This window comes from Microcaecilia unicolor, chromosome 11 (assembly GCF_901765095.1).
Source record: "Microcaecilia unicolor chromosome 11, aMicUni1.1, whole genome shotgun sequence".
NCBI lineage: Eukaryota > Metazoa > Chordata > Amphibia > Gymnophiona > Siphonopidae > Microcaecilia > Microcaecilia unicolor.
The window spans coordinates 113,003,383-113,118,565 of record NC_044041.1 but is presented as its reverse complement, the minus strand read 5'-3'; the positions used below and the strand labels follow the sequence as shown (position 1 = coordinate 113,118,565).

The window sequence follows — 115,183 nt, the reverse complement described above, 5'->3', positions numbered from 1 at the left end:
AGATTAGCATATATACCAACTGGGCATTTAAAAGTTTGTCCTTAAATAATACCACATGTTCAGAAATCATAGCAGTTATTCAAAGATTATCACATGCACACACCAGAACAGGCATCCATCACATTGCAAAAGTAAACAACAACTTCTACAGAGTACATCTAAATTTTAATTTTAATTTCCTTATTTCTACCTTCCAAATTTCCAGACAGCAGATGTACAGATCAGCAGAACCCAAAGCACTCCAAAACAAGTAAAGTCAGAAACAACACAGTTTATACCTAATTGTTCAACCACCCTTAGGATTCACTTTTGGGTTTAAAAAGCAAACCATGTGTATGTAAGGTCTGGATAAATAAAACAATCAAAGTTTACAGCAAATGCGTATATGTAATACATGGTAACAATAATGAAACAATGATGGAATATTCACATAGCAGGCAGCTTGAACCAACAGATTTATTTTCCACTGAACTTAATTAACTTTGTATGAACTTAGCGGCTAATAGTGTGCTGAACTGGACAATGTTGGCACATTTAAACTGACTCTGAACGTCTGCATGAAGGTAGCTCTGCCCTCATTATTCAATATCTGTTTTTAAATTAGTAATAAAAATATCAAGTGCATTTTTATAATATACCTCTGCAATCCACAAAACAAAAGGAGCAAGTTCCCACATGCCATCTGAGAGATTTGCAGCCACTGCCTCCACTCCAAACAAATCTCTCTCATGAATGTTCATTGTGTGTATCCTGAAAACCTGACTGACTGGGGCATCCAGGACTAGGTTGGGCAACCTCTTATGTCTGTCATATGCCTTGTGCAGCCTTGTGGCCTATGTGTGACTCCTGATCCTTTTTCCTCAGAGCTGCTGATAACACTTAGCTGTTGTATCGGGTAGGAATAGTGGCCAGGTTGCCATAAGTCCCCAACCTCTCTGGGAGCGGCCAGTTGTTGTAGAATTCAGAAGTTCCAGCTGATTCAGCCCTGGGAAGATCTAACTGCATGTTGGGACCTGTAGTCTACCATTTGCTAGAGGATGCAATGTGGAATTGTGAACTCTCAGTGTGTCCCAAACCTGGTCCTGGAGCCTCCACAGCCACTCATGTGTTCAGGATATGCGCAATAAATACTCATGTGAGAGAATTGCATGCACTGCATCCACTCCATGCAAATCTCTCTCATGAATGTTCATTGTGTATATCCTGAAAAACATACTGGCTGGGGATCCTCTAGGACCAGGTTTGGGAAGCACTGCTAGTCCCTCCATGCAAGCTGTGAGATCCAGGACTGCATCCTCCCTGTTGTGTGATCTGGAAGCCACTTGCCAAGCCTAATCTTGGTATTTTGCAATGGATCCGGTTTTTAGCTTGTTTGCTGGTAGCTCTCACAATCCAGCAGACACAATTGCTGTTTACAGCATGAGGGATAGTGCATGATATAGATTAGATACTGTGAACCCAGTATATGGGCCACAACTAGCTAGTCAGCTGTGTCAGGATATCTCCAGTGATTTTAATGACTCTCCTTATAAAGTAACTACCATAAATAAGTATATATTCTTTATTAGTATAAAAAAATATATTTAGAAAATTTTTTCCACAATATTACAATACAATTCACCAAGTTCTCCTACTTTCCTATCTTACACATCCACAACTCTGACACACCTTCTTTCACAACCTACCACATTCATATAGTCCATCTCGCACAGATTAATTAAAAAGGTAGACATATCCCATACATATAATAATACTTATTATTTTTTCATAACAATGTTGTTTCTTTATTTTATTTTATCCTTGTTATTTTCCACTATATGGCTCCTTCCTGTTGTTATTTATTTGTTGCATTTGTATCCCACATTTTCCCAACTCTTTGCAGGCTCAAAGTGGCTTACAATACATCATGAATAGTGGAGATAGGACAGTTTAGACATTTGGCATTACAGAAGGATTTTGGGTTACATGATAATGATAAAGCATAGTAGCGATAAACAAGATATACATTATAAGACAGTTCTAGGTGCATGTGGGGAATTTCACATGTCTTGATCTTTGTTATATGTCTTGTTGAAGAGATGGGTCTTCAATAGTTTGTGGAAGCTGGCTAGTTCGTAGATCATTTTTAGGTTGCGCGGCAGCGCGTTCCAGAATTGTGTGCTCATATAGGAAAAGGTTGATGTGTGCATTAGTTTGTATTTTAAGCCTTTGCAGTTGGGGAAACATTCTTCAATCTAAAGAGTCTCTTACCATAATGTTAATATGCATGCATCAGCAAGCTACTTGCTGATCATAGAGCCATTTCTTTTTTAGCATCATTGTAATATGAAAATTGTACTTCTCCACTGCACATTACTTTATGATGTGGTTTCCTCCATCCTTTTCAATAGTACTTCAATTATATCTATTCTTTTCTTCATTCAGATCTGTGATTATTTTCTTTCTTTCTCTCCACTGCTTCTGAACAGTTTGTTGTACTCCCGTGATATTACTTTATAAGGAGAGTTATTAAATTGTAGTAACTAGAGTTAAAATTTGGGAATCTCACTGTAGTAGATTCATTGATTTTAATGGAGAGATTCTGGCAACTATGACTGGCTAGGTTTACTGCGAGAAGTGGGTATCCCAACCTCTGATATACAACCATGGCCCTCTTGAGTATGGTAGGACAAGTGCTTTTGATTTCAATCACTATCACATGTTCCACCAAGCTCTCCTACCTTTGGAATGTTACCCTAATAGTTGCCTAGCCCTTACTGTGGACAGGATTATGGCAGTGGAGATGGCAGCTCAGTGCTGGACATCTTCTCATCTTCTCAGCTATTGTGGCAGCACGAATCAGTCATGGGTGAGAAACACCCTCAAGTCCTCTATAGGACTCTAACGATGATGTGCCTTTAGGGTGGTGATGTGGGAAAGCAGTGGATGACACCGTTTACGGTATCTGTTTTCAGCATATAGAGTATTGGCCATAGGTTATCGCTTCATAGCATAACACTTATTCATATGTCTGGCATGTCCCTGCATTTCCAGAAGGGGTTTGCAAAGATACAAATTTGGGTGCAACATGGGTCCTGCCTGTACCTGTTGATACCTAGCTTTTATTGAGTGGTGCAGCTGTTGCTTGCAAGTCAAACATATCACAACTGTCTATGTATATGTTATTTTTTTCACCACTATCACTGGATCAGCTTCCGTCAAATGCCACTGTTGCTAAACTAGATCCTGGACTCAGATCAGCCAGTTTAGGGATCAGGATATCCACAAGAATGAATCACGACAGGAAACTGCAAGCAGTGAAGGTAGCACATGGAAATTGTTCTCATTGAATATGTATTATGGATATCCTTCAAACCTAAGTGCCTGGCTTGCTTCCAGCACCAGTTGTAGACCATTCATGCCTATTTAGTTTGTCAGCTGTTGTTTGTGTCTCCAACACTTCAGGTGGGATACACAGTCAACTGGTGTGGGACACTAGGCATGAGTGTCTGATTGTGTCATAGGTGGGGTGTGTATCCTAACCTCTACATGCAAACAAGATCAGTCTATAGCACCTTGCATTACTATTATGTGATGGTTAATTGAGCATAGGTGTATATTGCTCCAGTGCTCTGTGGAGAGCTATGACCTGCAAAGCTATGTGAAGGGGCATTTTCGAAAGAAACGTCTAAGTCGGAATTTGGACGTTTTACAAAGATGTCCAAATTCCGAGACAGGGAGAAGGTCATTTTCAAAAAAGATGGATGTCCATCTCTTGTGTTTGAAAATACCATGGACGTCCTTGGATCTGGATGTTTTGAGATTTGGACGTCTTTGATTTTCGGCCATTTTTGAAACAAAGACGTCCAATTCTTAAACGTCCAAAGTCAAGTCATTTGGACGTGGGAGGAGCCAACATTTTTAGTAGACTGGTCCCCCTGACATGCCAGGACAGCAATCGGGTACCCTAGGGTACACCCAGGTACACAGCTTCCTTACCTTGTGTGCTGAGCCCCCCAAACCCACTACCCCCAACTGTACACCACTACCATAGCCCTTATGGGTGAAAGGGGCACCTATATGTGGGTAGGTACAGTGGGTTTCTGCTGGGTTTTGGAGGGCTCACAGTTTCCTGCACGTGTAACGGGTAGTGGGGGCATGGGTCTGGGTCCACCTGTCTGAAGTGCACTAAACTACTCCAGGGATCTGCATGCTGCTGTCATGGACCTGAATATGACATCTGAGGCTGGCATAGAGGCTGGCAAGTAATGTTCTTCACCACACATTTTTGGGGTGGGAGGGGGTTAGTGACCACTGGGGAAGTAAGGGGAGGTCATCCCTGATTCCCTCCAGTGGTCATTTGGGGCACCTTTTTGTGCCTTATCCTATATAATAAAAAATACCTCCAACGTTCTGAAGCTGACTCCTTGGCACTAAACCTTGAAGTATTCGTGCTCTCTGAATTGACGTCAGTACTTCCTAGTACGTCACATGCAAAGGCTGACCAACCAGAGGTGGGAGGGAGGGCGCACAGTGGCAAATGGATCGATCGTTCAGCGGACCTGTCCTGCAAGCTGAGCTGTGCACTGCAGCAAAGGTTGGCCGGTTGGCGGAGGGCAAGAGAGTTGGCCGGTATCGTTAGGGGCAGGGGAGAAAGGAGCATCACTGGGTGGCTGGAAGGGGGGGCAGGGGAGAGAGGACAATCGCTGGGTGGCTGGAGTGGGGGCAGGGGAGAGAGGACAATCACTGGGTGGCTGGAGGGGAGCAGGGGAGAGAGTACAATCGCTGGGTGGCTGGAGTGGGGGCAGGGGAGAGAGGACAATCGCTGGGTGGCTGGAGGGGGGCAGGGGAGAGAGGACAATCGCTGGGTGGCTGGAGTGGGGGCAGGGGTGAGAGGAGAATCGCTGGGTGGCTGGAGTGGGGGCAGGGGAGAAAGGAGAATCACTGGGTGGCTGGAGGGGGGACAGGGGAGAGAGAGGAAACACTGGGTGGCTGGAGGAGCAGGGGACAGAGAAGACGGTGGCGGGAGGGGGGGCAGGGGAGAGAAGAGCATCGCTGGGTGGATACGGGGGGGGGGCCAAGGAAAAAGGATAATCGCTGGGTGGCTGGAGGGGGAGCAGGGGAGAGAGGAGAATCACTGGGTGGCAGGAAAGGGGGCAGGGGACAGAGCAGACACGCTCCCACCCAGCAGTCTCACTCTCTCTCTGTCACACACACACACTCGCACATTCACTCTCTGTCTCAAACAGTCACTCTTACACACACTCTCTCAAACATACATACTCCGACAAAAATCTTGCTAGCGCCCGTTTCATTTGTGTCAGAAACGGGTCTGATTTACTAGTTTGCTTTTTAAACCCAAAGGTGAATCCTAAGGGTGGTTGAACAATTAGGTATAAACATAGACAGTTGCATTGGGAATTACAATATAAATTTGTGATGCATTTATATGTCTCACCTTATTGAGCCTATAAGGCAGCATTTGGAGACTCTGCTTCCTGTTGTAAATGTTGGCAACCTACAACAACTCTGTCTTGGCCATATGTTTTGGTCGTGCTGTGGGGGTACACGTTGCCACTCTTTGGAAATCGAGATGGATTCCGAGACCTCAGGCTCTTTTTGCATCCTTTGACATTGTGCATCCCATGCCTAAATGATTGGTAGGCATTGTGAAGCATGCTACCTTATGGGGAAATGTATTCTCCATTGCTGGCTAGATACAGCTCTTTGATGATTGTTCAGGCTGCCATGGAACACAGGGAAGTCACTGATTTGGACTCCATCCCAGGCCAATGTTTTCGCCTGGTTTAGGAACCTTTCTGGACAACTTTAACATGAGACATGAGAAGCAGACTGCTTAAAGCTTAAATGTTTTTCTTGGAAGCTTTGAATCCCCTTTCTGTTTGAGATTGTTGCACACATGTTTCTTTTTTGTTTGTTTGTTTGTTTGTTTTCTTCCGCAGTGCCTAGTTTTGCAACAGAGTGGACACCCCGGAGGGAGTGGAAAACATGAAAAAAGATCTGAAGAAGCTAGAAGAGTGGTCTAACATTTGGCAATTAAAATTCAATGCGAAGAAATGCAAAGTGATGCACTTAGGGAGTAGAAATCCAAGGGAGACGTATGTGTTAGGCGGGGAGAGTCTGATTGGCACGGACGGGGAGAGGGATCTTGGGGTGATAGTATCTGAGGACCTGAAGGCGACGAAACAGTGCGACAAGGCAGTAGCCGTAGCGAGAAGATTGCTAGGCTGTATAGGGAGAGGTGTGACCAGCAGAAGAAAGGAGGTTTTAATGCCCCTGAATAAGACGTTGGTGAGGCCCCACCTGGAGTATTGTGTTCAGTTTTGGAGGCCGTACCTTGCGAAGGATGTAAAAAAAATGGAAGCGGTGCAAAGAAAAGCTACGAGAATGGTATGGGATTTGCGTTCCAAGACGTATGAACAGAGACTTGCTGACCTGAACATGTATACCCTGGAGGAAAGGAGGAACAGGGGTGATATGATACAGACGTTTAAATATTTGAAAGGTATTAATCTGCAAACGAATCTTTTCCGGAGATGGGAAGGTGGTAGAACGAGAGGACATGAAATGAGATTGAAGGGGGGCAGACTCAGGAAAGATGTCAGGAAGTATTTTTTCACGGATAGGGTGGTGGATGCTTGGAATGCCCTCCCGCGGGAGGTGGTGGAGATGAAAACTGTAACGGAATTCAAACATGCGTGGGATATGCATAAAGGAATCCTGTGCAAAAGGAATGGATCCTCAGAAGCTTAGCTAAAATTGGGTGGCGGAGCAGGTGGGGGGAAGAGGGGTTGGTGGTTCGGAGGCGAGAATAGGGGAGGGCAGACTTGTATGGTCTGTGCCAGAGCTGGTGATGGGAGGCAGGACAGGTGGTTGGGAGGCGGGAAAAACTGCTGGGCAGACTTGTACAGTCTGGGCCCTGGGAGAGACAGGTGCAAATCAAGGTAAGGTATACACATGAGTTTGTCTTGGGCAGACTGGATGGACCATGCAGGTCTTTTTCTGCCGTCATCTACTATGTTACTATGTTACTATGGAAGGGATGGGGGGGTTGTTGTTTTGTATCAAAGTTTTATATCACTACCTTTCTAAGAGGGTGCTAAATACCTTGTTTGTTGCATTGTGTTCAGTTTGGTTATAAAATAAAAGATATCTATTAAAAAAAAATGTACTTCATTATAGACAAACAGAGCAAGAAGTCTCTGGTGAGGTCAGAGTTCTATGACCTGTTTGGCATTTGTGAGGACTATTCCTTATATAGCCTCACAACTTGCACAGGGATCACATAAGTGACAGGGAGAATAGCAAGCGGCTATGATAGAGGCAATGGATGGCAGCATTAAGTCTTGTCTACCCACACTAATTCAGTGTGAATAGATACAAGGATGAAATTCCCACACCAGAAGCCACTTGGAATTACTCTCACCTCAGGCCAATAGCCAACCAACTCACACTTTTGGATCTACGATGCTGAGATCCTGCTCTTACTGGGCGGAGACTACTCGGAACTGCTGGATATCCATGAGTTGTGCATGGGCTCATGCGGCATTCCCCATGCACACCTACTTGGCTTGGGTTGGATGATAATAGGTGGTGTCTGCCTCAATCGAACAAGAAGGCCAAGTGTCAACACATTTTCTACAAGCATCTTAGAACGTGGGCGCACCTCCCTGTTCAAACCATGTCCTAACAACCTAACTACCAAGGAGACTCCCAGTTACAAGGATCAGAGCTCCAACCTGACATTCTGCAAAACAGTCTCCTCATCAGATTTAGGAGAACACCTTAGAAGCTCAGTGTTCCAGATTACCAAGGATGAGGACAAACCTGCCTTCTCTATAGAAGATAAAGAGTTTCTGAACATCATGAACAAAAAGTTCTGCAGAGACGAATCAAACAGCTGGGTGGTACCTCTCCCATTCCGTAAGCCCAAGCCTCAACTCCCAAATAATAGAAGTCATGCTCTCTTCTTGCTTGCCTCATTGCACAGAACATTGAAAAGGAAGCCAGAAATGAGACAGCATTTTGTGACCTTCATGCAGGACATGCTCAACAATTGTCATGCGGAACCTGCCCCACCTCTCAGGGAGAATGAAGAGTTCTGGTATCTATCCACCTTTGGGGTATACCACCCACAGAAACCAGGAAAAATCCAAATCATATTTGATTCCAGAGCCCAGTTCCAAGGGACCTTGCTGAATAATGTGCTGCACACCAGGCCCAACCTGACCAACAGTCTACTGGGGATTTTGATCTGATTCAGAGAAGAGCCCATTGCCATAATGGTTGACATTCAGCAAATGTTTTACCGCTTTGTTGTCCAGGAAAACTGCAGGAATTACTTGAGGTTCTTGTGGTTCTGCAATGATAACACCAGTGGAGATGTCACTGAATGCATGATGTGAGTCCATGTCTTTGGAAACAGCCCATCACCTACAGTAACATAGTAGATGACGGCAGAAAAAGACCTGCACGGTCTATCCAGTCTGCCCAACAAGACAACTCATGTGTGCTACTTTTGTGTATACCCTACTTTGATTTGTACCTGTGCTCTTCAGGGCACAGACCGTATAAGTCTGCCCAGCACTATCCCCGCCTCCCACCACCGGCTCTGGCACAGACCGTATAAGTCTGCCCCACACTATCCCCACCTCCCAACCTCCAGCCCCGCCTCCCACTACCGGCTCTGCTATCCAATCTCAGTTAAGCTCCTGAGGATCCTTTCCTTAACCGATGCACTGCACAAGATGGAGAGAAATGCAGTACTGATGTCAAGCATTTTGTGGAAAAAGACTTTTATGTAGATGTTGACTTGAAGTCCCTGCCCACCAAAAAAGAAGCCATTGATCTGCTGAAAAGAACACAGCTGATTGTTGCAGAAGCCAACCTGAGGCTTCACAAGATCACTTCCAGCAGCGCCAAAGTGATGAAGCCACATTCCCCTTAGTAGACCACACTAAAACTTAAAGGTACGTGAGGGGAGGGGATGTGGATGGAGTCAGTTGGGGGTGGGAGGGAAGGAGCTGTAAAAAAGGTGGGTGGAGGGTGGCTGGAAAAAAGAGTGGGGATGGGGACACACATGGGAGGAGGGAGGGAAAAGAGGGAAATACATAGAAGGGGACAGAGAGAAGAGAAGAGGGGGATATGCTGCTCATGGATGGGAGGGAAAAGAAAAGGGGACATGCTCATGAAATGAAAAGATGTACATGACATGCTCATGAAATGCTTAGAAATGTACATTTCATGAGTATGTCATGCACATCTTTTCATTTTGTATTTAGCAGAATACAGACAAAAATGCATTTCTGTTACTTTAACAGTATTTTCACTGCTTATAGAATCTGGCTTTCTTAGGGGAGTCAAAGTGACTGTATGGCGCAGGGGTGTGGTAGTGGCGTGCATGGCGTGGGGTAGGCAGGGGGCAGAGACGCGATGCAAGGTGGGGTTGAATTTTATTTTGTGTTCTCTTTTTTGTCACAGCAAATATGATAACCTTACCTTCATCTCCAGCTACAGCCTTCAGAAATGCAAAGCCTTAGGGCACCAAGCTTCTGAGAATCTACAAACTGTGAGTAAATTAGATATATTTATTCAACAGAGTACATTTTAGAAAAAGAATTGAGACTGCTTGTGTGTGCTGATGTGCAAGGTTATACTGCCTGGATATTAGAGCATGTGTATGTTCTAAGAGGGCCAGGAAGAGAGGCTGCAAAGATACTGTGGAGTGTGGACGCATGTCTGAATGGCCTGACAAAGATGTGAACCCGGATAGGCAGGCGTCCAAGCTAATGAGCAGAAGGTTTACTCCCAAATGGCAGAGAATTGGAAAGGTGGAAAATGTCTGAAGAGAGGATCAAGTTGTGATGCAGTAAAATGGATGTTTAATTTTGGTAATGTAGGTACTAAGTTGCTAAGTTGCAATAATTAAAAATGTAGGAAAAGAAATTTAATTTTTTAACATCCACCAGATATGAAGGACTGTTTTATGAGGGACACCTGAGACCTGAATCCTGCATGTAGTCACACATCATGGTGGAGAAGTTTGCAGGAACGGGAGATTTGTGGGTCTCCTGTTGTGAGGAATCAAATATTACACAGAGTCTCAGTTACTGATGCCAGAGGCTGCAACAAAGTGCAGGGAATCAAAATAGAAGCTCCCTGGTAGCACAATGCCAGAGACTTGGAAAGTGTGATGTTGTGACTGATTTAATGATCGGCTTAGGAGAGCCTTTCTTTGCATCATTAACAAAGAAGAACTTTAGGGTACAAATGAGAGATCAGTGGCCCTGCACCCTGGCCGCCTGGCTTTGTTCAAGAAAGGGAGGGTGGAAAAAAACTGAATTAGTTTTGCAATGCTGACTTTGTGGGGGGGGTGTGGGGTGGGCTCCCGAACATCTAGCAGAGAACAGTGGACTCTTTCTTCTTGCTGTATTTATTCCAGGCCTCTGATGTCAGAATCTGAAACTTGTTGTTATATTTTCCCCAACACCCCCCACCCCGGAAGACCCTGCAACCAATCCTGTTTCATTCCTTTACCCTTCAAGGTTTCTTGAAAGAAAAAAAGAACCTTGTGAGTGAGAGAAGAGCCCCAAAGCTAAGAAAAGATATGCTAATTGCTATAGTTATTAAAGAACTCCTGCTTCAGAATGGTTTGTTATCCATTTAAAAAAACATTCAGTTTTATACTCTATTAGTATTCACTGAGCTGCCTGCTTTCTCCTTGGATGCAGCTGGAAGGGGGCTTAAAACATGGAACCCAGGGGCCTGGATTCTACGCGCTATCCTTTATTTAGGTTCAACTTGACATTTCGTCCTTTACATTGTAAGCTCTTCCGAGCAGGGACTGTCCTTATTCGTTAATTTGTACAGCGCTGCGTAACCCTAGTAGCGCTCTAGAAATGTTAAGTAGTAGTAGTAGTAGAAGAAGGAACTGAACCTGCAGATCCTCAATCTCATGTTGGGGATCTAAGGACCAGCCTGACGTGTTAGTGATTCGTATTTTCTATTTTTCACCACCTTTATAAAGCATCTTCCCAGGTCTGTGATTATTAATACTCTGCTAGTCTCAGCTCTGACTATGTTCCTGTGTTAAAAAACTGTTGGAACATTCCTTTTCTTTATAGAGCAGTTTTGTCTTGGAATATTCTTCTTAAGGTTATTCAAAATAGTGATTCATATCTCTTATTTTGTAGGAATTTTAAGACTTTCTTATTTCAGGAACCTTATGATGAGCAACAATTAGATTAGATTCCTCCTGCATGATGACTCTCTGATGAGAGCGGTGGTAATGAGTAAAGAGTAGCACTGCATGATGGCTCCTAGATGAAAGATGAATGGGAGAAATCAAGGAGAGATATTGCATGATGACACTGATGAGAAGGGATTGGAAAGGAACGGGGAGAGAGATCACGCATGATCAATCCCTGGTGATAGACCAGTGGTAAGGATTGAGGCCATGCATGATAGTTTCTTCATGAGAGCTGGGGAAGAAGCCATAGGTAAAAAGACTGTTAGATGACTTCCTGAGAAGAGATGGGTGAAAAATAAAGGAAAGAGTCCACCTGCAATGGCTTCTTGACAAAAACTGGGAAAGACAAGGCATAAGAGACCCTGGGCAGAGTCTCAGGGAGCCTCCTGCCCCCCAATGCCCCATTAGAGTTTGTGATGTAAGCAGCAGCTTTGCGGGATTAATTGCTAAAACAAAGCTTTTCTCAGTGCAGATCAGCTCTTTGGCAACAAAAGATAAAGGCTGAGTGTGAGCCAGTGTGAGGTGAAAAGCTTCATCTCTCAGCTCACCAAGCACATTAGAGAGGGCAAGGGGAGGTGGAGACATGATTGCAGGAGAGACAACTGCAGTTCTATGTAAGTCACCATGGAGCTCATTTTCAACAGAGGAAAATGTCCAAAAAGTGGCATAAATCTGCATTTGGACATTTTTCTCACAAAAACGTCCAAATTGAGATTTTCAAAACCAATTTTTAGACATTTTCTATGAAGTTTGTCAGAAGTGCGTTCAGATCACAAGGGAGTGTGTCAGGGGCATGTTAAAGGTGGGATCTGGGTGTTCCTAACACGTGGACGTTTTTTAGCCATATAATGGAACAAAACAAAACCATCCAGGACTAAAACTAAGATGTTTTGAACTAGACCTGTTTTTATAACGAATAAGGCACAAAAGGGTGCCCTAAATGACCAGATGACCACTGGAGGGAATCGGGGTGACCCCACAATACCCCCCAGTAGTCACTGACCCCCTACCACCCTCCACAAATGTGAATACAAATATGATTTAGCAACCTCTATGACAGCTTCAGATGTTAGAGCCCTCAAAAACCCACCAGAAACCCACTGTACTAACATATAGGTGCCCCCTTCACTCATAAGGGCTGTTGTGTACAGCTGTGGGCAGTGGGTTTTGGATGGGTTTGGGAGGGCTCAGCAGACAAGATAAGGGAGCAACGGTGAGATGTGTACCTGGTAGCATGTTTTTTAAGTCCACTGCAGTGCCCCTGGGGTGCCCCATTTATCTTCTGGGATGTCTAGGAGACCAGTCTACTAAAAATGCTGGCCCTTCCTACATCCCAATGGCTTGATATTCTACGTTTTTCACTTGGATGTTTTTGTTTTGAAAATGAACCAAAAAACAAAATGTCCAAGCACAAAACCTTGTTAGAAACAGTATTTTCTAAAACAAAAGACAGACATTTTTCTTTTTTGGGAAATGAACTACTTTCTTATTTAGATTTTGGACATTTTTTGTAAAACGTCTAAAGTCAGACTTAGACGTCATATCGAAAATGCCCCTCCACATATCTGTGGGAACAGTGGGAAGGTGGGGAAAGTTAGGAATGTAAAGGATGGCGCAGGGGAGTATGAACCGGACCTTTCATTATGGCAAACTGTTAGAAAGCCCACATTATCCAGGGTGAGGGTAGCATTGCCTTGTGCTGTCTGTTCATAGAAATGTTTTGGAAAGTCATGAGGGATAGGGGCAGTGATGAAGACAATGGACCTGGGCTGACCCTCATCAGCAGCACAGAAACAGCCTGTTTCTCTTTTTTTCTGGGGTAGTAGATGTGGTGTTATCCTCTGGTACCTGGGATTTATGTGGAGGGCAAGGGATGTTCACAGTGCCTGGTTGAGGACATGTAGAATAACTGAAGGGTCTTTCTTCCTAAGGGGATATCAGAGTAAGTTCCAGAAATGGAAGAGGCTCAGAATGCAAGCTGAAGTGGAGACGAGGAATGGGCAGAGATACAGTCTATGGTGGACAATAGTGAATAACGCATAGCCTCCAGGAATAAAAATGTCAATTCCTGAAGAAGCTATCCTATCCTTTGGTCCATGTTATAAGGTAAAAGGGTGTGAGTGTGTATCTATTTGTCTCTTGTATATACATATGTTCTCAGATCATTCTTGTGCATTTTTTCTCTGTCTGTCTCTCATATGCATGTATTGAAGCCTCCCATGTGTTGATGCTCTTGGGTTTAAGGGGGAATTTTGTATAGGTTGCCTAAAGTTGGATACTCAATTCTGTGCACAGAGCCAAGATCCATGTGTAAATTGGCTAAATTGGTGATAACAATCGCTAATTGACATTAACAAGCAATTAATTGGCAGTCATTAGGATTTATACAAGGATCTGCCCCACACTCTATTCTATAACATGAGCACCTACTTTTCATAGCGTGCATCTTCAAAGGGGGTGTGACCATGGCAAGGGAATGGGCAGGTCAGAGGCATTCCCCAAATTTAGGCGTGATGTTATAGAATAGCTGCATTTATGCGCCTAACTGCCATTAGATGGGCGCCAGCATTTACACCAGCTTTCGGCAGGCGTAAATACTCGCACCCAAAGTTAGGCAAGAAATGCACACTAAACTGCATAGAATGGCCTTTATAGTATACTATCTTTGGGTGACATATACAGTGTCTCCAGCAGGGGTGTAGCTACATGGGGCCACGGGGGCCTGGGCCCCTGTAGATTTAGCCCTGGACCCTCCTGCCGACGATCCTCTCAACCCCCCTCCCACCGCCAGCCCGCCGTCGCCTACCTTTGCTGGCAGCGGACCCCAACCCCCACCAGCCGAGGTCTTCTTCTTCCTTCGTTCTGTTTCTGAATCTGACATCCTGCACGTTGTACAACGTGCAGGATGTCAGATTCAGAAACAGAACGAAGGAAGAAGAAGACCATGGCTGGTGGGGGTTGGGGTCCGCTGCCAGCAAAGGTAGGCGATGGCGGGGGAGGGTTGGCGGTGGGAGGGTGGTTGAGAGGGTCGTCAGCAGGGGGGGGGTCAAATTTGTTGTTGGTGGTGGTGGTGGTGGTGGTGGTGGTGGCGGCGGTGGCAGGGGGCGTCAGCAATGCCGGGGGGGGGGGGGTCGGCAATGGCGGAGGGGGTATCGGCGGCAGCGGGGGGGGGACAAAAACATGACCCTCACCTTGGTCTCTGGACCCCCCTCCTGCCGAAGTCTGGCTATGCCCCTGGTCTCCAGATAAATTAATGCTGCTCATATCATGACAGGAATAAACCACACCTATAAGTCTAAGTATGTTTAGTATGAGCTTAGTCTCTCCAATTTACTGATAGTGCTGCTCTTAATACCTGCATTATGCCAGACAGCATGTCCTGGACTTCATAAGGTGTAACATTTACAGACAACTTACCAAGGTGTACTTGGAAATTCTGTTTCACCAGACCAGTAGATCCCATACAGTTGGGATAATTTCTGGATTTCTGCCACATTTTCTTGTTTTCTATGGCCAAGATTTTTGATCCTTGAGAATCTTTGTCTCCATACACTGTACAAAATAGCCACTAACAATGACACTTTTAGTAATAATTTTTATTGTTAGATTCACAGTTTGAGGCCCTCCTGTTTGTGTGCAGTTGTATGTGCAGCCCTAGTACAACAGAGGCACTTCTGCAATGGTATCCCTAGAGCCAGCTTAACCATCAGGCAAGGCTGTAGAAGGATGTCTAAGGGAGTGACAAAAAACACCAGCATTCAAAGCAAAATAATAGATCCCTAAAGGTTTTACAAACTTAAGACCAAATACACAGATACACAAATGCACACACACACACAACATAAAGTTTAATATTTTGAAACATGATGTCTCATTATGAATGAAGTAATTAGGATTTATTTACCGCCTTTTGAAGGAATTCACTCAAAGCAGTATACAGCAAGAATAAGTCAAACATAAGCAATAGATAATTACAGCAGTAAAAATATTCAAATAACAATATATTATGTAGTGTTGGGATAATCAAGATTGTTGAGTTTAAGTATCAAAGTCTTGGTTGGGGAGGGCAGCTAGGTGTCTAAAAGCTATCTGAAGTAGGATGTGAAACTGAAGATTTGCCTAAGGTACCCAATACTCTTGCACTGGTACTAGGTATCCTTTGGAAGGGATTTGCCTTGGTGCACCTGAGAAGCATTTATTTATTTATTTATCAAAGTATTTATACCCCACATTACCCCCACAAACATGCATCGGGCATCCATTAGAGTTAATTGCAGAAAAGAAGAGGGTGATTTTGCAAAGGTGGAAAGAAGAGAAAACGTCAGCCAGCGTGGTTAAAAGGTGAAGTAAAAGAGGCCATTAAAGCCAAAAGATTGTCCTTAAAAGAATAGAAAAAGGACCCAAGCGAAGAAAATAAGAAGCAACATAAGCACTAGCAAGTCAGATGCAAAGCATTAATAAAGAAGGCTAAAAGAGAATATGAAGAGAAACTTGCCACAGAAGCTAAAACTCACAGTAACAACTTTTTCAGGTACATCAGCAGCAGAAAGCCTGCAAGGGAATCCGTGGGACCATTAGATCACGAAGGAACGAAAGGGGCATTCAGGGAGGACAAGGCCATAGCGGAGAAACTGAATGAATTCTTTGCTTCTGTCTTTATGGAAGAAGATGTAAGAGATCTGCATGCACTGGAAACGGTTTTCAAGGGTGATGATGCCAGGAATTGAAAGAAATCTCGGTGAAACTGGAAGATGTACTAAACCAAATTGACATATTATAGAGTAGTAAATCACCTGGACCGGATGGCATACTTCCAAGGGTACTCAAAGAACTCAAGCATGAAATTGCTGATCTGCTGTTAGTAATATATAACCTGTTGTTAAAATCATCCGTAGTACCTGAAGATTGGAGGGTGGCCAATGTGATGCCGATTTTTAAAAACGGTTCTAAGGGTGATCCGAGAAATTATAGACCAGTAAGCCTGACATCGGTGCCTGGCAAAATAGTGGAACTATTATAAAGAATAAAATTATAGAACACTTAGACAAACATGGTTTAATGGTTCAGCCGAGGGAAGTCTTGCCTCACCAATTTGCTTCATTTCTTTGAAGGTGTGAATAAACATGTGGATAAAGGTAAGCCGGTTGATGTAGTGTATCTAGATTTTCAGAAAGCTTTTGATGAACAGTGGAGTACCACAGGGATCTGTACTGGGACTGGTACTATTCAACATATTTATAAATGATATGGAAATTGGAACGATGAGTGAGGTGATTCAATTTGCAGATGATACAAAACTATTCAAGGTTGTTAAAACACGTGCAGACTGTGAAATATTGCAGGAAGACTCTAGGAAATTTGAAGACTGGGCGTCTAAATGGCAGATGAAATTTAATGTGGACAAATGCAAGGTGATGTACATTGGAAAGAAAAATCTGAATCACAGTTACCTGATGCTAGATCTGGGTGTTGTGGTAGATAATACACTGAAATCTTCAGCTCAGTGTGCAGCGGCGGCCAAAAAAACAAACAGGATGCTAAGAATTATTAGGAAAGGGATGGTGAATAAGACCGAAAATACTATAATGCATTTTTTTATCGCTCCATGGTGCGTCCACACCTTGAGTATTGCGTTCAGTTCTGGTTGCTGTATCTCCAAAAAGATACAGCAGAATTAGAAAAGGTTGAAAGAAGAGTGACTAGAATAATAAAGAGGACAGAACTCCTCTCATATGAGGAAAGGCTAAAGAGGTTAGGGCTCTTCAGTTTGGAAAAGAGATGGATGAGGGGAGATATGATTGAGGTCTACAAAATCCTGAGTGGTGTGGAACGAGTAGAAGTAAATCGATATTTTACTCGTTCCAAACGTACAAAGACTAGGGGACACTCGAGGAAGTTACATAGAAATACTTTTAAAACAAATAGGAAGAAATATTTTTTTCACTGAACGTATAGTTAATTTCTGGAACTCTTTGCCAGAGGAGGTGGTACCAGCAGTTAGCGTATCTAGGTTTAAAAAAGGTTTGGACAAATTCCTGGAGGAAAAGTTCATAGTTTGCTATTGAGACAGGCATGGGAAGCAACTGCTTGCCCTGGGATTTGTAGTATGGAGTGTTGCCACGATTTGGGTTTCTGCCAAGTACTTGTGACCTGGCTTGGCCACTATTTGGAAAACAGGATATTGGGCTAGCTGGACCATTGGTCTGACCCAGTATGGCTACTCTTATGTTCTTGTGAAACAGAGTGTGCAAAGCCAAAAAGGAGGAATCTTGCAGGGAAATGGAGTCTCTCAGAACAAACATCATGGAGACGAGAACCAAGCACCTCTGAGGCTCTGGAACAAAACTGCAGCCTGGATCTGGCTTTCCTATGAGTCTCCAAACACGCACTCCCACCTGATGCATTGTACTGGATGCATCAGAAACTACAATTACCATCTTGCACTGGGATGCAAATTTCAAAATTGTCTCACTGTTTGTTTGAATTTTACTCAAATCTTTCTAAGTAGTAACTCAAGTTGAGTTACATTCAAGCTTAGCAGGCATTTCCTTCTCCTTGGAGAGCTTACCTGAAGCAATGGAGGGCTAGATGACTTGTCCACCCATAATCACAGGGAGCAGCAAAGGGATTTGAACTGGGCTTTTCATTGTCAGCCTAAGGAGGTTTGACAGGAGGTGCCAGGAGCCTATCTGGCCCATCATCTGGGCTGAAGCCAGTAGGCGAATCTCACTGCCATATTGGTTTGTCCAAAACAATAGCGAATTTGTGAAGTGTATATTGTTTAGCAGTTTCATTGTTAGGAGAGGATTGGGGAGGGGGGATATAAGGGGAATTGGGGGGTGGACTTGGGGACTTTTCAAAGGGTCTGTGAAGAAAGGGGGTTATATTCAAAATGTTTTTCAAATTGCTCCAGAGCTTGCTTTGTTATTTGCAATGCTGTATTGTGGATTTCAGTGCTGCACTATATGCCTTAAGGTTTGCTTATGATGACAATAAAGCTCTTTATTGTCATCATAAGAAAATGAGCTGCTGCCACCAAGCCAGGCCAAGTTGCAGGGGGATGTGAACACTCAAGGGGACGATGGTAACCGATGAGCTGGACTGGATGTCTGGGCTGCTGCTACTGCAGCCCGGGAGGGGATAAAACACAGGCTATTTTATTGTTTTTATATAGAAAGATTTTTGTTGTCATCATAAGCAAATGAGCTGCTGCCCATGCCGCCACTGTCACCGAGTTGGGTCGGGCTGCAGGGGGATGCGGATGGGCACTTGGAGGGCGGTGATGACTGACCAGCTGGACTGGGCGTCCAAGCTGCTGCTGCAGACCAAGGCTATTGGCAATAACAGCTCAGACACCCAGTCCAGCTCGTCAGTCACCGCTGCCACCTTATGAGTGCCCGCATCCCCCTGCAGCCTGGCCCAGCTCAATGACAGCGACAGCATGGGCAGAGTAGTCCCCAAGTTCTGAAGCTCAAGCGGCTATAATGGAGATAAAAATAACCACAAGGAAAACGTGGATGCAGCACCTGATAGTTTGCTTTGGACAAACCAAGATTGTGGCTGCTGGGGGAACTGGCTTAAGCTTTTTTTATGTCACATCACCTTCTCTCATTAAACCTCCTTGTGGAGTGTAGCCTAGTGATTAATGCAGCAGACCTTTATCCTGGGGAATTGGGGTCTTGCAATCCAGAGATGGCCAGTTCAAATCCCACTGCTGCTCCTTGTGATCTTGGGCAAGTCACTTAACCCTCCATTGCCACAGGTACAAACTTAGATTGCAAGCCCTCCAGGGCCAGGGAAATACCCAGTGTACCTGAATGTAACTCACCTTGAGCTACTACTGAAAAAGGTGGGAGCAAAATCCAAATAAATAAATAAATTCCCACTGCATCTTCTTGTGATTCTGGGCAAGTCACTTAACCCTCCATTGCCCCAGGTACAAATAAAATAAGTACCTGTATGTACTAAGTACATAAGTAATGCCACACTGGGAAAAGACCAATGGTCCATCGAGCCCAGCATCCTGTCCACAACAGCGGCCAATCCAGGCCAAGGGCACCTGCTTTGAATATAGTTGCAAAAACCACAGAAAGGCAGTATATCAAGTCCCATTTCCATTTCCCTTCTGTTAGCCCAGTCCTCTAAAAACATTAGGTTACTCCTCCACTTTGATTGGAGGAACAGTAAGGACTCTCTCCTCCTCCTTCCCTCTCCCTAGGTAAAGTTGCCTTGTTGGCAGGAATACCACCAAATTGGGCAGTTTCCCGCAACCACCCACGGGATATTTGAGATAGCCATGGGTTGCAGGCTTTTGGGCGCTTTTTAGCCCATGGCCGTGGGTTGGGCATTGTTTTTCACTGTCCCCACAGCCACGGGTTAAGATCACGCCGCTAGTCTGTGCAGTGGTGCTGCTCGTCCCCTCGCTCCTATTGGTCCTAAGTGTTATATTCTTGCAGAGATTTTTTTCTTCTGTAAAAGGCCACTAAAACAGACATCATCCTATATAATAATTCTCACCTGGAACATTCTGAAGCTCACTCTGTGGGAGGGAAACACTGAAGGCTAGGCTGTCAGCAACACTCATTCTCACTCATGCACCACTCACTCTCACTCATAGACCCGCCCTCAGCCACGCCCCTTCCGGACATAATTCGCAACCCCAACGTTCTAAATGAAGCCTCAACCAGACGTGTGAGGCGCCCGAGATATCCGTTTTGGCCCATTACTGTGTGCCCCGCCCTCGTGTCACAACGTCATGATGAACGAGGGCGGAGATCTCCCCGAGGTGCGTCAAATGCGGCCACACCACACCAACGAGGCGGACATCAAGGTGGAGCTAAGCGGTGAGGCCGGGGAACACGGCTCCGATATCTTTCAACGCACAAAAATGCCCAATGACTCGCTGCGAGTGGCCATCAAGGTGGAGCTAGGCGCTGGGGCCGGCCAACACGGCTCCAATACCGTCGAATGCGCGAAAATCGCTCTGACTCCCCATCAAGGTGCAGGTAGGCGCTGGGGGCGGGGACCAGGCCTCCTATACCGGCGAACGCGCAAAAATGGCCAAGGACTCGCTGCGAGTGCCCATCAACGTGCAGGTAGGCACTGGTCCCGGAAAATGGCCGAAGACTCGCTGCGAGTGCCCGTCAACATGCACATAGGCGCTGGGGCCAGAAAATGGCCAACGACTCGCTGCAAGTGCCCATCAAGGTGCAGGTAGGCGCTGGGGGTGGGGACCAGGCCTTCCTTACCAGCGAACGACACTTCAAACAAACACTACAGGAAACCTTTGCTAGCGCCCGTTTCATTGCTTTCTGAAACGGGCCTTTTTTACTAGTGTTATGAGAATCAGGTGCTCAACATTCAGAGTTTAAATCTATTTATTTACAACATTTATATACCACATTAAACATGATTTAGGTGGAAACCTGGGAGAAGTAAAATCTTTTTTTTTTTCATGTGCCTAGATCAAAAGAGATAGATGGTTTGTGATGGGAACTTGCTTCTTTTGTTTTGTGGGTGGATGGATGGATTATGAATTTGTGCTAATTATAATTATGATGATGCTGCAGATTATGGTGCTGATTGTGCTAATTATGCTGATTATTATTCTGATGATTGATTATGCTGCTGCTGGGTCTGTTTATGATGATTATGGTTACCTTATTAATATTCATCTTGACCTTATTAATATTTATATTAATATTGTGCTATATTTGGGCTGCTTTTGGGCTGGGAAATTTTTCGCCATCTGGCAACACCCGGGTTTCTAATAAGATCTGCATGTGTCATTTTCATCCAGTCCTTGATTTACACAACTGCATGTAGGAACTTGAAGTCCTGTTTTTCGTAGGGAATGAATGCACTATAACAATACGAAATACAAATCTGTACAGAAGTGACGTCAGGATTGAATTAGTATGTTGGGCAAATCTGGAGCCTATTTGCCAACACTCCCCAACCTCCCAAAACAAAAAATGCAGCAACAGAACACCGAGTCTCATTTCACCTGCCACTGACTGAGAAAAAGGATCCCTGCAGGGAGGGCAGGTCTACCCATTATATTGTGACATCAGCAGGTCAGAGGTGAAGTCCCAGCCAATTGCAGACTCGCGGACTTCCGGTTTTGCCTCGCCTGCTGCTACTGTGTGACTGGTGGTGGTGCAGCTTGTGGACTGGTAAGAATGGTAGGGCAGGGAAGTGTGTGTCTGTTGCAGGCAGCCAGGGGAAGAGATGCGGGGAGGGGGGAAGTGCAAGACGCAAGAAAGAACCAAGCTCAGATTGAATCCCCTGTTCTCTATCTCTAATATCAGATTCTGTGTTCTTGGGGGTGAGTCATGTCATTTGATCTTCTCCCTGTGCGCCTCAGTTAACCCCATGGAAAGCAGGAGCGATTCCAGAGGATGGGGGAGCTTGGACAATTAACAGAGCAACTAGCTGAGAGAGGGTCTGGCGACTGGCAAGGGCAAAAAAAAAAAAAAACAACCAAACAAACAACGTACAAATGTTAAATGAGAAGATAGGAGACTACTATACTAGATTTCAAAAACAGAGGTAGCTCTCCCTTTCTCTTTTTTCATTGCAGGGCAACGGTGGGGTTTAGATAGAGCAGTATTAATAGACTGACAACCTTGGACTGGGATTGTATTACTGGTAAGGGTAATTTTTTGCACATACAAAAAGCTCTACCTCTTCCCTAAAGTCCGCAGAAAAGTAGGGAAGTAGTTAAAGGCAGAGGGACCTCGGATGAGGAGAGGGCATGACTTTATTCCTTTTAATGAGTGGGACAGAGGTTTAAGTTGGACTTATATGGGCCAGAAAGATTCTGGAAAAGGCCAAGGGGACTAAAAAAAGAGTGCAGCCTTCACCTTCACCCAGTACATGTACTCATAATGGGGGGAGGGGGGTTGACTGGCTCTCCTTTCACCCACCAGCATGTCTGAAAAACCCACCTGAAGGTTCTGTACCTTGTGAAGGTAAACCTTTGGCTGTCTGGAGTAATAGCTCAGGGCTGGATGCAGTATTCACTATGCTGTGGTTTTGCCTGCATGTTAGTCTTTTTTTTTTTCCTTTTTTTTTTTTTATACCTGTCTCCCCAGCGTCCTATCCTAGCACAAAATAAAAGGACTTCACTCTCTTATTACCAGGAGGGTACGCAAAGCTGCAGTTCCTGTCCCCAGATTCTATCCTTGAAATCAGCTGTGCAGATCCCATAGTGCATCTGATTATTTCAGAAGCATTTCAATTCTTAAAAAACAATTACATAAGGAGCCTAGCTAACTGATGTAAGGTATCATTTTTAATAGTTATTGTTCTGTAAACCATTCAGAGCTACTGACCGATGTGGTATGCAAAAAATTTTGTTATGTAAGGAATTTAGGAGTGACCCAAATCACCCGCCTGGATTGTGGTTAAGTGGCAGGTCTGACTACAAGTTTAAATTCTTTTGCAAATGTCTATCACACTGTTTGTTATACATTCAAAACTTTGTTTACATGGGTGTGGACCCCCACCTAAAACATTTCTGGGGTGGTAAATAAGGATTTGGGAATCTGTGTTGTAGGAATAAACCAGACCTGGCTGAAATGTATGTATTGGGCTACTCCTAGTCTTCTTACTCATATACAAGAGCTAGTCATTGGTTTCTCCTGTCCTTCTTATACATTTGGCATTTATATAGTGGCCTAAGTTAAATTCAGGTTCTGCAAGTTCCTTCCTTAAAGAGCTTATAATCTAAGTAAGCATATGAGATGACTCACCCAAGTTCATAAAGGGAAATATGTACTCTGTTGTTTCCTCATAGACACAAAATAAAGTCCATTGGTCTAACCACTTGGCTATCCCCTCCTCCCCCCAGCTACCAATGAGGTAGTCTGAGAGAGAGAATCCAGTTCTGTTTGCCTGTAGAAATCCACATCCTGAGCCATCCCGGAGCTAAAGTTTTACTAACTGGTTTCTCAGCCTTGGGGCTGGAAGGTTTTACAGTGGCGTGGCCAGGGAAGGAGCTCTCTAACCCCCGGATTCTATATATGGTGACAAAAGTTGCGCATACAAATCAGTGCACATAGCTGAATTGCGCGTGCCACTGAATTAACCAGTCAGCATCAATAGTTGGCTGCTAACAGCCAATTATTGGCATTAATTGCCTTAATTTGGAGTTATGTGCACTTTGTTTTCTACATGTTTGGGGGGCCATTTTATGGGTGTTCCTGTGAGTTTTGCATGTTTTTATAGATTACGCCTGATCCACTCCTAATTTAGGTGCCATGTAAAAGATTTCTGCAGGCATAAATACAGACAGATTTGGCGCAGTTTGGCTACCCTTTATAGAATACTACTCGTTGCATAATTTTTTTTCAATCGTTGCGATTTACTGAATCTAGCCCTAAGGGCACTAAAGCTATTGAGTCACTGATGGGATCTTCTCTGTTGCACCCTTCTTGTCACATTCTTTCTGTGCTCCAAAGACTGCCCTCCCACCTCAGTGCAGGTGTTGAGCTGCTTTTGCTTCCTTCCTCTCTATCCAGTACGTTCAGTTGCCACTAGTGAGTGGCTCAGAGCTGCGGGGAATTCCATGACCAGCCAGAGAAGAGGATTCCCCTCATCCTACCACGCTAAGGGAACATTGGGTATGATCACATAGATTTGGGACTTGGAATGCTTGTTGCTGTCTGTGATCAGCGGGTCAGCTCTTTTCTTTCATGTTTTTGCTTTTTTTTTTTTAATTGGAGTGTAGTGAAGAAATTTTGGATTATTTTTCAGCTGTAGCTTACGGTGAGTTATTTTCAGGTATAGTAGGTATTTTTCCAGTCCCCAAAGGGCTTACAGTCTAAGTTTGTACCTGAAGCAATGGAGGATTAAGTGACTCACCCAAAATTATAAGGAGCTTCAGTGGGATTTGAACCAGTCTTCCCTGGTTCTCAGTCCGCTACTCTATTAGGCTACTCCTCCATCGTCTCTGTGTGCAACAGTAGCTGACTTATCTAGCCTTTGCCATCTTGCCTCTAAAACCATATGGTTCTCACTTTTCTGGACCAGCCCAGACCCAGTGTTTTTCCTCTTTTTTCATCAAGGTTTTTTAATCCTACTGTTTGTAGAAGAACTAGTACTGTAACACCCAGCTTGCAATGGTATTAAAACCAGGTTTTACTCAGCCTAGCCCAGATGCAAAGCAGAGATTTATTCACTTTCATCAAAATGGAATATTCACTCCAGCAATAGCCACTGATCTGGGCTGAGGTTGCTTGGACTAGCAGGCATTTGGATTGGCTTAGTGGAACTCACTGTCTCTTTGTGGTTTGCTTTCAGATGGGTTTGTGACTACAGGGCCTGAGGGTGCAGCCTGATTAAGTGTCCTTCATTTCAGGCGCTGCGATGGACCCTGAGATCTCCATCATGTTCCAGTGCCCATTCCAGGCGGGATTTACAGAGGACATGGTGCGAGTGGAAATCTCCCCTCGCTATAACCGCTGCATCCTGCCGGAATATGAGCCCCAGATCGCAGCTATCTGGGAGAATTGCTGCCGCAACAAACCCTGGCTTTTTAATGGCTCTAAATTTCGAGTGCACTCTGTGGCAATGGAGAGGGGTGTGCTGATCTTCCGCTTTGGGCTGACCTGCTACCGGGATTTCATCGGCACCAACTGGTCCAGTCAGGCAGCCTACTTGCAGCAGCAAGGGCAGGCGGACTTTGAAGACAGCCAAGCCTACCTGGCTGAGCCCTTAGGCGTGGGAGCCATGCTTCACACTGCTGACGATTACTTTGTATTTCTGCGTCGAAGTTTGCATGTTGGGGAGGCCCCAGGTCTCATCGACATTCCAGGTGGACACCCTGAGCCCAAGGTTAGTAGCAGGGCTGTGGAGTTGGTACACCAAACCTTCGACTCCAGCTCCTACTGATATTAGGCTTTAAATTTTTTGGATGTAAAGTACTGGTAAGTATAACTTATATTTACCAGTACTTTAGATCCCAGGCAAAAATATATAGGTATAAAATGATGCATTTACCGTATATTGTAATGTAAGGTTTTTTGGGGTTTTTTTTTAAGCCGGAGTCGGTATATTTCTACCAAGTTGGCTCTACCCAAAATTGCTTCCGACTCTGACTCCAGTAGTCTGGTGTTAGTGCCATATTCCTAGATGAGGGAGAGATCCAGTACTTCTCCCCCCAAGGCACACGTGACGATATCAGTATCGCTTTTAAACCGATCAGCCTCTGAAAGTAAAACAACCAAACAACCAATCAAAAAAAACAAAAAAAAGACTCCACATGGCCAGACTTGGAAACATATAAGTATCTTATAAGAGCAATTCCTGTGTGTTCTTCAGCCTGGCCAGATGAGCAACATTGTTGGTTTGTGTTTGGATGCATGCATTGTTGGATTTACTCCACGGTACAGAGTCATATGAATTTCAGTTACATATGCAGCAACTTCCGGTATAGGGTAGAGAGGGAATTGGAAATTCCAGCCCCTGTTTTTTTTTTTTTTACAGGTAATTTATTGAAAATATGTTTGAGCAGATAAAAGCATGTAAAGTACAAAGCGAGTCTGGTACATATTTTGAGAAAATTAACCCCCAACTTCCCTCCTCCTTCCCCCCCAAAGTTCATAACAGACAATAGTAACAAGGCAACATCTTGACGAATCCACCAGTCCTGTTCTTATAGCTCTCCACCAGATAACTACAACATGGCAGGAAAAAATGAAAACAGTCTGAACAAAGGCCTCCCAGCATCTCCCCCCCCCCTCCCAGATCCCTCCCCCCTGCTGCAATATTGTAAAGGCAGCATCAGTGTGGTAGTATGGTGTCACCAGTTACAAATCCAGCTCATTAAGTATTAAGCTATGTGCTCAAGAAGATATAGATTGTATATAAACTCCCCAAATTGCCCAAAATCGTTTCTTACACTTAATAGGCAAGCATCCTGAGATTCCATCACCCCAGCCCCTGGTTTGACACATATGCCTGACAGAGAGGACATATAAAACAGACCTTTATGGCTTGTGTGTTTCAGGCAGTGGCTAGAGGTGTCCCGGAAGAATTGATCAACCTTGATGACCTCCCAGAGGATCTGGTGGTTAAGGAGCTTTTCTCCTCTATTCTGGTGGAGATCCGAGATGAGGTGAGGTGGGAGGGGGGACAGCACATGGCACATATGCTGGTGGGGTGATGGATTATGTCAATACTGTGCATGTTGCTTGGTAAATAGTTAAGAATTCTTTATGTCTGCTGATGGTTGTATCGTATCACTATCTCATTCCAAGGGGTGTAACCTCCTCCCTCTCTCCTCCTTGTGGTCAGAGGGACACCCATCTTGTGATTTGTCGGTGCCATGCTGAGGATGACATTGCAGGGAGGCTCCTGCATTGAAAGCTCTGAAAAATTAAGGGGCTGTTATGGAGAGTCAGAACTTAAGAGTGTATTTCCTCTGGTCCTGATGGTGATACAAGTCATCCTAACCTACCTCTCTCCACTCCCCACTTCAGGTGAATCTTCCTCTCTCAACTTTGAGTCAGCCAGTGCTCCTTGGTCTTGCTCGCAACACCACCAGTGCTGGCAGAGCTAGTGCAGAGTTTTATGTTAGGTAAGGCTGTTTTCCTTTTTCGGGGGAGGCAGTATTATCTATTGGTTTGCTGTTCTCTCTGGATGGGATATTTAATTTGTCTGACCCTGGGTGAGCTCACAGAGGTGGGTCTCTGACCCTTTCCATCACCTCCAGTCTGCTGTTGTACTCTTCTGATTCCAGTCTTAGCTAACCTATGACAGCTGTTTGATGCTGGGGTAATATCCTTTGTTTGTTTTTTTTTGTTGTTTTTTTTTCCCCTACCAGATGCAGTCTTATTGCGGAGCAGGTGAAACAGTTCTACCTCACTGGGGGCCCTGAGGCTGAAGAATCTACGAGCATAGTCTTCATGAAACGACAGGTGAAGTATAGCTAGGTCTCATTCCTGGGTAGCCTCTCACCCCTCTAGCTCTCTATGTGCAGCATCACCATAGCTACTAATTGACTGGTCTTCTTCTCTGTCTCTCTGTCCCGTCTTCTTCTCTTCCAATGGATTCTATTCATAGGAGCTCCTGAAACTGGAAGAGAACAGGGACGTCTGGAAGGAGCTCTGTCCTTCGGCAAAAGGCGGCGTCAAGCTCTTCCTTTTGGTGTGTGAAGGTTGCAGCTGATGAGTTTTTCCCTACCTGAGGTGCTACTGTGGATTGGAAGTGGGGGTGGCTTACAGAGACTATGAAGATAGATTTTTTTTTTTCACTGGTTCAAAGGACCAATGGATGAAAAGATGCCTACCACTTTCCAGACTTGACTCGGGGTGGGAAGTAATTCTGGAACAGGGGAAAAGGGGTTTCTTTTGCTAAGGCAATGGGGTGCCCTGCAGGTTGGGAAGGAGTAATGGCAACACAAACGGAGGTGAAATCAGCAAATAAGTGGTGAATGCTGGCCTTTGGTGTTTCTGCAGTAGACGTGTACCTATGCACAGGCAATATGGCTCTGAGTACACATAGATGAGGCTTTTAAATAGAGCTGGTTCTCTGAATAGATTGCTGTTTTTTTACTTCTCTCTGACCTTATTTGTAATCGATTCCATACCTTTTGTAAATATTTCTAATAAACTCCTGTATATTTTTTAATGCTTTGAAAACTGGAGTTGTCTGCTCTTTGGGCCTCTCACTGTTTCTAGTTGCTGTTCACAGAATTAAGGTCCCTCAACAGTCAGATCAGTCCTGAAATGCTTCCTAGCAACTCTGGTTTCCAAAGTATTCACAATGAATATGCATGTGATAGATTTGTATGCACTGCTTTCATTGCACACAGCTCTAACATGCATATTCATTGAGAAACCAAACTGCTAGGGGATACTTCAGGTCCAGCTTGAGACAGAAAGTAAGTTAGAATCCTCTTTAGCCTCTGTCATTGCTTGCTGACAATGAGTGGAGATGCCCGTGAGTAGGTGGAGTTAGTTGATAGGATGCCTTGAGCTAGGAGACCCCAGCCTCTTAGGCCATTGTTGCAGAACTGTTAATGGAGAAGCTGAGCAATGAAGGATAGATGCAGAGAGCTCAGCCTGCCCCATGGTCACACTGGGATACTGTGAAGGAGCAGAGAGCACCTGAAAAGTTAATGTACAGAGTGAGGCAAAAAAAAAAAAAAGTAACCCTCTAGAGGTTTTTTTTTTGTTGCTGTTTTCTTAGCAGCCGCTTGGAATTTCAACGTGAAATTTTTCAGCTCTATTTGTTGTTAACTATATACGTTTGCTGTATTTAAAGATAATCTCATTCCATTTGGCACATAAAGTTACAGACTTCTTAGTGTGATCACCCAGCGATTTCCACACATTCAAAAATGTTTGCAATGTAAAACTGCCATTATTAAAAAAAATAATGGGGGGGGGGGGGGGTACCGGCTTACTGCTAGTGCGGTCAGTGACGTACACTTTTGTAAACAATAATTTGAATAATTTATATTTGATAATATGATTATTTAGAAACATTTTGGATTGGAATAACAGTCATGGGCAAGGTGCAGACAGAGGATCTGGGACAGCCACCGCAGGGTCCAATGGACAAGGCTGCTAAGAATTTCTCAAAGCGACTGAAGGCCTGTGTTTAAAGCTGGGGATGGACGCTTTGAGCATTCCACAGAGACTGCAAAATTCTGATATGTTATTAATTGTATCGTTTGAATGACATGTTACTATGTTTTAGCTCAAACATTTTTAATACACAAAAATCGCTAGGTAGTAATGCTAAAAATGTCAGTAACATCAACATAACTTAAGATAATTAAATGTTGTCTAATAGTAATATGTAAGTACTAGCCGTTAAGCCCGTTAAAACGGGCGCGTATTGGAATGTTTTTTTTCCCAAGGCCCCCCTCCCGTTGCAGCTGCAAGGCCCCCTGCCATCCTCCTTCCCTGCCAGCTCCAAGGCCCCCTCTGTCCCTCCCTCCCAGCTCCAAGGCTCCAGTCCTCCCTCCCTCCCTCCCAGTTCCAAGGCCCCCTGCTCTCCCTCACAACTGTAAGGGGCCCCATTCCCTAACAACTGTAAGGGCCCCCCTGCCCTCCCAGCTCCAAGGCTCCAGTCCCCCCTTCCCAGCTGCAAGGCCCCCCGCCCTCCCAGTTCCAAGGCCCCAGGCCCTCCCCCCCCAGCTCCCAAGGCCCCCTTCCCTCCCTCCCTCCCAGTTCCAAGGCCCCAGGCCCTCCCCCCAGCTCCCAAGGCCCCCTTCCCTCCCTCCCTCCCAAGGCCCCAGGCCCTCCCCCCCCAGCTCCCAAGGCCCCCTTCCTTCCCTCCCTCCCTCCCAGTTCCAAGGCCCCCTGCTCTCCCTCACAACTGTAAGGGCCCCCCTGCCCTCCCAGCTCCAAGGCTCCAGTCCTCCCCCCTTCCCAGCTGCAAGGCCCCCCGCCCTCCCTCCCAGTTCCAAGGCCCCAGGCCCTCCCCAGCTCCCAAGGCCCCCTTCCCTCCCTCCCTCCCAGTTCCAAGGCCCCCTGCTCTCCCTCACAACTGTAAGGGCCCCCCTGCCCTCCCTCCCAGCTCCAAGGCTCCAGTCCTCCCCCCTTCCCAGCTGCAAGGCCCCCTGCCCGCCCTCCCTCCCTCCCAGTTCCAAGGCCCCAGGCCCTCCCCCCAGCTCCCAAGGCCCCCTTCCCTCCCTCCCTCCCTCCCAGTTCCAAGGCCCCAGGCCCTCCCCCCCAGCTCCCAAGGCCCCTGGCCCTCCCTCCCTCCCAGTTCCAAGGCCCCCTGCTCTCCCTCACAACTGTAAGGGCCCCCCTGCCCTCCCTCCCAGCTCCAAGGCTCCAGTCCTCCCCCCTTCCCAGCTGCAAGGCCCCCCACCCTCCCTCCCAGTTCCAAGGCCCCAGGCCCCCCCAGCTCCCAAGGCCCCCTTCCCTCCCTCCCAGTTCCAAGGCCCCCCCTGTGCCTTCTTCCCAGCCAGCTGGAAGGCCCCCTTCAGTCCAGCCCTCCCAGCTCCAAGGCCCCCCCTCCTTCTGAGCCCTCCCATGTCCCCCCCCCCCCCCCAAGGTAGCCGCTACCGCCCCCCCCACCCCGGAGTCGCCACCACGCCCCCCTTCACCTGGCCCGGGCCCTCTCTTCATTATTCAACTCACAGCAGCGCCAAAACAGCAGCAAACAGCAGCTCCCGTTGGCCTTCCTTCACTGCCTATGCCTCGCCCTCGTGTGACATCACGTCGGCGAGGGCGGGGCACAGGCAGGGAAGGAAGGCCGACGGGAGCTGAAGCTGAGCTGCTTGCTGCTGTTTCGGCGCTGCTGTAAGTTGAATAACGAAGAGAGGGCCCGGGCCGGGTGAAGGGGGGGGGGGTGGTGGCGACTCCGGGAGGGGGGGGGGCGGTAGCGGCTACCTTGGGGGGGGAGCGGTAGCGACGTCAGCGGTTCCCTCCCTCCCCTTCCGCGCAGTTTCCCTCTCTGTCCCGCCCCCCTCCCCCCGTCATCACGTCTTGACGCGGGGGCGGGACAAAGAGGGAAGTCTCTACTGCGCATTTGCTGGTGAGTCGGTCACTTGCCATTTATAGGTTTGATGATGACTAAATAAGTATATAAAAATTCTCATTGAAATTCAAAGCTATTGCTGACAAAATGGCAAAACAAAAAAACTGTACGAGGGTTACTTTTTTTTTTTTTTTGCCCCACCCTGTACGGTGGCAGTAGCTGACTGATCAGCTCAGCCTGATGACCTGGCCTGTGAACAGCTAAGATATAACCATAACCTTGATTTGGAAGAAACCTACTGCCTGATGGTGGGATAAAGCTGATTGCAGTAATTGGATACCAGCAGGGTAAAGATAGTGCTTCACAACTTTCCCAAAGGCACACCTAGCAACTCAGGTTTTCAGGATTGCCGCAATGAGATCTGTGTGCAGGTTTATCTCATGCATATTCAATGTGGCAGTCCTGAAAACCCAGTTGGCTAGGTGTGCCTCCAGGAGCAAGTTGAGAAGTGCTGTTAGAATGTTAGGCAGCAGCCTACCTATATTCCCATGTCCACTAAGCTCTATAGGCCAAACACCCTCACACATGCTTCATAGTTCTACAGCCACAAAAATCTTAAATTCAGTTTTAATCTAGATGCTCCTGACTTGGGGCAAGTCACTTCACCCTCCATTGGCTCAGGTACAGCATTTGAGTTAGATTTACTAGTGTATTAGTGCATGTCATTGCAATTCAATAAGCATTAATTCAATTTAATATTTGTTTAATGCAAGCTCTTATTTTCAACAGGGCCTATGTACTACTAACTCATGTTAGTACACATTAATAAATCTAGCCCTTATACTGTAAGCCCTCTGGGGCATGACAATACCTCCAGTACAGTGTAACTTGCCTTGAACATGAGTTTGGAAAGATATGTAGCTAAATCCAAAGTTCATGTCCAAACCTTCAGCGTTCAAAAGGGTTTGGGGAAGACAGGAATTACCTGACTGTTCAACTAATCCAGAAGGACTCCTTGGACAGTTGAGTTGATAACTCATTATTGTGCTGGGCCTTCTCCTGCACAGGAGCCCAGATACTCCTGTAATTTAGTCAGGCGTGTCTGATCTTCCTATACTCATCCCACACTCAGAGGCCAACACAGTCAGATTGTGTTAGAGCCGTGTGCAGACATAAACCCTCGGTCACCCAAATTTTGGCATGTATCCAATATCTGCGCACAAACCAATTACTTAACGAGCAGTTAATTATTGATGTTAATTGGCACTAATTTGGACTTGCATGCAGATCTACCTACACTTCTGTAACACTGTGTGCCCAAACCTGATGTCATGGTTGTGACCGTGTCCTTATGTTTAGACCTACTGTTTCTCTGTGACCTCTCCAGTCTGCCTTTTTTTTCCTATTGTTGTTCTTCCTGTAAGCCAAGCCTCACTTTGGTCTCCCTGCTTCTGCTTCATTTCCTGTTGTTGTTCTTCCTGTTGGCCAAGCCTCGCTTTGGTCTCCCTTCTGCTTCATTTCCTACTTGTGACATCATCAGCCTACTCCTTTATAAGGACCTAGGGAGCTTTCCTACATGGCCTTTGCAAGAGGTCTCTTAATCTTGTTACCTGTTTAGAGCATTTCCCTGCTAGGCTTGGTTCCTGAGAGGCTTGCTGTTAAAGGTCTGTTCCGGGATCCTCTGAGTCTTGTGTTTCAATGCTTTGCTTTGTTTCTGTGTGTTTGCTTTTGTACCTTGATCCTGAAAGCCTGGCTCTAGAGCCACACCCTGCCCTTGGTGTCTGTATCTGTTTAACTCTACCCTTGGCTCCTGCTTTTAGCCTAGTCCTGCTTTTGACTGTTGCTATAGTTAAGCTCTGTGTTTAGCCAAGCTCTGTTCCTGTTTCCTTCCTGTGTGTGTAGTTCTTGTCTGTTAATTCTGAGAGTCTGTAGAAGCTAGCATTGTCCCTAATTATCTCACTGCTGTGCAGCTGGGTCTGCTGCCTCTGTCTGCTTGGCCTCTCCTAGCTGTGGATGCTGGTAAGCACATTGCTTCTTTGTTTGTTTGTCTTCACTTAGTCTGCTTAATCCTTTGCCTGCTTTGTTTGCATCCTGGCTCTTGAGCTCTGTTTCTGCTAAGTTCTGTTCCTTTTGTGTGTTTGAGCCAGGTTCAGCCCCTGCTATGTGTTTTAGCTAGTTTCTGTCCCTGCTCTCTGTCAAGCCATATCCTGTTCCCTTCCAAGCCTGTTTGAGAAGCCTGTTCCTGCCAAGCCTGTTTGAGAAGCCTGAATCCTGCTCCAGCCAAGCCTGCTTGAGAATCCTGAATCCTGTCCCTGCCTTGTTTGTCTTGCTTCTGTTATTCTTGTTTCCTAGCTCCTACCCTGTCTAGTTGTGCTTTGTCTTGTCTCTTTCAGTCAAATCCTGTCCGGATCCAGTCCTTGCCTTGTCCTTGTCGTGCCCTTTTCTGGATCCAGTTTTAATCTACTTCTGTGTTTTGCATTTCTGGGTCCCAGTCCCAGTTTTAATCCAGTAGTCTTGCCTTGTCCTGCCTGGGTTCCAGTTCTGGCCCTTTGCCTTCTTTTTCTTGCCTCATCTGGATCCAGTTCTTGTGTTGTCCATTGTGCTTAGTTACCTCTGTCCTGCCTTTTTGAGTCGTTAGTTTATCCTAGTCCAGTCTGTCCTGATTCCTGCCTATGCCAGCCCCAGTTATTTGTCTGCTAAAGCTCCGGCTTTGGTCCAAGGGTTCACCATTCCTGACAGTTGTGACACCTGAGGATTCTATATATGGCAATTTGAGTTGCACACGCAAATTTGGACACGTGTGCACAAGTTAATTGAATAACGAGCTAATCAGCGCCAATAATTGGGCAATAAGCACTTATTGGCAATAATTAGAATTTACATGCGCATATTTTTAGGTGTATTCTATAAAGAGGCACATGTATAAAGAGGCACACGTAAATTCTAAGATTTGAAAAGAGGGCATGGCCATATGAGGAACATGGGCAGGTCAAGGGCATTCCTATAGATTATGCGCATTATAGAATTAGGGGGATCTGTGCCTAATTTACGTGCAGGGATTTACACCAGGTTTTCATTGGTATAAATGGTCACGCCTAAGTGTAGTTGTGGTTCCTGGCGTTAAGTGCTATTCTATGAACCGCATCTAACTTTATGTGCAGTTTATAGTGTTACATTTTTAGGTGCTATTCATAGAATCGAGTCCAAAGTGTCTCGTGTGCAACCCAAAAGGGGGTGTGGTCATGGGAGGAACATAGGTGGGTCAGGAGTGTTCCAAAACTTTCAGTGCAGCACTATAGAATATGGGGATTACTTACGTGCCATGACTTACACCAGGTTTCAGCAGGCATGTGTTATTTTTTTTTATTTTGCAAAACTTTCTATACCGCTCTTGCTGACAGGCAGAACAGAGTGGTGTACAGGCTAACATAGAAAACTGGAAAGGAACTCCATCAATGTAAAGAAATGCAAGGTAGTTAAGTTTAAAGATAGGTAAAGCTAAACGAAAGCAAAATGAACACACATATCCCCCCAAAAAAACAGGGTTAAGGGGATAACACTGGTTAGACGCATGAATCTTTAAGTACTACTTTCTAAAAGGTGCTCAGCCTGGACTATCCTTTATCGATTTTTCCTGGCATCTAACCAGTGGTGTGCTGGAAAATTTTTAACAGGCTTTCTCTCTGGACGTAACCAGCCGTACAATATTTTTTTTTTTTTTTTGGGGGGGGGAACACATTCCTTACCCTCCCCTCCCCCCCCCCTCAATGCGGGCATGCTAGGCATACCTTTGCTGACAGGGATGCCGACTATATTTCTCTTTTGATCTAGTCACAGGAAAAAAAAAAGATTTTAAATGCTCTCAAGTTTCAACCTAATTCATGTTTAATGTGGGATAATATAAATGTCATAAATAACTTAAAATAAATAAATAAATAGAAACTCTGGATGTTAAGCACCTGATTCTCATAACATGATACCCGTTTTAGTGGCCCTTTTCCAGGAGAAAAAGATCTCTGCATGAATACAGCATGTGCTAGAGTGTCCCTATAACCAGCCCATCTGCCAAATAACACTAATTACGATTTATAACAAATTACTACTCTACCTATGAAAAGTTATTCCACATTATACTTCCTCTCTGTACATCTATATGCTGCACAAGCTGGCATGTTTGAACATATAAGTGAGATTAAATAAAAATGCTACCAACATTAAAGAATGACAACGTGAATGCAGCCGCTCAAAGGACAGTTGCCTTTGTTTGGAATGTACAGGGATGACGGCTGTGCGGGGAAAGGGAACTTGACAAACCTCTGTGGAATGAACTTGACTTCATGCGCCTCCTGTTTTCAGTCTAACCTTGAGCTGCAGTCTTGCACCCACTACTGCCGGCTTCCTTTCTCCTCACAGGCCAGTACTGCGGTGGCCTGAACAGAAGCACAAGCTGCGATCCTCACGCTGGCGGCAGGCAAAACAAAAAACAGCATGAAACTGTGCACAACGCCATAGCCCTGCATGGACCGCTGCCAGCTTCCTTCCTCCTCCCACCTCCCCTCAGGATGTAACTTCCTGTTTTGGAGAGGGAGGAGGAAGGGAGCTGGCAGGGGCACATGCAGGGCTACAGCCCCACACGTGGTTTTTATCAGCTGTTTTTTGTTTTGCCGCTGCGGAGAGGAGGCGAACATCTAAGTGAAACGTCCAAGCCACAGGCAGCTGGAGCTGACACTGCCAGGAAGGGACCCGAGCCACCCCAGCCCAAAGTTTGGGAGCTGGTTGTTAAAGTTTAACAAACGGCTCTGGCGAACCGGAGTAAGTTGACTCCAGCACACCACTGCATCTAACTTTGAGCAAGCCAGGGAAAGACCAACTCTGCCACGGGGAAAAGATCCAAAGAGGCCAACAGCGTTTAAAGGTTTATTCTCCAATGTTAAAAACAGGATTCTAACTTTGAGCACCATTTACAGAGTCTGGTCCTTAGTGCATGGTTTCCTAACACAAGCCTAATGCAAAATTTTATTTCCCCAATGCAATAAGCAAATAGCATGCAAATTACTACTGCATTAAATGCACCATCAGAAAAAAAAAAAACAGCACATAGTGCTGGAATAATTTGTATCTGTTAGTTGCATTGAAAAGTAAAATGTCTCTCTTCCTTACCTTTCTATTCCCAACACCCAAGTGGTATCACTTGCCTCCATCCCAGATCCTGACTTCCCACAAATGATCCTGGTGATTTACTGAGCCTTCCTCCAAGATATCCTGGATTCTCGCCCCTCTCCCCACATTCATTTAAGATGGAAGGTAGAAGATATCCCACAAACTCCTGCCTCTGTGACACCTTGAAAAATGGCAGCGTCTGTTCCCACTTGGTGTTTCCACGGATACATCCTGCAGGGCCTTATTTGGCAACCTCTGCTGAATAAAGCAATAATTCCCTTATTTGGCAGACTAATCCCCCCTCCCCTACTGTGTGTCTCAGGATTCACCATGTGGGGTCAGGTGCCACCGTTTTTCAAGAGTATCACTCCTGCTTCCTATCTACCATATGTGGGGAGATGAGTGGGGGGTCCGGGAGAGAAGTCTACTATCTCATCAGTCTTTTGTGGGGATTGAGGTGTGGGTCAAGTAGTGCCACCCCATTTGTGTTGTACTTAATCGTAGATCACTCATTTCTGCAGAAGAATTTATTTATTATGACATTTCTACCCTGCATTTTCTCAAGAAAGCTCAGGTTCATTGCGGCTTACATAAATTAAGAAGAAGCATTACAAGACAATATCAATACAAGAATACAACTATTAGAAATATTCTTTTCATATTAGCTGAACACAGATCTAAAGAAGTGGGCTTTAAGTAAACTTCTCAACGACATATAATTGACTGAGTGTATACTTGGGTAATGAGTTCCAGAGTTTGGTACTTTGGTAGAAAAAATTAGCATTATGGATAGTTTTGTAGGTTAAGTTTTTACAACTTGGGAAATGTAATGAGATATTCTCTAGATGATGAGGTGGCATTTTGTGGTGATAACTTAATAAGATCCAGTGGTGTTCCTAGGGTGGCTGACACCCGGGGCGGATCGCCGATGAGCCCCCCCCCCCAGTGAAAGGACACCTCCCCCCCCCCCCGGGTGCATTTTTACCTGCTGGGGGGGGGGGGGTGCTGCGCGCCTGTCGGCTTCGCTCGTTCCATGCTCCCTCTGCCCCGGAACAGGAAGTAACCTGTTCCGGAGCAGAGGGAGCACGGAATGAGCAGAGCCGATAGGCGCGCAGCACCCCCCTCAGCAGCGTACACCCGGGGCGGACCGCCCCAACCCCCTTGGTACGCCACTGATAAGATCTATCATATAAGATGGTAAGATACCTTAAAGAATCTGATGAACAAGAACACAGAGCTTAAATGAAATTCTTTCATTGACAGATAACCCTTTAAGAAGAGGAGATGCTTTAACGCAATGCAGCATCTATATATAAGGCGGGCAGCTGTGTTTTGTACAGTTTGTAGTTTTCTTAGGAGACTCCATTTAATACCGGCATGAATTGAATTGCAGTAGTCAAATTTGGTTAAGACTACTGAACTGAAGTGCTAAAGACTGATCTTGAAAAGAATGGATACCCTCTACACATCCTCAGACTTGGTATGAGAGCCCCAGTGTTGTGCACAGAAGACTGAAAAGTTGAACACTTCTATGCATCTGTACTGAATAGCTTAATTAGCCTCATTACATTGGTTTTAAAATATGTTGTGCACAGGATTAGCTTGTGTACAAAATCCTTTTATGCATCAGTGTGCCCACAAAATTGTGCCCAAAAGTTTCATTAACCCTGTGCAAAGCCTGAGTGCACTTTATTGCATCAGCCCCCTCGGTCTCTTACTTCAAATTTATCTGCCTTCCTTCCTTTCTCCTAGAACTAAGACCATATAATTAGAATATTTAAAGCAGGCTTTGACAAATTTTCATTAAATCTAGGGGCCAGCTCAAAAACTTAGGAGCCAGCATCTGAGACCTTTCTCGCTTCTCCTTCCCCACCCTTCCAACATTGTCTCCAGTGAAGCTGAGCGGAGGTTTGGAATCCCCTCCCAGATTAGCAGTAGCTCTTTTAGAAATTGACTTACTAAACTTTTTGTCCTATTTTGTGCCGGTGGACAAAGAAAATGTAATAAATTAGTTCCCTAAGATGTCTCTGCTAATCAGTTGCAGAAGTCAATAACCTTCCCAAAGCATGCTGTCAGTTGTGTGACAGCAACCTCAACACAGGTGAAGCAAAGAAGCAATTGCTTCTTTGTTTCACCTATCATCATAGCCTATCAGTTTCTCTCTTATAACCCCCATTCTCCAGCCTTCACCCAGTCTGTCTCTTCTCATAACCCCCCCATCCCCTAGCATCTCTCCTCATAACCCCCAGCCTTCACCCAGTCTGTCTCGTGCCCCTCTCCAGTCTTTACTCGTTAAACTGCTGCCTGAAACTGCTTCTCTCTGCCCTGCATGACAATTGGGGTCTACATATACTTGAGCCACATGGTACAGAAAACTGGGGAAATCTTCCAGAACCCCCTGCAACTGCATGGCTCTTGTACATGCACAGCCTGATCACTATAAAGGGTGGAGAAAAGCTGTTAGAGGCAGCACCGCGTTAGGAAAAGAAATATCGGGAGTATGAAATCCTGAGTGCAAGGATGAAATTTCTAGATGCCATGGAGGTGTATTTTCAAAGCACTTGGACTTACAGTTATATAATAACCTATGGAACTTTGTAAGTCTAAGTACTTTGAAAATGAGCCCCCATGGTGACCTGGCACCTTGGATTTGTGGAGCCCTAGGGAAAGAAATATCAGGAGTATGAAATCCTGGGCGCAAGGGATTTGCTGAGCCCAGATTTAAAGAAAATTTAAAACAGTTCAAGAATGTGAGAATTTGGAAATGAAAACAATCAGATACTTTGGAACTGAGAAAAGGGACTGAATAAAGATTTGGGATTTTTAAATGTCATAAAATTACTGGCAATCGGTTGGCCCGCTGGATGACCGGGGTGTAAAAGGGGCGATCAGGGAAGACAAAGAAATAGCAGAAAAATTAAATGAGTTCTTTGCTTCGGTCTTCACCAAGGAAGATTTGGGTGGGATACTGGTGCCGGACAAGGTATTTGAGGCTGACGAGTCGGAGAAACTTAATGAAATATCTGTAAACCTGGAAGACATAGTGGAGCAGTTCAGCAAACTGAAGAGTAGCAAATCTCCTGGACCAGAAGGTATTCATCCAAGGGTACTGATAGAACTAAAAAATGAGCTGGCGGAGCTACTGTTAGAGATATGTAATTTATCTTTAAAATCAATCGTGGTACCGGAAGATTGCAGGGTGGCCAATGTAATGCCGATATTTAAAAAAGGTTCCAGAGGAGATCCGGGAAATTATAGACTGGTGAGTCTGATGTTGGTGTCAGGCAAAATGGTAGAGACTATTATAAAGAACAAAATTACAGAGCACATTCTCCACTGTTTAGGTGCCAAGACATTTACCCCCGGCTTCTAGGTTGCCCCAAGTTGGATGCTGGAATTTGCACATAATGTAGTTGATTAATGGGCAATAACAAGCACCAGTTTGGTACTTAACTGGAATTGCACGTGGATCTTTTTTCTGTGCTAGTCTATAATATGGTGGCTAACTTTTTCTCTACATAACCCAGAGGGGGAGCATGGCCATGGGAGGGGCCTGGGTGTTCCCATAAGTTAGGTGTCATGTTATAGATAGTTTGGGTGCCGGATTAATGCTCGATAGTCTGGTGTCCAACATTACATTACATTACATGAGACCTGCGTGCTATGCTAGTATTCTAAAGGTTGGCTGCCCTTTACGGAATATGGACTTTGCGTGGATCTTCCTGGCACCATATATAGGCCCGATTCTCTTACTCTTCCTAGTGTGAGTTTCCTTCTCTCCAGCAACCCGGCTGCAATCCCTCCCTGTTTCTCACCAACAGTGCTATTGCCTCTCTTAGGAGCTTGCAGGACTGTTTTCTATCTACACTTCTTCCCTTGGTTCATTAATCTCATCCCATGGCTTTTCCTACCATCTCTATGCTGATGACTCCCAAATCTACCTTTCTACCCCTGATATCTCACCTTGCATCCAAACCAAAGTTTCAGCGTGCTTGTCTGACATTGCTATCTGGATGTCTCAACGCCACCTGAAATTAAACATGACCAAAACTGAACTTCTCATTTTCACCCCCAAACCCACCTCCCACTCCCCCCGTTTTCTATTTCTGTTGATGGCTCTCTCATTCTCCCTGTCTCCTCGGCTCGAAACCTTGGGGTCATCTTTGACTCTTCTCTCTCCTTCTCTGCTCACATCCAGCAGACCGCCAAGACCTGTCGTTTCTTTCTTTACAACATCCGTAAAATCCGCCCCTTTCTTTCTGAGCACTCTACCAAAACCCTCATCCACACCCTTGTCACCTCTCGTTTATACTGCAATCTGCTTTTTGCTGGCCTCCCACTTAGTCACCTCTCCCCTCTCCAGTCGGTTCAAAACTCTGCTGCCCGTCTCATCTTCTGCCAGGGTCGCTTTACTCATACTACCCCTCTCCTCAAGACCCTTCACTGGCTCCCTATCCGTTTTCGCATCCTGTTCAAACTTCTTCTACTAACCTATAAATGTACTCACTCTGCTGCTCCCCAGTATCTCTCCACACTCGTCCTTCCCTACACCCCTTCCCGTGCACTCCGCTCCATGGATAAATCCTTCTTATCTGTTCCCTTCTCCACTACTGCCAACTCCAGACTTCGCGCCTTCTGTCTCGCTGCACCCTACGCCTGGAATAAACTTCCTGAGCCCCTACGTCTTGCCCCTTCCTTGGCCACCTTTAAATCTAGACTGAAAGCCCACCTCTTCAACATTGCTTTTGACTCGTAACCACTTGTAACCACCTGCCTCCACCTACCCTCCTCCTTCCTGTACACAATAATTGATTTGATTTGCTTACTTTATTTTTTGTCTATTAGATTGTAAGCTCTTTGAGCAGGGACTATCTTTCTTCTATGTTTGTGCAGCGCTGCGTATGCCTTGTAGCGCTATAGAAATGCTAAATAGTAGTAGTAGTAGTAGTCAGGGTGTAGCATGGATTCTTCTTGACAGGTCCTTCAGCATCCATTAAACTGTACAGCACTTGCTGCATCAGGGGCCAAAGGTGGTTGACATTGAGGTGTGGTAGTCCTTTTGTATTAAGAAGAGCCCAATAGGTGAATTATACACTTCCATAGTAAGGGCTTGTCTTGATAATAACAGCCTACAGCCAGTTGGAAGGGCAGCTTTATAGGATTGTATTTTTACTTAGGCACTAATTGTACTATATGCTAAGCTTTAGGGCCAGGGCATAAATCCAGTCAGAAACTGAGAAAAAAACACCCTCAGCTTTGATTTTTGTCTCTCTCTCTCTAGAGAGAGAGAGGCAAAGATATATACTATATCTGTGTGGGTAATTCTCGACATAACATGGGTAATGGATAGTTGGCAGATGTCAGGGCATTGAAGGATGCCCTTCCATGAATGTTAGATGACACGATCAGTTTTGATTTGGCAGATATATCTAACAAAGCTGACTAGTGTTACACTTGAAGTCTTGTTGCTAGGGTGTTGAAACTCTAGCTGGACCAGAGATATCCTAGCCCAGAATTTCCCAAACTGTGATTTGGGACCCCCAAATGGAGTCATGACCCAGGTGGGTTGTCCATGGGTATATCATTATTATACATCAAGGGGGTCACACAATGTTTTTTTTTCCTGGCTGCAATCGTGGGTCACAGCTGCAAAAGGATTAGGAAGCATTGTCCTAACCTGCATAGGGAAGTATTTTGCCATAATTTCCTGAATGTTCCTGGCTTGTGTGATCACACAAAGCCTAATGTGGCTTTTATGATAGGACTACGCACCAGGTGGTACAGGAGTCTGGGAGTGGAGGCTCAGGGCAGAGGTGACAACCTCTTAAGGAGACTCTTTGACTTAGGCTGTTAACAGAACCTGGGACCTGAGCTCCCAAGTTCATAGTGGGTGAAGCACAGCCTCAGTATTGAAAAGAAAGGTACCTTAGCTTTGTATCCATCAAGAATGCAGGAGTCTGGTTAGGTGAAGTTGCTCATCTATGGTGGTGTGGAGTGTAGCTCTATGAGTGATGCACACCCCCAGTGTTGTGAGTGTCTTCATTGTGTTCAGGTTGCCATAGAGGCAGCGGCACTGTTGGGGAGAAGTGAGAAGGAAGTACAGCTAAGGTGCTGGACAGAAAAGAACTCATGCTAGGAGTAAAAGTGGGAGAATTGGGCCTAAAAGGCAGCACCTAAATATCCTGCTCCCGCTCCAGAAAGCTATTTAAGAAATGTATTTAGTCCAATAAAAAACAGCACCTTAGAGGGTTTGGGGGTTGGGATATTTTTTGGTAATTTTATTTTTGTACCTTCAAGACTAGCAACCACTGCTTTCATTGTAGAAAAAAAAAGTCAGATATCAACACAACATTGCTTGAACTGGAAAATAAAGGAAAGGTACTTAAGGTGAGTGTCAACAGATTGTTAATCTTTCAATGAGGAAATCTGTACATTTATATTGTATGAGACACTGGTCCTGGTCCGAACGTCAGACTCAGTCAGTGTTGTTTTCCATAAGGATTTAGGAATCAGCATTGCAAGAATTGTTTCGCTTTATTATTATTATTATGAAATTCACGTACCACAACCTTAAATAAAATATAAATATTCTCTATCACAATTCAAGATGGCAGCTATGACCCTCAAATAGAACCACATTTCTGCAACCCACCCAAACTCTGTCCCCCCGGCCCCCACTTCTCCTGCTGCCTTCTTTTACCTTAAGTAAACCCGAGGGTCGGTCAGCTGACGTCTAGACAGGATGTTTCCATTAGGCCACAGGGGGAGAACCAGCACACCGCCTTTGTGCTCACTAAGCGAAAGGTACATAAACTCACTTCGGCTGAAATCGTCACGGAAACTGAAGGAATATTTGCAGGCACTGGTCGGCTGGAGTCGATTTTTACAGTATGGCATCACCGAGATAATTTCTTCTAGCCTATTCCCCCACCCTTGAAAATGTTTGGTATGGACCAAGGAGACCAACCAAACACTGGGGGACGGACTAATGGTGAGGGACGGCGCCACATGACGAGTGAATTCGGTTTGAAGTCCTATCAGAGCTCGTTATGGGCGTGGGGGCAGGCTGGAGAAGTGTCTGGGTAGGTGGAGTCTTACAATGCGCAGGCGCGGAAGGCTGCGGAAGCGGAAGTTTGTCGAGAGGGAGGAGGAGGCGGCAGCAGCGGTGGTGCAGACTGTGTATTTGCGCGGGGGGCGCCGGGGCGCAGTGTGCTGAGAGGTGAGCGGCGCCGGCTCCGGGGCGGGGGATGCCGGACCCGCGGGGGCCCGAGGGAGAGGCGAGGAGGGAGCGTGAGCCGGGGTCCAGAGGTGAAGGGGGTCCGGAGCCGGGAGAGGTAGAAGGGGGAGGATTGGAGTGGAGGGCCCCCCGGGGACAGAAGAGAGAGGCATCAAAAGGAGTGGAGACAGAAGGGCTTGGGGGTGAGGAGGACGAGAAGAGCCCGGTGCCAGGGGGTCCCTGGAGAGAGGTGGGGTCAGAGGAACGCAAGGGTGAAGGGAGCTTGGAGTCGAGGACCTCCGAAGGGGAGAGAGGACTCTTCAAAAGAAGCACGGGAGGAGTAGAGCACAGAAAGCTCGTGGGCATGGGATGCATAGTGTCTGGAATGAATAAGGGCTTTGGGGTGGAGAGTGTGGAGAGCATCGAAATGCTTGGAACTGGAGGTTCATGGGGCGTAGGAAAAGGAGGCATGGCATGCTTGCTCCCCGATTGTACAGGATCCACAGAAATGGACTGTAGGAACCCTAAGGACCTGGTGCCGATTGGCACAGAGGGCTCGAAAGCCATAGAGATAGAGGGCTATGAAGGTTTAAGAAGTAGAGGAACAGTGTGTCTATCCCCCAGAAAAGAAATTATAGAGCGCTCTGCTGTTGTAGATACTGGGGAGAAAGGAAATGGAAATATAAGTAGTACAATGGCAGGTACTAAAGATGTAAAAGCTTTTGTAGGGGCACCGATTGAAAGGACTTATAAGGTCTTGAAAGAAGCTAAGAGTGAATCTTTAGAATCAGTGAAGATTTCAGGGAATTGCCCTAATAAGACAGAGTATTGTAAGTATGGGGAAGAGCGCCTAGAGTTAGTGGAGACCGAGAATACGGGGAGCCCTGAGGGAAGAAAGAGGGGTTTTATGCAAAGTGGAGACTCTGAGAATGCAGGGGCAGATGATATAGGAAGCAAACATCTTAAGAGTTTTCCTTTGGAAAACACAGGTTATGTGCACCATGTTAGTGTAGTAATGGAAGGAACAAGGTGTTTTGTCCCTAACGATGTTGGAGAGGCTGTGAATGAGATCTTAGAAGAGGTTAATGGTGGAAGCATTGGACATGCTGGCAATTTAGAGCCCAGAGATGTTGAGTGCAGGGATTTGCAGAATGTAAGGCGTGGAGAGGCAGTAAGTAGTAATTTTGAGTCTTCAATAAAGGAAGCTGTAGGGATAAGAGAAGGGGAATTTAGGGACCATAAGAATATGAAAGTAGGCACAATTAAAGGCATGGGATGTACATTTCCTTGGAAGGAGATTTGTGATGATATGGGGTGTAGAAGCCCTGAGACAAGATCATATAAAGATTTTGAGCACAGGAATACAAAGAATTTGAAGAACAGTGAGTTTCCGTATATGGATTGCAAAACTCCAGAGAGAGGTGTCTGTATGACCCTTGAGGTGAGAGTCTGTGGAGACTTGGTGTATATGAGCCCAGAAGGGACTATGTATTATACCAATTCAAGGAACATGGTCTCAAGGAGTGGTGTGCATTATGGAGACATGGGATGTGTGAGCCTCGATAGGGATTTGAACAGAAATGGGGGGTGCTCGACCCTCAATGGGGATGTGAGCAGAAATGGGGGCTTGACCCTCAGTGGGGATATGAGCAGACATGGGGGGTGCTCGACCCTCAGTGGGGATGTGAGCAGATGTGGGGGGAGCTCGACCCTCAGTGGGGATGTGAGCAGACGTGGGGGGAGCTCGACCCTCAGTGGAGATGTGAGCAGACGTGGGGGGAGCTCGACCCTCAGTGGGGATGTGAGCAGACGGGGGTGCCCAACTCTCAGTGGGGATGTGAGCAGACATGGGGGGTGCCCGACTCTCAGTGGAGATGTGAGCAGACATGGGGGGTGCCCGACCTTCAGTGGAGATGTGAGCAGACATGGCGGGTGCCCGACCTTCAGTGGGGATGTGAGCAGACATGGGGGGTACTCAACCCTCAATGGGGATGTGAGCAGAAATGGGGGGTGCTTGACTCTCAGTGGGGTGTGTTGTGAAGACCTGGGGTGTATGCTACCTAAGAATAGCGTATGTTTTGGTGAGGTAGGATGTGTCAGGCCTGAGGGTGATGCATATGATGATTTGGGATGCATGAACCTAGAGAGTATAGTTTGTTGTGGAAATTTGGAATGTACAGTCTCTGACAGTATTGAGTGTTGTAGTGTTTTGGAGTGCATAATGACTGAGAGTGTTGCGTACTGCGGAGATTCAGGGTACATGAATCCCAACACAGATATGTGTGGAGATTTGAGATGCAAGGTTTTGGATGGGGGGGCATTAGATCCAGTGTACAAGGATATTGTATACACAGAGAAGACTGAAGCTGGAGATAAGAGGAAGGAGGTCCTAGGATTGATGGATGCGAGTGATTCTAAGGAGGAGATAGACATTAAGATACTGGGGAACAGAGTAACTGTGAAAGCTTTGGATTTAGAAAGGAAACCAGAGGTGAAACCTAAATGTGTTATGAATACAAGTGACTTGGAAATCTCAGAGAAGAAAGGATCTGATGTGGGTGGCATGGATTTAGGAAGGTCTGAGAAGAATGATTGTGTGAGAAGAGCGGGTAGGAATATTGCAGATTCAGAAAGAAGTGGGTCTACAGGTAGTTTAGTGGCCATCAACCCACTAAAACAAAGGAAGGGTGGTGTGCAGAGATCTAGGAGCAAATGGAGCTGGGATGAAATTCACATGGGACCAATGAGGAGTTTGTCAATTGAAAGTGAAAAGAGGGACCTTGATGGAAAGGGAACACAGGATTTGGGGGTCCATGGGACTTGCAAAGAGGAGAGTCAGGAACCACTGATGGCAGAAGTGGTATGGGTGCAAAGAGAAAGGGACCATAGAGCTAGGAAGCTCAAGGAAGAGGTAAAAGACCCTTTGGAATCTGGTGAAATTTGGGTGCACAGGAAATGGGCAAAACGGTTACAGGGGACTGTTGACCCCAGGGTTCATAGGATGGGAGATCAGGGAGTCAGTGATACAGAAGAGATATGGGTCTGCAGGAAGAAGGACCCTAGTAGGACAGGGCATGGATGGTCCCAGAGACAGTGGGAGGAAGTTTACCAAGGTTCCCGGGAGGTTTGGGTTCGCAGGGAGAAAGATCCTCGGAGAGCTAGAGAGTTCTATGTACACAAGGAGAAGGGCCATGGTGGTTTGGGAAGTGGATGGATCTATCATGAAAGGGGCTTCCTGGACAAAGATGGGACAATAAGGTTTGAAAGAAAGGATGCCAAGGGAACTGTTAAAGGACGAGCCCTTAGGAAGACAGGGCGTGGATTTCAAGAAGGTGGGTTAGGTGAGCTTCCTTGTGGAGGAGGGGGACGGGAGAGAGGAGAGATTGGAGAGCTATGAAGAGGACAGTGGCCTGCAGGGAGAAGGTTAGGTGGTGGTACAGTCCTGCAAACAATGAGTGGCAGGGATTTCCAGAGACTGTTAAGATATGTACCCCTGCAGGAGAGGATGTTGTTGAGGATAGATTGGGTACAGGAGAACAATTTTTGTTTGTGGATATTATGTCGTGTGTCTGTATAAGAAGAGAACTCAGCTTCTGCATAATATTGAAGCCATCACCTAATTTGACCCTGTTATGTTAGATTTGTCCATCTTTGCTCTGGAAAGGGCCAGAGATTTTGCAGGGCTGAGCCAAGATGCTTGTGTGTGGATGAAAGCTTGCCTTGCACCTGCCCACACTGTCTCTGACCAGAGCCATCAGTCTTTCACTTTCATTGGTGCTAAAATCCTCCCGTGTCATCTAGTCTTGGGGAAGAGAGATTGGTTTGGGAAGGGGGGGTCAATACAAGTAGGGTGTTGTACCACTTAGGTAACATTGGGGGTTTGAAGACCCATAGGTAAGGAGCTTTGGAAGAAGAGGAATACCAGGCCAGAGAGGAAGGGAGCAGTTCAGATGTGAAGGGGTCAATATACCAAGATTTCCACAGGAAAGAGGGGACATGGCAGTATCTGCTTATAACCTGGTACCCAAAACCCTATGGAAAAGGGAAGCATCCTGTGTTTGCACACAGCTAGTGATCTTTCTTTCCAGTCTTCTGCTGGAGAGCATAATTCCTTGAGACTGGGACCACTGACTCTGTAGTGGGTGGTTCCTGGTTGGCCTCTGTCTGTCCGGGCTGTCGGTATGGTGCAGTGGGATTGGAGCAGCAGCTGCTAGGGAAGGGATGGAGGAGCTGGTACTTCGGAGTGATAGGTAAGTGGAAATTCCTCCCCAGCTGTATGAGGGGCACAAGGATGGTTGTTTACCAGTGCATGCTCATCAAGGTGAAATAATTTAAATTTAGGCATGATATCTTCAAGGAATGGTGCAAGAGTTTTCTGCCAGAATTCTACCTGCTCACTTAGTCACAATCTATCTGTCTCTCTGTCAAAACTTTTGTTATTTTTTGGAAAATTTTGGCTTAATGTTGATAAGCATATAAAGAGCTATGTTTCTGGTTTTGAAAAAGAGGACATAACAGAATTTTTGTATCTTTGTGCCTTCCTGACAACACACCATGAACTTATTTGAAATAATCATTGAGAGAGGCGACCAGAGTAAGTGGAGCCACAAAAATTGTTGTCTCATACTAACACTGAAGCTTTATTGCTGAAACAAGTTTTAACTCTGGGTTGGAAACATTGGAGCCCGTTCTGGGGCCTGATGCTGGATAGATGTGGAGAAGGAGGGAGAAGTTATTGTATAAGCTGCAGTTGGTGAGAACTGGGGCGAGGGAATCGAAGTGGCAGGTGTCATTGTTAGTGGGATCCTGGGTGAGGGAATTGCATTAACAGTGGCCACTTTTGGTGGCCTGGGGAGAGGGAATCAAGGTGGCAGTTGCCATGATAGGGTTGTGGTTGTCATTGGCAGAACCTAGAGAGAGGGAGTCAGTGAGAAGAAGCCAGGAGAGGAGGAGAGAGATGATGTAAAGGGGATTGGTTTGCACAGAGAGATGGGCTTGTGGCCGATTGTGACTTTGGATCACCATTCTTTTTTTCAGGAAAAGCTGGAGGTATGGCTTATTGGGTTTTGAAGCTGATTGTGTGAGTGAGGTTTAATTTTAATTGATATGATTTTGTACTGTTTTATTTTTTATTTTGAATTTGTTTTTTTTATTGCATGTAATGTAATGCAATCTTAAATGAAGCAAATGAGTTGAAAGGAAAGGGAGAGTACTGCAAAGTAAATACAAGAGAAACAAACAAAAAATAGCCAAAAGAAAACATAATCAAAACACATATATTTTTCATTGTTTCTAAAAGCTTTAGCAGGTGTTTAAGTACTCTAATATTCTCCACAGACAAGCAGGTGAGATGCAGGCACACTAGTTGGTGATGACATCGTCAGAGCTGATGTGCCAGAACTCCCCCCCCCCCCCCCCCCCCCCCACTGGAGACAAGGTTGAGAACATCCTGGTCATGTGCAGGGTTTCCCACATTAGAGGAATCATGAGATTAGTTTACCTCATCTGCTCACTAAGACAGCCACGGCTATCCCCTCTCCTGTCAATGGGATCACACACCGAAGCACAAATGAATTAATAACAAACACAAAAACTCCAAACCCACCCAAGGTAAACTCTTGTGTTATTGGGTAGCACTGTCGGATGGTTCCAGTACTCACTCTCATACAGACCATGGAGTCCTCGGGCCTTGAGCACCATCTTTGTCACCCTCCCTGGGGCCCAATACTACCTCCGGGGAGAGAGACACAGCTACCAGCATCTCTCGGTCAGCCCGATCTTCCATGGCCTTGATTTATCAAGCCATTTGAATGCCTTGCCTCTACGAGCACAGGTCTGACCAACACTCCGCTCCACCCATGCCTGTGCTGGTGAGGCCTCCTGCACATGCCAGAGAGGTGCAGTCCCAACTTGACAATGATGTCCTCTGACTGAAAGCTGACAAAAATAAATCCAGCAAACTTTTTCCTCCACCCATAAGGCTGCCCAGTCTGCGGCAACCCGCAGGCCCTCAAAGTTGGGTGGTAAAAGAGACAGTGTAAGTAAAGGCTCTAAATTAAGTATTGGTCACAAAATACATAGCCACAGAGAAGATACTGCTGTTCCCCTCTGACCTCCGAGGCTGTAAAATGGGGGCATCCCCCCCCCCCCTCACCAATAGCTCTCATCACCAAACACAGTAGAGTGGCAGGTATGCCCCACCTCACCCATCCCACTTTCCTAGCATCTGATATCTTCTAACAACAGTGCAGTGTTCTTAGTTACTTCCAAAATTTGCAACTGATATTCCTAGCTTCCTTCAGCAGTCAGCAGCCACTCAGCCAGCACCACAACCACTGGCCGCCACAACAGTCTCCCTGTGTTTTCAGAGTCATTTTCTACTGTTTGGGAAGCACTTTGGTCCCCAGCATCCACACATTATTAGGAGGGAGACACCCACGAATAACAGGATATTGTGCACTGGGCTCCTGAGGAGGATTCCACCTTGCCACCCTCAGGAGAGGCACCACTGCAGGGACAACCCAAGGATTATTCCTAGTTGCATTTTTTTCCAAATACTTTCTAAGGCACTACAGTTTTCCCCCACTCAAACACTTAGGCACGACTTAGTCTGTCCTTTAAATTGTGCAGTGCCTTGAAGGAGTATCATAGCACTACCTGTCTACCAGCTCCTGCAAGATCTGCAGCTATCCATATGGCAATTGCCTCTTATAGCTACAACCATGTGATGACTAGAACTCAAATAAGGTACACAGTGCACCTGGTCGCACCCAAGCACAGTTTACCACACCAGTCCATGGTTACCAAGGCAGTCTAAGAAATCCAAGTCATCCAGACCTCAGATGAACTACCATCAGGATGGACTTGACTCGGTGGTCCGGAGAGGCTACCAAGGCAGCACGCTGACACTCAAAATCCATGTATATCAACTGCAGATTCTCTGTTACTAGCACTTGATCCTCCAGCAGCTTGATGAAGCTTCATCAGCAATAGAGCATAGCATGCAGGAACCCTTCTTTGCCCTATTATTAGCACTTCAGGAGACCACCTACCAAACCTATGCTGTACTTAGCAATGCCTACAATGCTGCATTCAGAACAGCAGCTGTGGCTAGCAGTGCTTGCCACATGGCCTGGTTGGGCATCTGGACTCTGAAACTATGTACTTGATCATCTAGCAGATTCTCCTTGTCTGGGTAATAGCCTTTTTGGAGACGAAGATGCAGTATCACAAATCAAGGAGAACTGTTTCATGCTCCGCGAACTGTCCTCTCAGCCAGATGATCAATCCTCACAGTATAGAAAAACTACACAAAACCCCTACAGAAGTGAATTATTCCAGCAGTTCTACCCTCATAGATATTTCCAGCCATACTGCAGATCACTCTCTCAATGTTGGAGCCAGCAACCCTATATTTCCATATCATCATGCTGATCAATCCATAGACTGGTGGGTTGTGTCCATCTACCAGCAGGTGGAGATAGAGAGCAATCCTTTTGCCTCCCTATATGTGGTCATGTGCTGCCGGAAACTCCTCAGTATGTTCTCTATCTCAGCAGGTGGTGGTCACACACAGCAGCAGCTCTGGCTAGGTCTCCAAGCCTAATTTTTAGGTTTTGTTGAGTACCTGGGGTTGAGGGCTCTTCTTGAGCAAGTGCAAACCTGGTGGTGCCAGGTCCCTCCTTTTCTCCCCCCTCCCGCTGGCTCCGTTTAAAAAAAAAAAAATTGGGACGTCCTTAAGGGCGTTTATTTCAACGTTTATTTCAATGTTTATTGCAGCTGCTCACTGGGACACCAGTTCGTTACAGCTCGGAGCGAGAAGCAGGTAATTTTACCTTTTTATAGCGGGCAGGGGGTTCCCCGTTCGGTCTCCACGTGGCTTATGGCGTCGGAGGGCGAGGGCGTGGTGGCTGATGACAGACAGACAACTTGTCCGCAGGGATGCCTCTTTTGACCCCGGAGTGGGTTGTCGTCACGACGGACGCCTCTTTGACGGGCTGGGGAGCCCATTGCTTGGGAAGGACAGCGCAGGGGCTCTGGTCTCCTGCAGAGGCAAAGTGGTCTATCAACCTCCTGGAACTCAGAGCCATTCGGTTGGCGCTTTTCGAGTTTCTCCCGGTACTGGCGTTGAAGCCAGTACGGGTCCTGTCGGACAATGCCACGGCTGTGGCCTATGTCAATCGCCAGGGAGGTACCAAGAGCGCCCCTCTAGCCAAGGAGGCCATGAATCTATGCCAGTGGGCGGAAGCGAACCTGGAACAGCTGTCGGCGGCCCACATTGCTGGAGTCATGAATGTCCAGGCGGACTTTCTCAATCGCCATACCTTGGATCCCGGAGAGTGGCAGCTATCGGCTCAGGCGTTCTTGGACATCACGAAGCGCTGGGGCCAGCCGAGCCTAGATCTGATGGCGTCATCGGCCAATTGCCAAGTGCCGCGCTTTTTCAGCAGAGGACGGGACCCTCGATCTTTGGGAGTAGATGCTCTTCTCCAACAGTGGCCGACACAGGAGCTTCTATATGTGTTCCCGCTCTGGCCCATGTTGGGCAGGGTGCTAGACCGGGTGGCAAAGCATCCGGGCCGGGTAATCCTGGTGGGTCCGGACTGGCCCAGACGTCCCTGGTATGCGGACTTGATCAGGCTCTCAGTGGACGGACCTCTGCGACTGCCAGCGGAGCAGGGCCTGTTGCATCAGGGTCCCGTGGTGATGGAGGATCCCTCCCACTTTGGTCTTACGGCCTGGCTATTGAGCGGCAGTGTCTGAGGAAGAAAGGCTTCTCAGACAAGGTCATCGCCACTATGCTGAGAGCGAGGAAGCGCTCTACTTCTACTGCTTACACCAGGGTTTGGTGTACCTTTGCATCGTGGTGTGAGGCAGGCTCACTTTCTCCTTTCACTGCTCCAATTTCTTCAGTGTTGGCGTTCCTGCAAGAAGGTCTGGAGAAAGGCCTGTCGCTCAGTTCCCTTAAAGTCCAGGTAGCGGCTCTGGCTTGCTTCAGGGGCCGCCTGAAGGGTGCTTCCCTGGCTTCGCAGCCAGATGTGGTGCGCTTTCTCAAGGGAGTTAATCACCTGCGCCCTCCTCTGCACTCAGTGGTACCTGCGTGGAATCTCAATCTGGTGCTAAGAGCCTTGCAGAAGCCGCCTTTTGAACCCTTGTCGAGGGCATCTCTGAAAGTCCTGACGTTGAAAGCAGCCTTTTTGGTGGCTATCACTTCAGCCAGAAGAGTTTCCGAGCTCCAGGCGCTATCATGTCGAGAGCCCTTTCTGCAGTTCACTGAGGCAGGAGTGTCTATTCGCACAGTGCCTTCCTTCCTGCCCAAAATTGTTTCTCGCTTCCATGTGAATCAGCAGCTCTGTCTCCCATCCTTTCGTAGGGAGGACTACCCAGAGGAGTACTCTGCTCTCAAATATCTAGATGTGAGACGAGTCATCATCAGATAACTTGGAAGTGACCAATGATTTCTGGAAGTCGGATCATCTGTTTGTCCTGTTTGCAGGTCCTCGTAAGGGTCTGCAGGCTGCTAAGCCAACAGTGGCAAGATGGGTCAAGGAAGCCATTGCAGCGGCTTATGTGGCCGCGGGGAAGGTGCCGCCTATCCGGCTGAAGGCTCACTCCACTAGAGCTCAGGCGGCCTCGATGGCGGAGGCCAGGTCCGTCTCCTTGGAAGAGATTTTCAAGGCGGCAACTTGGGCATCGGCTCATACCTTCTCCAGGCATTACCGCTTGACTGTGGCTGCTCGGGCGGAGGCCCGGTTTGGAGCTTCAGTGTTGCGGTCAGGGATTTCTATGTCCCGCCCTGGGTGAGTACTGCTTCGGTACATCCCACCAGTCTATGGATTGATCAGCATGATGATATGGAAGGTAAAATTATGTATCATACCTGATAATTTTCTTTCCATTAATCATAGCTGATCAATCCATAGCCCCGCCCAGATATCTGTACTGTTTTTATTCTGGTTGCATTTCAGGTTTCAAGTTTAGTCTTCAGTTCCTATTCAGGAGGACTTCGTGTTCAAGTTTTTTCAATTGGATTCTTCAGGAGTTGAGACGATTTTGTGTTACAGTGAGCTGCTGCATTCCTCTCCCCTCCGTTTTACGGGGCTGGATTGAGACCTAAATTCTGCCGGCGCTTCCTCCCGCTTCGTGCGGCTGTAGGGCAGCTTTGTACCCCTCCCGCTTTGGCGGTGGTAGGGTCAGTCAGCTCCTCCCGCGGTTGCGGTTGCAGGATAAGCCAGATCCCCCCGCATTGGCGGGTGTGGTGTCCCTCCCCCGTTTCGGCGGTGGTGAGCTGGGCAGAGTGTCCCTTTGTGGGTGTAATTCTCTAAGTGCTGAGTCCTGCGGATGGAGCTTTGATATCGACATACTGAGGAGTTTCCGGCAGCACATGACCACATATAGGGAGGCAAAAGGATTGCTCTCTATCTCCACCTGCTGGTAGATGGACACAACCCACCAGTCTATGGATTGATCAGCTATGATTAATGGAAAGAAAATTATCAGATATGATACATAATTTTACCTTAGAGGCCATGCCCTCATGAACATAGGTAATCCTCGCCCTCCAACACAGCTACCACCAAATCCAACCTTAGCTTTTGACACTACGACTCTGGAAGGGCATCTTCTTCACTTTCAAAGGCCTGACAGGCAATCACCACAGATCAATGGATCCTGACCGGGTACAAACTGAACTGCCAAGGTGTCCGCTACAGACCTCCCATCATCTTTCACATCATCACATAGTGATTTTACAAGCAGAACTAGACCTTTCTGACTAGTATGATGGAAGGGGTCCCAGCACATCAGCAGGGTCAATTTCTACTCACAACTTCTTCCTCATCCCCAAAAGTCAGAAGACCTTCAGCCCATTCTCAACCTGTGCAAACTTAATTGCTTCATCAGAAGAGAAAAGTTAGAATGGAACTCCCTCACCACAATCCTGACTCTCATCATTCAAAATGCCTGGCTGGCCTCCATGGTCCGGAAAGACTTATGCCCACTTACCCATTCATACCCAAAATAGTATCTGTTTTCAAATTCCTTTGTCATCGCTTTCAGTACAAAAGCCTCCCATTCAGCCTGTCATCGGAGTGTGCACCAAGTGTCTAGCTGTGCCTGCAGCACATTTGAAAAAAGTGGACCACTTCTATCTCGACCTCAGTGACCGGCTAATCTCTTCATTGTCCAATGATCAAACTCTATTGACCTTATGTGACATGATCGTCCTCTTGTTGCTGGGATTTCTTGTAAATTATACATAGTCAAATCTCGCCCCAAGTATCGGTTCTACCACTTTTATTTATTTATTTATTTATTTATTTATTGCATTTGTATCCCACATTTTCCCACCTTTTTGCGGGTTCAGTGTGGCTTACAATATGAGTTAAATGTTGGAAATACAATTTGTTACAGATTGGTTATGGATTACATTTTGCAGAATTATGCGAAACAATTGAAGTGTCGTTAAGGAATGTGACACTGGAGCATAAACATTGAAACATTGGAAGGAAACAATGGGAGCTTAGAGGGCGATAAAAAGGCATAAAGACATATGATATATATCTTTCTGTGATTGAAGGTATGAATGATGTGATGTTACAGGAATGAGAGTTCAGAGGTGAATGTGTGATGCATTCGTGAACAGTAGGTGTGGACTTTATGTGTTTTGGTTCTTTCCGTAAATCTTTTCGAAAAGATGGGTCTTCAATGATCTGCGGAAGGAAGCTTGGGAATAAACTGGGATAAACTTCGGGAATAAACTGGGATATCTCGGGTGGTGAAATCTTACAGGATGCTCGGAAAGAATCCATAATAGTGAAAATATAGCACTCTTATTTACCACTTGTTTTTCCCAGCTTTACAAGGCAACTGATCCCTGGATCCTGCTGTCATCCAAGAACATTTAGAATTAGCAGGTCTTCTCCATTTGACTGATGAAGAATTTCACCTGTTAGAGGAACCTCTATCAGCATGGGAGTTGCATGGCGTCATTAAACCTTTGAAATTACAATCTGACCTGGACACTGATGTTTTTTTTGGGAGAGTTTTACAAGCTGTCCCCCCCCCCTGGTTTCTAGCCCCTTTGTTGGATTAATTTCAGGACATTGTAGACAGTGGCTTGTTTCCTTTATATGCTAACTCTGCTTTAATCTTGCTAATTCCCAAGCTGGGACAGCCCACAGACTAGGCGGATTCATATCGTCCCATCTCTCTTATTAAAGTTGATATTAAAATCCTTTTGAAAGTTTTGGCGGACTGTCTGGAGGGGATCCTCCCTCGCTTGATAGGAGCATTTGGGCTTTGTGCATAATCGTCAGTCTGGTCATAATGTCCATCGTTTATTGCTGGCCATCGCTAACTGTCAACACATGCAGACGCCTTCTCTGGTTGTTAGTCTGGACGCCGAGAAGACCTTTGACAATGTAGACTGGACATACTTGTTTCAACTTTTGCGCCATATGAGCTTTGGAGGCTGGCTTTTATCAAGCTCTACAAGCACTTAACGTGACTCCCAGTGCTTCGATCTTAGTTAACGGGGGCGTTCACTTCTCCTTTCTCTATCTCTCGGGGCATGCAACAAGGCTACCCCCTTTCACCCTTGTTTCTGCTTTCTTTGAAGCACTTCTTACACATCCGGAAGACAACTGAGGCACTCCCGGGGTTGCAGCTGTTAGGCCATAATGTTAAAACCCTTGCACTTGCGAATGATTTACTGGTGGTGTTAACTGACCCTCGAGACACTTTGCTTACCCTGCTTCTTTGCTTTGCTAGTTTGGTAACCTTTCAGGCTATACACTCAATCTCCAAATATCCTAGACAATGTCAGTGACCCCGGACACTCAGGCAATATGGGAAGGATGTTTCCCCTTAGCGTGGGTATAGGGCCCCCTCAAATACTTAGACAAGTCTGAGGGAATATATACACCTAACTGTACTCTGTGAACGTTATTCAATTGCTTAAAGAAACTAGCAGCAAATACAGGCGAGGAGTGTGTTCCCCATATCTCTGTTGGGATGCATTTCACTCTATAGCATGTTTATTATTCTTCAATGATTATACGTGTTTCAGATGCTACCATTTGTACCGATGAAAAATGTTTAAACTGATGTTTACCGAGGTTTCTTTGGCAGGGATGGAGGGCGCGCCTTCCAGTGTCCACTTTGCAGATCCCTGTGAAGTATGGGACTTCACACATTGAGTTTACACCAGCTAACAGTAGTGAGTGGCATGAGACATATCAATGACTGGTTTCGATCCACACATGACTTATCTGCCACAGCTCTTGAAACACAATTGATTGCTGCCACTCACTTTACTTGCCTCCTCCATACTGCCAGGTGTACAATTCCTCCAGTCCTGAAAAACTCCTCCATTTTTCCCATTGCAAAGGCGGTCTGGCTTTGGGTTTGTACACATCATAGTTTTTCATCAAAGGTAGCTCCTTTTTTAGCCCTCTGTAAGAATCCGGCCTTTCCACCAGGACAATATTATTCTACTTTTCACAGGTGTAGCAGATTATTGATTTACTTGCTTCTTGTGGTGACGGAAGAGGGACGCATTAAATCCTTTTCTGCCCTCCAACAAGAATTTTCACTGCCAACAACTGACCGCTATCTTCTGTTACACCATTATGTTGCCAGCCTTCCTTGTAAAGATCTTACAGAAGATGTTCAAGAGGAACTCGCTACTGCATACAGCCTGGGGAAACAGCAAAAGGTGCCACTTTCCTTTCACCATTGGCACCTTCGGGATACAATGACAGAACTTAATTACAACCGCTTAGCCACCCTTTGGAACACAGACCTATCCATTTCATTGTCTACGGCATCATTCAAGGCTCACATTTTATTGCTCCGCAGAGTGACCATAAACCTTTCCCATTGGGAATCACAATACAAATTTGCCCTTTGACTTTGTGGCTCCTCGGAGGGCGCTTCATATGGGTCTGCCCACCACTGTCTCCTGTATGAAATGTGGCATGCCCAGAGTAACATTGGGACATATGTTCTGGGCTTACCCCCATCTTGTTATCTTTTGGAGGGTGATCACGTTTCTCAACTCTGGAAAGTGTGCTGGCATTTCGATCCTTTACTCCTCTTTGATTGCCCTCAGTTGAATTCACCAATGCCCTAAGGTATGAAGAGCTTTGTTTCTAGAGCAACAATAGTGGCTAAGAGGGTCATTCTACTGGAGTGGCTTACTCCACATAAACCCTCACTTCAACAGTGGCATGGCCAAATGATGATTTTGCTGCACATGGAGCACTTGGGGGGTTCAAGACATCACCTCTATTAGGGGAACTCAGTTTCAACGGATTTGGTCTCCATTCTGGACCACGTTATCTCCCACAGCATGCAGTCGATTGCTGAATTTGTGTTCTTCCCCTCAACTATATGCGGTACTGGTTATTGGGAGGGTGGGTGGGAGGATGAGAGGGATATGTTGGACTTGTGTACTGATGTTTGGTTAGTTTGTCTTCATGCTAATTACCATAATAAAAATGATTTGAAACATAAAAATTCAGACTGTTCATGTTGACATTAACTGTGTTTTAAGTTGGGTGGCTGTCGGAAGGCCAGCACTGGTGGGGATGGGAATATCTCTTTCAGTAATTCATCCTCCTGGAGTAGAGGCTGCAGATCGCTTATGATTTTTCTTAATTTTTCAAGCTCTGGGTTGTATGTCACTATAAGGGGGATTCTGTCTGTGGCTTTTTTTCCCTTTTGTACTGTAGCAGATTTTCCCTGGGTGTTTTGAGGGAGGAGGCAGTATTCTTGGAGATTATTTTGGGGTTGTAGCCTCTCTGTTCGAAGGATGCAGTCAGGGTTTCAAGGTGTCTGTCTCTGTCCCCTGGGTCAGAGCAGATACGGTGGTATCTTGTGGCTTGGCTGTAAATAATGGATCATTTTGTATGTGAAGGGTGGAAGCTGGAGTTGTGGAGGTAGCTGCATTTGTCTGTGGGTTTCTTGTATATGGATGTTTGTATATAGCCATTGCTGATTGAGACTGTGGTGTCCAAAAAATTGAGTTTTTCTGGGGAGTAGTCAATTTTGAATCTGATTGTAGGATGGTATGTATTGAAGGAATTGTAAAATTGTTTGAGTTTCTTCCCCCTCAGTCCAAATCATAAAAATGTCATCGATGTACCGGTAGCATTTTATGGGTTTTGTCTGGTATGTATTCAGAAATGTCTCTTCCAGCTCAGCCATAAAGAGGTTGGCATATTGGGGTGCTGTCCTGGTGCCCATTGCAGTGCCCATTATTTGTAGATAGATATCATTGTTAAAGCGGAAATAGTTGTGAGTTAAAATAAATTAGATTAGTTTTGTAATGATTTCTGGTGAGTATTGATGGTCCAGTGTGAATGTTTTTAGGAATTTCTCACATGCAGCTTTGCCACCTGCATGGGGAATGTTGCTGTATAGTGATTCTACATCCATCGTGACCAGAAGGGTGCTTGGTGGTAATTGCTTGATATTTTTCAATTTATTCAGAAAGTCTGTGGTGTCTTGTATGAAGCTGTTTGTTTTGTGCATGAGAGGTTTCAGAATTCCCTCTATGAGTCCAGTTATTTCCTCCGTGAGTGTGCCAATACCCGATATGATTTTTCTGCCAGGGTTTCCAGATTGTGGATTTTGGGTAGCATGTAGAATGTGCCCAATTTAAGAAATTTAAGTAATTTTAAGAAATTCTTGATGCCACTTTTGGGTTGCTTTAGAAACATCCAGAAAGATTCTTATTTTGTAATCCATAAAGAGCTGATCTCTATGAAGGAAAAACTGTTTAAGAATCCAGTCTCTATCTGGTTGCAATACAAAAGAAACTGTTAAAGTCATTGGCTCTAAGCCTAAGTATCAAATGGTATTTCAGTCCCCTGATCCTCCGTTTGTTCCTTCTCCTTTTTTTATATGGTAACAGGTAATACATTTTTGATATCGGTGGATATGCCTTCTCTGGTATCTTCAGAACTTCACTCATATATCTTTTAAAAGTTATTAGTGGGGCTATTAAAGCCTGTTTTGGAAAATGTATCAGTCTAAGTGTATTAGACCTCTGAGTATTCTCCAAAATTTCTATTTTGTTCTGGATATAAATTCTCCTTAATTAAATTTGCTTGTACCTGTTGAAAAGTTTGTATATCTTTTGTATTAATCTCCATTGTTTTGTCCATAGCTTGTATTTTTCCCTCTAACGTTGGTATTTTTCTCAGTCTGAGAGTTATAAATTAATGGGGAAAGATTTTGAGAGAATGAAGTTTCCAGGTTCTTTAAATCTTCCCAAATAGCTTCCAAAGTAATTTTATCTGATTTTTTTTCCCCCAAGAAAGACTTACTTGGTAAATCTACGTGCATCAAAGGTTTCTCCAGAAGTCCTGTATCCTTCATCAGATGGTTCCCAGATAGAACACTTCCTTCCCTTGAATCCAGCACTCCTTGTGCGGCTACCATCGTCGGGCTTCCATCCGGGTTGGGTCCCGCGCCGGGAGGCCCCGTCGCTGCTTGGGAACCAGGGGTTTCCTGGCCCCTTCTCAGCGTGTCCGCCGGCATGGGAGGAGCTAACCGTTGTTTGAGGCTTAATGATGTCTCTGTCTCCAGATGGAGGGGCGGCTCATCTCTCCCCGCACTCTCCAGCAACGGAGTCACAGCTCCCGACACCATTCTGGAATTGAGAAATCGATCCAAAGAGCCCACTAACGGCAAAACAGAAGCTGCGGGACCTACTCGCTGTTTGCCCCTCCTCTTAGGCATAGTTAAGAAAATACTGTCTATGAAAAATCTGAGGTAAGTGGGCTAGGAGCGACTTCTCAGCTCTTCCTCCCAGTTGCCATCTTGCCCCTCACCGGATATTTTTAACTATCTGTCTGCCCTTGATGAATCTCACCTGAGGCGCCACTATGATCGTAGGTAGTATCCCAGCCAATTGCTTTGCTAAGATCCCTGCGAGCAATTTGGTAGTGTTATTTTTAAAATTTGACGTCTCAGTAACGTTAAGGTGGATTTCTACAAAACCACACAACATTGTTTGAAATAGTGTCACTTTGTGCACGTAAAATTTTAATCTGGTGTAGGTTTGCTGTGGTTTATTGCAAAATGTTTAGGGGCTCATTTTTTTTCCTGGACACAGTGTATAAATAACTTGTAATTTCTTTAAAATCAAGCAGGGGTCTGTACTGTATTGAACCTTTTTGGGATCTTGCCAGTATTTGTGACCTGGATTGGCTACTGTTGGAAACAGGATGCTGGGCTTGATGGACCTTTGGTCTGTCCCAGTGTGGTAATACTTGTGTACTTATGTACAAGTAACAAAGATTGGAGGATGGCCAATGTAACACCCATTTTTTTTTTTTTTAATTTATGATTTTACAATTTTACATCCATTTCAAAAATGTAATAGATACAGAAAATATATTTTAAACATACTATAACATAGGAAATATAATCATTCTTATATTGACCACAAACTACACCACATTATGAGGCAAGAAACTAGGAATAACAAAATAAAGGAAAAATTAATTGAGTTTAATTTATTCTGCAAGAGGAAGAAAACCCTGACTACTCGCTAGCCGATTTGACAGCATATTTAAAGTGGGGCCTCAGGTCTGATCACCAATCTTACTATGTTCTTTCGAATCTATATATATTTGCATTTTTCTGGGGTCAAGAAACATATAATTAGCACCACCAATGGACACAAAGCATCTACATGGATACTTTAGAACAAATGTTCCAGATAAAGCGAGAACTCTTGGCTTTAACACCAGGAACTCTCGTCTACGCTTTTGTGTCTCTTTGTTAAGATCGGGGAAAATCTGGATCTTAGCTCCAAAAAAAGATGCATTCATATGCCTGAAATACAATTTAAAGATGTTATTTCTATCAAGTTCAAGAGCGAAAGATACCAGGAGAGTTGTGCGTTCAGTAACCATCTCCAGTGAACTCTCAAGGAACTCTGTCAAGTTCAGATCTGGTTGAGATTGAATTCCATATATATAACGAGCCCCGGTGATGGGCGGAAAGCCCTCCACAGGGATTCCTAGGATTTGTCCAAAATATTTTTTTAGCATATCTTTAGCAGGAATTAGAGGAGACTTCGGAAAATTAAGGAATCTTAAGTTATTTCTCCTCCCCTGATTATCTAAGTATTCAATCTTCTTAACTATAGTGTCTCTGTCCTTTACCAAAGTTCCTGTCAGATCCTGTAATTTCTTAAGCTCTCCTCCCAGTGTTTCAGTTTTCTCTTGATTTTCTTGCATTTTCCCACAAAGCTGCTCTTGAGTTTGCTTTAAACTTACAATTTCCTCTTTTATAGAAGTTGTTACCTTGGTAAGGTTGGTGTTCATCCCCTGTATGGCGTCCCACAGCAACTCAAGCGTTATTACAGCTGGTCTTAATCTTTCACTACTATCCACGGAAGATGCCACCAGGACAGGAGTGAGTGCAGGGCTCACTGCACCCAATTCTGTAGCCGCTAACTTCTCTGGGGTCGACGCTTCCACGGGGCCTCCTCCGGTTGCTAGTGCAGGAAACTCTTCGGTTTGCAGTAGCTGCCCATCTGATAGGAAGCGAACACTTCCGGGTCGCGGTGGTGCTGTAGTTGGAGGCGGGCTAAGTGACGCTGCCTCTATGCTGCGGTCCGATAGTCCAGCTACGGACTCCATCGTCGCAGGAGCTGGGGTTTTATTCATCTGAACGCCGTACTTCTCCAACGTTTGTTGCCGGAGCGCCGGGCTTCCAGGGCAGGAGGAGGACTGAATCCCTGTTTTCCCCTTCCTTTTCCCCATGAATTCTCGTGGGGAAAGTGCTGCTCTCTCAGGCAAGTACGTCGGGTTTCGGGAGCTCAGACGCGACTTCCTCTCAGATCGCCATCTTGCCTCCCCCTCGACAAGGAGTTATTATCTGAAGAATTTAAGTGCTACCCAAGGCAATGGAAGGTGAAAAAATCGTAACACCCATTTTTTAAAAAGGATTCCAGACGTGACCCTAGAAATTAGACCCATGAGCCTGATCGTTGGTGCCTGGCAAATGGTAGAGACTATTATAAAGAACAAAATTACTGAGCATGAACATAAGCTTGGATTAACGGTACAATGATAACATGGGTTTGGCTAAGGGAAATCTTGCTTCTTTAGGGCTTTTCAGCTTGGAGAAGAGACGGCTGAGGGGGAGACATGATAGAGGTATATAAAATAATGAGTGGAGTGGAACAGGTGGATGTGAAGTGTCTGTCCACCCTTTCCAAAAATACTAGAACTAGGGGGCATGCAATGAAACTACAGTGTAGTAAATTTAAAACAAATAGGAGAAAATATTTCTTCACCCAACGCATAATTAAACTCTGGAATTCGTTGCCGGAGAACGTAGTGAAGGCAGTTAGCTTGGCAGAGTTTAAAAAAGGGGTTGGACGGTTTCCTAAAGAACAAGTCCATAGACCGCTACTAAATGGACTTGGGAAAAATCCACAATTTTGGGAATAACATGTATAAAATGTTTGTACATTTGGGTACTTTGCCAGGTGCCCTTGACCTGGATTGGCCGCTGTAGGGGACAGGGTGCTGGGCTCGATGGACCTTTGGTCTTTTCCCAGTTTGGCATTACTTATGTAATCTGCTACTCCCCCTTTTTTTTTTTCCAAAGGGGTAAATAAAGGTGATCCAGTTGATATTGTGTGTCTGCATTTTCAAAAGGCATTTGCAAAGTACCTCATGAACAACTTCTAAGGAAATTTAAAAAATCATGGGATAGGAGGCAGTGTCCTATTATGGATTAAGAACTGGTTAAAAGATAGAAAAGAGTGTAGGGATAAATGGTATTCTGAAGGAAGAATGTATGTTACAATCCAATTTATTACTCAGTAACCTTCATGCAATACCATATTGAACTCTTCTTTACCATGTATGTATGCACATGGTATATATATATATATATATATCCACTTATGTAAGCATTTATAGGTGAATAACTCTTCTGGGCAAAGTTACCCAATGAGTAATTCCCAGATTCCGTTTACAGGAGTCTGGCTAAACCAACTTCCTAGCTCTGTCCAGGGGTTATATATTATAAAGGAACCTGGCTGTTCTGGGCCTACACCAGAACTTTCCTTCTGTTAGAGAGAACTGGAATAAAAGTAAAGTCACTGCTGTGAAATATATTAATTTATTATATAGGTAAGAAAATAGAATAATACACCCTACACTACAGCTCAGCTGTACAATTGTAGCTCCCTTATGCTGATAAGCAACTGTAGAATGTATTGTCTAACTAAAACACTGATATCACTGGTTACTAGGTTATTACACAATCCTGATTAGTAATACTGACTAGGTCATGAAGTAATACAGTTAGCAGCACATCTTCCTGATCACAAAGTTCTGACTAACCCGCCTTTGCTGAGGTAAGAACCCACTAGCTAATCCCCGACTATAAGAAATAAATCTCTGCAATCCTCACCGAGCCGACTCTAGGTGGTCTCTCAGATGAAGTGGACACAGGTTTTTCCCTTTAGACTCCAGCTGTTTTCCACAGCGAGTCCCCGTCTCAGGAAACACACAGGTTCTCTGCAGCATGCAGGATTACAGTCTCTCTGGCCGGTAGATCTGAACCAACAGGTACTTTTTTTCAGATGGTCAGTTCACAAGGTTGTGGACCACTTCAGGTCTCACTGGTCTTCTTTTCAGCTACCCTTCTTCCAGTAGAACCAGACAAATTCTCCCTTTCTTCTTTTCTTTCTTCTTCTGTCTGTCCTCCTTGTACTTCTCTTTCTGGTTTTTTCCCTCTCTGGCCCCTGATTCCCAGGTGACCAGACAGCAACCAATCAGGATCTTGTCCAGCTCCTTCCCTGAGCAAGAAAAAAAACCTTTTTTTTCTTCAGTTGGTACATTGGTATGCATGCCTGTCTCTCATCAGACTCGCTGGCACCATCATCTTTATGCTGACGACACCCAGCTTTATCTCTCCACACCAGAAATCACTGCAGAAACCCAGGCCAAGGTATCGGCCTGCTTATCCGATATTGCTGCCTGGATGTCTAACCGCCACCTGAAACTGAACATGGCCAAGACTGAACTTATTGTTTTCCCACCCAAACCCACTTCTCCTCTCCCTTCACTCTCTATCTCAGTTGATAACACCCTCATCGTCACCGTCTCATCTGCCCGTAACCTCGGTGTCATCTTCGACTCCTCCCTCTCCTTCTCTGCGCATATCCAGCAGATAGCCAAGACCTGTCGCTTCTTCCTCTATAACATTAGCAAAATTCGCCCCTTCCTCTCCGAGCACACCACCCGAACTCTCATCCACTCTCTCATTACCTCTCGCCTTGACTACTGCAACCTACTCCTCACCGGCCTCCCACTTAGCCATCTGTCCCCCCTTCAGTCCATTCAGAACTCTGCCGCACGTCTTATCTTCCGCCTTAACCGATATACTCATATCACCCCTCTCCTCAAGTCACTTCACTGGCTTCCGATCAGATACCGAATACAGTTCAAGCTTTTCCTACTCACCTACAAATGCACTCGATCTGCAGCCCCTCCTTACCTCTCTACCCTCATCTCCCCTTACGTCCCTACCCGTAACCTCCGCTCTCAAGACAAATCCCTCCTTTCAGTACCCTTCTCCACCACCGCCAACTCTAGGCTTCGCCCTTTCTGCCTCGCCTCACCCCATGCTTGGAACAAACTCCCTGAGCCCATACGCCGGGCCCCCTCCCTACCCATCTTCAAATCATTGCTCAAAGCCCACCTCTTCAAAGTCGCCTTCGGCACCTAATCACTTCATCTCTTCTCAGGAAATCTCATCTACCCCAACTTGACATTTCGTCTTTTAGATTGTAAGCTCTTCTGAGCAGGGACCGTCCTTATTCGTTAATTTGTACAGCGCTGTGTAACCCTAGTAGCGCTCTAGAAATATTAAGTAGTAGTAGTAATATATATATATATATATATATATATATATATATATATAAAAGGCACCACCAACGTTCTAAATGAAGCCTCCAGCCGGAAGTGTGAAGGGTAGAGATATCCGGTTTCCCCATGAGTGTCTGCCCCGCCCTCGCTCTCTCTGTAACACTAACAGTGAAGGAAAACACAGCACAGCACGAAATCGCGCTCTCTGTAACAGTGAAGGACTCGGAGGAGAGAGGGCAGATGCCCTCACTCTCTCTGTAACACAAACAGCAGGAAACTTAACACTGAAGGACTCAGAGGGGGGAGGGGACAGAGAGCAGAGGGGGACAGACAACACAGGGGAAGGGAGAAAGGGCAGAGGGCAGGGACACACACACTCCCACATGCACACTCTGAAGAAAACCTTGCTAGCCCCCGTTTCATTTGCATCAGAAACGGGGCTTTTTTTTTACTAGTATATATATATATATATATATCATAACCTGTTCCATATATGTTACCATGTATTTATGCACCTGAACGCAATACCATTTGTAATTCTGTTACCCAGAAATGGCAACCGCCATTACGTCAAATGTAAGCCACATTGAGCCTGCAAATTGGTGGGAAAATAAGTACATAAGTACATAAGTACATAAGTAGTGCCATACTGGGAAAGACCAAAGGTCCATCTAGCCCAGCATCCTGTCACCGACAGTGGCCAATCCAGGTCAAGGGCACCTGGCACGCTCCCCAAACGTAAAAACATTCCAGACAAGTTATACCTAAAAATGAGGAATTTTTCCAGTCCATTTAATAGCGGTCTATGGACTTGTCCTTTAGGAATCTATCTAACCCCTTTTTAAACTCCGTCAAGCTAACCGCCCGTACCACGTTCTCCGGCAATGAATTCCAGAGTCTAATTACACGTTGGGTGAAGAAAAATTTTCTCCGATTCGTTTTAAATTTACCACACTGTAGCTTCAACTCATGCCCTCTAGTCCTAGTATTTTTGGATAGCGTGAACAGTCGCTTCACATCCACCCGATCCATTCCACTCATTATTTTATACACTTCTATCATATCTCCCCTCAGCCGTCTCTTCTCCAAGCTGAAAAGCCCTAGCCTTCTCAGCCTCTCTTCATAGGAAAGTCGTCCCATCCCCACTATCATTTTCGTCGCCCTTCGCTGTACCTTTTCCAATTCTACTATATCTTTTTTGAGATACGGAGACCAGTACTGAACACAATACTCCAGGTGCGGTCGCACCATGGAGCGATACAACGGCATTATAACATCCGCACACCTGGACTCCATACCCTTCTTAATAACACCCAACATTCTATTCGCTTTCCTAGCCGCAGCAGCACACTGAGCAGAAGGTTTCAGCGTATCATCGACGACGACACCCAGATCCCTTTCTTGATCCGTAACTCCTAACGCGGAACCTTGCAAGACGTAGCTATAATTCGGGTTCCTCTTACCCACATGCATCACTTTGCACTTGTCAACATTGAACTTCATCTGCCACTTGCACGCCCATTCTCCCAGTCTCGCAAGGTCCTCCTGTAATCGTTCACATTCCTCCTGCGACTTGACCCTGAATAATTTTGTGTCATCGGCGAATTTAATTACCTCACTAGTTATTCCCATCTCTAGGTCATTTATAAATACATTAAAAAGCAACGGACCCAGCACAGACCCCTGCGGGACCCCACTAACTACCCTCCTCCACTGAGAATACTGGCCACGCAATCCTACTCTCTGCTTCCTATCTTTCAACCAGTTCTTAATCCATAATAATACCCTACCTCCGATTCCATGACTCTGCAATTTCTTCAGGAGTCTTTCGTGCGGCACTTTGTCAAACGCCTTCTGAAAATCCAGATATACAATATCAACCGGCTCCCCATTGTCCACATGTTTGCTTACCCCCTCAAAAAAATGCATTAGATTGGTGAGGCAAGACTTCCCTTCACTAAATCCGTGCTGACTTTGTCTCATCAGTCCATGTTTTTGTATATGCTCTGCAATTTTATTCTTAATAATAGCCTCCACCATCTTGCCCGGCACCGACGTCAGACTCACCGGTCTTTAATTTCCCGGATCTCCTCTGGAACCTTTCTTAAAAATCGGAGTAACATTGGCTACCCTCCAGTCTTCCGGTATTACACTCGATTTTAGGGACAGATTGCATATTTCTAACAGTAGCTCCGCAAGTTCATTTTTTAGTTCTATTAATACTCTGGGATGAATACCATCAGGTCCCGGTGATTTGCTACTCTTCAGCTTGCTGAACTGACCCATTACATCCTCCAAGGTTACAGAGAATTTGTTTAGTTTCTCCGACTCCCCCGCTTCAAATATTCTTTCCGGCACCGGTGTCCCCCCCAAATCCTCCTCGGTGAAGACCGAAGCAAAGAATTCATTTAATTTCTCCGCTACGGCTTTGTCCTCCTTGATCGCCCCTTTAACACCATTTTCGTCCAGCGGCCCAACCGACTCTTTGGCCGGTTTCCTGCTTTTAATGTATCTAAAAAAGTTTTTAGTATGTATTTTTGCTTCCAACGCTAATTTCTTCTCAAAGTCCTTTTTTGCCCTCCTTATCTCCGCTTTGCATTTGGCTTGGCATTCCTTATGATCTATCCTGTTACTTTCAGTTGGTTCTCTTCTCCACTTTCTGAAGGATTGTTTTTTGGCTCTAATGATTTCCTTTATCTTACTGTTTAGCCACGCCGGCTGACGTTTAGTCTTTTTTCCCTTTTTTCTAATACGTGGAATATATTTGTCCTGAACCTCCAGGATGGTGTTTTTATGTTTAACAATTTTTATTGATGACCACACCAACAGTACAAAGCCACCGGAACATGTCAATCTCGAAGCATTTGTATATAACTCAGTGGAACATCACTTAAACAATTATCAGTACATACAGCCATCAAATTTTGTCATATAACATTGTCCCTTCCTCCCCCCAACCCCTATTCTGTATTTATTTTAATAATAAAAGAAGCTATTGTATTGATATTACATTCAATTGCAAATATAATCAATAAACAGTTACCTGATACAACTCTTCGTCTGTTTTTTCCGTTTTGTTTCTTATCATAATCTAATCTAGAATGTCATCAAAGGTTTCATTAAATGTTCCTTTCCCCCCCTTCCCCCCCCCACCCCTCCCCCCCTGTACCTATACCATGTAATTCTATATCAACGTTAACCATGTAACATATAGAGCCATTTATCTTCCCCTACCTTCCTCTCCCATGAGTGTGTTCACCAATAAGCTGCGAGCTCTGCTTGATAAAGCCTGTATATATGGTTCCCAGACTTCCCAAAAACGTTGTCTACTTCTAGGACTACAAGTCATAGCGCGTGCTTCCATTCGCACCAAGGTATGAAGCGAGCTCCTCCACTGCCAGTAGGAGGGCCCTATGTCTTGTGTCCAGTGTTGTAATATACATTGTTTCCCAACTATTAGTACCTTATAGATAAATATGTTTTCTTTATGTCGTAGTGTTGACCCTCTTCCTCTTACTCCAAGCACTACAGTTTTAGCCTCTAACCAAAGCTTCTTGTGCAGCACGGCTTCACAGTATTCCAGCACTGGACCCCAGAACTCTTGTATGGCTGAACATCCCCAAAACATATGATACAGTGTTGCTCTCTGAAAATAACATTTACTACAATGTGTTTCTTGCAATCTACCTGCATAATAGGCCTGTATGGGAGACATATATGCCCTCAGAACAATTCTAAATTGTATCTCCCTATATCGGGCACTCACCACTTTATGTACTATCTCCTTTAGAGATTGGACTATATCTCCACTGCTGATCTCTACCTTTAAATCCTCAGACCATCGTCTTGCCACTGCTTCGTAACTACGATGCTTGGCTATCAAATTTAACTGTTTATATAGTAAGGATACCGTGGTCTGTTCTCTTCCCTGTGGTAAAAACAGATTCACCAGCATCTCATATATCCCTCTATCACATTTTTCCCTATGTAGTTTCTCAATATAGCTGTGGATCTGGCAGTAATCATACCATACCACATTCTCTACTCCCACCATGCCCTCTAAGGTTCCTCTTGATATAATCTTTCCCGTGTCCTGCATAACATCGGCCACTAGTACCACTCCCTCCTGTGCCCACTTGGCAAAGTTCGGGCACGTATTCCCTGGTTCGAATGCTCCATTCCCAACCAGTGGGAGGAGATCCGTACATCGTGGGTTTTTATTAAGTCTCCTCAATATGTACTGCCATATACTTCTCATTGGGTGCAATAAAACGTGATGTTTCCATTCCTTTGGTATCTTTGTACTCTCAACATGCATCATATAATAAGGGTGATATGGTCTAAACAGTGCACTCTCAATATTCCATTCCGTATGCTCTTCTGTTTCCATAATCCAATCTGCTAAGTGTCTAGCTAGACAAGCCCAATTATACTGTTTAATGTCAGGCAACCCCAATCCTCCCTCAGATCTTTTCCCATAGAGATATTCCAATTTAACTTTAGCCTTTTTCCCACTCCAACAGAATCTAGTCAACATTCCTCGAATCTTCTTTATATCTTTAGTCTGTATGACTAGTGGCAATTGTCTTAGTACATACAGCCATTTTGGGAAAAGTATCATTGCAAACAAACCCACTCGCCCGCTTAAAGTTAAGGGCAGTCCCTCCCATATTGCTAATCTATGCCGCGTATATTGCAGTAACTGGTCAATATTCTGTCTATATAAGCTACTCATATCACTTGTCAATGTTATGCCTAAGTATTTAAATTCTTTGTTCGCCCATCTCAATGGGAACCTACCCTCCCATTTCTCCTTTACCCGAGTTGTTGTGGGCAATCCCTCTGACTTTTGAAAATTCAATTTAAATCCCGAAAAGGCCCCATATTCTTCAAAAACCTCCATCAATACCGGCAGCGATCTCTCCGGTTTAGCTAGGTGAACCAAAAGGTCATCGGCGAACGCCGATATCTTAAATTCTCTGGTTCCCAGATTTATACCTTCAATCTCAGGGTTACTCATGATGTCTCTAATCAACGGGTCTAGCGTTATAGCAAACAGTAAGGGAGACAGAGGGCATCCCTGTCTGGTACCTCTATTAATTACAAAATTTCGAGAGTACGCTCCGTTAACCAGCACTCTCGCCATAGGATTCTTATATAATATAGATATTGCTTGTGTAAAGTACCCTTCAAATCCGTACGCTCTTAGTGAAGCAAACAAGAACTCCCACTCTACTCGATCAAACGCCTTTTCGGCGTCGAAACTGATCAATAAGGATTCTCCACCCCCTCTGCGCACATTCTCTATTGATGCCAGTATCAGTCTAATATTTTTCCCACTCTGTCTCCCCTGTATAAATCCCACCTGAGGGGTCGCCACTATGCTTGGTAGCACTTTTGCCAATCTTGAGGCCAGAATTTTAGCTAGCAACTTAGCTTCATAACTAATCAGTGAGATTGGTCTATATGAGTCTGGTATGGTCGGATCTCTCTCAGGTTTTGGGAACACCACAATATCCGCTAATCGCAGAGATCGTGGAAGTTCACCTAATTCGACTGATCTATTAAAGAACTTTGTTAACGGGCCTCCTATGTCCTGCATTAGAATTTTATAGAATTCAGCCCTATAGCCATCTGGTCCCGCCGCTTTATGCAAGGCACTGGCTTTAATTTCTTTGAGGACCTCCTCCGTCTCAATCGGTTTATTTAGCTCCCTCTGCTGTTGTTCTGAGATCTTCGTCTTATTAATATTTTCTAAATATATATCAGGGTCTAGATCATCGTCATCATTTTTGGCATATAGCCTGGCGTAATAATCTTTAAATACATCTCTTATCTCTGTGTCATTATGCACTAGGTTCCCCCTCTGTGTCTTGATCCCCAACACTCTCCTCTGCCCCTTCATCTTCCTCACCAGCCCTGCCATGAGTTTCCCGGGTTTATTCCCAAATCTATGCAATTGATATTTATAATATTCAACAGATTTTCTGGCTCGCTGATGTATCAGTTCATTTAAATTTACCTGAGTAGCTAATAGTTGCTCTCGGATATGATTTGCTACCCCTTGTCCGTATGCCCTCCTCAATTGCACCAACTGCTCCCCCAATCTAATGATCTCTCGATCTCTCTGTTTTTTCTTTCTGACACTGTATGCTATGATCTCACCTCTTAACACAGCTTTCCCAGCCTCCCAGAACAATATTGATGTATCCCTATGTGACTCATTATTTAGTTCATATTCTTCCCACTTTCTCCTAATAAATTGCCTAAAATCCTGATCATAATACAGATCTAAGGGGAATATCCATCTGAACTCTCTGCTTTGCGAATTCAGATCTTTAAACTCAATCGATATTGCCGCATGATCCGAAATTATCGTGGGATCTATTGTTGCCTCTAAGATGTCTGCAAAGCTGTCTTCATCTATCAGTATGTAGTCTATTCGCGATTGCGTGTGGTGAGCTCTAGAATAGTGCGTAAAATCTTTAGTAGTAGGGTTAAGAACCCGCCACACATCAACCACTCCCACAGCCCCACATATCAAATTGATACCTTTATCTATCCCTCCCATCACACCTGCTATATGATGTGATTTATCTATGGTGGGATCAGCTACTACATTGAAATCACCCCCAATTATCTTCTTCGACACATTAAATTGCTGTATCTTGCCTATGAGAGAATGGAAGAATTTCTTACTATACACATTAGGGGCATATATGTTGCTAATGAGGTAGGTAGTGTTATTCACCTTGACCTGTGCCAGAATATATCTCCCTTCGGCATCCATACATGTCTGCCCCACCTCGACCTGGAGTGATTTATGAAACAATATCACTACCCCAGCCTTCTTTCCCACCGCTGGGGTCTCCAGTACTGTTCCCACCCACCAGGTTTTAAGCTTAAGGTGCTCCTGAGACGTCAGATGTGTCTCCTGGAGAAGTGCTATATCCGCTCTTTTCTTTTTAAGACTATGTAATATTTTCTTTCTCTTAATGGGAGATGATATACCCCCCACATTCCAAGAGTATATCCTTAATCCCATCAGTCTCCTAAGTCTCGCTTATGCATCCGCCACTGTTCCACATTCACATAAGAGCAGTCGCGGTGTCCCAGCAGCACCACTCCCGCTGTTTGTACAAGCAGCCACTCCTCATTCAACTCACTCATATTTCTCTTCTGACTCCATATGTCTAATTGAGGTTCTGTTAACCTAATTTTATGTATCCCCCTATCTCTCCTCCCCCCCCCTCTCTCCCCCCCCGCCCCTATCCTTCAATGCCTCCCTCCCTCCCTCCTGTTCCTAGAACTAGTCACTTATTAACCCCTACACTCACCCTGCCGTGATTATTAACCCCTCTAACTCTTCCCAGTCTTAACCACCAACTTATTCACAAATTCACTTAACATTTTTCGTATACCAGTCTTTGATCATCTGCTTCCACCACATCCTAGCAATGGTTCAGCACCCTGTGCTGTGATTCAGTTCTGTATATTCTTTCGGTCTCATATTGCGTTCCGCCTCTCCATACACATACGACCCTTGCAATTCCATATTATATTCCACAGTCCATGTCTGATTCCTCTGTTGTATATATATATCAAATCGTCTACAATATCCCATATATTCAAGCATTGATCAGGGCGTAGCTGAATCTCTGTTTCATCCTTCAATGTTCCATCCTAGAGAAATCAAAAAAAAAAGTTTTCCGGGGAGGATTCCCCATAGCAAATTAGTTTCAAGTAAGCCCCCGTCTTGTAGAGCTCCCTCAAATGCTTCTGTAGTTATATCCTTCCCATTAGAGGATCTGTTCTCCACCATGTTGTTGAATGTATGTTTTAGCTGCTTCAACTGTGTCCAAAAATTTTGTAACTCCATTTAGCGTGAGACGCAGCTTAGCCGGATACAAGAGCGCAAATTTTATTTTTTTATTGAAAAGGTCCGTACATAAAGGGGCAAAGGACTTCCTCCTCGCCTGCACCTGCTGAGAATAATCCTGAAAACAAAGGATCTTCTTATCTTGGTAGGTGAGAGTTTTGCCTCCTCTTATCGCTTCCAGAATTTGTTGTTTATGCCGAAAGTTCAGAGCTTTTAGTATGACTACGCGCGGCCTGTTCTCAGGCTGTCTCGGAGGTCCAACTCTATGGGCTCGTTCAATACAAAAACTCTGTAATTTGTCCTCTATATGTAATGATTTCGGCAACCAATCCTCCAAAAAGGTAGGCAAATCTTTATCGATAAGCGATTCTGGCAAGCCAACCAAACGCAGGTTGTTTCGCCTGCTCCTATTTTCCAAGTCATCGATCTTTGTCTCCAGATCCTGTACTTTCCTCTCCAGTTTCTTGTTGATCTCCTTCTGCGCCCCCACCGTCTCCTCCAACTCTGTAATCCGCTGTAATCCTTCATCTAGCTCCATATTTATACTGTCTATACGCTCATGAGCCTCCTCCGCCCTATCGAGCAATTGCTGAAGCTTTTTGTCCAAAGCGGCCTCGACCGCCGCTGTAACCTCGGCCGTGATCTCCGTCAGCCATGCGGAGCCCACCGCTAATTCGCCAGGGTCTCGCTGGTCGGCCATCTTGGTTTCTGGCGGTTTCGATTTGTCTCGCTCTTTTCTCACTGATTTCGCTGCCATTCTCGATTTCTTCACTCAGTCTCTACTCGCCAATCGCTTTCCCACCTTTTAAGTTCAAAATTGTGGCGTTTCGCTCCCTGGGTAAGTCAAATTATCTGATTTCCGGGTGAGTGTGCGCGGAGCTTAGCTTTCCAGCGTCAGCCCCGCACCATGGCGTCACGTGACCTGAGGATGGTGTTTTTAAACAGCATCCACGCCTGATGCAAGTTTTTTACTCTGCGAGCTGCTCCTTTCAGTCTTTTTTTCACCATTTTTCTCATTTTGTCGTAATCACCCTTTCTATAGTTAAACGCTAGCGTACTTGATTTCCTAGTTTCACTTCCTTCAATGCCAATATCAAAACCGATCATATTATGATCACTGTTATCAAGCGGCCCTCGTATCGTTACCCCCTGCACTAGATCATGTGGGATACAAATGCTACAAATAAATAAATAACGAAGGTGAATAGTGGGATTTCCCAGGGATCTGTGCTGGGACTGCTGCTGCATAACATATTTATAAATGACCTGGAAACAGAAATAATGGGTGAGGTGATCAAATTTGCTGACAACAGTTATTCAACGTTGTTGAATCACAAGTGGATTGTGAGAAATTGCAAGAGGACCTTGCAAGATTGAGAGACTGGGCATCCAAATGGCAGATGAAATTTAATGTGAACAGGTGCAAAGTGATGTATCATGTAGCTATAATTCTTTACTCTTCCCTACATTCAAATTTCCACATTAGGAGTCACTGCCCAGAAAAAGGGTCTATGTGTCCTTTCATAGCCTTCTGCTTTACTCTTCCTCTGACTTTCTCTTTGAATTGTAGTTCCTTTCTGCCCTCCTTAATCATTTGTTTTGTAAACCGCTTTGATGGAATTCCCTAAGGCGGTATATCGCTTGAAAACTCTGGTACCTTGAAATTCGCTGTTCAGTGTGCAGTGACAGCTAAGAAAAACAAATAGAATGTTAGGAAAGAAATGGAGAGCAAAACTGAGAATACTATAATACACAATAATTGATGGTAGATGAAGATCCACATGGTCCATCCAGTCTGCCCAACAAGATGGCCAAAGCTGTGCCCACCACTCTCTGCAGGCTCCAGCTACCCCCATGCTTTTAAACACTGGTTGTTGAGTCTCCACCATGCCAACCATATAGGCAGCCAAACACGATGGGGGCCTTGGTTATAGCTATATATCATTCCCAAAAATTGCTGACACATTCAACTTACCAGTCAAAATATCTTTCCCTCCCCCCCCACCCCCTTGAGCTTCACAAGACATGATAATAAACTGTTCTACAATACTGGAGTTGCTGAATCTTCTTCAGTCTTTTGCCATTTACAAGACACAGAGCATAGAAGTCTGTCTGGCTTCAGCTTTAGTTCCCACTACTCTTGCCCAATATAACACTTCAATAGCCATGTTATGTTTGTATCCTTCTTTCTATTTAGGCATCCCCCGTGTCTGTCCCATGCATTTTTTAATTCGCTCACTGGTTTTGACTCTACCACGTCTCCTGGAAGGGCGTTCCAGGTGTCCACTACCCACTCTGTGAAAAAGTATTTCCTGACATTACTACTAAGCCTACCTCCCTGCAAACTCCAGTCATGTCCTTTAGTTCTACCACTCCTACATTTCTGGAAGAGGTTAGATTGTATATTAAATGTCTATATCTTATCACCTGTCTCGCTCCTTTTTTCTAGCCTATACATATTCAGTCTCTTCTCATATGTCTTATGACACAAAGCCTTTATCAGTTTTTGTCACCCTGAACTTCCTCAAGTCATTTTATGTCCTTTGAAGAGATACAGCCTCCAAAACTGGACATAATATTCTAAGTGGAGCCTCAAAAATGACTTATACAAGGTTATGCCTCTCTCTATGCAGACTAGCATTCTTCAGGCAACAGCCACCACCTTGTCCACCACCTTGTCACATTGTTTCGCCGCCTTGAGATCCTCAGATACTATTACCCCAAAGTGTCTCTCCTGATCCCTGCTTGTCAGTCTCACCCCCTAGTGCATACAACTCTTTTGTATTTCTGCACCCCAAGTGCATCACTGTGCACTTCTTCCCATTAAATTTTAACTGCCAAACATTTGACCATTCATATAATTTTTGTAGATATCTTCTCATGTCTACTGTCTCTGGGGAGTCCAATCTTGATGTCATTCGAAAATTAGGCAAACTTTTCCTTCTAACCACTTAACAATGTTGCTCTCAAATATATTGAATAAATCAGCCTCGGTACCGATCCTGAGACACTGTACTACTAACCGTTCTATCCTCTAAGCAAACTCCATTTACCACCATACTACTACCACTTGACATTTCTAAAGCGCTACTAGAGTTACGCAGCGCTGTACAATTTAACATAGAAGGACAGTACCTGCTCAAAGGAGCTTACAATCTAAAGGACAAATGTATCCTCTGCCATCTGTTATTCAACCAGTTCCCAATCCAGTTCACCACTTTGTCATAACTTTAGCCTGCTAAGTTTATTTATGAGCCTCTTATGAGGGACTGCGTCAAAGGCATTACTGAAATCCAAGTAGACTACATCTAGCGCATGTCCACTATCCAGTTCTCTGGTCACCTAGTCAAAGAAATCAATCAAATTCGTTTGGTACTGTTTCGTTGGTCCCAGTTCATACCTATATAACTTAATCCGATCTCTTAATTTTTGCCTACAGAGTGTTTTTTCGGGAAGGTACCTAGCCTTTGCCTGCTGGTCACAGGTTTCAGGAGGTGCATTTCTTTCAGGCTGGAGTCTCAGCTCTGTTACCAGAAAGCATGTTTTCTTCCCTTCCTGTCTGGAGGGTCGTGGCATGGCTTGAAGCGTAGCCTCTGCACTCCTGGGCTGCTGTTCAGCTCCACTCTGTGCTGCTGTTCCTGGTGTGGCTGAGGTGTTTGCATGCCAGCTTCAACTCCACTGTATCTGCTCCATCCACTACTGTTTCGACAGCACCACTCTCTGTATGTTGTGAATGGTCTTGGCCTTGTATCACTTTCAGAGCTATTCCTAGGTGAGGGTACAGCTTGTTTGGTTCCTGCAACCAGCTACAAGTGAGCACAGAGATACAGAGGTTGCTGGGACACTGCCCTCCCCCCTTTGCTGTCAAAAATGTGCCTTGTGGCAAGCAGCTATTTTCTGCTGCACGCTCTGGCTCACTACCACTCTGGTTCGTCATGTACACAGTCATGCCGGCCAGCTATACCAGCCGCTCCTTGCCACTGTCTGCACATATATGTCCCTGACTCAGACATTGGACAATGACGGTGTAGATTTTTTCTTGGAATCTCCATGCAGGCTCCAGCTCAAATTTTACGCTCTTCCAATCACCTTGAACACACGTCTTCTTTTAGGCACTGTGGAGTCGCTCCCCAGTGGCACTTGAGGTTTGACAGTGCATTCATGTCCAATGAAAGGGCTTTTCTGCCTGGGTTTGGACTTCACTGTGGTCCACAGAGGGTTCAAGATTCACCATTTCCCAATGGGAAGGTTGCAGTCTGTAATGGTTTCACTCCAACTGGTACAGTTTCTGCCCTCACTGGAGCACAAGGATGCATGCCATTATTCCCATTTTGTCTTCCCTCAGAAAATGTATGTGAGTTGCCATCCTTGGACACCGTTCACGATTCTTGACCAGATGCTTCAGCCATTCCACGTCACCACGAATGATCTGTTTTCCAGGTCTGCCTAGTAGGGACAGCCCTTCTTCACAAGGATGGATTTCATGTTAATCTATTTCTCGCAATTGTCTGGTTTACGCCTCTTCCTCTCAGGAGAGTCTGCGTTTCTTCCCAGCTAGCTTCTCTTCTTCAGTCCATAAGAGTGGGATTCACCGAGAGTTGGTCGTTTCCAATGCAAATCTTGATGTATCTAGGAGGGATGTTCAGCATAGTCTTATGGATGCCATTTTTCCTGTTACTCATCAGCAGATGATTCTCACCCAGGTCAGGTTTTCCTTTCTCTGCCAGGTGTTGGAATCTGGGTTTATGTTCCAGAGCTGGGCACAAGGGCCTCGATCTTGGGCAGTACTCCGTGGTCCAGATTTCATATCAGGTCACTTCATTGGCCCCTTCTCAGTTGGGGATTTTAGTCTCTTGGCCTCTCCTAGCCACTAGAGGATTCAGCGCACCCTTTTTCTAGCAATTCAGACGTTCTCTCTCTTGCTGCTGTTAGGGATTTCCATCTCTCTTGGACCTTCCCATCCACTGGAGGATTCAACACAACCTTCTTCTGGTGATTCAGAAGTTCTCTCTCTTTCTGCAGGTGGCTGCCTACTGCTTGCATGGCTACAGCAGGCCTTAGCTGGGTGCAACAGCTTTCTAATTCTTCCAAGAGTCAGTCCTCCTCCTGACTGCCCAGATGTGGGATCAGGGTGGCCATGTTTTGCAGATTCCTTGTATGACTGGATTCCGGCATTGTCCAAGCAGATGTCTTTGGTGTGCACAACCCATCATTTCCAGTGGTTGCGCTGCTGGGCAACAGGTGCACCTTCATACAGAGGGAGGGTTCACTCCCTTTTATGGGCAAGCTGTTATTTGGTGTGTTCTTAGTGATGTTGGTTAGGATCTGGGTGACTCAACTCCACAAAATCTTCATGTGGACAAGTTTCTGCGTTTTTCCAGTTGAGTCAGGCTCGTCCTCGTTTTAAGGATGTCAGGTGCTTTCCTCCGGGGCAGCCTAGTTTTGTTCAGCTATGCTGGATTTCGGAGCTCCAGACTCCGCTCTGCGAGCTCCTCCAGATTTTTCCTGGCAGGGTGTGGGGGCGCATCAGCCCATCTTGTCTTCCTCATGTGGTGGCCTCCTGTCATATCCATCCCCCTTGGTTGCTTCTCGCTGACTTGTCATTCACCATGTTCTCTTGCTGTATTTGGAGGTGACCAGCAAGTTCAGTTGGTCATATTTTTTCTCTGGGTTTTGCTCGGAGTGTCAAGGCTTCCAACACTGCTTTGACTCGCTGGGTCAAGGAGACTATTGCGTCCGCATTTTTCTAGCAGTTCCCTTTTCTGGTCAGGTTCTGAGACCCTAAGCTGTTGCACCATTTGTGGTGGATGCTCCTCTATTCTCCCTAGAGGACTTTTTCTTGGGTGCTGACTCCTAAGGTTGACCCTAGCATCAGATAACTATGATAACTTATCTACCCCAACTTGACATTTCGTCCTTTAGATTGTAAGCTCTTCCGAGCAGGGACCGTCCTTAATTGTTAATTTGTACAGCGCTGCATAACCCTAGTAGCGCTCTAGAAATGTTAAGTAGTAGTAGTAGATTTGGATTATTCTTCCCAATATGCATCACTTTGCATTTGTCCACATTAAATTTCATCTGCCATTTGGATGCCCACTCTTCCAATTTCCTAAGGTCTTCCTGCAATTTTTCACAGTCCGTATGTGTTTTAACTACCTTCAATAGATTTCTCATCTGCAAATTTAATCACCTCACTTGTCATTCCAGTTTCCAGATCATTTATAAATATGTTAAATAGCACCGGTTCCAGTACAGATCTCTGCAGCACTCCACTATTCACCCTCCACTGAGAAAAATGGCCATTTAACCCTTTCCTCTGTTTTCTGTCCAATAACCAATCCCTAGTCCACAACGGAACATTGCCTCCTATCCTATGACTAATTTTTTTCAAGAGTCTCTCATGAGGTACTTTATCCAAAGTTGTCTGAAAATCTAGGTACGCTACATCAACTGGCTTACCTTTTATGAATATTCTGACAATAACCTTCAAGTACTGTCCCCCTCCCACCGCCTCCATTCCGCTATGTTGGTCCCAAGCTCTGGAATGATCTACCATTACACATTAGGAATCAACCCTTTCTCTCTGCCTTTAAATGCACTCTCAAGACCCATCTCTTCTCTGTTTCTCTGTCTCCGGTTAGTTTAAAATCTCTATTACTGATTTTTATGTACCTGATTTTATAAACCGCTTAGTTATTTGTTCTCTTATGTGGTTATTGTAAACCACTTAGTTGCCTGTGTTTAGGCCTTTTAGCAGTATATTAAGTGTATGGAAATAAATAAATGTTTATTCACAAATTCAAAGAAATGAAACAAATTGCTGAGGCAAGACTTCCTTTGGCTGAATCCATGCTGACTTTGTCCCAGTAAGCCATGTTTGTCTGTGGTGTGTTCTGTAGTTTTTTGTATAATAGCTTCCACTATTTTGCCCCGCACTGAAGTCATGCTTACCGGTCTATAATTTCACATATTTATTTGTTACATTTGTACCCCACATTTTCCCACCTATTTGCAGGCTCAATGTGGCTTGCATGATACCGGAGAGGTGTTAATAGACTCCGGAGTAAAGCAAATAAAGATAATGGTTAAGTTGGGGTAGGAAGGGTAGGGACCACATGAAGGAACATGTGGTGGGGCTGCATAGAGGATAGTAAGAACAGATGAGATTGTTTTGTGATCAATACGAACTGTGGTGATATAGTGTCACTGATTTCAGGCATTTAAGTTGGGTCGGGGGGGGGGGGGTAAGCCTAAGGAATGTTTTTCAACCCAACCCTCAGGGACTACCTGGCCAGTTGGATCACTCCTGGAACCCCTTTTTTTAAATCGGCGTTACGGAGGGATGAGCTAGGGGACGGTAGGGTCTGCTAATAGCCATGTGTTAATATGTTTAATATGTTACCCGTTGAATGTTGAGGGGGGACTGAGAGGGAGGGGGAATTGTTATTTGGGGGGTTTTCAAGGAAATTTGTCGAAGTTGGAGGGGAATTAATGTGGGGAGGGTTGGAACAAGTTGGGGTGACTGGGGAGAAAATTGTATAATTGTTTTTCTTTAAGATTGGAAGCAGCTGTATGGATATTAAGTATTGCTGTATGTTTGGTCTCACAGAGACCATAAGGTTATTCCTCAATAAAAATGTTGAAACATAAAAATTTGTGTTACATTGGCCACCATCCAGTCTTCAGGTACTGTGGCCAACTTTAATGACAGGTTACAGATCACTAACAGTAGATCAGCAATTTCATGTTTGAGTTCTTTCAGTACCCTAGGGTGCATACCATCCAGTCCAAGTGATTTACTACTGTTTAATTTGTCTGTTTAGCTCAGTATGGCTCCCAGGTTCACTGAGACTTTTCAGTTCCTCTGCATCATCACCCTTGAAAACCGTTTCTGGTAGATCTCTTACATCTTATTTTGTAAAGACCAAATCAAAGAATTCATTCAGTCTCTCTGCTATGTCCTTGTCCTTCCTGATTGCTCCTTTTGCTCCCATGGATTTCTGCTTCCGAGGTACCTGAAAAAGTTTACTGTTTTTGTGTTTGCCTCTGCGGCAAGTTTCTCTTCATTTTCTTTTAACCTTCTTTATCAGTGCTTTGTATCTAATTTGCCAGTGCTTATGTTGCTTCTTATTTTATTTGGGTCCTTTTCCCATTCTTTGAAGGATGTTCTTTTGGCTCTCATAGCCTATTTAATTTCACCTTTTAACCATGCTGCCTATCATTTGCTCTTCTTTCTACCTTTGTAAATAAGTGGATTACACCTGGTCTGGGCTTCCAAGATAGTATTTTTAAACGGTGTCCATGCCTGATTTGACGTCCTAATCTTTGCAGCTGATCCTTTTATCTTCCTTTTAACCATTTTCCTCATTGTATCATAGTCACCCTTTTGAAAATTAAATGCTGCTATAGTAGATTTCCTTTGTGACTTCACGCCAGATATTAGCTCAGATTTGATCGTTATGATCACTGTTTCCCAGTGGACCCAGCACTTTATCTCTTGTACTATGCCTTGCATTCCACTAAGGACTAGATCTAAAATAGTTTAGTTTATTGATATTTGATATACCACCCTAAACATTGTATCAGAGTGGTGTACAATCCAAAGTGTATGAAGTCAAAGAAAGGAACAACTTTCACAGGAAAGGTAAGGAGAAGGAGAGAGACCATCACACGTAGGTAGTCTGCAGCTCAAGGCCTGTGTTCCCAGAGGACTCCACGAAAGGAAAACCTGCTGCAAACAAATGATCCTTCAATAGGGACTTAAAGATCGTTCAGATCATAAGAAAAGGGGAAGGGCATTCCAGAGAGAGGGGACCATGCAGAAGAAGGCAGAATGACAAGTAGACATTAAATGGGAAAGATGGACTGCAGGGGGGTCCACCTCTTGTTGGTTCCTGGACCAGTTGCTCCAAGAAACAGTCATTTATTACATCTAGGAATTTTACCTCCTGAGTGCTCCTTGATGTAACATTTATCCAGTCAATACTGTGGTAATTGAAATTACCCTTTATTATACTTCTGCCAGCTTTCATGATTTCTATATTTTTTTTATCTGTCCTGTCCTGGTGGTAGTACAGTCCTGCCGGTATACTCCTTCCCTTTGCACATGGAATTTCTAGCCATAAGAATTCTACACTGCTATCTGTTTCATGAAGAATGTTTATTTTTGTTTGACTCAATTCCATCTTTAACATATAGTGCATCCCTTCCCTCCACTTTGATCCACTCTATCATTGTGATATCATTTGTACCCTTTTAACACAGTGTCCCATTGCCTTCCACAAGGTCTCTGAGATGCCTGTCATATCTACTTCTTCATTTAGTGCTATATACTGTAACTTTCCCATCTCAGTTTTTAGACTTCTAGCATTTGTATACAGACACTTCAAATTGTGTTTTTTCTCTGCATCTACAAGTTGCTTAGAAGTTGACAGGGATAATTAGCATCATCTACTCTTCTCTGCCCTTAAACACTCCTGGCTTTCTTTCACCTTTGTTAAAACGTCTCTATTGGAATTCCTTAAATGTCCTCTTTCAATAGTTTCCTTCAAGGATACTCCACACCGAACCATGTGCTCATGGGCAACTGTTGCTCCCCCCCCCCCCCTCCCCATTTTAATTTAACAGCTACTATAGCTCCTTTTTTTTCTCCATATATTTTTTTGTTTCCCAACAAAGCCAAGAACAGCAATACGAACAATAAAAAGTATACACAACCATATACAATACAAATAGCCAAATGCTTTAAATACAAACAAAATTGCTCCCACCCTCTATCCCCTCCAGATCCAGCCCCCCAGCAAAAATCATGTACAAGGTCCTCTCAGCTCCCATCTATTATGCATAGAAGCTAGGCCGTTCCATCACGCCCTGTTGTGTGTGCATCCCATATTTGGTGATAGTGCCGTGAGATGAGACAATACACAGCAGTAATCTGCTTTTTTTAAGACACACTCCAATGATGGAGTTACAGTTTGTTTCCAACACTTCACCAATAAAATTTGAGTAGCCGTATAGATACAGGTCAAAGTTGGTGGTGGCCTTTTTTTATTTTTTTTTTTAACTCCCACTGCCCAGTAATTCAACAAGCAACTAAGGTTGTAGGCCAGGAAGAAAACCAGCCACCTTGGTATATAGTGTTGCCCAAAAGGTCTTCACCTTTGGGCAGATCCATCATATATGATAGAAGTTGCCCATTTCCCCATATTGTTGCCAGTACTGGGCCGACCCCGTTTTGTAAATCTACATTAGTTTATGAAGGGTAAAGTACCATTGTTGTCGTTACAATATAGGGATCCTGAGATGTTTCATATTTTCTTTTAATCTCTCTGTGGGGGAGGGGGAGTTTTGATGGCTGGGATTGGAATTTATGGCCTAGAATTCTCCAGTATTTTTCTATCTCCAGCAGATGGTCAGGGCTGGCCTTATACAGGTGCAGCCACAAAAGGCCCTGCACTAAATCAGCTTTGCAACTAGCAGCTGACCAAAAATGAAAGCTTCTTTTTCACTTTCCATCTCCCTCAATATCTTCTCTCTCCTGCCTCCTCCCCCCCCTTGGTAATCATGCTCTTCCCATTGCACCACAGGCCAGCTCTTACAACTCCTCCCTCTCACTCCCCCTTGCCCTTCTGGTTTCATACTTCTCAGTGAGATAGTCCAGGACTTTCTGTCATGTCTGCTGGCCAGGTTCTGCATTATCTGTGGGATCTCGTGGCTGAGCACAGCTGCTGGTTCCCTGTGCCCCACCTATGATGGGTTGTTTCCAGTGCTTGAAATGGCCACACAGGAGGTTGGCCTGGGGGGGTAGGAGAGGGGTTCCAGAGGTAGTTGCTGCCTCCACCAAGGGACCTGTGGTCTCAATGGCTTTGGTGGGAACAAGCAGCCATCTTGCTACTGAGCAACAGTAGCCTCTCTCACTGGTCCAAGGGGCTAGAGAACAATTTCTCCACTGTGTCTTGAGGTCTGAGGCCAGCAAAGATCCCCTAGGGGCCCCAATCAGCTCTCTAGAGAGGCCCTGGGGACATATTGGCTCCAGCAGGGTAGTACAGCTGGTTAAGGATGCTATGGGTCCCCCTTCCTGGCTAGGCAGGGGGAATGGGAGGAATCCTGATGTGGCTCAGGGCTTGGAGGCTCTTTTGGGGCACTGCTGTTTAGGACCAAGCACAGTCCTCGTGGGATCTGAATTCGGTCCACAGTGTGCTGTTAGGTTCACCCTTTGAGCTGTTGAAGGCAGTCTTTCTTTAGGACCTCATGCTGAAGATACAATTAGTCGCTATCATGTTCATGCAAAGGTATCAGAATTGCAGATCTTGGCGTATCTCTCATCAGAAGATTGTCAGTTCAAATAGTTTCCTCCTTCCTGCAGAAGGTTATTTCCCTCCTCCATGTGAATCATGAGGTATCCTTGCCTTCCTTTCTGGAATAGGGGTCAGATGCTCACTCCAAGAGAGTCTTACTCCGTTACTTGCAGGAGTCAAATTCCTTCCATCGCTTACATCTCTGTTTGTTTATTTCAATGGTCCAGGCAAAGGCTTTGCAACCTCAAAAGCTTCCATTGCTTGCTGGATCAAGGCAGCCATTGAGGCTTTCTAATTCAGAATAGGCAAGTTCCAAGAGAATCAGGTGGAGAGACCCAGGCGGCGTGGCCTGGAGATATCTATAGAGTGGCAGCTTAGTTGTTTCATTCCTTTGTAAAACATGGCTTAATGTGCTTGCCAGAGGTCAGTTGGCTTTTTGTACAGCAATGATTCAGGGGGCCTTGTCTTCCTTCTCCCCACCCCCACTGTTGAGAGTCTGCTTGAATATATCCTACTTGTTTGGACTGGTCTGGCGGACGATAAGGAAGGTGAAATTTAGCCATACTTATTAATTTCCTTTTATTGAGTCCTGCCATATCAATCTAGGATTTGTCCTTGAAGACTTTGGTTCTATGGGACTCTGAGTTTTCTGCTCTTCTCTCTCTTGTAGTGTATATAGCCACTATATTGATTATTTTCTATGTTGCAGTGGTCAGATAGGGCTTGGGTGTGATACAGTGGACCTACTTCTGCTTCGGTGGAATATACTGGAGAATTCCAGGAGGCACCAGTCCATATACCGGTGATGTCACTGGAAAAGTTCAGTATCTCTGCTGATGGAAAAGGGACACAGCATGCTTGTTTGGACTGGTATGGAAGGACTCAAGAAAAGTGAAATTTAGTCATACCTATTAATTTTCTTTCAAAAGTTTTCACTTTGAGATTTTCAGGGCTCCATATGTATGATCACTTTTTTTAAAAAGAGGGTTTCTTGCAAGTTTTGGCTGTTTTATATGGCAGTTTTCAGTCTTTCAGAGATATTATGCAAATTTAGACTGTATATATGGTTATTGACTGATGATTTAAATGCATCAACAGTTTGGCCTTGTTAGAAATGTCATTTTTGTACTTGAAAGGAAATTTTGTATTTTTCTGATTTTATTTTTCCTATCTACAGGGGAAGATTTCCACAATGAAGCTGAGGCCAGCACTGGCCACTTTCTCCTTCATCCTCTGGGCTGTCTGCTCTGTTGGCCATGGAAATGAGGGCAAGAAGAAACTGCAGATTGGGGTGAAGAAACGTGTGGATAACTGCCCCATCAAATCCCGAAAAGGAGACATATTGCATATGCACTATACTGTGAGGGACATATCGGTGTTATATTGGTGGAGGGGCTGTGTGAGATGCCTAGTTAGGGTTTTTCTGCTTGGAGAAGATAATTGAGAGGGAATGTGATAGACGCTTATAAAATAATGAGTGGGATAGAACAGGTAAATAGGAAACTGTTAATTATTCTGTCAAATGGTACATGAAGTAGGGGCATTTGATAAAACTGACAGGTAGCAGATTTAAAACAAATTGGAAAAAAATGTGTTTTTTTTAATCAGCTCATAATTTGTGGAATTTTGTTTCTGATGTAATCAAGGCTTCTACGTAGCCAGATTTCAAGGAATTTAGACAAGATCCTGGAGAAAAAAATCCATATATCAATAGCCAGGTAGACTTGGGAGGGAGGAGACTTTGGATTTGGCTCACACCTTGTCAAGTAGTAGCTCAAAATCTAATCTAAACCAGAATTTATATACCGCAGAATCCAGAAGGTCCTAAGCTGTGAGTTACATTCCAGTAAGGTTATCAATAGAAATCAAACAAAATAAAACATGGAAAAGAAAATAAGATACTACCTTTTTTATTGGACATAACTTAATACATTTCTTAATTAGCTTTCGAAGGTTGCCCTTCTTCGTCAGATCGGAAATAAGCAACTGTGCTAGCTGACAGTGTATATAAGTGAAAGCATTCAAGCATTACTATGACAGTCTGACAGGGTGGGAGGATGGGGGTGGGTAGGAGGTAGGCATGGGGACATCAAAGCATATCATTGATATTCTAACAGGATGGGTGTGGATAGGTGAGGGGAGGGTGATCAACAGAGAAATACAGCTTTATGGTTTATAATGGGCTAGGAACCCCAGATCCTTGTTAAGTCCTTTCTGTTGGGTGTTAAAATATTCAATCATTCTGACTACCCACCCCCACCCTGTCAGACTGTCATAGTAATGCTTGAATGTTTTCACTTATATACACTGTCAGCTAGCACATTTGCTTATTTCCGATCTGACGAAGAAGGGCAACCTTCGAAAGCTAATCAAGAAATGTATTAAGTTATGTCCAATAAAAAAGGTGGTATCTTATTTTCTTTTCCATGTTTTATTTTGTTTGATTTCTATTGATAACCTTAAGAGTGGACTAACACGGCTACCACACTCCTCTATTCCAGAAAGGGAAATGGGACTTGATATACCACCTTTCTGTGGTATTTTGCAACTACATTCAAAGCGGTATTACCTGGGGCAATGGAGGGTTAAGTGACTTGCCCACAGTCACAAGGAGCTGCATAGTATGTTTTTCTGTTTTGGAGCATTTACAATCTATTTGGCAGTGGGAGGTTTAGTGACATGCCCAAGAACACAAGGAGCTGCAGTGGAATTTGAACCCTGGCTTCCTTGTGTTCAGCCCACTGTTCTAACCAATAGGTTGCAACTCCTGACACACTTCCCTGGTACCAACCAAAAGTTATATGGCTCAGCCAAGTACTTTTGTAGTGACTCAAATTTAGCCACTGTTGGAAACAGGATGCTGGATTTGATGGACCTTTGGTTTCACCCAGCATGGCATGCCTTTCATTCTTTTATGTTATTTAAAGGAAGGAGCTATATACAGTGAGTGAGATTTTGGTGTTGCAGAGGAGGAGATAGAGCACAGTCACCCCTGGCGGAGTAGTTTTATCATGAGGACTTGTAAATGTTTGAGGGACATTGTACTGTATGCTTGATGTTGCTGTGCTGTCTAAATATTTTCTGACCTAAGTGGAACTCAGTGGTTTCCTCTGTCCCCCATCCTTTCCTTCTCCACTTTCTCATATCTCTCCAAAGGGGAAGCTGGAAGACGGCTCGGAATTTGACAGTAGCATCTCTCGTGACCAGCCATTTACTTTCACCCTGGGAACTGGGCAGGTGATCAAGGGCTGGGACCAAGGTCTCCTGGGGTAATTCATCTCCTGTGTTCTGCATGGGGAGGAATAGCTAGCAGTCATGAGAGCAATGCACTCTACTCCTGAAGTCTCATGTGATTAGCAATGAAATTTTAGTTGGGAATGGTGTGGGGAATTCCTCTGGCAAAGAATTCTCTGCAGGCCTGGGCCTCCCTGATGGGTGCCACAGGACTTGCTGCTTAGATGGAGATGCAGATTCATTACTCTGTGTCCCAGTTGTCGTGGTCCCCTGACGGACCTTCTTAGCGTGTGGCCAGAAGTGTCCATTCAAGCTTTGAAGTGTGCAGTTGAAACCCACAATCATTTCAGAAAAATGCCATGTTTGCATCCACTGGAGAGACTGGTGTAAATATGAGGCAGCTGTTATGCTGACCACCTGATGTGTTGTGCTGTGGACATATTTTCACATGTGCCCATAACTGCAATCCTGGTTCAGATTTGAATGCATCTTATCCAGGGCAAGCAGAGGTATATAAAAACCAAAGCATGTATAGAGTTGGCCATCTCCTTTTATATTTTCCCAGTCTTCAGCAGTCTTGTTTTAGTGGTGCACTGAGCTTGTTTCCCTTCCTTTTCAGAATGTGTGAGGGTGAAAAAAGAAAACTGGTCATCCCAGCGGAACTTGGTAAGTTCACGGACTTAAGTTTGATGTCGGGGAGTGCTGGGGAGACTTTACCTGATGCCCTTCCTCAGGGGAGAGGCAGCTTTTGACAAAACTTGCTTGATAACTTGCCCCCCCCCCCCCTCACCCTGTCTAATGCATAAGATGATAATTGGAAGAGCAGATCAGGAATGGAGGAAGTCCAGGTCCCTATTTGCCCTTCAGAGATTGTAGGACTTTACAATACTAATTGAAACAAGCAAACACACTTATATCTTAACCTGTTTTAGTTGCCACCCGGGGTGGAGCATCCTCCGAGCAAGGGGGTATGCAGAGCAGGCACATAGCTGTGCTGGTCCCCAGCCCTGGAACAGGAAGTTGACATCAAAGGGGGCAGAGGACCAGCAGAGCCGACAACCGCGTTCCTGCTCTGTGCACCCTCTTTATGTCTGCACCTGAGGTGGACCACCCTGCCCTTGGTACGCTAGAGATCTTAATACCGATTTCAACAACAGAGAATTATCCTAAACATCTGCTGTTCTGATTGGTAAACTAACTTTGCTCTAGAAATTACCAGTCTCAACTAGATTTAGTTTTTCAGCTGATGACTTTGCAAAATACCTGATATACAAACTGGTCAGTTTTCAAGATTCCCCCTGCCCTGCAAGTCCTTGGACTTCATTCTCATCTTCTTGTAAAGGCAGTTCATTTTCACCTTTTGCCCCTTTGACTCAAGTAGCTTTCACAAGCTGCTCACTACAGTTTTCACCTCATGATGGTGCACCTGCTTGGCTGTTTAAAGAATGTTCCACTGCTTTTATCACTTAAGGAACTTGTTAATGATAGCGTCACACAAGGAACTGTATTCAGTCATTGGAAGTTGTGACAAAACTGGGTTTTAAGTCTGTGAACTGTATTGATTTATTTATTGAAGTGTATTTCTCTAGTTTGGCCAGCAGGTGGTGTATGTTTATTTAAAGCTGTTAGGAATGACTGCTTTTTTTCTTTAGTCTAACACAGATAGGAAGTAAGATGCAGTATACCGTTGAAAACCTGTTCTGGGCTCTAATTGGCCCAGGAGCTCAATTTGTCTAGGATGTACTGGCTTTTTTCCCCAGTGTTAGCCAGGGAGAAAAGAGAGAAAGATCTCTTTTTTGAGGCCCTGTAAACAATACAATGTGGTGATGTGGTAAGATAAAGTTCATGTGGCACAGCCACATGGGAATCGTACAGCGGTAGAGTTGTGTTAGGTCCATTACGTACTTTGGTTCGTTGTGTTGCTGAGATCAGGCATTTAAGTTGGATCAGTAGGGTATGCCTTTTTAAACAAGTTAGTTTTTAGAGCTTTCAGGATGTTTTCCCCCCGTTTTCTATTTCTGTTGATGGCTCTCTCATTCTCCCTGTCTCCTCAGCTCAAAACCTTGAGGTCATCTTTGACTCTTCTCTCTCCTTCTCTGCTCATATCCAGCAGATCGCCAAGACCTGTTGTTTCTTTCTTTACAACATCCGTAAAATCCGCCCCTTCCATATCATCAAGCTGATCAATCCATAGACTGGTGGGTTGTGTCCATCTACCAGCAGGTGGAGATAGAGAGCAAACTTTTGCCTCCCTATATGTGGTCATGTGCTGCCGGAAACTCCTCAGTATGTTCTCTATCTCAGCAGGTGGTGGTCACACACAGCAGCAGCTCTGGCTAGGCCTCCAAGCCTAATTTTTAGGTTTTGTTGAGTGCCTGGGGTTGAGGGCTCTTTTGAGCAAGTGCAAACCTGGTGGTGCCAGGTCCCTCCTTTTCTCCCCCCTCCTGCTGGCTCCGTAAAAAAAAAAAAATTTTAAACGTCCTTAAAGGCGTTTATTTCGACGTTTATTTAAACGTTCATTGCAGCTACTCACTGGGACACCAGTTCGTTACAGCTCGGAGCGGACAGCAGGTAATTTTTACCTTTTTATAGCGGGCAGGGGGTTCCCCGATTCTTCTCCTCGTGGCATATGGCGTCGGAGGGTGAGGGCGCAAAGGGTCGCTCCCCGGATCGCTTGAGCGCTTCTAGAGGGGATGCGGGGGTCTTACAGCCTGATTCGCCCATGTTGGGTGACAGTTTCGTGACCGATGAATGTCCCGGTCCTTCCTCCGGCGTGGCGGTTTTTCCCGCCATAAACGCCCATCCCCCGCTCCTCGCCTCCGCCATCTTGGCCGGCCACGCGGCTCGGACGGCTTCTTCGTGGGCCACCCTTGAGGTTGGAGACATTAATGCCATGAACGCCCTTAATTTGGGCGACGGCACAAAAGCGGCTAAAGTTAAGCGCCGTTCTTCCCGCGCGGCTCCTTCGCGGAGTGTCGCGCCGGACGCCATTTTGGATGCGCAGCATGTCTCTCCCCCGCTCTTGCGAGCGCCGGTTGAGGGTGCGTCTAGGGCTGTTGCCCAGGCTGCGGAAGTGCACAGTCTGGGGGGTTTCTCCCCCGAGTTTGTTTTGCTGCTGCATCAGGCTTTCCTCATGCAAAACGCTGCCCCTGCTCCCTCGTCTGGTAAAGAGGTTGAGGTTCCCAGAGGTAAACGCCCTCGGGTTGATTCCCAGGCCTTGGAGGACTTTGTCTCCTCCGATGTAGATGAGGGCAGCGTGTCTGAGGTCTCCCAACGGTCCTTTGCGGATTCCTTGGAGGAGACGGATCCCCGCTCGGATGGAGCGGATGACCCCTCTGCAGCGCGGCTTTTTAGCCCAGAGGATTTGCCCAACCTGTTGTTACAGGCCATGGACACTTTGAAGATTTCCTCTCCGGAGGACGTCTCTCCCTCAGCCCCTGTTGGCTCTGCCATTATGCTGGGGACGAAGCGCCCGCCTAGAACCTTCCACGTGCATGATGCCATGCACACCTTAATTTCGGCTCAATGGGATGTCCCGGAAGCGAGCCTTAAAGTGGCTAGGGCTATGTCCCGCCTCTATCCTTTGGCTGTGAGTGAACGTGAGGCCTATCTGTGGCCTACCGTGGATTCTTTAATCACTGCGGTGACTAAGAAAACGGCGTTGCCGGTGGAAGGTGGCACGGCCCTAAAGGACGCCCAAGACAGAAGATTGGAGGCGGCCTTAAGGTCGTCCTTTGAGGCGGCTGCTTTAAGTTTGCAGGCCTCAGTTTGCGGCTCCTATGTGGCCAGGGCATGCCTGACTATGGTGCAGCGGGCTTCCCCCTCGGATCATTCCTTGAGGACTGATTGGCCGGCCCTGGAATCGGGCTTAGCCTATTTGGCAGACTTGCTGTATGATGTCTTGAGGGCCTCAGCTAAAGGCATGGCTCAGACAATCTCTGCGCGGCGGTGGCTTTGGCTGAAACATTGGTCTGCTGACCACGCCTCTAAATCCCGCCTGGCTAGATTGCCTTTTAAAGGCAAGCTGCTCTTTGGGGTCGAGCTGGACAAAATCGTGACCGATCTCGGCACGTCTAAGGGCAAGAAATTACCAGAGGTCAGGGCTCGGGCTAGTACTCGTCCCGGTACCTCCAGAGGACGGTTGCAGGAAGCCCGTCGGTATCGCCCGGGCAGGTCGGGTTCCTCTGCCCCCTCTTCCTTCAAGAGGAATTTCTCCCCCAAGCAGCATTCCTTTCGCAGAGACCGCCGTCCCGGAGGTGCTCACTCCGGTCCTCCCCCAGGGTCTCGTACCCAATGACGGGGCCTTGGTCCACCCCCCAGTGCAGATTGGAGGACGGCTGTCCTCGTTTCTGGGCGAGTGGACCACAATAACTTCAGACGCGTGGGTGCTGGAAGTCATCAGAGACGGCTACAAGCTAGAGTTCTGCCGACCCTTAAAAGACGGGTTTGTACTCTCCCCCTGCAAGTCTCCGGTCAAAGCTGTGGCAGTGCAGCAGACCTTGGACAATCTGATCCGCCTGGGCGCGGTCGTTCCTGTGCCAGAAAGTCAGCTTGGCAAGGGACGTTACTCCATTTACTTTGTGGTACCAAAGAAAGGAGGTTCTGTCCGGCCTATCCTCGACCTCAAAGGGGTCAATCGGGCCTTGAAAGTGCGGCACTTTCGCATGGAGACTCTCCGCTCTGTTATAGCGGCAGTGAAGGCAGGAGAGTTCTTGGCTTCCCTGGACATCAAGGAAGCGTACCTGCATATTCCCATCTGGCCTCCTCATCAACGCTTTCTGCGTTTTGCAGTCCTGGGACGACACTTCCAGTTCAGAGCCCTCCCATTCGGGTTGGCTACTGCTCCGCGGACCTTTTCCAAAGTAATGGTGGTCATCGCGGCCTTCCTACGAAAGGAAGGGGTACAAGTCCATCCTTATCTGGACGACTGGTTGATCCGAGCCCCCTCTTATGCAGAGTGCGGCAAAGCTGTGGACCGGGTAGTTGCTCTTTTGAGCTCCCTGGGATGGATCATCAACTGGGAGAAGAGCCAGCTGCGTCCGACTCAGTCCCTGGAGTACCTGGGAGTTCGATTCGACACCCAAGTGGGCAGAGTGTTCCTGCCAGACAATCGGATTGTCAAACTTCAGGCTCAGGTGGACCAGTTCCTGGTAGCCTCTCCTCTTCGGGCTTGGGACTATGTGCAGCTGTTGGGCTCTATGACGGCCACGATAGAAGTAGTGCCCTGGGCCAGGGCTCATATGAGACCACTTCAACACTCTTTGCTGCAGCGCTGGACTCCGATGTCGGAGGATTATGCTGTGCGACTTCCCTTGGACCCAGCAGTGCGCAAGGCGCTGAGCTGGTGGATGCAGACAGACAAGTTGTCTGCGGGAATGCCTCTGGTGACCCCAGAGTGGATTGTCGTCACGACGGACGCCTCGTTGTCGGGCTGGGGAGCCCACTGCTTGGGAAGGACAGCGCAGGGGCTCTGGTCTCCTGCAGAGGCAAAGTGGTCTATCAACCTCCTGGAACTCAGAGCCATTCGGTTGGCGCTTTTGGAGTTCATCCCGGTACTGGTGTTGAAGCCTGTACGGGTACTGTCGGACAATGCCACGGCTGTGGCCTATGTCAACCGCCAGGGAGGTACCAAGAGCGCCCCTCTAGCCAAGGAGGCTATGAATCTTTGCCAGTGGGCGGAAGCGAACCTGGAGCAGCTTTCAGCGGCCCACATTGCCGGAGTAATGAATGTCAAGGCGGACTTTCTCAGTCGCCATACCTTGGAGCCCGGAGAGTGGCAGCTATCGGCTCAGGCGTTCTTGGACATCACGAAGCGCTGGGGCCAGCCGAGCCTAGATCTGATGGCGTCATCGGCCAATTGCCAAGTGCCGCGCTTCTTCAGCAGAGGACGGGACCCTCGATCCCTGGGAGTAGATGCTCTTCTCCAACAGTGGCCGACACAAGAGCTCCTCTATGTGTTCCCGCCCTGGCCCATGTTGGGCAGGGTGCTAGACCGGGTGGCAAAGCATCCCGGCAGGGTAATCCTGGTGGGTCCGGATTGGCCCAGACGTCCCTGGTATGCGGACTTGATCAGGCTCTCAGTCGACGATCCTCTGCGGCTGCCAGTGGAGCAGGGCCTGTTACATCAGGGTCCTGTGGTGATGGAGGATCCCTCCCCCTTTGGTCTTACGGCCTGGCTATTGAGCGGCAGCGTCTGAGGAAGAAGGGCTTCTCAGACAAGGTCATCGCCACTATGCTGAGAGCGAGGAAGCGCTCTACTTCTACTGCTTACGCCAGGGTTTGGCGTATCTTTGCAGCGTGGTGTGAAGCAGGCTCACTTTCTCCCTTCACTGCTCCAATTGCTTCAGTGTTGGCGTTCCTGCAAGAAGGTCTGGAGAAAGGCCTGTCGCTCAGTTCCCTTAAAGTCCAGGTAGCGGCTCTGGCTTGCTTCAGGGGCCGCCTGAAGGGTGCTTCCCTGGCTTCACAGCCAGATGTGGTGCGCTTTCTCAAGGGAGTTAATCACCTGCGCTCTCCTCTGCACTCAGTGGTGCCTGCGTGGAATCTCAACCTGGTGCTAAGAGCATTGCAGAAGCCGCCTTTTGAACCCTTGTCGAGGGCATCTCTGAAAGACCTGACGTTGAAAGCAGTCTTTTTGGTGGCTATCACTTCAGCCAGAAGAGTTTCCGAGCTCCAGGCGCTCTCATGTCGAGAGCCTTTTCTGCAGTTCACTGAGGCAGGAGTGACTATTCGCACAGTGCCTTCCTTCCTGCCCAAGATTGTTTCTCGCTTCCATGTGAATCAGCAGCTCTGTCTCCCTTCCTTTCGTAGGGAGGACTACCCAGAGGAGTACTCTGCTCTTAAATATCTGGATGTGAGACGAATCATCATCAGATACTTGGAAGTGACCAATGATTTCCGGAAATCGGATCATCTGTTTGTCCTGTTTGCAGGTCCTCGTAAGGGTCTGCAGGCTGCTAAGCCTACAGTGGCAAGATGGGTCAAGGAAGCCATTGCAGCGGCTTATGTGGCCGCGGGGAAGGTGCCGCCTATCCAGCTGAAGGCTCACTCCACGAGAGCTCAGGCGGCCTCGATGGCAGAGGCCGGATCCGTCTCCTTGGAAGAGATATGCAAGGCGGCAACTTGGGCTTCGGCTCATACATTCTCCAAGCATTACCATTTGACTGTGGCTGCACGGGCGGAGGCCCGGTTTGGAGCTTCAGTGTTGAGGTCAGGGATTTCTATGTCCCGCCCTGGGTGAGTACTGCTTCGGTACATCCCACCAGTCTATGGATTGATCAGCTTGATGATATGGAAGGTAAAATTATGTATAATCATACCTGATAATTTTCTTTCCATTAATCATAGCTGATCAATCCATAGCCCCTCCCAGATATCTGTACTGTTTTTATTCTGGTTGCATTTCAGGTTCAAGTTTAGTCTTCAGTTACTTCAGAAAGACTTCGCGTTCAAGTTCTTCCTTCACTTGGATTCTTGAAGAGTTGAGACGAGTTTGTGTTACAGTGAGCTGCTGCATTCCTCTCCCCTCCGTTTTACGGGGCTGGATTGAGATTTAAATTCTGCCAGCACTCCCTCCCGCTTCGTGCGGCTGTAGGGCAGCTTTGTACCCCTCCCGCTTCGGCGGTGTTCGGGTCAGTCAGCTCCTCCCGCGGTTGCAGGATAAGCCAGATCCCCCCGCATCGGCGGGTGTGGTGTCCCTCCCCCGCTCCGCGGGGATGAGCTGGACGGATTCCCCTCCCCCACTTGTGTGGGGATGAGCTGGGTTACTTCCCCTCCCCCGTTTCGGCGGTGGTGAGCTGGGCAGAGTGTCCCTTTGTGGGTGTAATTCTCTAAGTGCTGAGTCCTGCGGATGGAGCTTTGATATCGACATACTGAGGAGTTTCCGGCAGCACATGACCACATATAGGGAGGCAAAAGTTTGCTCTCTATCTCCACCTGCTGGTAGATGGACACAACCCACCAGTCTATGGATTGATCAGCTATGATTAATGGAAAGAAAATTATCAGGTATGATTATACATAATTTTACCTTTCTTTCCGAGTACTCTACCAAAACCCTCATCCACACCCTTGTCACCTCTCGTTTAGACTACTGCAATCTGCTTCTTGCTGGCCTCCCACTTAGTCACCTCTCCCCTCTCCCCTCTCCAATCGGTTCAAAACTCTGCTGCCCGTCTCGTCTTCCGCCAGGGTCGCTTTACTCATACTACCCCTCTCCTCAAGTCGCTTCACTGGCTCCCTATCCATTTTCGCATCCTGTTCAAACTTCTTCTACTAACCTATAAATGTACTCACTCTGCTGCTCCCCAGTATCTCTCCACACTTGCCTTTCCCTACAACCCTTCCCGTGCACTCTGCTCCATAGATAAATCCTTCTTATCTGTTCCCTTCTCCACTACTGCCAACTCCAGACTTCGCGCCTTCTGTCTTGCTGTACCCTACGCCTGGAATAAACTTCCTGAGCCCCTACGTCTTGCCCCATCCTTGACCACTTTTAAATCTAGACTGAAAGCCCACCTCTTTAACATTGCTTTTGACTCGTAACCACTTGTAACCATTTGCCTCCAGCTACCCTCCTCTCCTCCTTCCTGTACACATTAATTGATTTGATTTGCTTACTTTATTTTTGTCTATTAGATTGTAAGCTCTTTGAGCAGGGACTGTCTTTCTTTCTTTTATGTTTGTGCAGCGCTGCGTACGCCTTGTAGCGCTATAAAAATGCTAAATAGTAGTAGTGGTCGTACATCGTTTTTAAGGCTTTTGGTAATGAGTTCCACAGTTGTGTGCTGATGTAGGAAAAAATGTTTAGATAGTTTTATAAGTAATCCTATTTCAGTTACCTGTTATTTGTTTGCTGGTTGCACCTTTTCTGTTCATTGTTCTAATTTTTCATGACAATAAATATTTTTAGTTTATTGCCTCTGCTTGTCTGGACTGACTAAGAATCCTGGTGGTTTGTGTGTTGGGTCTGTGAGTGCTTTCTAGGAATTGTAGGGCCACTGGAAGTGTGGCCCCAGTAACCTAGAAATCACTGGGGATAATTTGAGAGTGGGAGACTCGCCCAGAGGTGGTTGGGACCCAGTTGGTGGGAGGAGGGTGCTAGTGTAGAGCACATTGGCAGGTGCAGGCGGACCTGAGTTGTTCTGGGGATAGACCCTCTAAGTAGCTGCGGGGAAGCCTGGTGGGTGACTAGGCGTTTCATTACAGAAATGCTCTGTGATCAGGCATTGTCTGAAATAATTTGGACTAGACCCCAGTTCATTATAGATTTTTGTCCAGTTGCTAATCTGTTCTACTTAGCAAAATTATGTGAGAAAACTGAGAGCTGATTGGTTCTGCCTGCCTGGCTCGCGGTTTTGCAGGGCAGGGGCTTGGGTGTTGCGCCGAGGGGGGGGCACTGACAGCTGTTTCCCAGGCAGGGGGAGGAGTAGGGAAACACGCGGAGCGTGTTTCCCTACTCCTCCCCTTGCCTTGGAATCAGCTGTCAGTGACATCACTGACGTCAGTGCATTCTAAACTGCCTAGCAGACCACCTCCGAGGTAGCCACGGTACCAGGCACATTAGAACATTGGAGGTGAGAATTATTATATAGGATAATTGGAGTGGACGGTGATAGTTAATTATTTGTTGTAGATTTTTTTTTTTTTTAAAGAGATATCTTTTCAGTTCTTTTCTGAATTGAAGATGGATAGTGATGCTTCTTGTGATCTTTGGTATTGAGTTTTCCACCATTTGGTGCCCAAGTAGATAAATCCAGCCATGTAGGTGGATTTGTAAGTTATGTTTCTGCAATTGGGTAGGTGTAGAAGTAGGTAGCCTCTGGTTTCCGGGCTTGCGTTTCTTGGGGATAGTTTTACCAAGTCTAGCATGTATCCTGGAGACATACCAAATGGTATTTCTATATGATGGTGCTGGCTTTGAAGATCACTCTTGCCTTAATTGGGAGCCAGTGTAGTGTTTTGAGTAGTGGGGTTGCTTTTTCATATTTCGACGACTTGAAAACTAGCCTTGTTGCCGTGTTTCAGTTTGCAGCTATTTTAGTGCAGCCGATATATGCTGCATTGCAGTAATCTAGCTGTGATTGTATAGTCGATTGTACAATTATCCAAAATGGTTGTTTAGGAAAATAGTCTCTAATCCTTCTCAGTTTCCATAGCGTTCTGAAACATTTTGTTGTTACTGCTGATATTTGATTATCTAGTGTTAGGTGTTTGTCAAGGATGATTCCCAGTATTTTTAACTGTGTTTCAATTGGATATGTTTGGTGGTTGATTGTGAAGTTTTGGTGGATTGTAGGGTTTTGCGATCTTGACAGTACCAGGAATGTGGTTTTGTATCTGTTTAATTTGAGTTTGAAAGTTTCTGCCCAGTTTTCCATAATGTCCACACCTGTTTTCACTTTGTCCGTAATTTCTGTGATATTGTTGTTGAAAGGTATGTAAATGGTGACATCATCTGCATAAATGAATGGGTTGAAGCCCATAAACTCCAATTTTTCCCCGTGGTGCCATCATTACATTAAATAGTGTTGGTGATATCGGTGAGCCCTGTGGTACCCCACATTCAGAGATCCAGGATGTCGATAGTTGATTGGACATCTTTACGATGTAGGATCTGATCTTTAGGAAGCTGTTGAACCATGCGGCCACTGTACCGCTGATTCCCATGTAATCTAGCAGGGTCATCAGTGTTGCGTGATCTACTAGATCAAACGCACTGGACATGTCGAATTGCATTAATAGAATGTTCTGACCTTGGATTATTAGGCTTCTGAACTTCGTTATCAACGTGGTTAGGACTATTTCGGTGCTGTGTTGTGGTCTGAAACCTGATTGGGATTTGTGTAGGATTGAGAATTTTGTTAAGTATTCCATTAGTTGTTGTGTTACCAAACCCCTCCATCGTTTTGGTCAGTAGTGGTATTGAGGCCACTGGTCTGTAGTTTGTGAGGTCGCTGATCTTGTTGGTTGTGTTCTTGGGGATTGGAGTGAGAATGATTTTGCTTTTCTTTTGGGAATTGTCCTTCTGCCGTGTGTGATATGTTTGGTGATGCATTTGATGAACCATTCTGGTGGATTTTTCATCATATAGTTGGGGCATTTGTGTGGCGGACATTTTGCATGTGCTTATTTTGCCAGTAGTGCCTTTACTGTGTTCTTTTTGGGTGGTTCGAATGTGGACCAGATTCTGTCTGCCATGTTATGGGTATTGGATTCGCAGTCTTGTAGGAAGTCAGTGATGGATGTTTGCGGTATTGCGAGGTTAGATCTTGTCTTTGTTATTTTTTGTTTAAAATATTGAGCTAGTTCATCTGCAGTAGGTGTTGTTTCAGTTGATGCCAGTATGTCCTGTGTTTTCAGTAACTTTTTCATGAGTTTGAATATTTTTTTCTTATTAGTCTGTTCTGGATTCGTGTATGTGTTGTAGTATTCCGCTTTGGCTTTCTTTTTTAAATGGTTCAACATTTTTATTGATGACAATTCAAAAGAAACACATGCAACCAAATGAATAACAGTCAAATATGAAAATGTACTCAGTTAAAACAACATGATACCGTCTGTCATCAAACTTTTTTTTTTTGTATGAAGTCTTTATTAAACAATTGAACAATACATTAATGTGTCCATTACAGAAAGAGTATAGCATTGGGTCTTAACGATACATTGACATTTGGTAACTCCCCTCTCTCCATCACTCCTCGTCAATAGTTTCTATTTTTAAAACCACGTGTAACTTCAAAAATTTTTTTGTTTTTTAACAATTTTATAGTGCAATGGATCCCCCCCCTCCCCTCCCACTGCAACCTCAGATTGTCGTACCCTACAAACCTCTTCCTAATCACTTTTTCTTATTACTTGCATAATACAGTTATGTGAACTTTTTCCATATTGAGTGCCATTTGCCCATTTGGTGCTTGCGTTCAGCCAGAAGTCTCTCCATCTCGCACACATAGCTCAGCTTATTGTGCCATTTAACAATCGATGGAACCCCTACATTTTTCCACTGTGAGGCAATAACCACCCGTGCCACCTCCACAGCAAGCCGCACCAGGTCCTGCTGGCATTTCTTTAAACCAGGTGGTTTTGCTGAGAAGAGAAAAAACTCAGCTGACCAAGGAATTGAACTTCCCATCCATTTCTGTATTTTACTTCTAACTGATTTCCAAAATGCTTGGGCCTTTACACAATGCCACCATATATGCCCCATGGTCCCTCTATTACCGCACCCCCTCCAACATAGTCCCGAGGAGTTAGGATATATTCGCTTAAGGCGATCTGGCGTGAGGTATCATCTAAAAAGTACTTTCACAGCATTTTCCTTAAGCGGTACATGTGTAGAAATACCCAGCACTGTCCGTTCTATTCTCTCCCACTCGGTCTCCCCCAGGGCCACTCCCAGCTCTCTTGACCAACTTTTCCTGTGTAGGGTGTATTTGGGAGATTGTGCTCGTAATTCACGGTATAAACGACTAATCAAGCCCCTTGAAGAGGTGTATTTTTCACAAACCTCCTCCAGGCCTAATCTTTTCCGTTGCAGTACTGCTTTTACAGCTTCGGTTTTAAGAAAGTGGGCCAATTGATGATATGCAAATTCATCCTCCACCCCCACGTAACCCGTACTCTTCAAGGCTCCGAAGGGAAGCAAAGATTCCCCCTCAAACAACTGACCCCAGGTTCTCCAGCCTTTTTTATACCACCTGGTAAATACCCCAGTGTCCTTCCCGGGCAGGAACAGTGGGTTAAACGCTATTGGTGTCATGTGTGTAAGTGTACACCTCCCCCCTGGAAACAGACTATCCCAATAGTGGAGAGCGACACCTATGGATGGCTCTAAATGATTTGGGAAGCCACATGACTGCCCCCAGCGGGGATGGCCCATGAGAGTGTTGTTCAATATGCACCCATTGTCTATCCGGATAGTCTTGGTACCACTCTACTGCCGCCTTCGCTTGCACGGCCTTATAATACCATATGAGGTTTGGGACACCCAAGCCGCCTTGTCTACCATCCTGATAGAGGAGCTTACGCGCTAAGCGCGGTCTCTTTCCTGCCCAGGCGAAACGCACTATAGAATCTTGAAGTGATGACAGGAGTCGCCTGGGCAGCATTACAGGCAGCGCTTGAAATAAGTATAGCAGTCGAGGTAGCACATTCATCTTGACAATTGCTACCCTTCCAAACCAGGAAACCTCTAGATCCCCCCACCTCTCCAGGTCTTTCTTAATACCGCTACTTAATCCCTTGTAATTGGCCACATATAGATCGGATAGTTTTGGTGTTATGTTCGCCCCCAGGTATTTAATTTGTTTTTTAGCCCATCTAAACGAAAAGGACGCCTCCAGGGATTCCACTGTATCCTCTGGGAGTGTTATATTCAGGGCCTCCGATTTTGTCATGTTAACTTTGAAACCAGATAGTGTGGAATATTCATCAATAAGGCGTATAAGATTTGGGAAAGTAGATAAAGGCCGAGTAACATATAACAGGATATCATCTGCAAAGAGGGCCATTTTATGTATTCTATCTGCCACTCGTGCCCCTGAAATTTCTGGTTCTAAACGGATTTTAGAGGCAAATGGTTCCATAACCATGGCAAATAATAATGGGGATAGAGGGCACCCCTGTCTAGTTCCCCTATGCAAGGTAAACAGCTCAGAGTTACTCCCGTTCACTCTGACACATGCTTTGGGGGCTGCGTAGAATGCCTGGATCCATCTCCTAAATTGCGCTCCGAATCCCATAGCCTCTAGCACCTTGTACATAAATGGCCAGTGGACCCTATCAAAAGCTTTTTCTGCATCTAAACTCAGAAGACACAGAGGCCTCTGATGTCTCCCTGCCAGAAACAGAAGATCTAAAGTGCGTCTAATGTTGTCCATTGCTTTTCGGTGCGGCACAAAACCTACTTGGTCTGGATGTATTAGAGTCAGCATCAAAGGTGCTAGTCTACTTGCCAACACCTTCGCTAATATTTTAACATCGGCATTCAGTACCTATACGAGCCACACTCTGTCGGATCCCTATTTGGCTTAGGCAGCACCGCTATCCAGGCCTCCATCATGGTCAAGGGTAATGCCTCTCCTTCTCCCACCTTGTTAAACAAGTCAGCCAGGATGAGGGCTAACTCTGGTGCAAATTTCTTATAGAACTCATTTGGTAGTCCATCCAAACCTGGCGACTTGCCGGAGGGCAAACTACGGATGGCCTCTTGGACCTCAGTTGGAGTGACCGGCTGTTCTAATTTTTCCTGGTGGGGAGGGGCTAAAGTACTTAGCTCACTATTAGCCAAGTAAGTGTCGATTGAATCTATGGATGAGGCTATCTCTTGAGCATACAAAATTTGGTAATAGTCCCTAAAACGTTTACGTATCTGGTCTGAAGTGTGCAGTATCGAACCTTTTCCGTCTCGAATCTGTTTCACCATACGGTCTACCTTTTGTCGCCGAAGCTTAATTGCTAGAAGGCTAGGGTTACCATACGTCCGGATTTCCCCGGACATGTCCTCTTTTTGAGGGCATGTCCGGGGCGTCCGGCGGATTTTGCCCCCGCCCACGTTTGTCCGGATTTCTGGACAAACGTGGGCGCGGGTGCGGGCAGGCGCAGGCGATCGGCGCGTGGTCTCCCGTCCCCTCCCCTCCCCTTCCTTACCATGTTCCCTGGTGGTCTAGTGACGTCTTCGGGGCAGGAAAGAGCCCCCTCTTTCCTGCCCGGAGCGCTGCCTCCCCTGTCTATCATCCTTCTCGGTCTGGCTGGGGATTCAAAATGGCCGCCGAGAGTTGAACTCTCGCGAGGCCGCTTCAACTCTCGGTGGCCATTTTGAATCCCCAGCCATACCGAGGAGGATGCAGCAGGCAAGGGCAGGCAGCGCTCCGGGCAGGAAAGAGGGGGCTCTTTCCTGCCCCGAAGAGAAGACGCTACTAGACCACCAGGGCTAGACAGTAAGTGAGGGGGGGGGTATGTGATGGGGGGGAGGGGACTATGTGAGGGGGGGGGGAATAGGGGCGGAACCCGGACCTGAAGGGGGCGTGGCAGGGGTGGGGCATGAGGCGGGGCGGGGGCGGGGTAGGGGGGCGTGACATGTGTCCTCTTTTTCAGAGGACACAAAATGGTAACCCTATAGAAGGCGACCTGCCTTGTTGGCAAACTTGTATGTTCCTGCCCTGAATCTTTCCCGACCCAGACTTAACTGTTCCGAGTAAATAGAATCCAGTATCAGCCTCTCTCCACATAGTTGGCTCCACACCTGGGGTGACCTAGTTACCTTATGTTGGCCCTCCAGTACATGTATTCTTTCCAAACACTTCGCTATTTGCATCTTACGTGCCCTGGATCGCTTACTAGCAAGCTGTAGAAAATAGCCTCTAGAGACAGCCTTCATGGCGTCCCACACTACTGCCATTGTGGGCCCTGAATTTTGATTGAACTCCAAATACTCTTTCAACATTTTTCTGTATCCCTCCTCCACCTCCTTCTCCTGTAAAAGGCCTGTATTTAGTGTCCATCTCTTATCTTTAGTTTCTGTTCTAATATTTGGAAGGGTGACCCACACTGGGGCATGATCTGAGATTGTCACATTACCTATTCCAGCTTGCAGTACCCGTTCCACCAGTGTGGCATCTATAAACAAATAATCAATGCGGGAATATGAATTGTGTACCCGAGAGTGGAATGTGTAGTCTCGATCCATCAAGTGTGTCAATCTCCACAGGTCTAGAGTTCCCAGGGAACGGGCCAGTGACTCCAGCGCTACGGCTTCTCTTTTCCCTTCTGTTTTAGTGGCTCCTGTTCTGTCTATGCTCAGGTTCATGACTGCGTTAAAGTCACCCCCCAATATTATAGATCCCTGTGCGAATGATGTTAAGGCATGCTTCACTTTAGCGTAAAACTGTTCCTGCCCGCTATTTGGGGCATATACAGATGCAATCGTTAAATCAACCTGATCTATTTGGATATGGAGGAATATAAAATGCCCTCCTGGGTCCTTTTTAACTTGCAGTACCTTGGCCCCTACCTTGCTGTGTATCAGCACTGCAACTCCACTTTTCTTAGATGCCACAGATGAAGCACAATACACCCCAGGGTATCCCAAGCAGGAGAGAAATCGCTCAAACTTTCGGCGTAAGTGTGTCTCTTGTAAAAGAACAATATGTGGTTTCAACTGCTGTAGTTCCTTATAGAGCTTCTGCCTCTTTTGGGGCATGTTTAATCCCTTAACATTATATGGTAGTATTTTTAATTCTGCACTCATTACTAGACTGATTTTAAGCACGCAATTGCATTTTGCAGGGGCACCTTTTCAACACATTGTATTAAACTTCCTAATCTAACTACCCCATCAAAACCCCTGATCCTCCCTCCTCTGCCTCTTCCCTGTATCCCTTCCCTTGTCCACGTCCCACCCTCCTCCCTCTTTTGTATCCTACCATTGAATAAACTCCCCATTTCTCTTCCCCCCTAAATTATCCCCCTCCCTACTGTTTCACCAAACAGTGCTACTGGCACTGCTTGGGTTTGTCAGAGGAAGCAACCCACAACCCGAGAATACCACCCTTTCCCCATTCCATACATTTCACACATCCACATCTTTTCATATCTTGAGCTCAATATAACACTCATTCACATTATATCACTCAGTCACAGCCCCTCAACTGCAGATAATGTACATTACAGCAATGCATCTGTCCAACCGATAAGCATCAATATTTATCTTAGATCCTTTACCTCTCAGAGTCAAACAGAGTCAGTTATTGCTCTAACCAATTTTGGTCCCTGTCTTCTGGGTGCTCTGTCCAACTCGCTTCCACTTCTAAATTCTGGCTTTCGTCGCTGGCACAATCCCTGCGGGTAGCACCGGTGTGGTAGTCAGAACTGCTTCATGAAGACTTTTCCAAGCTTCAGAAACCTTATGAAACCTGAGTTGTTTGCCATTTAATGCAAAACTTACAGCAAAAGGAAAGTTCCAACGGTAGGTGATCTTCTCTTTGAGCAGAACCTCCAGTACCGGCTTCATGGCCCTTCTCTGCGCCAGCGTATATGCAGATAAATCTTGAAAGACAGAGACTCGTGCATCGTTATATTCCAATGTGGGAAGTTGATGGGCCTTCTGCCATACCCGTTCCTTGAGTGCTTATGATGTAAAGCGCACTACTATGTCTCTGGGTCGATTAGCCAATGTTTTACCCAAGGCTCGATGCGCACGATCTATCTCCACAGCGTCTGAAGCAGTGCCTTTGCCCAGGATCGTAGCACACAACGCTCGCACAATAGTAGGGACATCCTCTCCTCCTCCGGATTCTGGTACACCCCGAATTCTCAAATTATGCCTTCGACCTCTATTTTCGAGGTCATCCATTTTGTATTGTAAGTCCTCTGCTAGGTCAGACAGTTTAGTTGCATTTCTATCGCGTCATTAGTCTCTGCCTGTTCGTCGGCCTTCTCCTCCAGCGCCTCCACTCGGCCCCCCAGCTCACGCAAATCAAGGCTGATGGCATCCACGTGTTCCAGGATCTCTACTCTGGAAGCCTTGATTTCCTCCAGGATCGCCTCCAAGCACTTTGCAAGGTCTTTAGGAGCATTTTTCTTTTTGGGGACAGAGGCGCGCTGATCCGCATGGGAGGATGCCGTGTCCGAGTCAGACGAACGTCTTTGCTCCGGAGACGCATGGCGTGACAGGCCCTTCGCCATCTGCCTAGAGGAATGGCGCTCTCCCTCCCGATGTTGCGACCCTGTCACTTTACTCATTTAGATCAGTAGTGTGTACTGACTTTGCTTCTGCAAAAAAATCTCCAATAGGGCTGCGGATGGCTTTAGATAGTGTCTTGCTAGTATATGGAAATGCAGGAGCTGAGTTGTTAGGCAGCCATCTCGTCTCGTGACCCGTCAGTCATCAAACTTTTAACACTTTATCCCCACCCCACCCTTCTATTTTTATATATTTAAGTTCAACATTTTTATTGATGACAAATAATTGCTCACTTAACACTAGAAAAATACTGAAATCTAGATATATAAGTGCTTTTTTCAATTTCAAATTTTCTATTATCCGTCATCAAGATTCCCCCCCGTCCCACCCCTCTTTAGCCATAACAGTCTTAGTTACAACAAGGAAAGAAATTCTAACTAATCCAATACAATCCAGCTTAACTCTAGAATGTAACAAATCCCCTCCCAGTCTGAATTCCCCCCTTCTCTCCCCAACTTTACTTATTTAACTAACGTGGGAGCTGCTTGGATGTATGCTGTGTAACCTATATATCATCTGAACTACAGATTGACCGGTTCCGACCATCCAGATTTGTGCCCCTATTGTCATCAATAGCATTCTCCCTCACATTATATCTTCGTCTCCCCTCCCGTCATCCCAATCCTTTTAGGATGCTCCAATTCCAGCTCTCCCAATCCCTGCTTCGCATCTCCATCTTAGGTATGATATCCTATTGAGATGTTTGATGAGGTTTTGAGGGCCGCTTTGGCTTTCTTTATATTGTGTTTGTACGTTCTTATAGCTTTTCTCCATTTGTCTTTGTTTATTTCTGTTTTGTTTTTGACCCATTTTCTTTCTAGTCTCCTGCATAGTTTTTTCATATGCAGTAGCTCGTCGTTGAACCAGGGTCTTGGGTGTTTATTTCTTGTTTTTTGTTTTAAGTGGTGCTATTTTGTCCACAGTGTTTTCGCATGCTTCATCCCAGTTCCTCATGAAATGGGTGTCATTTGTTTCTAAGTTACTATGTTCAGTCTTCACTGTTATCCAGAAGGTGTGATTGTCCACCTTCCCTCTGGTCCTGAGTGTATGTGGTGATCTTGGTTTTCTGTTCCTTCGGGTTCTCTATTATGTGATTGTTGTTTGCTGGTGACCTATGGGCTAGTAAGTCCAAATGTCCTTTTGTGTTGGATGAGGTGCCTTGAGCTGTTGTGAAGTTCCATTAGTTTAGGAAGTTCATTAAAGTTTTGGTGTGCTGTCATTCTGTTTGTCTAGGTGCAAATTGATAACTCCAATTAGTAGGACATTTTGTTGGTTTGTGCAGGTGTTTGCTACAAAATCCATGAAATTGTCTTGGGCGTTTGTCCAGCTACCTGGGAGCCGATAGGGGTAGATAGAACAGTATGATACATAGTTGACCTGCGAGTGTTGTGTTGGTGATTTTGCATGCCAGAATCTCAAACGCTGAGGATGAATGTTTAGCAACAGGCTCAACAGTGAACGTGGATTTGTTTATTATTGCAACTCCCCTCCTATCTTTTTGCTTCTGTTGGTGTGTATTGTTTTGCATCCTAGTGGGCATAAGTCAACAGTACTGGGTTGTCTTCTAGGCATAGCCATGTTTCTGTTATGAGTAGTAATCCTAGATTTTCCGTTTTGATCTATCTCAATAGGGCTGTCTTATTGACTGCCAATCTTGCATTTATGTATCCTATGGGTATCTTGATGTATGTATCGTGACTGATTTTGGTGTGTTTGATAGCCTTTAGTTGTCTGTGCAATTTGGCTGTTTCTAGATTGTGAACTTGTGTGTTCTGGCTTGTCTTTATGCTGTTGGTTGTTAGTTGTCTCTGTTTTGTTGTTAGGGTTATATTTTGGTTCTTCCAGGTGATGATGATTTGTTCGGTGATGTCGCTAGTGTCTCGGTTATTTGCATTATTATCATGTAATAGAAGACCCATATTCTTAGGTTTGCCATTTTGAGATGCATTTAAGTGCGGGACACTGCCTGTCGGTAGTCCTGGAGTGGATCCTATTTAGGTACCATCTGATTATTCTTCTATGGGGTGTTTATGTGCGGGGTCCTTTTGGGGATGCTGTGTGGTGATCCTCTGCTTGTTCTGCTATCAGGCGGTTTGGTGCAGGGTCCTCGTGGGAGTTCAGTGATTGCTTTAATTTATACGGTCAGATCTAGGCAAAGGTTTGATCTTCATCTGTGCTGACCTCCTTTCTAAAGATACTGGTGTAACAGCTTTCAGGGGCACACTGTTCTTTTCTTCTCAGAGAAACGGGCTTATGTGGTCTGGTAGCCTCACACACAAGTCATCTTTATTTGGCTTCATGACAGGTTCATTGTATGTTCCATACTTGTCTAGACGCTAAGTGTGTCACATGAACACATGGCCACATCGAGATGAGGAGCACTGCAGGCTGCATTTGAAATTCTAATAAGGAAAAGAAAACTGTCTGGCTATGGGACTGCATCTCTGTTCTCTCCCAGGTCAGCGACTCTTTGGGTTCCTGGGGGCCATACACTAGTTATTGCAGGTCTACAAAGTTCCGGCATTACACACCAAGCTGGTCACTTGATATCTCTTTCCTCTGGAGAGAGCGAATAAAGCACAGTGTAAAGTTTTTGTGAGAGAATGAAGTGGCTGCTGGGAGACCGCAGCACGGCCCTCCATGGCTGGTGACATACCTGAGCCTTGTTCAGTTCTGCCTTGGATCTGGTCAATCATGACCTCCTACTAACCTATTTAAGACAATCCAGAATAAAATGAGTGGCTCTTAATTGGCTCCGCTCTTATTTCTTATTTCAGACATTTGAGGTACTGATTGATAATGTTGCTTCAGATTTCTGACCCTTATCCTTTGGAGTCACACAGGGTTCTATTCTTGCTTCCACCCTGTTTTAATATGTTCATGCCCCCCTCCCCCACACACAGCCACCTTTAATCAAACTCTACAGATTAGCTACCCGTGATTTGTGGGACAGTAGCTTTTTGCCTAGACCTTGAGAACATACTATTCAAAACTGCTACCTGGATGGGTGAGCACAAGTTTTTCTTAAAACACAGGAAAGACCGAGGCACTCAGGTTCTCTTACCCACAAGCCCTTATATAAATTGAACTCCCAGTGAAGGATCAATTTCTCTCATTAGGTGTTTTAATAGATAGCTATCTTTCATGTAAATTGTACATTTCTCGTCTAGCGCAGAAATCATTCTTCATGCTTCAGAAGATTAGCTCTTTAAAACCATTCCTGGACACTTATGCATTGAAGATTTAGTACACTGATACTCAATAGACTTATAACTACTATAATGCCTTACTAGTAAATATTCCTCTGTATTCTCTGAAATAACAGCTCAGACAGAATTCTGCAGTTAAAATTATCTAGAATGCTGCAGATATGATCACGTGACCCCTCTTCTTTATTCGTTGTAGAAATCAGTTTAAGCTTCTGTTACCCATAAGGTGCTGTATTCTGGTTTGCTTATTTTCTTTGCTTATTCTGTATCACTTTCATCGTCTCTACTGTCCTGTTTGGTCATTCCTTTGCTTAGGAGACTTAGGCTGGATTCTTCTCGAGAGGCAGCATTTAGTTGCTTAGGCCCAACCCTTTGAAATCAATGCCTTGTTAATCATCATTCTAAATCCTCACTGAGAGAAATTTGAATACCAAGAAGGCAGTGCATGCAAATCTCTTCATGCATATTCATTGTGGGTATTCTGAAAATCCAACTGGCCAGGTTGTCCCTGAGGGTTGGGTTGAAAAACATGCCTTAGGCTTACCCCCCCCGACCCAACTTAAATGCCTAAAATCAGTGATACTACACCACCACAGTTCATATTGACCACCAAACAATCTCATCTGTTCTTACTATCCTCTATACGGCCCCACCACATGTTCCTTCATGTGGTCCCTACCTTTCCTACCCCAACTTAACCATTTTCTGTATTTGCTTTACTCCGGAGTCTATTAAAACCTCTCCAGTATTATGCAAGCCACATTGAGCCTGCAAATAGGTGGGAAAATGTGGGGTAAATTAAATCCCTTTTCATGCTATCCACATCTTCGAGGATGTGTACCTTGCAGGTTTTGATGTTGCCCTCAAAAAGACACACCTTTCCTGACAGCTTTCTACAATGTTACTTAGAAAAATATTGAGAAGGATTGATCCTGACAGTATGCCACTGGTAATGTCCCTTTCCTCAAAGTGAACTCCATTTACCATTTCCCTTTATTGCTTCCCACTCAAACAGTTTCTAAATCAATTGTGTTTGGGTCCATACTAAGGACGTTAAGTTTATTAGTAATTTTTGCAGAACTGTGTCAAAATCCTTGCTAAAAGGCCAAGTACACCAGATCTAGCACCTCCCCAATCAAGCTCTGGGGTCACTCAAATTGATTAGATTCATCTGACAAAGTTCATATAGGAGTAGAGGCCTACCAAAACTGCTTTTTTCAGTTTCAACTGAAACTGACTACTTTCGCCAAAACCAAAACTGCAGCAGAAACTGATCGCCTGGTTTCAGCCGAAATCGAAAACTAAAGATTGGTTGGATGAATATTGAACCAGTGAGGCCTGGGGATTGTCAGAGCTTGCAGTTGGCAGTCCTCTGCTAAACCCACAGTCCCAGGAACTGTAAGCTTAGGCTGACACTGGGACAGCCATTTTAACAAGGATTTGTCAACAAGTTTGGCATATTTAGGTTCCCCAGTTAATGCAGATGTAGTTAAATATCCTCTGAGATAGGAACTTTGTAAGAACATGTAAAAAAAAAAATAATAATAATGGTTACCAGCTTTTTATGCTTTCCCAAACTGTGTAGCATTATGTTCAATGTTTTTTTTATTTAGTTATAAAACTGATTGAGGACAAGCATGATATAGATTCTTCCTAAAATAGGGTAAAGGAGTCCAAACAGTGGTCTACACTGCAGACATGATACCAGCCTGATGCACAGTCCAGAATAAAAAAGCCCATTGATGTTACTGAATGCGAGGACTATATGCTCTGAAAAATTACAGTCATGAGCACTACCTTTCTCAAATTTTTTTCTAAACTTCATTTCATTGTAATATCATTTCCCTACTAACACTATAAGCTGACTAGTACTTCTGCTGGAAAACAATCACTGCAGGTTCCTTTCTCATAGCATCTAGCTTCTGCATGCCACAAGTTTGATTAAAACACTGCATCATATCCAACAGAGTCCGGAAATTTTTTAGAATCGCCCAAATAGTATCCAAGCTACATATAATAATTTGAATAATGAAAGACCATATTTTACATACAAACAAAATAGCCTCTGCACTCTTGGACCTCGCTAATGAAAACTGAAACTAAAAGCTACAATGCTTTTACAGCAGCTGACTTTGCACCACATTTAGAGTGACAGCTGATGTCGTATCTTCAGGAGACAGGCTCATTCCTAAGGAGCTGCTTATCCCAGGTTTACAGACTTAAATTCCTGCTAAATCTTTGTATCAAAAGTATTTATTTGGAGCACTCTATTTACCATACAAACTAATATGTAAGATCATAACTGCATTACTTGAAATCGCATTACACAAAACAAAAAAACCCAGAGTAGCACCACCCGCTGACTAATTTACAATCTCGGGTAGTCTAGTGGTGTAGTCAGGGCAGGAGTGATCCTCAGTTGCTCTTGCCCATGTCTGCTCTATTTCCAGAATGGCTGCGTGATCTCTTGCGGCAGTCTTGTGAGATTGCTCCTAGAGGTCATAGCAGCCAGGAGTAACTATACCCCTAGATTGCCAGGATTATAAGATTCTCCTGAGAGGGGTATATACAGTTGGAGGGGGAGGGAGACAAAATAAGACATAGCACAAATTGTCGACTTCGGCCAAAACTGAAACCATGGCTGTAGCCTTTCATCTGAAACTGGGCAGAAAAAGGATTTTGGGCCAGTTTTGGCACTGAAACCGAAAATCGGTCGGCCTCGGTTTTATGTCAGTAACAAGTATAGACAAAATAATTCTGCTAACGTCATGCTATTGGTAATGCCACCTGAAAAAAGTTGCAAAATAAAGGCCCTCCTACATATACTGTATTTTAACACACATAACACGTGCATGCATATAACGTGCAAATTGTGGGTCTGTGTAAAAATAAACTGGTATAACATACCCACCTATGTAACTCGCATTATACTTGTTTATTTTTCTAAGATGCACTAATTACAAAACCAACATTTGTTTTTAATGGATTTTCTTTGTAGGTTCTTGCAGGCATTATTAGTGCACAAAACTTGCAAAATACTAAAAAGAAGAAAACCTTTAAAACACTCATTTTGCAATTAATGCGTCTTAGTAAAAATACGCTGGTTGTGCGTGCGGTTTGTAAAAACACAATGCATGCACTATATGTGTGAAAATACAGTAGTTCTGAATTATTAGTTGACTGTCTGAACTTCTGAGCATCATTCTATGCCTTCAGATAACTGTCCTACTCAGTCTGCTGCAGTTATGTCACTGGTGATAATTATTCTAACACTGCATGGATGGTGCATATTTCACTGCAGGAGATTTGGTGCTGCCTCATTGATTTTTAGGATTGGCTTGTGGTACAATAAGGCTGCCCTATTTCCCTTCTCATGCAGGTTACGGGGACCGGGGAGCTCCGCCAAAAATTCCAGGTATGTATATGCCCCCTTTAGACCTGTGCAAACATGTGACACAGCCCTCCAGTATCTCAGACATGCAGACTCTATCACCTTTAAGTAGTAGTAGTAGTAGTACTTGATTTTCTGCATGCCCCTGAAGGATGTGAATTGAGAGTCAGCGGTTCGGGTAATGTTGCATCAGCGCCATGGAGCATGCTGAATAAAAGTTCTTTAAAATCTAGTACTGTGACTAATACTGATTGTGTCCTAACATGGGATCCTAGAGCACTTCTGCACCTGTGACATTCACAGTTATTTTCTGAATTTCCTGACTCCTTTCTCCCCCAATCCCAACTTCTTTTCCTCTCCAGTATCCGTTCCCTTCTGTTTGTGCCCTTCCTGTTTGTTTGATTTTGTTCATAGGATTTGGTTATACATACTTCTGTAGCCCAGTGGTTAGTGCAGTGGACTTTGATCCTGGGGAACTGGGTTCGATTCCCACTGCAGCTCCTTGTGACTCTGGGCACCTCACTTAACCCTCAATGGCCCCAGGTACAAAAAAGTTCCTGTATATACTATGTAAACCGCTTTGAATATAGTTGTAAAAACCACAGAAAAGTGGTATATCAAGTCCCATTTCCCCGTTTCTTTGCATTTATTTGGTTTTTTTTGCATACAGTGAAACACACAATCACTCATGCTTCCTTCACACCTCTGCTCTTGACAAAGGGAAGAAGCCTTTGTCTCCAGCGGGGAGATGAAGGAATGTATGTTGGTGAATCAGGTGGTAGGGAAGAAGTTTTCTCTGACTGCCTAAGAATAGGGAACTGGGAACTAACACTTCCTTCTTTCTGATTGAATCATATCAGGTGGAGCGACTTTGATTTTTGAAGTGGAACTGCTGAAGATTGAGCATCGATCTGACCTGTAGGCTGTGAAAGGAGGGTCATGCTTTTGTTTTAAAGAGGGGAGGGGGGATGGAAGTACCCTGTCTTTGTCACGGGAGGGGGGAGGGAAAACTGAAAATGACATTGCAATTAAGACCTGTGCTTTAATTTTTTTTTTTTTTTTTTAACTATTTTGAAAAATAAAGGCACAGAGAAAAAATGTGTGTGCTTTTGCCTTATGGTTCAGCCAAAGATAGGATTGTTAAAGAAGTGAGAGACATACGTGCTGATCTGACTTTACTGGCTTGTGCAAGTGGAGGCCAAAAGAGTAGGAATCTTTGTGTGTATGTGCTTGTTTGCATCTGGGTGTGCATGGAGAAAGGTGTGTGTACATGTGTCTGCATCTCTCTGGGAAGATGTCGGAGTGTTTGTTTCCTTGTTCTAAGGAGATGTAAACCTGGCTTTAACAATCATGTGGCACAACAGTGTTATGCCATCTTCCAGCCTCGTGGTATGTCAGGGTACTTTTCCAACCACAGCTTCAGAAAGTGGAGTACTCGGTGCTGTGCAAACACAGGCACAAGAAGCAGTCCTTGTATTCTTGACTAGTATAGGAGTTAGAATGCAATCTTTCTCTTCACCACATGGTGTCGCCTCTTGTGCACAGACTGCATGCTGTTCTGGTAACCTGGCTGATTTGCTGGTATGCACTCATGACTATTCATCCTTGCACATTACAGTGCTATTATTTCATTAAGAAGCAGATAACTGGTCTGGTTGTTCATTTTCTTACAACATAGTATAGCATAACCTGTACTGTAATGATTGTGATATGTGCATGGGTGGGGAGGCGATCCCCTGATTCACACACGAAGTCAGAGGTGAAGCGTGGTGGTGTTAAGATACATAAATAAACCATAGCCATATGATGGAGTCAGGAGATGCCTAGGTCATGAAAGGGGCCCTCTTTTTTTTTTTTTTTAATCCACCTTAGTTCTTGTCCAGTGCTCCGTGTGTATAGCAGGTTATGAAGAGTTACGAGCAAACATGGTGGTAAAAAACAGGTTTGTAATTGGTGCGTCAGTTTAACTCACTGATTTTTTTTCTGCCATAGGAATCAGTCTGACTTGATAGTAACTGCTTTTTCAAATGTGTCAAACCTTGAATATAGGTTTGTGGTTCCTGCCATGTCTGTTTGTCCTTTCACTAGGGGATTTCACTGTGCTTGTCCTGTTCATCGTATTTTAGCACTGTTCAGGCTTTCGTTTTAGTCAAGTTCTTTCTCTAAAGGGTTTCACTGCGCTTGCACCATTTTTGAAACAGTGTTTTTCTCATTTAAGTATTTATATGGGCAATGCTTGAGTTGTTTACCCATAACACCATGCAGTATGTTTCTTTGTTCGTTTTTTTCTTACACATTTCATTGTGATCTCTGGTCATTTTAATGCATACCACACAAGTTCTTATTTTCAGGCTTTTTTTTGTTTCTAGCCTCTAATAGCATTCATTCTGTTTTTATGGCTCCTGTTTTTATTCTTTCACAGACTTTCCACCAGTGTATGGTTGTTGACTGCTTAGGGTAGTACAAGCAGGTACGACACCTCATTAGTTCAGCAAGGAATGTTAGGCTTTTTTGCACACGGATCTTTTTAGCACATCCTTGTTTTGCATCTTTTATTATTCATCTTCATCTTTTTTATGAGTTTCTCTCATTTGTTATATTTTTGTGTAAGATTAAGTAAAGTTTGTTGATATGTGTACCTATGGACTGGTGTTATATTTACATGTTTTAGATTCTTTGCAATGTTACTTTTAAACCTGTTATGTTAAGTTGATCACCATTTGTCTGTGTTTATTCTTTCACACTTTACACTTCTAGTACATATTTGTGATATTTGATGTGTTTTAGTTATTGACTCCTGACGCAGACCTATGGGCCGAAACGTGGTCTGCATTAAGTCATTGGAAGATTGAATAAAGAATTTTCTGCTAATCCATCATTCACTTTGCCTTTTTCTTGTGCTGAGCTAAAATAATATCACCATGGCATGTGGTCTGATCCAAAACATTAATGACACCTGTGGAGTCTCTAACAAAGGAAGAGATATGTGGTGTAAATGGCTTGAGAAAGTGGTCTGTAAAAATTTGACAATGGTTCTAATATTGAGCTTATATTTTCTTATGACATAATGGGAAGCGATCCTGATCAAATGCTCACTTGCTTTAATGATCTTAATCATTAAAACAGCAAAAAGTAAAGAAGAGACGGTAAAAAGTGATTTGGATAAGGCAATAACATTTTTGAATAACAGTGGCACATGCTTTGATGTATTATTTTGTATTCAGTCATGAACAACCATTTCAATATACAAGGTAGCATATACTTAGTACAATAGTACAACAACAGACAATGACCAAAAGATCAATTTTCTATTTCATCCCCACCACCCCCCCCCCCCCCCCCCCCCCCCCCCCCCAGTCATACACCACCCTGTCCCCTGCGCTAAAACACACATCTAAGAATATCACATGTCCGAGTCGTGGTAACTCAACAGCCTGTCAGTTCCCCAGACCCAT

General features: G+C 45.2%; 2 protein-coding genes across 8 annotated transcripts; both read left to right on the top strand.

Annotated features, from left to right (window-relative positions):
- Positions 1 to 21,334: 21,334 nt before the first annotated feature.
- On the top strand, positions 21,335 to 27,875 carry NUDT22 (nudix hydrolase 22). 6 transcript variants are annotated; one of them, XM_030218466.1, is made up of 6 exons: positions 21,335 to 21,423; positions 24,554 to 25,087; positions 26,262 to 26,369; positions 26,734 to 26,831; positions 27,078 to 27,171; positions 27,317 to 27,875. In XM_030218466.1, the coding sequence occupies exons 2-6, from the start codon at positions 24,620 to 24,622 to the stop codon at positions 27,419 to 27,421; spliced, it is 873 nt and encodes a 290-aa protein (XP_030074326.1). In that variant the 5' UTR covers positions 21,335 to 21,423; positions 24,554 to 24,619; the 3' UTR covers positions 27,422 to 27,875. The 6 variants fall into 6 exon arrangements, with proteins under 6 accessions (XP_030074326.1, XP_030074330.1, XP_030074331.1 ...); XM_030218470.1 differs by having other exon boundaries at positions 21,348 to 21,423; positions 24,612 to 25,087; XM_030218471.1 differs by lacking the exon at positions 21,335 to 21,423 and adding an exon at positions 21,501 to 21,575 and having other exon boundaries at positions 24,612 to 25,087.
- A 15,103-nt stretch (positions 27,876 to 42,978) lies between these two features.
- FKBP2 (FKBP prolyl isomerase 2) lies at positions 42,979 to 112,728 on the top strand. Of its 2 annotated transcripts, none has more exons than XM_030218639.1 (6): positions 42,979 to 43,070; positions 85,332 to 85,514; positions 87,311 to 87,423; positions 88,008 to 88,054; positions 111,717 to 111,752; positions 112,589 to 112,727. In XM_030218639.1, the coding sequence occupies exons 2-6, from the start codon at positions 85,347 to 85,349 to the stop codon at positions 112,648 to 112,650; spliced, it is 426 nt and encodes a 141-aa protein (XP_030074499.1). In that variant the 5' UTR covers positions 42,979 to 43,070; positions 85,332 to 85,346; the 3' UTR covers positions 112,651 to 112,727. The 2 variants fall into 2 exon arrangements, with proteins under 2 accessions (XP_030074499.1, XP_030074500.1); XM_030218640.1 differs by lacking the exon at positions 42,979 to 43,070 and adding an exon at positions 47,156 to 47,317 and having other exon boundaries at positions 112,589 to 112,728.
- Positions 112,729 to 115,183: the final 2,455 nt, after the last annotated feature.

Excerpts from the sequence above, each read along its gene's own strand:
- NUDT22 (XM_030218465.1), top strand. The coding sequence starts at position 23,820 with ATGACCAGCCAGAGAAGAGGATTCCCCTCATCCTACCACGCTAAGGGA. Across the intron at positions 23,875-24,611 it reads CCACGCTAAGGGAACATTGG|GCGCTGCGATGGACCCTGAG; the intron begins GTATGATCACAT and ends CCTTCATTTCAG. Across the intron at positions 25,088-26,261 it reads GTGGACACCCTGAGCCCAAG|GCAGTGGCTAGAGGTGTCCC; the intron begins GTTAGTAGCAGG and ends TGTGTGTTTCAG.
- FKBP2 (XM_030218640.1), top strand. The coding sequence starts at position 85,347 with ATGAAGCTGAGGCCAGCACTGGCCACTTTCTCCTTCATCCTCTGGGCT. Across the intron at positions 87,424-88,007 it reads TGGGACCAAGGTCTCCTGGG|AATGTGTGAGGGTGAAAAAA; the intron begins GTAATTCATCTC and ends CTTCCTTTTCAG. Across the intron at positions 111,753-112,588 it reads AGCTCCGCCAAAAATTCCAG|GTGGAGCGACTTTGATTTTT; the intron begins GTATGTATATGC and ends GAATCATATCAG.